Source organism: Balaenoptera musculus, chromosome X (genome assembly GCF_009873245.2).
Source record: "Balaenoptera musculus isolate JJ_BM4_2016_0621 chromosome X, mBalMus1.pri.v3, whole genome shotgun sequence".
NCBI lineage: Eukaryota > Metazoa > Chordata > Mammalia > Artiodactyla > Balaenopteridae > Balaenoptera > Balaenoptera musculus.
This window is the reverse complement of record NC_045806.1, coordinates 96,862,358-96,992,103: the sequence shown is the minus strand read 5'-3', so window position 1 is coordinate 96,992,103 and position 129,746 is coordinate 96,862,358. Positions and strand designations below refer to the sequence as shown.

The window sequence follows — 129,746 nt, the reverse complement described above, 5'->3', positions numbered from 1 at the left end:
AGAGTCTTCTTATCAGGGACTTGAGAGGCAATGTTCACAATGAAAAATATGCTAGACAAAAGTCTCCTTTGGGGGACTTCCCTGGTGGCACAGTGGTTAAGAATCCGCCTGCCAATGCCGGGGACACGGGTTCAAGCCCTGGTCCGGGAAGATCTCACATGCCAAGGAGCAACTAAGCCCGTGTGCTGCAACTACTGAAGCCCATGCGCCTAGAGCTGGTGCTCCACAACAAGAGAACCCCGCGCACCGCAACAAAGAGTAGCCCCTGCTCGCTGCAATTAGAGAAAGCCGGTGTGCAGCAGCCAAATAAGTAAGTAAATAAATAAATTTATACATATTAAAAAAAGTCTCCTTTCTTATAAAGGAAGCATGAAGGACTGAATTATCTTAATGGACTAGTGTAATCCAATTACAATAATTAAACGCATCCATTGCTTCTATAGGGATGGAGCTGTCAAGAAGAAAGGAATCCTCCTTCAATCCTCTCAATTGCATGGCACTGGGGAAATGGACAAATTGCTATACTCCAAGTACCTTACTTTAATATATCTCCTTATCAGTCATCAAGACTTTTCTTCCATTTCAAATTTCCTCATGAAAGAAAAGTTTAAATGGCCTTGATTATAGTTCATTGTTACATTTTAAATTGACAACTTGTTTTATTTATTTATTTTTTTAATTTTTGGCTGCATTGGGTCTTCGTTGCAGTGTGCAGGCCTCTCATTGTGTGGCTTCTCTTGTTGTGGAGCAGGGACTCTAGGCACGCGGACCTCAGTAGTTGTGGCATGCGGGCTCAGTAGTTGTGGCACATGGACCTAGTTGCTCTGCAGCATGTGGGATCTTCCTGGACCAGGGCTCGAACCCGTGTCCCCTGCCTTGGCAGGTGACTCTTAACCACTGAGCCACCAGGGAAGTCCCGACACCTTCTTTTAAAGGGGGTGCTTCTGACTTAGGGAACTTCTAGTCCAATGTCAACATGCTCAGAAGTCATTTCTTACATGGGCATTTTCCTGAGACTGTTTGCCCAGGTGATTAATCTTATCCATTTGGTTTCAATTATTTTAATTTTTCCATCAGACCACAACATTCCTGACCTCATCTAAAAATGTTGGGGGTATATTGTATTTGGAGCCTATAGTTCTTTTGACTGAGTACAGTTCCCATGGAGACATTTATTTTTTTTTAATGTATATAATGCATTTCAAACCACTAAAGGATTAAGACTTTCACATTCTTAATTTTAGCTAAATACATCCTGAGTTTCTGCCAGGTCTTACCCACACTAAGGTATATTCAAAAGCTGTTCCTCTGGGATTAGTCACGTCTCACTGACTTCACTTACTGATTAACAGGCTGAGTAAAGGTCAGTTGCTTTCGAGCAGGCCAATGAAGTATTTCCATGCATTTAACCAATTTCTCAAATTGTAATATGAAACCTGCCGAAGAAAAATTATACATGGGAACCGAGACAGATTTCTTTAGTTTCAATTCACTACATTAAATCCTGTCTTGCCTCAATTTAGTTAGCTTTTTAGTGCTGAAAGGATAACCAAAATGTTAGAAGTTTTGAAGTTAAAAATACAACCACTTTATATTCCTCTAAAATAAAGAACACAAAACAAAATGGCCATTTGAGGACATCAATAGAAGTACTTTCCCATATTTCTTTATTAACATTTCTAAGATTACAGCTTATATATACCACTTATATTTTGTGAGACTATTTTAGATTTCCAAATGCTCTCATATTTTTATCTTTTCTGTACTATAACCACCAGCTATACTTTGTAGTACTTGAAAAATTATACTATTGTTGTGGATTTTAAAAATTGGGTAGTTTTTAATATATAGATTCCTCTGATAATATGTTCTTAAAGGTGTAGAATGACTTAAACTTGTTTTGAAGTTCAGCAACTGAACATTACCTAAGTACTATGGCTGATCCATTATATTTTAATGTGCAAGCCTTTTAATGATGAATTTCCAAACCACTCTATGGGAGTTACCATGGACACTAAGAGGCACTCCACTGCCAAATCAGATAGATAGAAAAACGGTTCTTTTAATATATTTCAGGTATCTGCAGCCTTCCAGAACTGGGTCTGTCACAAATAAATGGGACTTAGCCTTAATTTATCAGAGATTTTCTGACAGCATTTCAGCTACACATATTTGTTTCATTCTCTTCTGCATTCTGCCTTAGTTCGTATTTTATCTTTGTGAGAGGCGTTACAGTAAAACGCATGATAATTTCCTAAATGTTAGTTAGCTGAGACAATAAGGCCTGTTTTCAGCATTGGACTGGCAGATAAGGAAAGGAGAGATTTGTTTAGTGTGTCTCCTCCACAGGGAGATCTATTGGATCTTGGAGAGAAAGACTTATTTCTGCCCATACCCTTTCATTTGGTAAGTGTAATCCTGCATGCGTTCTTCTTCTTGTAATTTTGTGGTTGTTGCTATATATACTCCAAAATCATGAATTTAAAATCTATTCATGTTCTTCACAGGATCTTCTTTGATAGGGATTCATTATGTAACCCAGTTGATAGACTTATGAAGCCTATTCTTCCCTGAAGAAGTTTGATATATTGAGGGAATATCATTGTGTTATTATTTTTACCATAACATGTATTTTGCTTTCTAAAAATCTCTTTTAGTTAAATGTAATGGAATAAGTTAGGACAAAATAAGGTTGGCTCTCTACTTGTTATACAATAGTTAGATATTTTCATATATTATCAAATATTTCTCAAATATTTTAATAAATTTATGTTCATGTATTACAATTTTGCTTCTATAGTAGTGTTCTAAAACTGATCTATGATGTTGAGCTAATCAAAGTACCGACAAAAATTTATGTCTTTTCCTCAGTCTAGTCATTTAATTATTTTTATCTTTAGACAAACTAAAATTTTTATTACTATTAGGCCTACACAAATTTAAATCCCATCTCTATGAACCACTCTATGTCTCTTTTAGAGATTAAGACCTTAAACATACATAATTCAGCAAAGTGTTATGTAGCATTATTCTTTGCCTTACCACATCAATTATCTTTATTTAGGCCACTTGTTCAGAATTTCACCTATATTGGCAAGACTATTGCTTGTTTTCATTTCTTCGGCATTACTGTACCAACAGATATGTTAGGAAGATAGGCAGACAGCTGGTGAACAGACTCATTCCCTGCCTCGGGGCTTACAAAGCAATTCACCAAATTTATCTTTCCCTAGTTCGTTTCACATCATCACTGTTTCCAAATTGCCTGCTTTTGCCCTCTAAGGATTTGAGGATGTCTAATATATAAAAGCAGCTGAAAGTAAACTTGTACTTCATCAGTTTTGATGTTAGTTGACAGGGTTTTCTTTTATGAAATTCTGTACTATGCTTCCTTGTTTTTGATTGACTCATCTTCCTTTTAGTTTTAATTATATCATACAACTCTAATTTCAAAGATTATTATTATGAAGGTTGTAAACAATATATTTCCTAATACTCTGAATTATACATTTTCAGCATTAATCTCAATACAACATTAGAATTTTTTAAATGGCCTTTTAATTAATCTTTTTGGTTTGTGTGAAATCAGAATCACAGTTACAGAAATAGAGAGAATGTTGAAATCATTACCAAGTGTTGAGGCAACTGGCAATCTCATGCAAAGGAGGAGAAAAGCCAGGGTCAGTGGTATCGAGCCACAACTGTAAATTACATTAGAGTAGGGAGATAAGGTGGTGCTCTAGAGCCAAGAGCAACAAAGCTTCATGATAATAATGACAGCCACTATTTATGGACCCTCACTATGTTCCAGGTATTATACTCATTATATAGTTATCCCTTTTAGCACTAACAACAGTGGGATAGGTATGTGCCAGAGTCCCCATTTTGTGGATTCACTGTTCAGTCAACAAATATTAACTGAGTAATAAAGATGTGCCAGGTTCTAGTGAACGAGACTTTTGTCCTCATGGAGCTTATGATCTAGTGGTGATGAACCACTTACTGAGTCTTAGGTTGTATAACTGGCTTAAGATCAGTCTGTGTGGATCCACATCCACATATTGCATTTACCTTCTATCAATAGTTTATATTATGGTGGCTATGAGGTAGTAATCAGAAACCAGGTGGTAGTAACAGGAAACTTTGTGCCAGAGATCAAAGCCAGTTGGACAGTGGATAAGCAGGTAAGTTTCCAGAACATTGCTGTTGAAAGTCAGAGCAAAAGACTGTTCTGTGTACTAAGGAATGGTTTTTTGTATACTGAATATTTGATCATATTATTTCCTGTATTAGAACCCTTCAATGGTTCCACGTTGCCTTTGGGGTAAAAGCCAAACTTTTAATAATAATCTATGTGGCTCAGAGAGGTTGGACACTGTATACCATTTCAGTCCATTTTGTATCTCCTGGCACTTCTGCTCTAGCCATTCTGAACTACCTTCATTTCCTTGAATGGGCGTGCTGTCTCTTGCCCCCTGCCATTTGCACAAGCTCTTCCCTCCCTTGCCTTGCTAACTCCTGCTAATCATTGAGTTCTCAGCTTAGATAGTATCTCTTCCAGAAAGCTTTCCCTGACTCCCAAGTCCAATTAGGTACCCTTTCTCTATGTTCCCTTAGCACCTTATATTCCTCCACCACAGCACTTACCACTCTATAACTGTTGCAGGAAGGGGGACCCCTTCCAGGGCCCAAGAGTGGGCTTTTGTCTAACACTCGGAAATGAATTGCCTGAGGAGACACATGTGCTGACAAAGCAAGAGACTTTATTCAGAAGGGGCACCCGGGTGGAGAGCAGGAGGGTAAGGGAACCCAGGAGGACTGCTCTGCCATGTGGCTCACAGTCTTGGGTTTTATGGTGATAGGATTAGTTTCTGGGTTGTCTCTGGCCAATCACTCTGACTCAGGGCCCTTCCTGGTGGTATGCGCATCACTCAGCAAAGATGGATTCCAGCGAGAAGGATTCTAGGAGGTTGGTAGGACATATGGACTCGTGTCTTCTCTGTCCTTTTTACCTTTCCCGAATTCTTCCGGTTGGTGTTGGTTGTTAGTTCCACATTCCTTACCAGGACCTCCTGTTGCAAGGTAACTCATGCAAATGGTTACTGTGGTGCCTGGCCAGGGTGGGTGGTTTCAGTCAGTGGTTCCCCTAACAAATCCCCCCTGAGAGACTTCATACTCAAGATACTTCTTGGGAATGGGGGTGGAGGTCTCTTTCTTCTGTAACTACATCCTGCTGAGAGTGGGCGTAGTCCTGCCTAGTAGAGTAGAAGTCTCTTTCCACCTGATCTAAATTGAGGTATTCTGTTCCCGAAACTGGCTTTCACCCTCATAGTAACAATTTAGCCTGAAAATGTTGGACTCTGTCAGAGATGAACCTTGTAAGCAGGTGAAACAGACAAAGGCCAAACAGGAGGCTAACAGGATGGTCATCACTGGGCCCAGAAAAGGAGGGCAAAATTTGGGGGGAGGGCTGCAGGGTGTGTGACTTTTTTCTGATTGGTTGGTAGTGAGGTAATAGGGAGGTGCTCCAGGAATCTTGCCCTCAGCCTGAAGTTACAATCCTCCACCTGGGTGGGGGCCTTAGTTCCTGCAAAAGAACTCAAAGATACTGTTATGCATACTCTTTGAGGAGGAACCAGCACCCTGCCTCAAGGCTGTACCCCCACTTGACTGCGACTCCCCCGTTTCTGCATCCCCTCCCTTTGCTGATTAGCAACTATTTGAATCTGACCTTTGGAACTCAAGGAAGGTCAAGGAGGCTGAACGAAGTCTATATCCTACAAACAAGAAACAGGGGACACAGAAAGTATTTGAACTCCAGAGCCCCACAGAGTCCTGTTCAGTTTCAATTCAGGGAACTGGGCGATGACAGCTGTGGCCACTTCCTGCTAAAATGGGGCATGGTCCTGCCTCAAATTGGAAAATAGACACTGAATTGGAAATATTTCCGAGTTCCAAGTCCTGGATCTGAGTCTTGTATGATTAAAACCTCAATCCCTTGGTCTGCCATGTTGGTGTAACAGACCCAATTAGAAGTAGTTGGAGGAGTGACAACTGGAATTTTAATAGGTAAAATAAACCTCATTTCTTTTCAGGAGAATAAGCCTGAAACCCAGTCTGGACCTGGCACTGTGGGGAGACTTTTACCCAGTTGTCTAGTTTTATCTAAGTAGGTTTTAACTTTTAATGTGGTATTAACACATAGATAACAGGTGCTATTGGTTATCATACATGTCTCTTCTTTTTGTTAATGTACAATCTAAACCAATTTCATCGTCTAAAAATGTAATAGTTACAAGAGGAGACATTTTAAAAAGTAAGGTTGCAGTTACCAGCTGCCAGCTGACATTGTCTTGAGAATGGCTTGTGGCATCCAAGTCTGACAGAGCTCAGAAAACTCAAGTTGTTAGCAATACAAGGTCTTGTCCAAAATCTCACCCATAGTGTCACCTAGTTATTTCCTTGGATGTCTGAACCATAGCTACTCCATTTTGACTTTCAATTGCATATCTCTCCTTAATGGCCAAAGCAGATATCACCAATAACGATTTTAGTGCTTTTCTGGATATAAGAAGATGCAAGAATTTGGGCACATAAAATCTTCTGAAAATATTTAACTATCTAAAGGCCTGTTCTGCCAGTTTTTCTCAGAGCACAGAGTACCTCATTCCGATCTCCACCCTGAACTCCTTTCAGGGGGTGTTGAAGGTCAGTGGCCACAATGGCCATTGACTTAATCTGCAGAGGCAGATGGCAAGTGCCAATTTTCAGTTGTCAGGGCCCATTCAGGGTCTTAAATTCAACCACGGTTTGGGAGGCATTTCATGACCATTTCATCCCATGGTGCTAGGAATGTTCATTCCCAGGTCTGGAAAGGATTCTGCTGATAGGTCACTCAATGTGCTATTATTGGACTAGGCCTTTTTAACAGTGCCAAAAGTCTCTGGACCACCTGTCTTACTAGTCTCTTATGGTCGAGGAAAATTGTCCCTCTTGTTGCTTCTTCCCAAATCTAGAGTTACACTATTACAATCATTGATCTCATATGGAACTATATATCATCATTTTATCAGAGGCTCAGTCACACATTTGGTAATGCAAGAAACAACAATTTTTTAAAACAGGAAATATAAAAATGTAATATAGCTAGCGGTATTAGTAAGGTCATGAGTAAGAATTTAAGTCAAGAACTTCCAGTAGGGGACTTCCCCGGTGGTGCAGTGGTTAAGAATCTGCCTGCCAATGCAGGAGACATGGGTTCGAGTGCTGGTCCAGGAAGATCCCACATGCTGCGGAGCAACTAAGCCCATGTGCCACAACTACTGAGCCTGCACTCTGGAGCCTGCAAACCACAACTACTGAGCCCATGTGCCACAACTACTGAAGCCCATGCGCCTACAGCCCATGCTCCACAACAAGAGAAGCCAGCACAAGGAGAAGCCTGCACACCACATCAAAGAGTAGCCTCCGCTCACCACAACTAGAGAAAGCCCGCGCACAGCAATGAAGACCCAACACAGCCAAAAATAAATAAATTAAATAAATAAATATTTAAAAAAAAAAGGAAGAAAGAAAACCAAAGCTTAGAAGCATAACATTTGAAAACAAAAAAACTTCCATTAGGTGCAGCCCAGTATATCCCAGGTCATCTCACTTCATCTATTCTGTACCAATCCTTATCTTTAAGGGAAATTATATATTGGCACTGTCCATAAGGCACCCAGCCTGGTTTCCTAGTGTTACTAGACTGATACCTTTAGTATGATTTAATTGTTCCCAACATAGAGGAGCCTTTAAACTTAAATTACCATAGCCTGTCGTTATCTACATAAATCCATCCCATAATTGTGGGAGATTTTATTCCTTGGCTGAAACTTTGCTTGTTGCTCTGATTGAGCTTGAGTAATAGACGAAAACTCATATTTATGGCCAGGGTCAGAGCAGGCATTATTAATTGGCCAGGTGAGGGGATTCCATCTAGTAATATCAATAGTGACCTAAAGCTGACTATAATTTTTCTTTCAAAGTAAATTTCTCAGGGCCAACCAATTAGAGCCTTGGCGTGGAGAAATTCCCCAAGGTAACCAAGAAGCACTGGTAATTGGCCGCAAACCCAACAAGTGGATTGATTTTTAAAACTAGCATAGGATCATGCCTATGATAGAAAAACATTTGATTCATAGGCAAAGGTCCAAGAAGTCAAGGAAACATTATAAATGATCATACGAGTCAGGACGAGGATATTGGACAAGATGTCTATTTCTTATGTTGTCTTTTTCTCGTCCTAGTGTGAGTGTAGTTTCTCCTCTGAGCATTGTTTTAAGGTGATTTTGAGGTCAGCTGTCCTCTCTATAGGCCAGTTCAGTGCAGGGGCTCTTTGTGAGTGGAAATTAATCCAAGAGTCAATTCCCTTCAGTTTCAGTGTGCATAAGCTAGTTAAGAGTACCTGATAAGGGTTCTTCCATCCAGGTTGGAGATAGTCCTTTAAATTATGTCTTTTCCAGTATGCATAATCCCCTGGTTGCAAGTCGTGGGGTATCTGATCTTCATCCAAAGATATATTACTGAGATAAGCTTCAGAAACAAACTTAGAGTGTCCTTTTAATAATTCAATTAAACTTTACAACAATATAACATAACAGCAAGGAACTATCTGAGAAGTGAGTCTTAATGAATACAGACCTCAGTAAACAGAATTAGATTTTGACGTCCATTGAAACATCTCTTTCTCTCTAAAATTACCCTCATTTTTATCAAATATAGTCAAATCAAGATTAATTTGTCCACAAATTAAGTCTGATTAATTGATAAAAGGTCTCCCTGGGCCAGAAAAGCCATGCCACGGGCTTGTCACAGATTTCACCTTACAAATTTAGGTGAATTCCTCCTTTTTCAAGGTCCTGAAAATACCTTGAGATTTCTGTACCTGTTAGTGAGGTAGCCCTCCTAATTTATCTGATAAAGCTGCTGGGAACCTAAGAGTTTCCAATCTCTGGAGGGAGCAGATAGAGAGAAAAGATAAATGTTTCAATTCTGCTTACAACGGTATAATTTATCAAATTACTGTAAGTCATAATTAGTTTGAGGGGAAGGTTTTCCTTGCACCTGGAAAACACAGATTTAAGCCAGTAATATTTTAGATAGAAACTATAAAAATTATAACCAGATTCACCAGTTCACTCAGTCCTATGTACTAATACTTTTTGTTAACAGCTTTATGAAGCCATCAGTTTTCCCATTAGAATTCTTCAATTTCTTACCTAGTTCAGTACTATGGTCTGAAAGTCAGAAACCTGTATTTATTCTAAAGTCCTTTCTTTAAATCTTACAAAAGACTTAAGAAGGCATGTTTAAAATTGATTACAATGCAATTGACAAAGAAACTTGGTTACTGCTGTGACATACAACACTTGAAGATAATAACTAGAATTATGACTGATAACATTTCTAAAAGGGTTTAGAACACTCAGTCAGATAGGATCATAGGTCACTGTGAAACAATAGCTATTCACTTACCCAAAGTAACAATAAAAGATTTCAAAGACAAATGTAGAACAGATCACTTAAAATGTAAAGAAACTTAAAATCTCTTATCAAAGGCAGTTCAACATTTTAAGAAAACTTGTCCTCTTAACAGAGGACAAATTATTTTTAGGTAGACATTCCTAAGATATAATTATTTTGAAAAGTTCAACCAAAGCTCTTATCTCATTTACATTTCTTTCCTTAAAAGTTTCTTCACTTTGCGTTACTTTCCTTGTTGACAAATTTGTAACAGATATAACAAGGTTTTATTTAGCTTATATTAAACCTAGGCACAATATAGATATTACACTTAATGTTGATGACTCTAAAGACATGTCTATATTAATTAGATTAACAAACTTAAACTAAATTTAATACCAGATATTAAATACTGAATATTTCCCAGTTCACATGAACCTGAAATTAATTCTGGCCAGTTATATTCTATATTTTTCAGAATTTATATAAGCACTTAACTTCCTCTAAGCCAATTAAGTAGAGCTCATTGACAAATTTTGATAATACCATCCAAATGTAAGGACATGTATATAATGCACACAGACATATAGACAAACACAACCAGAGATCTCATAGCTTAACGGAACCAGAATTTCCCATTTCACAAGGCAGAATGGCCATCACAAATCACAATACAGAACACAAAGTATAAAACACAGGCCTGGCTGTCCTAATCAGACACTCCCTTAAATACAAGATTGCAGTCTCTCAGAAAGCCTTCTACAGAGACACAGAACTTCAGATCCAAGTACTAACAGAGTAACTGGAAATATCTTGGGTCTTCAAACATTTCAAAGGGAGGAAAGGAGGCCAGGTTGAAGGAAGAGGGGAAGGAGGGGGGACAAAAGGGGTGGCCTTATGGACGTCTCCTGCCACCTGCAGATGCCCAGGTGTTATGGGACTTTTCCCTGGGATTCCAGGAAGGAAGGGAGGATGGGAACTCGGCCCTACCAGAAACCAGAGACCAGATAACAGACCAGAACCAGAATTCAAGTTCTCTGCCCACTGGAGGTGATCAGGCTCCGACCCTCAGACCAGGCTGAGGCCCTTCAACCAGACTCCTGCGTCCAGGACCAGGACAGAAGAAAAAAGAGTAGGATAAGAGGGGTTGAAAAGAGGAAAGAGAGAGAGGGAAGGCGAAAGAGGTCAATAAAGTTCCCTACCCGGTTGGGGAACCCTGGCCAGTCGTCCACGTCAGGAGGAGACCAGGGATAAAAGGGTCCCAGTTGTGGCCACTGGGTCTGGTCCGTAGGTGGGAGAGCTTGTCCCCGAGTACTCCGAGTGGTGAGAATGTCAGTCATAGTGAAGAAGAGGCCCCACCAGAGTTGTCATTTGTTGCAGGAAGGGGGACCCCTTTCACGGCCCTAGAGTGGGCTCTTGTCTAACACTCGGAAACGAATTGCCCGAGGAGACACACGTGCTGACAAAGCAAGAGACTTTATTGGGAAGGGGCACCCGGGTGGAGAGCAGGAGGGTAAGGGAACCCAGGAGAACTGCTCTGCCACGTGGCTCGCAGTCTCAGGTTTTATGGTAGTGGGGTTAGTTTCCAGGTTGTCTCTGGCCAATCACTCTGACTCAGTGTCCTTCCTGGTGGCATGCACATCACTCAGCCAAGATGGATTCCAGCGAGAAGGATTCTGGGAGGTCAGTAGGACATATGGACTGGTGTCTCCTTTGTCCTTTTTACCTTTCCCGAATTCTTCTGGTTGGTGGTGGCTTGTTAGTTCCACGTTCCTTACCAGGACCTCCTGTCACAAGATAACTCACGCAAATGGTTACTGTGATACCTGGCCAGGGTGGGTGGTTTCAGTCAGTGAAACCCTAATGTAACTGTACTTTTACCATTTACTCATGACACTATAAATTCCATGAAGACAGGGACACTGCTGCCTGTTGACCATTGTATCTCTACAACCTAGCACAGTGTTCAGCACATAGTAGTTGCTTATAAATGAATGCTAAATGAAGGAAAGATCAAAGAGACCAGGAATATCAACTTTGGAGGCCATGACATAATTTTAATGATTTGAAGTGTTTTGTATAAATTCATCAAACATATGAGCTAGAAGAGACTCAAGAAGTCACTTTGCTCAACTTCCAACTCAATGTAAGAATTCCTACTACATCATCCCTTAAAGAGAACTCTCTATCCTCTATATATGAACACTTCCAGGGGTAAAAATTCACTATTTTGCAAGACAGTTACTACTTCTATTGATGGCTGTATCTAATTGCTTTAAAAATATCTTCCTTATATTTGGACTTTCCTACTATAGCTTTCATCCATAGTTTAAGTTCTGCCTTCTTGAACAACACAAAACTAATCTTTTCCTTTCTTGAGCAACTCAAATTTAATCTTTTCCTTTTCCTAGAAGAACCCTTACAAATAGTTGAAAGCCATTATTATGTACTTTGTAAATCACTAGTTCTCAAGCTTTAATATGCAAAATAATTGTCTAGGGAGCACGTTAAAAATCTATATCACCTAGTCCTATCCCCAGAGACTCTGATTCAATAGGTCTGGGATGGATCTTAGGAATCTGAAAATTTAACAAGCATCCCAGATAATTTTGATGCAGATAGTCTATAGACTACTCATCAAGAAACACTGTCCAGGAAAATATATTTATAACTTTTCCCAATAAATGGTGTTTGTAACACTTGATTTTCAAGCTCACTGGATATTTCTGTTTATTCTCTTCAAGTGTAGCTCTCATGCTGGAACCAAATATTCAGTTGTATTTTGATTAACAAGAAGTAAAGTGAAGATATTATCTCCTTTAACCTGATTCATGTACTTCTATTGAAATAGTACACAATTGTGTCACCAATTTTCAGTAGATGTGTCATATTATTGACTGTGACTCTGTTGTTAACTAAAACCTGCTAGGGCAGGAACGAATTACAAGGAAAGGATGACCCAAAGTCACAGAAAAGAAAGAAAGAGGGAACGGGATAAGATGACAGTAGACGAAGGCATATCCTGAAGAGAGGTAGCAGTATATAGTATTTCCACCAAAGATGGCACACTGACTCCTCAAAAACTCCAGTTTCCCTCTCCGACAGCACATGAGATTTCCTACTGCCAGCCATGTATAAGAGCTGGTGCTCACTGTCACCTACTGATACTCTCTCTGAAGTCAGCAGATAAGCAGTCTGTTTTGCTCCTTATTAGAAAGCTGGTAGACCTGCTTAGCCTACAATAAGAATCAGCATTCTGTAATCAGAAGGAGTTGGACCTTGGCACACTTCTTTGGAAACATTTTTGATCTCTAACAGACTACTGAGGGTACCTTGGCATATTTGTTGAAGATGATCTAAAACTCTAAAAATAGCTATGAGCACAAGTCTCCCACATGCATACAATTTGAATAGGTCTGGCAAGATGCTTTTAACCTCATAAAAGTGTCATAGAATGTTATGAATTGGATTTACATGCTTCAATACACCCGGTGTACAGATTAGCACTTTCCGTTATGACACCCAGGCTCTGTGCCCTCTACTCCAAACAGCAGGAAAAATTTATGAGCCAGAAAACCTTTCTTGGATTCGGCCTTAGGGCAGTAAGCAGTGGAATTTAGTTGCTCACAAGGCTGGAGTCTGAGAAGGTACCCAGGACTGAAAATAACAAATCGTTGAAACATGGCAACTTTGTGTTAAATGCAAGGATAGAGAGCTGATCCCAACTATGATGTGGAAAGAGGCGAGTTTAGAACATGATTCTGAGAAAAAAAGGATCATTCTATTACAGATGTTAAGATTAAATGATTTCAATTCTCATACACATATGTGTGTGCCTCAAAAGGGGTTGGGATCACACTCTTTTAAGTGGTACCCAGGAGCCAAATATAAGGTGTTTATCCTAAGACTTATATGGGAGTCATCTTTGCATTTCTCTATTCTGGAATAAATATTTTTGAGTATCTACTATGTGCCAGAACACACATATGAATTTGACACAGTCCCTGCCTTTTAGGAGTTCACATCTGATTGAAAGGAAACAAGACAAAAAGGTGATAATGTGTAATAACTAATATGATAGAGATAAGCACAGAGTGCTTTGAGAACACAGTGAACTGGAGGGAAGGCAACAGATGAGAAGTTGAAGAAAAACTTTTTGGAAAAGTGATGCCTAAACTGAATCCTGAAGGATGAAGAAGAGTTACTCGTAGGAAAGAGTTTGGGGAGGTCATTTATGTCAAGAGGAACAGCATGGTGTGTGGCAGGAAATGTAAATGATTTAGAATGGCTAGACTAGAGCATAAAGTAGAAAGCAAGTGAGTGGTGAGAGATGACACTGGAGAAATAGGCAGGAACCAAATCATGAAAAGCCCTGTATGCCATGCTAAGGGAGCTGGACTTTCTTCTGTAGGCAATAGGGAAGCTGGTAAGTGACCATTTTTTTTAAAATAAATTTATTTTATTTATTTATTTTTGGCTGCGTTGGGTCTTCATTGCTGCGCATGGCCTTTCTCTAGTTGCGGCAATCGGGGGCTACTCTTCGTCACGGTGCGCGGGCTTCTCATTGTGGTGGCTTCTTCTGTTGCGGAGCTTGGGCTCTAGGTGCGTGGGCTTCAGTAGTTGTGGCACACGGGCTCAGTAGTTGTGGCTCGCGGGCTCTAGAGCACAGGCTCAGTAGTTGTGGCGCATGGGCTTAGTTGCTCCACAGCATGTGGGATCTTCCTGGACCAGGGCTTGAACCCGTGTCCCCTGCATTGGCAGGCGGATTCTTAACCACTGCGCCACCAGGGAAGCCCGTAAGTGACCATTTTTGATAAGTCACTCTGGCAGCAGTGTGGAGAATAGAAAGGACCAGAGGCAAGACCAGAAGCAGGGAGACTAATTAGGAAGCTGTTGTAACAGTCCAAGAGAGAGATGACTAGGGTCTGAACAAAGGGGATGCATCGGGGATTGCAGGAAAGAGATGGGCTTGAGTTTGAGACTGTTGAAGAAGAGTTTTGTTGTTGTTCTTGTTTTGTTTTGATCCAAGACTGAGTTTGACCTTGAGGTCAAAGTGGTTGATGCGGTGGTAGTAGAAAGAGGGTAATGGAATGGTGTGATGCAGCATCATTAAAGTTTATTTCAGATAAGATATTTGTTGAAAATTTCTTCTGAAAGTGTTATTTTCAAAAAATACTCTTTTCTGCTCAACTTTCAAGGTAACCATTTGCTGGAGATTGGATGCTTAGCCTGTTGGGGGTTAATAACTCACGTGGTTTATCCTGCTCTGGGCTAAATTGTGCAGTGGGAATAAAGAAAGTTAGGGTCAGAATGAGGGAGAGAGGCTCTGCCAGCTGTCTCTTTTTCCTCTCTCCCAAAGCACAAATACCCTCTAAGCAATCTCACAAAAAAAGAAGCTTTCTGTGCCAGAAATGTTTATTTTGCAAAAGAAGAGTCCAGAGGACCATATGGAATGCAACTGATGATAATATTCAGTTCAGAATGTACAAGAACAGTAAGAAGAAATAACTAGAATAAATGGTAAATTATTAGTGTGTAATGCTGAATCAGAGAATTAAGTTTAAAATACTAAACAAACTTTTTAAAGATAAGGATTCATATATCCATTTAAAAATGAATCTTGTGTACAAAGAAAATCAGAATAAATTGTGTATCAGATTATTAAATAAGGTTATGATAGAACACACTTATACATCAATGAAAGTGAACTCAGAATTATTTATACTGAATAAATTAGTCCGGAAGAATTAGATGATATATTATGCTTGAATAAGAAGAGAAAAGATCCCAGGCTTAGATTACATAAATGTGACTATGTAATTATTCTTGAATATAGATGTGAAAGGAGATGTAAATATTAAATTAACGCTAGATATCAATCAAATGTCAAGGAATAGAACTAGTGATGTGAGGGAATAAAGGTCTAATTTGTCTCCAAGTCCTGTTGAGTCCTCCTATAAAATCTCTCTTAAATTTGTCTCCTAAACATTCTAATACCTCTACTTTAGTCTAACATAACAGTTAATCTCCCCCACTTCAGTTGCCCTCTGCTTAAACTCATGGAACATAATGATGCCAGATCCTCTTTGAGGAATTTGTCTAATGAATCCAATCTAATCACCTCTTTCTGACTTCAAGACCAACCATAACCCAGTTCCATCTTACCTATGCAAGCTTATTTTCTATTCTCCCCAACATGCCCCCTTTGCCCTGGTCAGGCCACGCTGAATACTGTTCCTAAAACACCATGTGCTCATTTCTGTGTTTGCCCCTTCCTGAGATGTCTTATCCCTCTGCTCTGTCTAGGCCATCATTCTTCAAGGCTCAGATCAAGTTCCAACCCCTCCATAAAGATTTCCTTAACTCTATTCTCTGATTTCCCCATACAAGTATAAATGGGATCACATATTCTATAATTTAATTATTATTTAACTATTATATGCAAGTCTTTCTTCTACAACTACATTGCAAACTCATCGAGGGGATATAATTCACAATTACCTCAATTATCATTGGGGCTAGGCCATTTTTATTCTAACATTTTGGGCCATTTTGATACAGTAGATATTTGGACTCTAAGGACATGTCGATTTCCTAATTATGTACAAATATTTGACTCAGAATTACATTTCACTATTTTTGTCAAGAAAGCATATTAAGAGTAAACTCAGCTCATCCAATTTAATTCTTTGATCAATTTATATTAACTGCTATCAAAACATTTAAATATTTTTTGCATTAATTTTTATTTTACTGAAATTTTAATCTTAAAAAATATTTTCCATGTTCATTTTACAATGAATAGTTTGTCAATTTTAACATTTTTATAGAGGTATAATTGACATACAAAAAACTGCACATATGGAAAGTGTCAATTTGATAAATTTTGGCATATATATATATATACCCATGCAACCATCACCACGATTAAGATAGTGAATACACCTATCACCCCCAAGAGTTTTCTTGTGCCCCTTTGTGATTTCTCTCCCCATGCTCCCAACCTCTACATGCCCCCAGGAAACCACTAATCTGGTTTCTGTCAATATAGGTTAGTTTGCATTTTTTGAGTTTTATGTAAATGGAATCATACATTAGGTACTCTTTTTTTCTTTTCTGGCTTTTTTCATTCAGCATATTTATTCTGAGATTCATCCACATTGTTATGTTGTATCAATAGTTCATTCTGTTTATAACTAAAAGGTATTCCATTGTATGGACATAATCCAACTTGTTTGTCCATTCTCCTATTGATGGACATTTGGGTTGTTTTCAGTTTTTGGCTACTCCAAATAAATATTGTATTAACATTCATGTGTAAGTCTTTGTACGTATATGAGCTTTCTTTTCTCTTGAGTAAATACCTAGGAGTGGAAGAGCTGAATCATATGGTGGGTGTATGTTGAACATTTTAAGAAATTGCCATACTGTTTCCAAAGTGGTTTTACCATTTTACATTTCCAACAGCAGAGTATGAGGGTTCCAGTTTTTCCACATCCTTGTCAACTCTTGGTATGGTTAATTTTTTTTTAATATTAACAATTCTAATAGATGTGTAGTAGTGTCTCGTAGTTTTATTTTTCATTCAGTAATGACTAATGATGTTGAACATCTTTTCATGTGCTTCTCTGCCATCCAGATATTTTCTTTGGTGAAGTGTTCAAATCTTTTGCTCATTTTTTTTTTTGGATGTTTGCTTTCTTTTTATTACTTATGACTCTTACTACTCTGGAGAGTTATATACATAGTGTAAATGCAAGTCTTTATCTTACATATGGTTTGCAAATATTTTCTCTCATTCTGTGGTTTGTCTTTTCATTCCATTAACAGTGTCTTTCAAAGAGCAGAGGTTTATAATTTTGATGAAGTCCAATTTATCAATTTTTTCTTTTATGGATTGTGCTATTGGTGTCATATTTGAGAAATCTTTGTCTAAATCAAAGCCAGAAATATTTCCTCCTATGTTTTAAGTTTTAGGTTTTGCATAAGTCTATGATGTACTACTGGTAAATTTTTATATGTGATGTGAGGTATGGATCCAACTTTGTATTTTTTGCATATGGATATTAAATTGTGCTAGCAATATTTGTTGAAACTGTCTTTTTTCCACTGACTTGTCTTTACACCTTTGTCAAAAGTCATTTGTCCATAAGTAGGAGTTTATTTCTGGACTTTCTATTCTGTGCTATTGATCTATTTCTCTATCTTTACACCAGTACCACACTATTTTGATTAGTGTAGCTTTGTAGTAAGTATTGAATTTTCATAGTCTTAGTCTTCCAACTTTGTTTTCTTTTTCCAACTTTTTTCCACTATTCTAGATTTTTTGCATTTTCATATGCAAAAAAAAAAAATTAGCTTGTCAATTTCTCCAAAAAAGGCCTGCTGAGGCTTTGGGGAAAACTGGCATCATAACGATATTGTCTTCCAGCCCATGAAGATGATACATCTCTCCATTTATTTATGTCTTATTTAATTTCTTTTAGCAATGGTCTGTAGTTTTCAGTGTACAGGTCTTCACATCTTTATCAGATTTTCTATCCTGCAACTTTGCCAAACTCACTTATTTGTTCTTGTAGCGTTATTATAGATTCCATTTATTTTCTACATAGATGATCATATCTGTGAATAAAGACTCCTTTCCAATCTGGATGCTTGCCTGCCTGCCTGCTTCCCTTCCTTCCTTCCTTCCTTCCTTCCTTCCTTCTCCACTTCCCTCCCACCCTCCTACCTCCCCCTTCCCTCTTTTCTCTCCTTCCTTCCTTCCTTCCTTCCTTTCTTTCTTTCTTTCTTCTTTCTTTCTCTTTCTTTCTTTCTTTCTTTCTTTCTTTCTTTCTTTCTTTCTTTCTTTCTTTCTTTCTTTCTTTCTTTCTCTCTCTCTCTCTTTCTTTCTTTTTCTCTCTTGCCTTCTTATTTTGTTTAGAAACTTTAGTAAAACGTTCAATGAATTAGTGAGAGTGGACACCCTTGTCTTGTTCCTGATCTTAGAGAGAAAGCATTCAGTCCTTCACCATCAGGATTATTGTTAGCTGTAGGTGTTTCATAGATCCTCTTTTTTCCAGCTGAAGAAGTTTCTGGAAACTCTCTCAAAGCACTAAGATTGGGCATTTGCAGGTCTTACTTCTTTTGTGTCTCACACCCCAGTTATTACCGTTTTTGTTGACTGATATTCAGTGTTTTGAAAGCCATAGTTCTATATACATTGCCCAAATTTTTGGTTGTTTCAGGTGGGAGGGTAAGTCTGGTTCCTTCAGGCCACGTTGGCCTAAAGCAGAAGAACCAACATTCTCTTTTGTGTCATATATAATATAGTAATGATATTTAAAAACTGAACATTCTTAATACTGGCAAAAATATTCTTACTTAAGTAATTCCCTGGTGATCCAGTGATTAGGACTCTGTGCTTTCACTGCTGAGGGTGCGGGTTCAATCCCTGGTCTGGGAACTAAGATTCCACAAGCTTTGTGGTGCAGCCAAAAAAAAAATTCTTACTTATATTACTACTGACAATGTAAACTAGTACAAACCTTTTGGGAAGCAATTGGCAATGTTTATTAAGAGAATTAAGATATTTCTACCCTATGGTTGAATACATGAATTTCTTGGAATTTAATATAAGGAAATAATAAATAAGAAAAATGCTTTATTAATAATAATATTAATAGAAAGCTTATGTATAATAAAGGAATATTGGTAAGAATCTAATTATCCCATAACAGATGTACATATCAAGTAGTATGTGGTTATATAATATAGAGTACTATATAATATATAGTATACAGTTATAATATCTGTAAAGAGTATGTAATGATAAAAATGCTTATATGATTTTATAAAATAAATAAATATTATAAATATTTATAAATGAAATAAATAATGAATAAAATAAAAATTTGTGCTAGTAGGAAAGCCTGGAAACAAATATGTAAAAATCTTATCACTAAATACATCTCTTTGGCTGTCTCTGTGAATTGGGACTATGGGTAAATTTTCATAATGAGAAAAAAACCTTTAAAAATGCCATTGTAATAATTTGGGTTTATGGTATTTTGAAAAAGAAGCCAGTAAATATAAGTCCATATAAGAAAATAGGCCATCATCAAAAAGTCTACAAATAATAAATGCTGGAGAGGGTGTGGAGAAAAGGGAACCCTCCTACACTGTTGGTAGGAATGTAAATTGGTGCAGTCACTATAGAAAACAGTATGCATGTTCCCTAAGAAACCAAAAATAGAGTTACCATATGATCCAGCAATCCCACTCCTGGGCATATATCTGGACAAAACTGTAATTGGAAAAGATACATACACCCCAATGTTCATAGCAGCACTATTTACAATAGCCAAAACATGGAAACAATGTAAATGTCCATCGACAGATGAATAAAGATGATGTGGTATATATATATATATGATGGAATATTACTCCACCATAAAAAAGAATGAAATAATGACATTTGCAGCAACATGGATGAACTTAGAAATTATCATACTAAGTGAGGTAAGTCAGAGAAAGACAAATATGATATGATATCACTTGTATGCGGAATCTAAAAAAATGATACAAATGAAGTTATTTACAAAACAGAAATAGACTCACAGGCATAGGAAACAATTTTATGGTTACCAAAGGGGAAAGGGAAGGGGGAGGGATAAATTAGGAGTTTGGGATTAACAGATACACACTAGTATATACAAAATAGTTAAAGAGTAAGGACCTACTGTATACCACAGGGAACTATATTCAATATCTTGTATAATGGAAAAGAGTCTGAAAAAGAATATATATATACATATGTATGTATATGTATAAAACTCAATCACTTTGCTGTACACCTGAAACATTGTAAATCAACTATACTCCAATTTAAAAAAAAAAGTAGGTTGATTTGAAAGTCGATGAAAGTTGTTAATGAATACATTTAATGATTTTATGTAAGCTAAGCAGGCAGCACTTAGCAACTGGTAATCACTGTTTTATGGAGATAGTTTAGAAGGAGTTAGCAGCTAAGAATTTTTGGACTGAGAAAAGATACTAAGTCATATAGATTATTGCCAGAAGTTACAGTGATTAAGAGCCTTGGTTTAGCACTCAGGCATGCTTCTATTCAAATTTTTACTGTGCCACTTCTCAACTGAGACCTTGAACAAGTTACTTAATTTCTCTGGACCACAGTTTCCTCACATATAAAATGGGGATAATAATAATGTCCGCTGCACAGGACTCTCGTGCAATTAAGAGAGATAATTTACCTTTCACTGCTAGATATTATTAGCCAGTGGAGTATGTTAATGATAACGATAATGACAATAATACTAGCTAAAGTTCTTTAAGTTCTTACTATGTGCTAGACATGTATTAAGTAATTCTAATCCTCACAATATCCCTATAAGGTAGGTAGTATTATCATCCCTATTTTTCAGATGAAAAAATGGAGGCACAAAGAGGCTAAGGTACTTGCCCAAGGCCACATAATTGTTAAGTGGTAGAGGGGTGGAAGCAGAAAAGCCAGTTAGGAGGCTACTCTAGTAGTCCAGTGAAAATAGTGACTTGAGTTAAGGTTATGGCAGTGGAGACGATGCTAGTAGTCAAACAGTACGGTGTGTTTATATCTTTGGTTTTGCCAACTTATCAAAAGTCTATTGCCTATGACCAGTAGGAGAAGTCATAGCCAGCTAAGGAAATTTTAAAGTCCTCTGGAGCTTTATGTATGTGTCCTGGAAAAAAAGGATTTCTTCTAAGTAGAGGTACGTATTTAAGATGAAGATTTTATTAAGGAGTGTTTAAGAAATACAAAATGGAAGAAGTGGATGAAGTTATCAAGGATAACCTAATTGTTTACTAATTAGTACCTTAGAATTATCTACTCCATTATTTAATGACTATGGTTAGCTGTTTTAATAAAGAGACTTTTAAAACCACAAAAGAGTGGCAAAGTATGTTAGTTTCCTACGTTAATACGCCTGTTAATTCCTGGAAGTGTGAAACATGAGGTCATCTCAACCAATATATTTTCTCCTACTTTGTGGAATCATACCATAATTGTAGACAAAGTGCTTTAGCAGATGTAAATATCTTCTTGAGGTCAGCATTGCCAACCTAAACTTATAATGTAAGTGGATGTTGAAATTTCTGACTGCCTCACCAAAGCAAAACACATCTAAAATATCCTGCAATGTTTGATCACACTCTCTTGTTTAGGGAACAGAGCTTTGACCCTTCCTTCTGACAACTCACAAATAGGCTAACTGGGGTCACGATCATGACCATGGTTAAGAAGAAATAGTCTTGTTGCCACACAGAGAGAAGCATTGGATTTTAGGGTCACATGTGATCCAGTTATCACTTGAGAGCTTCAGGTTTACAGATTCAGTCTTTAAAAGAAATTTCATCATCAATCAAAAAAAGCCTTATAATCTGGGTACACTGCCACCAGGCTCAGAGTCATTTCAATCACAGTCCCACAGAGATTTATGTCATACGTTTATTTGATTGAGAGAAACAAAAAACCATAAACCTGTAACAACCACACTTTGCCATGTATAGTGATGAAGATTTGAAGCAAAATTGAAGCAAAAATTAAGGTAAACAAATATAGACTTTGGTAGATGCCCAACTTGATTCTTTATCATTTCATTCCAACTTTCGTTTTAGACACAGATTTTGGTCCAAATGTTTCTATATTATTCTGTTTAAGGAAATACAGAATCTAAACCGTTTTGGAATTTATCTTTTCTCCTGGGGTTTTAATCTATCTTGATACTGTAATTCCTTTAACAGGCTTTACTGAAATGCCATTAACATTGTTTTGTTTTGTTTTGTTTTCTCTCACAGGTATAGCCTGCTTAGAGGTAACGCGATAGTTGCCTAGGTTTTCCTTTTAGGAATTTGGATTTTGCTTGAAAAGGCCCTATTTCATCATTTTCTCTCACATACTGCAAGAAGAGGAAAATAATTATTGTAAGACAAGCTTGCCCAAAAGGCATATGGCATGTTTCCATGTTTACCTATAAAGAGGAGACTTTCCAATGTAATACTAAAGAAGACTAAAAACTCTTCTTCAACCTTATATTTTCTAACTGGACATAACAGGTTTAATAATTTTATGTGATGTTTTATTTACTTTCCTTTGGCCAAGGTAAACTAAGCAAAATTCAGCAATCTGTATCTTTTACATACTACTCTAATAAAAACTCTTCAGGACTTTTAACAGACCTGTGTTGCTTACACAAAGCAAAACATCTAAGATACATTCTTTAAGAAGGATTTGTAACAGATATTTAAATGGATTTCATGATATCAGGTAAACATACTAGAAACACAGAGGTCAAAAGCTGGGATTGCATTAGAGACAGTAAGCAAGAATTGGAATCAAGTTACTGGATCATATAGTGAAAACACAAGAGTTAGGAGAGGCAGAAACATGGGGTGAGTCAATAAGGATGTAACTTCAAGAGCAGCACAGAGGAAAATGTTTATTAGTGCTGGTAGCATGATAGTACAGAGGAATTTAAGAACTGCTATGCTGATAATTCATGGTTCACTCAGCTCAGTGTTCTATTGGTAAAGTGAACCTAGAAAAAAGAAACTGTTATAATATACTATGTGTTTTATGTAAATATCTCACGCGATCCTCACTACAATCTTATGAGATAGCTAATAATGTTATGGTCCCTTGCTTATAGATGAGAAATCTGAGAATTTGAGAGCTTAAATGACTTGTCTATCTTGCATCTTGTAAGTATCATAGCAGGGATTCTAACCAAGATAGAACATAATAGTGTTTATTGTCATCAACATTGAAGATTAGGTATGTCATAGCTTCTTTTAAGTAATAGTGATCATTCATACATTTGTCCAAATCCCTCTTGAGTTAATAAATATTAACTTTGGGATTAATGAGTTTGTTAGGATTGGTTAAAGCAATGCAAAGGGGGAATTCTCTGGTGGTCCAATAGTTAGGACTCCATGCTTCCACTGCTGGGGCCTGGGTTTGATCACTGGGTGTGGCCTAAAAAAAGAAAAAAGAAAAAAAAAGACAGGGGAGGGAGGATCAGGGATGTCATATATAGTGTGCTATAAATTATGCTAAAATAAGTTAATATATACTACTCTGAAGGTTCCATGCCAGAACAGGGATTTTGGAAGGGACTGAAGATCAAGTTACCAGAGAGATGAAAGCCAAGTAAATTTCTCCTTCCCTCATTTCTGTAATCATTTTAGGTGTACTTCTTAGGGCTTTCTCTAATTCAGGACTTGTGCTGAGAGTGCAGTGAGCAGAACTTCACATTACATTCCAGCAGCAGCTGTGGAGCAGTTCAGTAAGATGTAAATTAATATTTTTCAGGGTTTCTGGTATATGTCTTGATGATACTCAACATTTCATTGTCCCCACCCCCCCTCACCCCCAAGGTTAGTATTTAACTGATGTTAAATACTGATGTTTTCAGGAAACAAACTGCAGAGACTCCCATGGCTTTTTTCCTGGATCCTGATCAGGATTTTAAAAAAATTCATATCATAGTTCGATCTAGTTAATCCCCAAGTTCGTTGCCTTGTTCTAGATCCTGAGATAAAACATATCTCACTTTTGATTTATTTATAGGCTGGTAAGAACATCCTGTAGTCTATCCCAATAATCTTGGTCTCTAATAGAAGAATTTGGAGCTTTGGACTGTGCCTTTCCTTCTCTATATTATTTAAAAATGTTGAGTAACTACCAATTTGCTTGGGATAGCGGTGACTATAAACTGACCTGGAATTTCAGAAGTCCCCTCTAGAGTTCTCTTGAATACAAATCACGCTTGTAGTTGGCCAGTGCTTTATTTAATAGAGGCTGCATATTTTGTTCAAAACCCCTTGTTTTCCTTCTATAATCTTTGATACATGTCATCTAGGCCTGGTGATTTGTCAACATTCAATTTGTAAGTTTGGCTTGGATAATTCTGAGTATTGTCTGTAATTTAACCAATTACCAACGTGTTCACATTGAGAGTAACATTAAAGTGGTAATCACTGTAAAAATATCCTCTAGTATAGACTGAAACAAAAAATTTATGCAATATGTCAAATATTTCTTGCCCACAATTATCAAGGAATTAACTGATTTCTTCCTTGGCTTTCTCCATTTTGTATATTTTTTATTATTTTATTTTCTTTCATGAGGGATTCACGGGTGTAGTACAGAAATTAACATTTATTGAGCACCTAATGCTATACTATTACTTGCACAGAGACTAGTTCCTGGCACAGAGTAATCACTCAAAAAATGTTTACTAAATGAATGAATGAATGAATGCCAGGTATTGTAGTGTCACTTTACGTATGTGATCTTATTTATTCTTACAACAATCCTATGTGAGGTATATGCTATTTTTCTTCATCCATAAAATGGAAGAATAATAGTACCTATTTTACAGGATTGTTATGAAGATTGAATGACTTAATATATATAAAGCAATTAGAACAGTTCCTGGTAAATAGTAAGCACTATTTATATATTATTATTATTATTATAATAAGTATGATTGTTATTTTCCAGTGTTCCCTATGAGGAAACTGAAGTACAGAGATTTTAGGTCACTTTTCTGAGTATTACACTGGCAGTTAAAGGGTTGGAACAAATTTCTAAATGTCATGCTCTTTCTTCTAAACCTTTTACCTCCTGCTAAATTAATTAAACAAGAAGACCATTATTAGACTGAGGTGGCTCTAGTGCCATGGTGGCCTACATAAGCAAACCAAAATCTAAGCCTATAAAAGCCTCAAGGTTAGGAAATCAAAATTCTAAGGACAACCAATCACAAACAGCCAACTAGGCTTTAAGCTACAGCCAATCAAATAATTTCTTTTTTTTGCTTCCTCACTTTCTCTATATAAGTCTTTCCCTTGGCTCCTGTTGGTGAGTACTCTTAACCACTTCCTGTTTGGCACTGCCCAATTCCAAAAGATAAATGCTCAAACTCTTAAAATTTTAATATGCCTCAGTTTATCTTTTAACACCCCTTATGGCCTTGGTGTTCTTGTCAAAGAGCTCTAGAATGTGTTATTTTGTCAGATTTTCATGTATATCTAGCCTATTTTGTAGGCTTCCTATTTTTCCTCCTTAGACTATCTTTTAAATTCTTTGAAAGATTACTTTCCTGCTTAAATTTGGTTGTACATGGCCTTTTTCACTCGACAGGTATCCTGATCCAGAGGACATACTTTTCTTGGAGTCCAATACGTTGTTTTAAATAATTGCTAAATTTTTTACTGGCTAGTTATTAAACATTCTTTTCCTAATCTTTTCTCTACCTAATGAATTTAGTTTCCCTTTCCACTCCTCTTGATTCTGGAAGTTCTCAATTAATACCTGATTTGATTTGCGATGTAAGAAAGATGAGATATAAGGTACAACTTTCTCTCTGACACCAGTGGGTTTAAATAATTTGATTTCACTTGCTAATTCATTGTGGAGGTCTGATTCTCAGTTCTGTTCCTTCTGTGGGTCATGCATCTGGCAAATGTAATTTCTTGCAACATAATTATCTTAGTTAACCTATATGGCCACAAAGCATTTTAGACAAGTTGTAATTCTTTCCCGTATTTTTTTTTCCAAAGTAGAAATTTTTGTGGAGCTTTCTCCAAGAAAATGAGACTGTTGACAGATTGCTTAAACTGAAATGGATGTAAAAGAGAGGCGCAGGATATTCAAATTAATGATAACTGAATATGACCAAGCATTCTGATAGTTTTCTTGTGTAACTTTTCTATTAGTGAAAAAGATTTGAATAACTCTGAGTGGGAGTGGAGGGATGGCAGTGGCCTGTGTGGTTGGGTTCATGTTCTAAGAATGAACTCCTAAAATCCAAGATTGATTAGCTTCATATCCACAGTGTTAAATCTTCAGAATTCCACCTAAAACCAAAACCTGTATTTCAAAAATAAACTTTAAGGTTGTTTGATGATCAAAGAGTTTTCCATCAGCCATGCTGACATGATGAGAAGAAACTCGAGATATTTTGGAGATCTTGGCACAACTTCAAAGACTTAGAGGACAGAATGCAGAGAACTTTTCCAAGTTTTGGAAGGCAGCAGTTTGGCTGAGACCCACACGCACTGAAACGAGAGCCTTCCTTGAAAACATTTTAAAAGTCTTTTCCTATTTTGGAATTCTAAATTATGGCAAAATTCATATAGGCTTAAAACTCAATTCTGCACCCATTTTCCTCCCCAAAGTTTCTCTCCGTGTTAACACTGCTAAAGGATTCCTGAGGCATTTGCGGTAAGCATTTCAGTCAGGTCCCTGATAGTCCTTCTAAACGCTGTTTCAAAATATTCTGAAACGAATCCCTTTCATCTCTATCTAATATATGCCTTTGTTTTGCAGACGCAAAAGGTGAAGCAACAAGGAAATTTGGGGGCATATTGCCAAATGACTTACAGTCAAGCTGGTGTCGCTTCGCAAGATTTTGGTACCCAAAGCAGCGGAACCGGGATTTAGCATCCTTCCTCTGATCACACGTTTCTTAAAGCAAGCATTCTGCGCGTTTGAACATCGCCTCTTCATACCCAACACCTCCTCCCAGCCCGCCCCCTAGTTCCTTCCCACCCTCTACCTCGCCCCCCCACCCCGCCCCCAGCCTGCGCATGCGTCCTAAGAACCCCCTACACTCGCGGCACAAGCTGAGAGTATTGTCGGGGGCTATTCTCTCTCCCAGGAACATGGCGGCGAGTCAGGGAGGTGGTGGTAACAGTGGGGGCGGCGGTTGTGGTGGAGGTGGAAGTAGCGGTGGCGGTGGCGCGGCCGGAGGGGGAGGTGGTGGAGCCGGAGTGGGAGGCGGCGGCGGCGGCGGCGGCGGGACCCTGGTGGTGCCCATCCCGGTACCGACTCTTTTCGGCCAGCCGTTCCCCAACGGGCCGCAGTGGAACCCGGGGAGCCTACAGCCTCAACACACCGTGAGGAGCCTGGACCGGGCCCTGGAGGAGGCGGGCAACTCCGGCATCCTGAGCCTCAGTGGTAGGAAACTCCGAGACTTCCCGGGCAGCGGCTACGACCTGACGGACACCACCCAAGCAGGTGACAGGACGGGGAGGGGGAGGGGAAGCTGGGCTGAGAAGGAGGAGGTGGGGGGAGTGGGTGGCTGCGTGGCTGCGTTGTTGGACTCTGCTGGTCTGGGCGGGTGCGCGGGGGCGGCGAGACTGACAAAGTCAGAGCAGCCAGTTCTGAATGTGAGGGGAAGAGCAGGGAAAGGTGGGGGGGCGGGAATGCTGACTGAAGGGTGTATGGAAATCGGGTGGGATGTGAGGGGTGAAAGAGCATTATTGTTAAAGCGAGTTTCCCCAGTAAGGGGTGGGGAGGGAGGTATTGACACCTTCCTGAATGCGCTGCTAACTCTCGTGGATGTTCCCATCTTTCCCGGAGGAAAAAAAGGCAATACTATAACATCATAATCTATACATATTCTTTAAAGCCATACGTGCCTGCAAGAATGGTATATCCCTTTTCCTAGTACAGCAGCAGTATTGCCATGGTTTTTCTGTGTTTTTATTTTGTGTGTGTTTTAATCATCCTAGAATATTCTTGCCTTCTTGTCACATATGCCTTTAAAGACTGAGATTTGTCATTTTCCTGGTGTTGAGATAGTGGTGGTTAAACTAGTATTTGCTGCAGTGGCAAATTAAATCATCAATCACTTATGTGTCTGGTTTACTAGGGGAAAGAGTCCTTGTTTTGAGTTATGTTGGAGTCTTAATTTTTATTGCAGATATAACCAAAAATTTTAAGGGCATTTTTGAGAAACAAAATTAACTCCATTCTTCTTGGAGTTGTGGGTTAATGGTTTATCATTTTGGACAAGAAATTGCCTATTGTAATGTTCTTCATATACTCTCTGGTACTCTTTGTTGTGGATGGCATTTTTTGTTATGAACACATTCTCATTCCCCTCTGCCTTATAAGCCAATGCCGCTTATTTTAGGTGTGTTTTGGTTTGATGAAGGATTTTTTACTTTTCACAGTCTTTAAATTTGTTATTTATGTGTCTGTTTTTATCTGCTTTGCTGAAAGAAATCATGGACAGATTTATTTTAATAGATTTAGTGATTTTGAAGCAATATAGTAAGTAAATTCACTCACAATGAGAAGTAATAAAAGACCTCTTATTTTCAGAATAACACTGTTTCATTGTATTACGTTTCTAGATATTAAATCAAGGTGTGTGTTTGGATGAGGGTGGGGAGAGGAGGAAAACCTAAAATTGAAGCCTTCTACCCAATTATTCTCTTAGGAATTATCCTAAGAACTATGAATGTGTAATTGATCAGTGATTTTGTATTTTGGAAAGCATGTTTGAGTATTTACTCCTTCACTCTGAACAGACTTCCTAAACAATATGTTCACATATTCATGATATATTGGCAAGATATTATACTACTTGGTATGTTCTTCGAAGGCATGAAGAAAAATGGTTTCAGACTGCATCATTATAGAGATATGTTGTTTTGCTTGTTACCTATAAAAGATTTTTTTATCTATAGGACAAAGTTGAAACATCCTCTCTTGGCATTCAGGGCTTTCACTGCCTGGCTCCAATTTATTATTGCAACCTTAACTCTTCAAATGCTCCTACATAGAACCCTCTGTTCCAGCTAGGTCAGCTCCCTGTCCCTCAAATATAGTTTATGAATTTTTGCCTCATCTTTGTAGAAGGTCATCCACATGCATGAGATTTCCTTCTTTTCTCCACCTATTTAATTTTGTTCAAGCTCCAGCTTTTCCAAGATGCTGTCTCCAACTCCCTTAGTCCACAGCAGTCTCCTGTTTCTTTGAATTCCTGGGGTACTTATTGTCTTTACCACTTACCTGCTGGCTTTATTTTCTTTTTATATTTTGCTTTCCCTGAGAAGATGGAGAGCTCCTTAAAGGCAGGGAAAAAGTCATATACTTGTTCAGTTTTCTCATTATATATTGCTTATATTGTACTTAATATTTTTCATAAATATGAATATCATCTTATGTGGTTATAACCACTGGCTTTTAAGGCTTCAGTTTGTTTTCTGAGGCAAGTTTTAACACAAACCAGAACCATATTTGTTCTTGGTAAAATTCATTCATCATAAACTTTATCAGTGCCTACAGTAACAGAGGACTTTTTGAGATAATTCCACCTCATTTTACTGTTTTAAAAATTGAATATATGTTCCTTGTGGGAACACTTCAAAATTTAAATGAGAAATCTGTGGGTGACTCATTTGCCATTCATTTTTGACCAAATTCAGCCATGAACTAGTTAGGGACAATAATCTTACATGTAAAGAGACTAGTATCCATTATACATAAATGGAACTGAAGACAAACAGAGCATGTTTGAGATTATACATACATACCATACATACATACACATATACATACAAACATACAAATATGTGTATACAATATATTCTCTGCTTGATGAAAACAGTTGTTTGTTGATATTGTTATACTTAAAATGACTCTCAGTGGGATACTGTTTCAGTACCAAATTGATTAGACAGCAGTGGTTTATTGGGTTGGGAAGAGATTGGAAGAAGGGAAAATAGGTAGGAAGCTATTTGGTAATCTAGGTGTGAGGTGGTGAGAATCTAGGTTGAAACAAAATTGGATTAGAAGGGGAAATTGATAAATTTCAAAGGAAGGGAGAGGGCTTTTCACATTATTTTGCTGTTCCTTACATATACATAAGATGAAATAGACCTGTGGTTTACCATCTTGCCTGCATGTTAAAATCACAAGGGAGTGTGTTTTTTTTTTTTAAACCTATGCCTGGGCCCCACCCTAGACCAATTTAATCAGTCTCAGGGGCAAAGAGAGGGGTTTTTTTGTTTGTTGGTTTGTTTTGTTTTTTAAGAATTCCCAAGTGATTATAATGTGCAGTCAGGGTTGGGAAACTCTAAAATAGCTCATTTTTTAGGCACTCAAGATATATTTATTGTTTGAGTGAATGAGAACATTGATAAAAGTTTGGTGACTAACCTAAAGCTACTTGTCAAGAGGGTCAAAACCAAAGCTAGGAACCAAGTGTTCAAGTTCTAGTTCAGTATTCTTTTTGATAGACTTGAGTGAAGCAGACCCATTTTTTTTCATCATATTATGTCTGTAGTGACTAGAAACTTACCAGGAAACTATAATTTCTCCAGTTCCCTACCGTTGGATAAATTTGCGTTAAGAAAATAATGCCCCTAGAATATGTAGCAGCAAAATCTTGTTTTGTCTATTAATAGTCTTCCTGTGAGGGAAAGTGGATAATAGGTTGTTGATGGCAAAGTTTATCTTTGGTATCTTTTTATTTCTCTTTGCATTTCTGGTGTCTGTTCTTCTTCACCTGTCCCCTCCCTCCTGCTGCCCTCCTTATTTCTTTTTCCCTCTTCAGCCTCACTCCTCTTCCTTTGCTGGGTTGGAGCTCAATGCTAAATAATTATGGCAGCCTTTCCAGGTGATTAACATTTAAAAGGGAGAGTTTGCCAATTACTTGAATCTCCATTTGGTGGTTTGTGCTCCCGACCTTTTTTGAATTGATATGCCTTGCAGGTACTTCTTTTTTTTTTTTTGGCCACACGGCATGTGGGATCTTAGTTCCCGTGGAGTCTTAACCACTGGACGGCCAGGGAAGTCCCTCCAGATACTTTGTGATTAAAATCCTCACCCATATAAAAAAATAAAAATAGGGATCAGAAAGTTGGTTACCCATTTCAGGAAAGTAGCTAACTCTGGTTGTAATGTCTTATCTTTGCTGGTCTGTGGGTAGATTTGGCAAGACAAAGGGAAATTGCCTAGAACTTTAAAAAGTCTGTCTGGATACTGTGATAATTTGTTGACTTTAAGAGAGCTTGGAAATGATTTTAATGGCTACCCAAACAAATCCTGAAACTTTTCATATTTGACTTTGTCACCAGTGCTACAAATAAGTCTCAGTCTACTTGCAGCTGCTCCCTTTGCTTCTTCATACTTCTTTATGTCCATAAACAATAGGTCTGTGAAACAGATTTAGGAATTCTTTACATACATCAGATTGTGCTGTGTCCTGGTTAATCACGTGCTTTCCTGTAAACCTGGAGTCAACTCTAGTATTTCCTACATGTGCTGGTTCACCTCTTCAACTGTGGGGCATGGTGCATTGTATCGACTTGTAAAATGGAGCCAGTTAAACTGTGCAGCATCTGATTTTGTAACATAGGTGAAGGCCATCTTAGTGCATTCAGTGGAATAAGCTTGTGATTTTGTGGCCTGATTCAAATATCTGCCTTGCTGTATGTAATAAATATCTCACTGAAAAATTGAATGTGAAGGACACTTTTGATGGTTGACTCATATTTTAATTGCTTCAGATTGAATTTGAATTGCTGAACCTTGCAGTGATTTATTTTATTCAGTAATGAATTCTTCTATAGCATAAATAGTTGCCCCTTAATTTCTTTCTTTTGCAAGTTCACACTTTAAAATAAAATGTTATCTTAAATTGGAGGGTACGTTTATCATTAAAATAATACCATTTATACAGCTCTTTATAAATTCTGAGCACTTTAATATATATTACCCTATTGTATCCTAATAATAACCCTTTGAGCTTTGTAGAGTGCATAGTAATTACTCTTTGTTGTTGAGAGAGGTTAAGTGATTTGCCGGAAGTTAAATGGCTAGTGTATGGCGGAGTGTGGGTCAGAGGCTAGGTTTACCAACTCTAGCACTATTCCAGTGTTATTTCCATTGCAACACTTTCTCTTCTTATAACAAAGCTACTATTAAAATAAACCCTGTGCTAATAAATAGGTTATTTAATCTGAAAGATGAATGCTTATTTAGTTTCATAGATTATATAGTTTTTGTTTGTGGTGCAGTGTGTTTTGTTTTGTGCATGGTATTTGCATAGCTTGCCTTCATGCCCCTCTGTTGGTTTTAGAATAGATTCATTAAGCAAGCTTTTATTGAACTCTAACTTTGGAAACATGATCCTCGAAGGGTTTACAAACTAGGTGAATGTGTACAGTAATATATGTAACAATTAGAAAAGAGTTATAATATATAATGTTCAAAATTGTATGTTTTAATAAACTGTACAATTAAGTGATATGGAACTGGGGCATAAGGCTTAATTTTATTGGGGGTTAAGTTAGTTTGAGAAAGTTTCCTATAGAGTTAGGTATAGCTGAATCTTGAGGTAAATGATCTGTATGGGATCAAGTTATATGATTAAGCAGGAGGGACAGTTGCAGACTGTCAGGGGAGAAATTGCACTGATACGGAGTTGAGAATGGCATTGCATGTTAAGGGCAGATGTTAACTGCAGGTTCACTCTATATTTTCTCAAACATACTTGGAGACTGAAAGGAGGGAACTAGTAGAGAGTTCAGTGTTAAAATGCAAGAGGGGGAGGGAGGATCTTCATGGAGTGGGTGGAGAGTTGTTAGCAATGGAAGGGAGGAGTTACCTGACTTTTGCTAAGGTGAAGGGGAAGGTCGATGTCTGGGGACATTATTGTCTTAAATTTTAATCTTAAGTGAGGCAGTGTCATCTGGGAGAACAAAGTTACAAGCATAGGAATAAGTACTCAATAGAGCAAAATGCTTTAAGGAGTCATTATGGAGAATAAGCCACAGTTTAGAATTAGGACTGTGTTAAGCAGCTAGATTAGTTGCTTTTGAACAATATGAGCTTACCATGTTTTCTGAAAAAAATTATATATACTGCATGACAGGTAAAAGAACAGAAGTGGTTGATTGGGATATTTTTGAATTAGGGTTATAGTGACACTTGCTTAAGTTTAAAATTTAATATTTTGATTTAGATTATTTGTAACATAAACTCTGAAGCATTTATTTATCATCAAAAGCATAAAGATGTACAAAATCCAGAACCTCATTGACAGCATGAGAGATGATGTTAAGGACACTTCACAAATAAAAGTAATTGAATACTTAGAGCATATTGATTTCCTGGGAGGTGGTATTTAAGTTCCAAGGCATACAGTGAAACTTTGCAAAAGGGCATATCACTCTCCTAGCCTATCCCAGCAGTACACTCTAAGGGATACTTAAACTGTATCATGCCCACCCCCATTGTACAGAGGCTGTTCATCATCATGATGTAGAAGGGGAAACCTTTTTCTTTTCTCTACACTTTGTGTGTATTTAGGTAGTTCTTGAAGCATTGTAACACTCTTATAATCAGTTTTCTGAAAAGTTTCAGAAAGTTTTCTCTGCTTCCCTTTTATAGGAAAAAATACCTTATACTCCAGGAAACCATTTAATGTAATAAAAGAAAACTGTACAAGTGAGTTTTATAACAATAATTTAAATTTGTGTTTAGTCTCACTTTAAACTAGTGTGTTCAGTCTGCTAAAGGTCTAACTTTTAATCTTTACATTTCTCCTGTTTCAAATGAATTATAAATTGATAGCATTCCACTTACAGAATACCAGTCAATGGACTGTAATGGATAATTAAACAATGGATATTGTCTCATATATTTTTTGACCCCAAAATTTTTTTAAAGTTTTTTTTTTCCAAATAGGAAAGTAAGTTCTTCCCTATTTGTGGACGTTGTTAATCTGTGTACTCTTATAATTTGTGACAGAGATTGTTGTCACTTTTAAATAATTGCTTAAGTTTCTTTCAGTGGAATTTTATGTATAATATTAGGGATTCAAGGTGACAAGAGACAGAAATAAAATAACTGTGCCATAAAATTTTATTTGAACTCTGTTGAGACTAACCAATTCTAGAGCATTTGTGAATCTGGATTTCATTCAAAAATGACTTCTCTAAATTATTATGTCCCTAAGAGACTCTAGAATGTGCAGCATAGAAATTTTCCCCTCTTAAAAAAGTAATTACAATATATAAATCCTTAATACTTTGAGCTAATTGGTTGGGGATGTCTGTGTCCATGAGAAATCAATTACTTTTTAAGATATTTATACATTAAAAATAGTAAATTGAACATAGCTGTCTCCTTAATTTACCTTGATTAGTATGTAAGAATGGACTTGTCATATCTATTTTATGTAAATGGACAGGGTGATAAAGTTGCTGCCTTTAAGGAACTTATGATTTCCTAGTGGTATAAAAGAAGTACTCATGTATCTATTATATAGGCTAGATCAAGGTTTCAAGGAGTGGGGGAACTTGCCCCCAGGAGATATTGGGTAATGTCCGGGGACATTTTTGACTGTCACAACTTGGGGATGCTACTGATATCTAGTGGGTAGAAGCCAGGGATACCGCTAAGCATCCTACAGTGAACAAGACTGCCCACACAACAAAGAGTTACCTGGTCCAAAATGTCAGTGGTGATTGAGATTGAGCAGTGCTGGGCTAGAGTAAGATAAATGTCTTAAGTGAAAACAGAGTGATGTGCAAGTTTGAAGAGGGAGCGGTGACATGATTGTGTTGGTAGAACATCAGAGGGGGCTTTATAATGGAGATGGAGGATGGGCTTTGAAGGGGGAAGGGTCAGATTTTATACTTAATCATAAAAAGAGGATACTATATGAATATTGACGTCCTAGAGTCTCTTCAAACTCCAAATGTCAAAAAAAGACCAACTTTTGTTATTGACCCTAGGCCCCCTGATCTCCCAGACCAGAAACTTGGGAATTATTCTTGACTCTTCACTGTCCCTCACCCTCTATATCTGGTTAGGACCTAAGGCCTCTTGATCATAACTCTTTGAATAGCTTTCAGATCTGTTTCCTTCCTGTCTGTTCTCACTGCCATTGTTGTTGTTCAGGTCCTCCTCTCCTCACCTTTAACTGGACCTATCAACAGTTTTCCCCAAAGATCTCTCTGCCGCATGTTCAGTTTGCTTCAAGTCCAATTAGTCCTTCACACTGTAGCTGGAGCACTCTAATATGCAAATCTGATTGTCACTTGTTGCTACTAAAACACCTTCGATCCAGTAAGCCAGCTCCTTAGTAATACATTGCTTATTCCTTGTTTTGAACTTTAAAAAAATGTGAAAAAGCCAATACATAACTCTGCTTTATATAACTGGTAATTTTTATATTATATTACTTAATATTAAGTTGCTCAGATTCATCCAAATTGTTGTATGAAGCTGTAGTTCATTCTTTTTTTTTTAAAATTATATATTTATTTATTTATTTTATTTATGGCTGCGTTGGGTCTTCGTTGCTGCACGCGGGCTTTTCTCTGGTTGTGGCGAGTGGGAGCTACTCTTCGTTGCGGTGCGCGGGCTTCTCATTGCGGTGGCTTCTCTTGTTGTGGAGCACGGTCTCTAGGCACGCAGGCTTCAGTAGTTGTGGCTCCCGGGCTCTAGAGCACAGGCTCAGTAGTTGTGGCGCACGGGCTTAAGTTGCTCCGCGGCATGTGGGATGTTCCCGGACCAGGGCTTGAACCTGTGTCCCCTGCTTTGGCAGGCGGATTCTTAACCACTGCGCCACCAGGGAAGTCCCTGTAGTTCATTCTTTTTGGTGGCTCCATTATCTTTCATTGTGTGACTATAGCATAGTTTATTTATCCACTGTCTCACTGGTGGCCATTTGGGTTGTTAACATATTTTTACTCTTGTGAACAGTGCTGCTATAAGCGTTATTATACATATCTCCTGTTGTGCATGTGCAAGAATTTCTCTTGTGTTTATTCTTGGGAGTGGAATAGCTGGATTGTATGGTATGTTAATGTTCAAGTTAAAGAGATAATGCCAACTGGTTTACAGTTTACCTTTCCATCAACCTCTGTAAGAGATCCTGTGAATTCATATCTCCTCCAACACATAGTATTGTCAGATTTAAACATTTTGGCCAAACGAGTTTATTATTTTTTATTTTTTTGGCTGCACTGAGGCATGCGGGATCTTAGTTGCCCGACCAGGAATCAAACCCACACCCCCTGCAGTGGAAGCGCGGAATCCTAACCACTGGACCTCTAGGGAATTCCCCCAAACGAGCTTAAAATGGTAGTTCAATGAAGTCTTTTTTTTTTTTTTTGGAGTATGAAACTATTTTTTTTATTGAAGTGTAGTTGATTTACAATACTGTGTTAGTTTCAGGTGTACAGCAAAGTGACTCAGTTATTTATATATATTTGTGTATGTGTGTGTATATATATATATTTTTCAGATTCTTTTCCATTATAGGTTATTACAAGATATTGAATATAGTTCCCAGTGCTATACAGTAAGTCCTTGTTGTTTATCTATTTTATATATAGTATCTGTTAATCCCAAACTCCTAATTTATCCCTCCTTCCCTCCTTTCTCCTTTGGTAACCGTAAGTTTGTCTTCTATATCTGTGAGTCTGTTTCTGTTTTGTAAATAAGGTCATTTGTGTCATTTTTTAAAGATTCCACATATAAGTGATATCATATAACATTTGTCTTTCTCTGTCTAATTTACTTCATCTAGTATGATAATCTAGGTCCATCCACATGGCTGCAAGTGGCATTATTTCATTCTTTTTTATGGCTGAGTAATATTCCATTGTGTATACATCTTCTTTATCCATTCATCCGTTGACGGACACTTAGGTTGCTTCCATGTCCTGGCTACTGTAAATAGAGCTGCAGTGAACATTGTGGTACATGACTCTTTTTGAATTATGGTTTTCTTAGGGTATATGCCCAGGAGCGGGATTGCTGGGTTGTATGGTACTTCTGTTTTTAGTTTCTTAAGGAACCTCCATACTGTTCTCCATAGTGGCTGTATCAATTTACATTCCCACCAACAGTGCAAGAGGGTTCCATTTTCTCCACACCCTCTCCAGCATTTATTGCTTGTAGACTTTTTGATGATGGCCATTCTGACTGGTTCGAGGTGATACCTTTCTTGATTTATATTTCCCTGATCACCAGTTTCATTAACATATCTTCAAATGTCTTACCTACTTGGCCATATGTGTTTCCTGTACTGTGAAATAATTTATTTTGCCCCCAATACTAATACTATACTAATCATTTGTCAGTTTTGTATATTGTATTTTCTCCTAGTTTATAACTTGTCTTTTTTGCTTTTTAAGGAGTCATTTGCTGAACAAGTGTTCTACATTTTAATACAGTTAAATTTATCAGTCTTTTATAGTCACTATTTTTTGTGTCTTGTTTAAGAATGTGTAAAATATATTCATGTATGTTTTTTACTAAAGGTTTTAAAGGTTTGTTTTGGGTGTTTAAGTTCCTCATCAATGTGGAATTGATTTTTATGTGTAGTGTGAGGTAGAGGTCCAATTTTGTGTTTTAGTACATGGATCATCTTTTTCCAGATATATCCCTGCCTACTTCTTTTCTTTTTAACATTTTACTGAGATATAATTCACATGCCAAAAATTCACTCATTTAAAGTATATAGTTTATTGGTTGTTAGTTGTATACTCATCACTGCAGTCTAATTTTGGGATATTTTTGTCACTTCAAAAAGAAACCCCATACCCATTAGCATATCCCCCCACCCCGCCACCAATCTAGACCTAAGCAACCTCTAACTTACTTTTTGTGTTTATAGATTTGTTGATTCTGAACATTTTATATAAATAGATTCGTACAACATGTGGCCCTTTGTGATAGTCTTCTTTCATTTATCATGTTTTAAAGTTCATTTATGTTGTAGCATATATCAGTACTTCATTCCTTTTTATATCTGAATAATATTCTATTGTACATTTTGTTTGTCCATTCATCAGTTGATGGACAGTTGGGTTGTTTCCATTCTTTGGCTATTATAAATAATATTGCTATGAACATTATGTAAAAGTTGTGTAGATGTATGTTTTCATTTCTCTTATATATGTAGGAGTAGAATTGCTGGATCATATGTTAATTCTATGTTTAACATTTTGAGGAAATGCTACATTGTTTTCCGAAGTGGCTGCACCATATTACATTTCCAGTAGCAGTGTATGAGGATTCCAGTTTCTTCATATCTTCAACAACACTTGTCGCTATCTGTATTTTTGTTTATAGTCATCCTAGTAAGTGTGAAGTATAATCTCATTATGGTTTTGATTTGCATTTTTGCAAATGACTAATGATGTTGACCTCCTTTCATGTGTTTATTGTCCATTTGTATATTTTCCTGAGGAAATGTTTGTTTAGATTCTGTCCATTTTCTAATTGGGTTATCTTTTCATTATTACTGAGTTATAAGAGTTTTTTTTTTCTTCTGTACATAAAACCCTTACCCAAGTATATAGCTTGCAAATATTTCTTTCCTAGTCTGTGGGTCGTCTGCTTTGAAACACAAAATTTGAAAATTTTGATGAAGCCCATTTTATCTGGTTTTTTCTTATGTTGCTTGTGCTTTCTGTGTCATATGTAAGGAGCCATTGCCTAACCCAGGGTTATGAAGATTTACTCTTATGTTTTCTTTTGGTTTTATAGTTCTAGCACTTACACTAGACATATTATCCATCTTGAGTTCGTTTGTTTGTTTGTTTTTCAATTAAAACTTTTTTTTTACCAGTAAATACTGTATTTTACCCCTCAGGTGTGTTGGTACTTTTTTTTTTAATTAATTTTTTTATTGGAGTATAGTTGATTTACAACGTTGTGTTAGTTTCTGCTGTACAGCAAACTGAATCAGCCATGCATATACATATATCCACTCTCTTCTAGACTCCATTCCCATATAGGTCATTACAGAGCACCTAATAGAGTTCCCTGTGCTATACAGTAGGTTCTTTTTTTTTTTTTTTTTAAAGTCAAACTACATCCAATTCATTCTTTTTTTTTTTAGAAATTCACGTTCTTTTATTTATTTATTTATTTATTTATTTAATGCTGTGTTGGGTCTTCGTTTCTGTGCGAGGGCTTTCTCTAGTTGCGGCAAGTGGGGACCACTCTTCATCGCGGTGCGCGGGCCTCTCACCATCGCGGCCTCTCTTGTTGCAGAGCACAGGCTCCAGATGCGCAGGCTCAGTAATTGTGGCTCACGGGCCCAGTTGCTCCGTGGCATGTGGGATCTTCCCAGACCAGGGCTCGAACCCGTGTCCCCTGCATTGGCAGGCAGATTCTCAACCACTGCGCCACCAGGGAAGCCCCTACAGTAGGTTCTTATTAGTTATCTTTTATATATAGTAGTGTGTATATGTCAATCCCAATCCCCCAGTTTATCTCCCCCCTTTCCCCTTGGTAACCATAAGTTGGTTTTCTACATCTGTGACTCTTTCTGTTTTGTAAATAGTTTCATTTGTACCTTTTTTTTTAGATTCCACATATAAGCGGTATCATATGATATTTGTCTTTCTCCGTCTGACTTAGTTCACTCAGTATAACAATCTCTAGGTCCCTCCATGTTGCTTCAGATGGCATTATTTTGTTTCCAGGTATTCCATGGTATATATATACCACATCCATGGTATATATATATACCACATGGTATAATATTATTCCATGGTATATATATTCCATGGTATATATATACCACATCTTCTTTATCCATTCCTCCATTGATGGACATTTAGGTTGCTTCCATGTCCTGGCTATTGCAAGTAGTGCTGCAATGAACATTGGGATGCATGTATCCTTTCGAATTACGGTTTTCTCTGGATATATGCACAGGAGTGGGATTGCTGGGTTGTATGGTAATTCTATTTTTAGTTTTTTAATGAACCTCCATACTGTTATCCATAGTGGCTGTGCCAATTTACATTCCCACCAACAGTGCAAGAGGGTTCCCTTTTCTCCACACCCTCTCCAACATTTGTTGTTTATAGATTTTTTGATGATGGCCATTCTGACTGGTGTGAGGTGATACCTCATTATAGTTTTGATTTGCATTTCTCTAATAATTAGTGACGTTGAACATCTTTTCATGTGCCTCTTGGCTATCTGTCCATCTTGAGTTCTTTGTGTATGGTCTGAGATCAGGGTCCAACTTTGTTCTTTTGCATATGTATATCTAGTTGTCCCAGCACCATTTCCGGAAAATACCTTTCTTTCCTCATCCAGTTTTCTTGTTACTCTTGTCGAAAATCAACTGACCATAAATGTGAATGTTTATTTCTGGACTCTCAATTCTATTCCATTGATCTGTATATCTGTTCTTATCCTGGTACCACTTTATCTTGATTTCTGTAGCTCTGTATTAAGTTTTGTAATCAGGAGGTGTGAGTCTTCTTCCAACATTGTTCTTTTTCAAGATTGCTTTGGCTATTTTGGGACCAATATGAATTTTAGGATCAGCTTGTCAATTTCTTCAGAAAATGTAGTTTGGGATTTTGATAGGGGTCGTGTTGAATCTGTAGGTCAATTTGGGGAAATTTTACCATCTTAACAATATTAAGTTTTCCAGTCCATGAATATGGGATGTCTTTTGATTTATTTGTATCTTTAGTTTCTTTCAATAATATTTTGTAGTTTTCCTTCGTCTTTATTTTCTGACATACTATCATATATAGAAAAAAATAGAATTTTTTCTTAATTTCATTTTTGGGATATTCATTGCTAGTTTGTTGAAATACGGTTGTTGTTTTTTTTTTTTGTGGCTGCACCACGTGGCTTGTGGGATCTTAGTTCCCCGACCAGGGATTGAAGCTGGGCCCTAGGCAGTGAAAGTACGGAGTCCTAACCACTGGACCCAAATATAATTGACTTTTTTTCTTAGTAGACTTTATTTATTATTATTATTTTTAGTATTTATTTATTTATTTATCTATTTATTTAGTTGGCTGCGTCAGGTGTTCGTTGTGGCCTTTGGGATCTTCATTGAGGCACGTGGGATCTTTCATTGCAGTGCTCGTTGCGGTGCATGGGCTCTTTGTTGCGGCACACGGGCTTCTCTCTAGCTGTGGCATGTGGGTTTCCTCTTCTCTAGTTGTGTCGTGGGCTCCAGAATGCATGGGCTCTGTACTTTGCGGCATGCGGGCTCTCTAGTTAAGGCACGCAAGCTCAGTAGTTGTGGCACGCAGGCTTAGTTGCCCCACAGCATGTGGGATCTTAGTTCCCCGACCAGGGATTGAACCTGCGTCCCCTGCATTGGAAGGCGGATTCTTTACCACTGGACCACCAGGGAAGTCCCTATAATTGACTTTTACATAGTGGTCTTTTATCTTGCAACCTTGCTGAACTTGTTTCTTCATTCTAATAGTTTTTTAATGGATTCATTAGGATTTTCTGTATATACGATCATGTCATCTGCAAATAGAGATAGTTATACTTCTTCCTTTCGAATCTGGATGCCTTTTATTTCAGTTTCCTGCCTAATCATCCTGGCTAGAACTTCTAGTACAGTGTTGAGTAGATATGGTGAGAGTGGATATTCTTGTCTTATTCCTGAACTTAGGAGGAATGCATTCAGTCTTTCACCATTAAATATGATATTAGCTCTGGTTTTTTTCATAGATGCCCTTTTTCAGGTTGAAGAAATTCCTTTTTATATCTAGTTTTTTGTCTTTCATTGCATTAATATGGTATATTACATTGATAGGCTTTTAGATGTTATATCTTTCTTGCATTCCTGGCCTACCTGCTTTTCAGTTTAGTCTCATAGTGTCCCAAAACTCTACATTCCAGCCTGCCAAATTCCATGCTGTTCCTTGAAAGTATCATGCTATTCCATGTTTTCATGTTATTTTTGCCCTTACTGTTGATGTCCTTCTTCTCCCTCTTTTCTGCCTTGTGAACTCCTGTTGATCTTTTGTATCCAAGATCAGGCCTTTCTTTATTACCTTTTCCCTTTCCCCCATCCTCTACATATAGGGATTACTCTATCCCTCTAATGTAGCTGCTGTGATCCTTTATTGCAATTAATATATTTCCCCTATTGTAACATTCATCATCAATTTAATAACTTTTCCAGAAAAAAAGAAACACTACCACAATAAGCACATACATGGATTTTAGAAGTGCTAACGTTAGACGAAAATGTGCATTGTAAAATCAAAGAAATATGGTATTTGTTTACATTTCTCTTTTTATTGATTTTAGAGGTTTTTGAGTGTAGTTGCTTTGTTGCCACTCCAGCATTTAGTATAGTGTGTGGTACACAGTAGATGTTTAGCACATTTGTTCAATTTAGCCTGCTTCTTACCCTGGGTGCCTTTTCAGGTCCCTCCACAGTTTGTCTCTTTCCTTTTCCACTGTGTTTTCCAAATACTTCTCATGTATGTACCTGTTCTTCAGTCAGATTGGACTTCTTACTGTCTCTCTGATTTTTGTTTTTATTGTTTTGTTATATTATTTAAAAAAAGAAAAGCTATCAGAAAGCAAAAAGAAATAACAGCTTACTAATTGCTTCATAAGCAGAGATATGATGATTAAACTTTAACAGTTGCAAATTAGCTATAGTTTTTATATATTGTTATATTGTATCACTGAATATGTTTTTATTTTAGAATAGTTGACTGCTTTTAAATATTTAGGTTAACTAATAAAATTGATTTGTAAGTAATGTTTATGACATTAAATAACATGTTTGGCATTAAAACTATTATAAAATGTTTTGAGGATTAATCTGTTGTTTTAACCAATCCCATCTTGAAAATCATATTTGTAGATGAAGTCCAGGAAAAATTGTGAGATGAATGCCTATTTTGTGCTTGGGTTTAGCAGTTTTTCCAGTAGTATAGCTCTAAATTGTTTAAAATTATTTTCATGTGCGTTGGTCTAGTTTTCTCTTCTTACATTGGTCTGCTGTCCTCCATTTGCCATAAGCTCTCAGAAATAATTGCTGTATATATGTTCACTGCTTCTCTTGTAAAAAACCTCATCAACTCATGACTGAATGTTTTCTCAACATTAATTTATGTAATGTTGTTGCCTTAAAAGTCTTTCCATTATAGTCTGTTGTATACTTTTCTTCCCCATTGTTCTTTCTGAGAGTTTTGTTTATGCCACTGTTCCACTGAAGAAAAATGTTTTATAACATGATTTTTAACGACTGCCTAATAGTCTATTGTATGTATGCACCATATTTTATTTAATCATTCCTCTATTGTTAGTTGTTTAAGTTACTATTTAATATCAGTACATAGCCAGGTGCAATTGTGCTCTTAGCTTTACATTGCTTCCCTCAAGAGGAGTTTAAACTCTTTGAGGGCAGATAACACTTTCTATACAAAAATACCCTATAGTGTTTGGTTGACTGTGGTGTCTCTCTGCAACAGTTGATAGTAAATGCTTGTCAAATTTCTAAACTTAAAATTATGGGAATGAGCATGATAATGTTATGTACTGACTTCTTATTCTATTTGTGTGACTATAAACTAGAGGAATGGCTTTGCCACGGTATCTTGGTGATCTTGCACATCTCCACATAGTCCACATAGGCAAGGCTGAACCACAATCTGACTCAAATCTTGGGGAAAGACTCTGTGATCCTCCCTGGTACATGGCAAGATAGATGACATAAGGTCATTTTGTGTGCACCTCCCTATCTTGTGGGAGGCTGCCTCAAGGCAGTTTATTATCTCCTTCCCTCATTCTGGTGAGACATGGGACATTCTTTCAGATACAGCTGTGAGTATAAAATTGCAAAGCTGCAGTCTAGAGTTGGCTCCTCCATGACAGAGCAACCCTCTGTGCATGTTGTCTGTTATTTGGTCCTTCCCTCCAGTTTGGTTTTGTCCTGTGGGACTAGGGACATGGGGAACTGACACCATACAGATCATGCTTTCTCTGTCTGTGTTAGTAATAAACTGTCTGAATCCATTTGGTCTTATTGGTAGCTGCCAGTGTGCTGCTGTGTAGGAGCCACTTGAACATTTAAGATAGACTAATGGGGTTTTCTTTGGCCTGGTTTGTGGAATTTGTCATTTCTTTGTAATTAGTTTACTGTAACTTGCTTTTAATTTCAGCATACAATATTTAGTGCCTTGTTAAATAGCTCAAGTAAGGATGATCCTTGCTCTGTAAATACAGTATTTTTTTAAGGGGCACAGTACACCGGCTGTAAAATTTGTCGTAATCTGGATACATCAAAGATGAAGCAGTTAGTTTTGTTTAGCGTAGTAGCTTGCTCTTGGGGTTTTTTTTTTTTGTTTTGTTTTTTTGTTTTTTTTTACCCTCCTCCAGGACTGCTTTTGTTTTGGAATCCAAAGCCTACTAGAGTTATCTTGGGAAGTCAGTTTGACATAGACTGTTCTTTATGCTACATTAGACTTTCCTTTCTCATGCAGTAGAAATGTACTAAGGTATCATAATTAATGCAAATAAAAAGTATACAGTGTGCTTGTCCCTCAGTATCCATGGGGGATTGTTTCTAGGACCCCAGCGAATACCAAAATCCACAGATGCTCAAGTCCCTTATGTAAAATGGCCTAGTACAATTGGCCCTCCATATCTGTGGGTTCCCCATCTGTAGATAAGGAGGGCCTACTGTATAAACAGATCCATTTGATTTTCAGTGACTAGTTGACATTGACCTAGGCAGAAAGTACATCAACGTTAGATTAATCATGCATCAGTTCAGATATCTTAGAGATGGTCAAGGTGACATGTTTTGTTATTGCTTACTTCATTATCAGACTAATTATAACAATTCAAATTGTATAGTTTTGGGGGTTTGCTTTATGAAAATAATTTACATGAAAGCATGATTTTCGACATTAAAACTTGCATACTTTCATAGTAATTTGCATTTTAAAAATTATGACATATAATATTGGAATAGCAATAAAACATGACAGCACAGTGATAGATGTTTGGTAGCAGACCAAGTTGTGCCCCATAAAAACAAAATAATTGTATATAATACCAACTTATAATTAGCCTATAGCTGTCTGGATACATCATTCTTATGAATGAAATATATATGGTTGGAATTCAGTTTACATTCTGAAATATAATACTTTTAAAATAGTATAATATTAATAGTGTTTTCTTATAACAGAAGCATGCTTGCTTATTGTAGAAAATTTAGAATATTAAAAGCATAAAGAAGAAAATACGAAACACTCCTTATTCTACCAACCTTGAGTAAACATTAATATTTTGGTGTATTTCCTTCATACCCCCACACTCATCACCTTGTACATACCTGTAGGTCTTTGTATGTGTATGTACTGAGTGTATAAAATGTACATTTTAAAAGGAAACAGTTGGCTCATACTGTGTATATAGTTTAATATTTTGAGTGTTCTAGTTTTTACCCTCTGAGCATTCTTATTTCCATATTAAGGAATCAAGTCTATAATATCATTTTTAAAGGCTGTGGGATATTTCACTTTGAGGGTATACTGTATTTTATTTAGTCTTTACCTATTGTTGGACATTGAAGTTGTTTCTAATTTTCTACTCTATTAAATAACTGAAATGTACATAGTTTTTTATGCATCTTTATTTGGTTTTAAAAATTGCTAGAGATTGAATTCTTGGATCAATGGGTATGAACATTTTTAAGGCTCTTGATTCATATTGCCAAATTTCCTTCTAGACAGGTTACCTCATTTTGAATTTCCATCAGCGGTATATGGGGAAGTGCCCAATTCAAACTAGCCTTGCCAACATTGAGTAATATCTTTGAAAACTTTTAAATTTGATGGGTGAATTATAGTGTCTTATTCTTTACATTTCTTTTGATTAACAGTGAGGTTGAATATATTTTCATATACATCTTGGTCATTGATAATTTTCGTTTTTGAATCTGTTTATGTCCTTGGGCCAGGCTTTATCTATGAGTTGTTGTTATCATTTTGCTTTTTTGTTTTTGTTTTTGTTTTTAATTTTATTTATTTATTTATTTTTGGCTGTGTTGGGTCTTCGTTTCCGTGCGAGGGCTTTCTCTAGTTGCAGCGAGTGGGGGCCACTCTTCATCGTGGTGCGCGGGCCTCTCACTATCGCGGCCTCTCTTGTTGCGGAGCACAGGCTCCAGACGCGCAGGCTCAGCAATTGTGGCTCACGGGCCTAGTCGCTCCGTGGCATGTGGGATCCTCCCAGACCGGGGCCCGAACCCGTGTCCCCTGCATTGGCAGGCAGATTCTCAACCACTGCGCTACCAGGGAAGCCCCATTTTGCTTTTTGATAGACTGCAGTTTTCCTTTTTATGTAGCTAAATCTAGAAATCTTTTCATTTGTGAATTATTTCTTTATTTGATGCTTTCAAAGTCCATCCCTCATTCTAGAATTGAGTGACTATTCACTAGAATGTTTTGCTAGTTTTTTATGATTCATTTTTCATGTTTATCTTTTTCTTCCATCTGGAATTTATTTTAGTAAAAGTTATGTGATGAGGCTCTAACATTTGTCTTTTGAAAATAAAAGTTTTTCAAGAACCACTTAATAAATAATACTACATGAATTCAAAATGCCAAATTTATAGTCTAATAAATTTTATAGGGGTTGAAGTATAGTGTCATTCTCAAACATCACTTTGATGTTTGAATGTCATTATACTGCATTATTTCTGGTGAAATTGAAACACTTTGTAGAATTTCCTACAGACAACTGTGCATAGAGCTGCCCCTCCCCCCTTTAAAAAAAAATAAAGTCTTGTCCTTCCACGTGGCTTAATAGTTGTATGACTCACAGTCCTTTTCTCACTGAGCATGCATATAATCTACCCTCTGGTTAGCAGCTGTGGTTTCTCCTTGCAGCATCTGTTTTTGTTTGCCCCCTTGCTTCTCAAAGTGCCTGTGCTCAAAAGGAGCCTTCCATTATTGGTTGCTGCAGGTCACTAAGGTCTGCGTGTTATTGTTTCTCATAACTGTTGGCTTTAAAGCATTTTTTTCTTCACTTTTTCTAATATCTACTTCATACTTTTTTTCCTCTCCACTGTACTTATGGTTAATATTTTAACATCATGGAGTAGCTTAGAAATTCTTGAGCTGTACATCTTACTCATTCAACAAGGCTTTAATGTTATAGACTGACTTTTCATTATCTTGTCCTGAATGACAGCACAATACCCTTCTAGGGAAGACTGAATCAAGAAATCACCTGTCTTTGCTGAGGGCATCTGTTGAAAGCAGATGCCAGAGCCATGGGGTTGTCATTTCCCATCAGGTTCCGACATCAGAGCCTAATACTTCAAAGACACTCTCCATTCTTGCATTGACAGACAGCTGTGGTGCCTCCTGTTTTCTTGTTGCTTTTGTTTCTAGTCCTAACACTTCTTTTAGATGGAAAAGTAGATAAGGAAGCATTAGTATTTGAGAGCGTATTAATCAGATTTTACGTGCTGTAACTGCTCACATTTGAATAATATCAATTACTGAAGAGCACAGAAAATTTTTTTCATTTTCATGTTAGGAAATAAGTATTTTAGTTAGTTGATTTTATGCACTCTCCTAAAGACATAATTCTAGCATATATTTTCCATGTAATAAGAACTGAATATAATAGTCAATTTCCATCATTTTATTTTATATATTTATGAACATTATATATCATTAGGTACAAATTGATAATTTTCCTGTCGTTTCTTTTGCTTGCTTCCTCTAAGGATTTTAGGTTGTTACAGAATGTTTACTCATTTCCAGTAGCTCTGAGATAATGAGGAGTAGTAATTAAGTGATTTTGGCAATCTTTTGTAGGTAATCATCAGTAGAATTAGAATATAGTTCAGATACAGTCTAGTGCTCATCTACTAAATAACAGTTATACCTCATTTTTCAGTCTGTAGGACTTCTGTAAACTGTGAGGTACACCCCAAGGATTATGAAGTATTGGTCCCATCACAACAGCTTTGTAAAAAAATCACACTTTTAGTTGAACTAAGTGGGGGTGATTTTTTTTTTTTGCATAGTTCCTTTCACTGAAGTGTTATTATCTGAGCCGATAATATTTGGTGCTAGGGTGGAACAATAATTGGGATTGCTTAGAGTTGGTGTCCGACTGGCTTTTAACCTACCCTAACACGTAGTACCTAATTCATGGTGCTTAATGGAATTTTGAATGAGCGGCACAGCCTATGAGTCAAGTCAGAATGTTGCCTGGGAAATAAGAATGAGACTTGGAAGGTGAGAATCAGGATTTGCCTGCCTCTGTCCCAGACTCTAAGGGCAGAACCACAGAGAATTTGATGCTTATGATATTTAATTATTTTACCTTGTGTATTTTCTGTGGTGAGGCTGCAACTTCTGATCTGTGGTCAATAAGGAATGTACACCTTGGGAGATAATTTTCCATGGGTCTCATGTTTCTGCATATCTTGTGAGTGAGGCACTAACTGCCCTTTGTTCAGGACTATCTTTTGGAAGAAAGGACAATCATGCTTATTATCCAGTAAAATAATGTCTCCCTTCGAACAAAGTGCAGGCGTGTGTACTATCTATTATAAAAGATTTGGGTTCCCTCAGCTTAGACTTCCTCTCCTTTAATGTGATGTATTGTATGTGCAGGTATCCATCTATACCCATATATGTCACCCCTGTGAGATTTGGGGGGCAAGAGGAACTGATACAGACTTGCTGCTCATGCCACTTGCCGTGCTGTGAGTAATAAAGTCCTTTGACACACAGGAGTCTCATGCCTTCTGCCAGCCTCCATTCAACTGTGGTAGGCTAGCTTGTTGGCTGACAAGTAGGCTAAAGTCTCAGATCCTTCAGAGTTCTTGACAGGTACTCAGCCTATAAAATGTTACAAATCTTTTGAAGAAACTCCTTTACTTTTTAATTTTCTTTAATCTTTGTTTATTGAGTTGGTTAAAATATTGAAAAATTAATAAGGGTCCATTCTTTAAGGAGCCAAGAAAGCTATGTTTTGGCTCAGACTAAACAGTCCTGAAATGGTAAATTAGGAACAGCTGAGAGCTTTATAATGGTGTTCATAATTTCTTAACTAAAAATTGGGACTTGAAGTAAGATATATGTTCTGCTTCTTATTGCAAGAAGAAATCTAGGATATGAATGTAGTTAGGAGATTTAGAATTTCTCTGACCCTGCTTTGTGGTTCCAGTGGAACAGAATATTTGAAATCTGGGACAGGAAGTCACAATAGTGTGTTGGAGGAGTGGAAAAGCGCACATAGAACATGGACTTTGAAGTCATATCTGAGTTTGGAACCCCTCTGCTGTCAGTTATTACTAGTTTTTTAACATTAGTCATGCCATTCAATATGTCTTTGATTCATATAATGAGGAATAGTGGCTACCTCATAAGGTTGTTATGAGAATTAGAAATGATTATGCAAAGCCCATAGCCTTCTGACCTAGCATATGTGGAGGGCGCGTGTGTGTGCACACACGCGCACACATGAGACAGTTGCTTCAGTTCCACTTAGGTTATTGTTGATATGAATTTAAAGTTCTGACTTCAAATTATTTCTCTACTTAACTGTCATGTTTCTTTAAGCAGAAAATTCTCTATCTCCATTAATGATGAGTGTTTTCTAAAACACACATCATTGTTAGAAGTTTTTCCATAGGTGATAATGTGACAGATTTTCAAACATAATCTGGCATTTTTTTAAAATAAGAGGGACTATAGCAATCTATATTATTAATTATCACCCAGAGAAGACTCATGTATCTTAGTTCGTTTTAACAATATGTGACAAAGGACATACAGCCTTTTGAACACTGAGTAAAATAAAACTATAATTAGTACAGTATAATAGTATACTTTCTGGAAGTCATTTTCTATATCTTGGCAGAAATGCTAGCCGGTGGGCCAAGAAATGCACTGAGTGACAGATGGACCCGTCTGTGGCTACTGTGGCTACAGCTTGGGGGGCAGCAAACAGACTTCCATTCCATCTGACTCCTCTCTTCCCTTCTCTAGCTTCTTTGACCTCTGAAGCTCAAGAGTGATACAGAACATAATTTAGATCAGATTATTTAAAATGATCTATTAATGTCTAACAGGCTCCCAGCAGTTTTACAAGGAGCGATTTGAAGGAGGCAGGAAACAGTACACAGCAGTCTGTCTACTGTTGAGTTATTGCCAATACTGCTTGATATGATTTTATAATAAAAACCAAGACAAAAGAAAAATAGTTCAGTGGTTATAAAGGAACTTATCCTCAAGGATACTAACTGAGATATCACCTTACTGTTTAAGAAAAAAATGTACCACTATTTAATTAAAAATTTTTTTGCAGGCATTCTCTCATTAATTCTGATTTTTGAGAAATCTGTTTGTTTTCTGTGTCTGCTGTAACTAGTGACTACAAACTTGGTGGTTTGAAACAACAGAAATTTATTCTCTTATAGTTCTTGAGACCAGAAGTCCAAAATAAGTCTTTTGAAGCTAAAATCAAGGTTTCAGCAGGACCGTAAATCCTCTGGAGGCTCTAGCAGAGAATCCATTCCTTGCCTCTTCCAGCTTCTGGTGACTGCTGGCATTCCTAAGCCACATCACTCCAATGTCTGCCTCCATCTTCACATGGCCTTTTCCTCAATGTGTCTGTCTTATTTCCCTCTGTCTTTCTCCTATAAAGATACATGTGATGGCATTTAGGGCCCAGCTGGGTGATGCAGGATAATCTCCATTGCAGGATACTTAATTATATCTGTAAAAATTTTTACCCTATAAGCCAACATTCACAGGTTCCAGGAATTAGGACCGGATATCTTTGAGGGCCACCATTCAGCTTACTGCAGGAAGATAAGGAGCAAATTTTAATTTCCTTTTTTTAGTGTGTGGGAAAGGTGAAACATCTTTATAATTGTCTTTTCCCAAGTCCTACTTGTCCCCTAAGAAGGCAGACTTTAAAGCTGTTGTGAAATGAATCTCCCCATAAGGAGTAAATTAACAGTTTGTTTTCCATCTTTAGATGGAACCATAATAAATAAAGTACCAATTTGGCATGTACTTCTTGAGTATATGTTCTTTTTTAGTCATGTTATTCTAGTTGCCCCAGTGCACGTGTTCATTAAATGATTTTTAATGTTATAAAAACTTCCTTATGGTTTAATTGTACATCACAAGATAAAAAATTTAAATCAGAGCTTAAATTTTATCCATTATATCTATGTAAAAGTTAATTTTCACCTTTTTGAAGGAAAATATGAGATGCTGTTAGTGTGAGATCAAGAAATTAAAATACAGTTTTGTGTTATTGCCTATCTTTGCCTCTATGGTTGTATTTTTCTTTTGGCACTCTTTTTCTGTTTACCCAATTCTTAGAAAAGATGTTTATACATATTTAAAATCTGAAAAAGCCTAGAACAAGATTTCCTTAATTAGAGTCTTTGTAATGGCTTCGGTTTTAATTTTAACTTTATTATGCTTTACTTAATTAAATTAGAATAATAATTGTAATTTTAAGTGGTATTTACTAAATAAATATATTAGCTCATTCAGAAAATAGTTTATGAATTTAATTAAATTCCCTAAGGGAACTCATAATATTATTATTTTTTTTTATTTTTTTATACAGTAGGTTCTTATTAGTTATCTATTTTATACATATTAGTGTATACATGTCAATCCCAATCTCCCAATTCATCACACCACCCCACCCCCCGCCACTTTCCCCCCTTGGTGTCCATACATTTGCTCTCTACATCTTTGTCTCTATTTCTGCCCTGCAAACCGGTTCATCTGTACCATTTTTCTAGGTTCCACATATATGCGTTAATATACGATACTTGTTTTTCTCTTTCTGACTTACTTCACTCTGTATGACAGTCTCCAGATTCATCCATGTCTCTACAAATGACCCAATTTCATTCCTTTTTATGGCTGAGTAATAATCCATTGTATATATGTACCACATCTTCTCTATCCATTCGTCTGTCTATGGGCATTTAGATAGCTTCCATGTCCTGGCTATTGTAAATAGTGCTGCAATGAACATTGGGGTGCATGTGTCTTTTTGAATTATGGTTTTCTCTGGGTATATGCCCAGTAGTGGGATTGCTGGGTCATATGATAATTCTATTTTTAGTTTTTTAAGGAACCTCCATACTGTTCTCCATAGTGGCTGTATCAATTTACATTCCCACCAACAGTGCAAGAGGGTTCCCTTTCCTCCACACCCTCTCCAGCATTTGTTGTTTATAGATTTTCTGATGACGCCCATTCTAACTAGTGTGAGGTGATACCTCATTGTAGTTTTGGTTTGCATTTCTCTAATGATTAGTGATGTTGAGCAGCTTTTCATGTGCTTCTTGGCCATCTGTATGTCTTCTTTGGAGAAATGTCTATTTAGGTGTTCTGCCCATTTTTGGATTGGGTTGTTTGTTTTTTTAATACTGAGCTGTATGAGCTGTTTATATATTTTGGAGATTAATCCTTTGTCCGTTGATTCGTTTGCAACTATTTTCTCCCATTCTGAGGGTTGTCTTTTCATCTGGTTTGTAGTTTCCTATGCTGTGCAAAAGCTTTTAAGTTTCATTAGGTCCCATTTGTTTATTTTTGTTTTTATTTCCATTACTCTAGGAGGTGGATCAAAAAAGATCTTGCTATGATTTATGTCAAAGAGTGTTCTTCTTGTGTTTTCCTCTAAGAGTTTTATAGTGTCCGGTCTTACATTTAGGTCTCTAATCCATTTTGAGTTTATTTTTGTGTTTGGTGTTAGGGAATGTTCTAATTTCATTCTTTTAGATGTAGCTGTCCAGTTTTCCCAGCACCACTTATTGAAGAGACTGTCTTTTCTCCATTGTATATCCTTGCCTCCTTTGTCATAGATTAGTTGACCATAGGTGCGTGGGTTTATCTCTGGGCTTTCTATCCTGTTCCATTGATCTATGTTTCTGTTTTTGTGCCAGTACCATATTATCTTGATGACTATAGCTTTGTAGTGTAGTCTGAAGTCAGGGAGTCTGATTCCTCCAGCTCCGTTTTTTTCTCTCAAGGCCGCTTTGGCTCTTCGGGGTCTTTTGTGTCTCCATACAGATTTTAAGATTTTTTGTTCTAGTTCCGTAAAAAATGCTATTGGTAACTTGATAGGGATTGCATTGAATCTGGAGATTGCTTTGTGTAGTAGAGTCATTTTCACAATATTGATTCTTCCAATCCAAGAACATGGTATATCTCTCCATTTGTTTGTATCATCTTTAATTTCTTTCATCAGTGTCTTATAGTTTTCTGCATACAGATCTTTTATCTCCCTAGGTAGGTTTATTCCTAGGTATTTTATTCTTTTTGTTGCAATGGTAAATGGGAGTGTTTCCATAATTTCTCTTTCAGATTTTTCATCATTAGTGTATAGCAATGCAAGAGATTTCTGAGCATTAATTTTGTATCCTGCAACTTTACCAAATTCATTGATTAGCTCTAGTAGTGTTCTGGGGACATCTTTAGGATTCTCTATGTATAATATCATGTCATCTGCAAACAGTGACAGTTTTACTTCTCTTCCAATTTGTATTCCTTTTATTTCTTTTTCTTCTCTGGTTGCCTTGGCTAGGACTTCCAAAACTATGTTGAATAATAGTGGTGAGAGTGGACATCCTTGCCTTGTTCCTGATCTTAGAGGAAATGCTTTCAGTTTTTCACCATTAAGAATGATGTTTGCTGTGGGTTTGTCGTATATGGCTTTTATTATGTTGAGGGAGGTTCCCTCTATGCCTACTTTCTGAAGAGTTTTTATCATAAATGGGTGTTGAATTTTGTCAAAAGCTTTTTCTGCATCTATTGAGATGATCATATGGTTTTTATTCTTCCATTTGTTAATATGGTGTATCACATTGATTGATTTGCATATATTGAAGAATCCTTGCATCCCTGGGATAAATCCCACTTGATCATGGTGTATGATCCTTTAAAGTGTTGTTGGATTCTGTTTGCTAGTATTTTGTTGAGGATTTTTGCATCTATATTCATCAGTGATATTGGTCTGTAATTTTCTTTTTTTGTAGTATCTTTGTCTGGTATTGGTATCAGGGTGATGGTGGCCTTGTAAAATGAGTTTCGGAGTGTTTCTTCCTCTGCAGTTTTTTGGAAGAGTTTGAGAAGGATGGGTGTTAGCTCTTCTCTAAATGTTTGATAGAATTCACCTGTGATGCCATCTGGTCCTGGACTTTTGTTTGTTGGAAGATTTTTAATCAGTTTCAATTTCATTACTTGTGATTGGTCTGTTCATAATTTCTATTTCTTCCTGGTTCAGTCTTGGAAGGCTATATCTTTCTAAGAATTTGTCCATTTCTTCCAGGTTGTCCATTTTCTTGGCATAGAGTTGCTTGTAGTAGTCTCTTAGGATGCTTTGTATTTCTGCGGTGTCTGTCGTAACTTCTCCTTTTTCAGCTCTAATTTTATTGATTTGCATCCTCTCCCTCTTTTTCTTGATGAGTCTGGCTAATGGTTTATCAATTTTGTTTATCTTCTCAGTGAACCAGTTTTTAGTTTTATTGATCTTTGCTATTGTTTTCTTTGTTTCTATTTCATTTATTTCTGCTCTGATCTTTATGATTTCTTTTCTTCTACTAACTTTGGGTTTTGTTTGTTTTTCTTTCTCTAGTTCCTTTAGGTGTAAGGTTAGATTGTTTATTTGAGATTTTTCTTGTTTCTTGACGTAGGATTGTATTGCTATAAACTTCCCTCTTAGAACTGCTTTTGCTGCATCCCATAGGTTTTTTGGATCGTCGTGTTTTCATTATCATTTGTTTCTAGGTATTTTTTGATTTCCTCTTTGATTTCTTCAGTGATCTCTTGGTTATTTAGTAACGTATTGTTTAGCCTCCATGTGTTTGTGTTTTTTACATTTTTTTTCCCTGTAATTGATTTCTAATCTCATAGCATTGTGGTCAGAAAAGATGCTTGATATGATTTCAATTTTCTTAAATTTACTGAGGCTTGATGTGTGACCCAAGATGTGATCTATCCTGGAGAATGTTCCATGTGCACTTCAGAAGAAAGTGTAATCTGCTGTTTTTGGGTGGAATGTCCTATAAATATTAATTAAATCTATCTGGTCTATTGTGTCATTTAAAGCTTGTGTTTCCTTATTAATTTTCTGTTTGGATGATCTGCCCATTTGTGTAAGTGAGGTGTTAACATCTCCCCCTATTTTTGAGTTACTGTCGATTTCCTCTTTTATAGCTGTTAGCATTTGCCTTATGTATTGAGGTGCTCCTATGTTGGGTGCATATATATTTATAATTGTTATATCTTCTTCTTGGATTGATCCCTTGATCATTATGTAGTGTCCTTCCTTGTCTCTTGTAACATTCTTTATTTTAAAGTCTATTTTGTCTGATATGAGAATTGCTACTCCAGCTTTCTTTTGATTTCTATTTGCTGGGAATATCTTTTTCCATTCCCCTCACTTTCACTCTGTATGTGTCCTTATGTCTGAAGTGGGTCTCTTGTAGACAGCATATATATGGGTCTTGTTTTTGTATCCATTCAGCAAGCCTGTGTCTTTTAGTTGGAGCATTTAATCCATTCACGTTTAGGGTAATTATCGATATGTATGTTCCTATTACCAGTTTCTTAATTGTTTTGGGTTTGTTTTTGTAGGTCCTTTTCTTCTCTTGTGTTTCCCACTTAGAGAAGTTCCTTTAGCGTTTGTTGTAGAGCTGGTTTGGTGGTGCTGAATTCTCTTAGCTTTTGCTTATCTGTAAAGCTTTTGATTTCTCCATACTTGCCTGGTAGAGTAATCTTGGTTGTAGGTTCTTCCCTTTCATCACTTTAAGTATATCATGCCACTCCCTTCTGGATTGTAGAGTTTCTGCTGAGAAATCAGCTGTTAACCTTATGGGAGTTCCCTTGTATGTTATTTGTTGTTTTTCCCTTGCTGCTTTCAATAATTTTCCTTTGTCTTTAATTTTCGCCAATTTGATTACTATGTGTCTCGGCGTGTTTCTCCTTGGGTTTATCCTGTATGGGACTCTCTGCGCTTCCTGGACTTGGGCAGCTATTTCCTTTCCCATGTTAGGGAAGTTTTCGACTATAATCACTTCAAATATTTTCTTGGGTCCTTTCTCTCTCTCTTCTCCTTCTGGGACCCCTGTAATGCAAATGTTGCTGTGTTTAATGTTGTCCCAGAGGTCTCTTAGGCTGTCTTCAGTTCTTTTCATTCTTTTTTCTTTATTCTGTTCCACAGCAGTGAATTCCACCATTGTGTCTTCCAGGTCACTTATCCGTTCTTCTGCCTCAGTTATTCTGCTATTGATTCCTTCCAGTGTATTTTTCATTTCAGTTATTTTATTGTTCATCTCTGTTTGTTTGCTCTTTAATTCTTCTAGGTCTTTGTTAAACATTTCTTGCATATTCTCGTTCTTTGCCTCCATTCTTTTTCTGAGGTCCTGGATCATCTTCACTGTCATTATTATGAATTCTTTTTCTGGAAGGTTGCCTATCTCCACTTCATTTAGTTGTTTTTCTGGGGTTTTATCTTGTTCCTTCATCTGGTACATAGCCCTCTGCCTTTTCATCTTGTCTATCTTTCTGTGAATGTGATTTTTGTTCCATAGGCTGCAGGATTGTAGCTATGTTGTAATTTAACTAAATAGTCTTGTTTTTGGAGGTGAAAGAACATGAAGCATCATACAATAATATATAAATTATTAAAATAATATCCTGATACTATTTAAATTATTAATACTGATATTTTGGCTTTTTCTCTGGTTACTTCTTTGAACATTCTCTCTATTACGCTTCTTGTGTTTTCTCTTGACTATTATTTTCAGTCTTCTCTGCTTGCTGTTTTTTTTCTGCTCAACTTGTTAATCTTGTTCTTCTGGATGGCCCAGTCTTGAACTTTCTTTCTGACTCAATACTCTGATTTTAGGTGATGTCTTCCATTTCTATGATTTTAGAGTGCTAACCGTATTCCCACAACTTTCAGTTTAATATATCCATCCCAGAGCTCATGTCTGAGATCCAGAATGATCTGATTAACTGTCCATTTCACAGTCCCCTGTGGGATATCTTTCAGTTATCTCAGTTTATACAAATATAAAATTGAACCCTTGATTCTAACCTCTGTTTCAAAAAACAAAACAAAACCGTACGAGCGAAAACAAGAACAAAAATCCTGTTCCACTTCTCACTCTTCTATTAAGTAGCATCATTTAGTTGCCTAGGCCAGAATTCTGGGTGCCATCCTCGATTACTACCTCTTATTTATCCCACATAAACAATCACTTGCGCAAATCTAGTACTAATTCTAGTACTAATATCAAATATATTTCAAATTCTATCTACTTTTTTTAATCCCTATTCTTGCAGTCTCAATGCAAGCTACCATCGTCTGTTTCTAGGACCAGTGTATTATCTATGAGTACTTACTAGATATACAGAATAAGAAACTGGGCATAATTTTGTTTTTAGTATTTCAAGTTAACTGTAATCAGTAATTTTCAACTCCCAACTCCCAGGATTCTTTTTTATTTTTATTTTTTTTTTGGGTATGTTGGGTCTTCATTGCTGCACACGGGATTTCTCTCATTGCAGTGAGTGGGTGCTACTCTCTGTTGCAGTGCGCGGGCTTATTGCGGTGGCTTCTCTTATTGTGGAGCACGGGCTGTAGGTGCGCGGGCTTCAGTAGTTGTGGCACGTGGGCTCAGTAGCTGTGGCTTGCGGGCTCTAGAGCGTAGGCTCAGTAGTTGTGGCACACGGGCTTAGTTGCTCCGCAGCATGTGGGATCTTCCCAGACCAGGGCTCAAACCTGTGTCCCCTGCATTGGCAGGCGGATTCTTAACCACTGCACCACCAGGGAAGCCCAACTCCCAGGATTCTGAAGTTACAAGAATAAGAGGTAAAAGTCAAATGTAAAAGAAACATTCTAAACTAAAATAAAAAATGACTTAATTTTTCCCCCTAAATAGAACTGTACGATGCTTGGGTGCTCAGAGGAGGTGAGCCAGGAAAATGAAAGTTCAGAATTTGGTTTCTAATAATTCTGTCTATCCTTTTATTTAGTTATTCAGAATCTTATGGTTGGAGGAAGAAGAATCCAAATTAATCTTTATATTATATAATCATAACTAAAGTTTTCTTTAGCCAATTACGAAATTTTGCATTAGGTGAGTGTGTGTGTATACACACATACATAAAAACATATTAATGCATGTATATTAATATTCTGAATAGGGAATTTATTATACTGCTAAATATGTAGGTCTCATCCCTCAGAGTGAGGAAGTTGAGTGTTTGTAGGAAACTGTTCTTATGAGGGCATACCAGATGCTAAGTGAGGTACAGTGGGCTAAAATACACTATAGATGTTCTTCTTGACAGAGGTGAATGATAGTCTTATGTTTTTAACCAAATAAGTATAATGAAGTTGTGTAAGCAAAGTATTTTCCTACTGTAAGATAGCTAATTTGATAGTTGTTCCAGCAGTGGTTCTCTACAGGGGTAGGAGGGTTTGTACTCCAGGGGACATATTTTGGCCTTCATGACTAGAGGGTGTTACTAGCATGTAGTAGGTAGTTGTCAGGGATGCTGCTAAATATCCTACCATGCCCAGGATAGCCTCATACAACAAACAGTTACACAGCCCAAAAGGTCAATAGTCCTTTGGTTGAGAAACTCTTTTAGGGTATTTTTTTTCAACCTGCCACATGATATCCTAAATATTTTTCAAAATTTCATTTAACAAATAAACTGTCAATAGAGGTATAATAGTTATAATAATTCCATGATTTTATTTTTATGAAAACTTAAATGAATAGAAGTATATTTGTGTGTACCTGGAATAATTTAGGAGAGGAAGGAATCAAGGGCAAACATCAAGTTTCTGGTTTGAGCAGCTCGTGAGGAGGACGTTGGTGACATTATCTAAGATGAGAGAAACAGATATGTGGAAGAAGATCTTCAGTTCCGATTTTACACTTGGAGAGTTTGAGGTGCCTGAGAGCTATCCAGGGGAAGTCCTAAAGATTAGAACATAGGTGTTCAAACATATATTTAATTTGAAATTTGTCAATATATGAATACTAACCCCAGTTTTGGATAAAATCACCTAATAGAGTATATATCTTAAGTAAAGAGTACCTTATGTCACAGCCCTTAGGAATACTAACATTCACAGTACGGGTAGAGAAGAATCTAGCAAGAGACTAAGAAGTAGCCAGGGAGATAATAGGAAATGATCCAGAAATGTAGTCTTCCAAGCCAAGGGAAGAGAAATGTTTCCAGATGGATGACTGGTGGTTGATAATGGAGGCTGTTGGTGACCTTGGTGGGCATGAGAATGAATAGAAAGCAAATTACAGTGGGTTGAGAAGTCCATGGTAAGTAAGACAGTTATGTTGTAGATTTATGTAAGTTTGGCTATAAAGGAGGCAGAGGTGGATGGAGGTTGATGTGGGATCAGGGGAGGTTTTATTCATGTTTTTAAATATCAGAGAGAATTCCTCACTGGTACTTTAAAAGATAATGTTTAAAGATAGTGATGTATATAAAGTACAGTTTGTTAATGAACAGACTTTCCATGAGGTCAATATTTAAAATAGTTGCTTGGATTCTAAGTGATTCAGCAAGTATGAAAATAGTTCTGTTAATTACCAGAAATACAGGTGTATGTTTGACACTCAAACATTACTTTTATTTTTCAGATCTTTCAAGAAATCGTTTTACAGAAATTCCTTCTGATGTCTGGTTATTTGCACCTCTTGAAACATTAAATTTATATCATAATTGCATCAAAACCATTCCTGAAGCCATTAAAAACCTACAGATGTTAACATACCTTAACATTAGGTAAGGAAACAATTTTGGGGGGGTAGATTTTGTTTTTTATTATAGTTCTGATTCTTTCTAGTTGAAAAGGAATGTATTTGGTTTGGCTATGTAGCCTATATCTCAGGAGTATCTTATTTGTATTTTTTATATATCCACATTATAGGCTTTTGGTCTTGTTCTTGACAGCAGTGTTTCTCAAACTTTACTGTGCACAGGAATCAGATGCAGATTCTGATTCCATAGGTCTGCAGTGGGGCCAGCATTTCTAACAGCTCCCTGGTAATGCCCATGCCTGCTGGTCCTTAGATCACTTTGAGTAGCAAGGCTTTAGATCAGAAATATTTTACTGAAATCATAGCACCACAACACAGATTTATTTACATGCATCCTCAGTTAAAGTGGAGCATTATAAAGAAACAGTTCTTGATTTATATTTTTCACTGTCGTGGCTTCTTGTTGCTGCTTCAAGGATGGATAGATTGGCATGGGAGTATTGGAAGGTTAGGAAGTGGGTAATTGATGTTAATAATAAGTGCTTACTGTGTGCCAAGCAGTGTTACAAATACTTTACCCGTATTACCTCATCACATCTTCACAACAGCATTTTGAGATATGTGGTTATTATCTCTGCACTGCAGATGAGGAAACTGAAGCACAGAGAGAGGTTAACTATTTGCCCAAAATTATATATATTGCAAGTGGTAGAGCCAAGATTCAAATCAAAGCAGCTGTATGGCTATAGAACTCTCATTCTTAGCTATTACCCTATATTTATAATAGAGTGAACATTGAATAAGTATAAGAAAAAATTACCCTATCAAATGAGTGACATTGAATGGAAACTGGTATATTGTGACTTAACTTTAGAATCTTTTTCTTATTTTTCTTTTATGTTTCTAGTTATAAGGAATAATTTCTTCCCCCCTCCTTAACAAAGTTACTTGTCTAAATTCTCATATAGGGAAGTAGTAAATATAATTAATATACATAAATAATAGCATTTCTTTCTCTCTGTGATATATTATTTATTATGTATGTCTCCCCCAGTGGTGTAACCTGTCAGTACATACTATAACTGAATATAATACTTTAACTGAAACCATTTTACACCTTAAAATGTGTGAGAGGAATTTCCTTTCATAGAGGTTGGTCATTTGGGTTGTTCCTTTCTCTAATTGGGTACATAATCTCCTTGGCTTCGCTTGGGAAAGGTTTGAGGAAAGTGAGGTATTTTTAAGTTGTTTTGTCTTTGTTTTATTTTCTTCTTTTATGGAAAAAATGATTTGTCAAAATTGAATTGCATTTCTATATTAACATGTATGGTATATCTTAGAATAGTTTTGCTAAAACTTTCTGCGATTCTTTCCCGTTTTGATCTCTAAAAGTTGACTCCTGGTTTTCGTTTACAGTCAGAGAAATTTGTGAACACACTCTACTAAAATAACATTTGTTCTAGTGACTGACTTCCTTTGACTATCTCTAAAACATGTGGCAAAAAAGTGAAGATTGATGACTTATTAGCTATGTGTAAAGAAATGGAAAGCTGACTGCTAACTCGATAAACCTGCTTCTTAAGGGAAGAAAAGAAGCCAATTTTTAAACTTTCTTGGTCTGAGGGAGATTAGAATGAGTTTGTATGTGCCATTCTTTTTCCTGTTTAGTTTTTATTTTGGTGAAAAGATCTTGAGAAACTTGTAAGATAATTTTTTAGCTCTTTCTTTCTTCCTGGATTCTACTCTCCTTTTCAATGGAATCCTCAGGAAGATCCCTGTGTGCTCTAGACAGACCACTTTCCCAAGGATCCTACTTGATCCTTAAAGTGCAAGGGTTGTGACAAGCACCTGGCATATTTGACATTCCACCAGTCTGGCTAGGATTGCTGGTCTTGGGGCATTATCCTTTTTTATTAAAGTCTGTGCCATGTGATTAAAGCTAGTCTAGTGTTTCTGGACGTCCTCTGCAGGCATAAAATGAGGTGAAAGGTCTTGAAGTCCCCCCAGTGGGGTAACATTGGGCTTTTGTTGCTCTGCATGTTACACAAAATGCTAGGTACAAGTCTATAAATATCACTTTGAAAAGCAGGAAAAATAATAGCAAATTGCTAATGAATGCTTGGTAGTATGTAAATATAATGACACACTTTATATATTTTGGCAGTAGGATTGTCTTAGTCCGTTCTCGTGGTGCTGTAACAGAATACCATAGACTAGGTGGCTTATAAACAACAGAAATTTATTTTTCACAGTTCTGGGGGCTGGGAAGTTCAAGTTCAAAGTTCCAGCAGATTCGTGTCTGGAGAAGACTTGCTTCCTGGTTCATATAGATGGCTGGCTTCTAGCTGAGTCCTCACATGGCGTAAAGAGCAAGGGAGCTCTCTGGGATCTCTTTTTAAGGCCACTGATCCACCTCCCTAAGGCCCCACCTCCAAATACCATCACATTGGGGATTAGGTTTCAACATTATAGTTTTCAATGGGGAGGACACAGTCTACAGCAGGGATTGTTTGGGTCAGTCTGCATTGGCATGTAAATTTGACCAAAATTAGTTTGAGGGTAAGGGACCCAGAGCCAAATTGCCTGGATTTGAATCCTGACTCTCCCACTTACCAGCTCTGTGACTTTGAGCAGTTTACTTAATCTCTTTTAGACTTTTTCTTCATCTGTAAAATGGGCATCATGATAGTGTCTGTCTTCCTAAAATAGGTTGTTTTGAGGGTTAGTCAAGTTAATTCGTGTGAGGTGCTCGCAACATGGCCTGCCGCATAGTAAGCACTCAATAAATGTTAGTTGTCCTTATATTTAAATGTATGCACAGAGACAGGAATGTTGTATCAACTTTTAGCTGAGATAAAGGTGCTAGTAGACTGTTCTACCATAAACCCATAACAAAAGCGAATGGGTTAGGGTTACTACCTGTTTTTAAAGATATAATCCTATTCATTCTTTCATAAATTTGAACACAGCACATGCAAATTTATCCTTGAAGCCTTTCCCTAGAGGTGTAGAGGTATTGAATATAGTGAAATTATGCCAGAGAGCAAGGTTCTAGCAATTTCTAGCTCAGAAAAATGATTCTAGGTTTTGAGGGCTGGTGGTGTGTAGGACAATATCATAGGTAACAGCACAGGCTTTGCAGTCTGTTGTGCCTGGGCAAGTCGCTTAAGCAATTTTAACCTTTATTTTTACTTGTATAATGGAGATAATAGTCTTGTGGGGTTACTATGAGGATTAAGTGAGATAGTGCATGTACAGATTTTAGCCTGTTACAAAGTAAGCACTCATTAAATGATAGTTACTATTTAGTGAAAATTTATTTACTTTTGAGGTGATTTGTTCTTTTTCAACATAACATGTCAAGTTTCAGACATATTTCTCATAATGAGACTTTCTTATTCTTTTCAGTCGAAATCTTTTATCAACATTGCCAAAATACCTATTTGATCTTCCCCTTAAAGTTTTGGTCCTCAGTAATAATAAACTGGTATCCATTCCAGAAGAAATCGGGAAGTTAAAAGATTTAATGGAATTGGTGAGTAAAATAGTTGCATCGATTGTATATAATATGCATAATACATACCTTTATATTTCCGAAGATTAATTCCTTTATGGAACTTCACTGTGATTAAAAAAAAATAACTTGGTATATGCCTAAGTTCACTTTAGTGAAATTTTGAGATATCATTGCTTATGTCTGATTTTAGCTCACAGCTACAATAAAAGCCTGGTTGTTCCTCAGTCCTAGTGAGGTTAGAAGGCTTGCTTATAAGTCTTAAATGCTTTCAAACAAATAAGCATTTGTCTATCCATCTTGTGGACAGTAAAGGTCTTAGACCAGGAAGAGATAAGGTGTTTTTTTTTTTTTAAGGTTTTACAGGGCTTCTATGAAAGCGTCAGAGAGAGGAGAGTACAATGCCTACAAACAGTAGAATTAATAAAATGACCTTCCTCTCCTGTATCCTTGTGTGATTTTATGACACCAAGATAAATGGAACCAAGATAAATGGAAAGAGGCCATTTATATAATTGATTATAGAAATTGATATAATTGATTATAGAAATATAGGAATAATTTAAAGTAATTACTTTGAACGTACCATTGTAGGTATTAAAGGACATTGAACTCTGAGAGAAACATAATCAAATCTTCAAAGCACTGAGCTATTTTCACATTTTTCTGTTACTTCTACCTCATACAATATACCATGCTGTTTATTTTTATTTTCTGTTTTATCTTGAGTAATGCTTTCCCAATACATAGATTCTTTTAAAAAGTGTTCATAAATATGACTTTTTAATGTGTGGAGGGCCAGAAGTTTTCTTGAGGAATTTATGTACAGTTTTATAATGGGAAATTAATGTGCAAATAGAATGTAAGGAACAGAAATTTCAGGAATGTCTTTTTTTTTTTATTCATTAGAGAATACCTGCATGTGCAATTGTAATGCAAAGAAACTTCCTTGAACTTAGTCTTGTTATGTTGTAGAACCACAGAATTTTAATATTGTAAGAGATCTTATAAGTGATCAGATATAACCACTTCCTAATGCAGGAATCCCTGACACATCTAGTTGTATATTTTCAATGGTGGACAAATCTTCGCGTGTGTGTATCTGAGGCAGCCCTAATTCTCTTTTGCAGAACTTTGTTATCTTTCTTATTTTGAACTAAGATACATGCCCCTATGACTTTTATCCATTGGTCCTGGGACTGCCATGTGAAGAAGTATAGATAATGACAACTTTTCTTCCCTTCGGATATTTGTAATCTGTTGTATGTCTGCTCTTCATTTTACCAAACTCTAAGACCTGTTTTTCTGTAGCTTAAACATCTTTATTTTATTCCTTTTCATATTTTCTATATTTCTATTCTTTATTACTTTTTATTTTTAGCTATATCTGTACTGAAAATGCTCCCTTTTATTAAGGTCTCTTTTAATGTTACACTCACAAATGAACAGAAGATGCCAGATGTGATCTAACAAATTCATATTACAAGGGACCCATTACTTTCTTTGCCCTGCACACTGTTAATGTTTTTAAAGATTTTATATATATATTCTACTTTAAGATTCTGTGGCTCTGTAATTTCTTTTCCATTCAGTTTTTGGCCCTATGTTCTAAATTGTATTACATGAGATAGTTTTTGGGTAAATGAAATTTCAAAAATATTTAGGATTTTTAGATTTAGTGTAGTATTTTTATTTAAATAGAACGTGAAAAAATATTAACCATTATTTTAGTAGGCACTATAAAATTATTGTGCTTTATTTTTTTAACATCTTTATTGCAGTATAATTGATTTACAATGGTGTGTTAGTTTCTGCTGTATAAAAAAGTGAATCAGCAATACATATACATTTATTGCCATTTCTCCTCCCTCTTGCATCTCCATCCCACCCTCCCTATCCCACCCCTCTAGGTGGTCACAAAGCACGGAGCTGATCTCCCTGTGCTATACGGCTGATTCCCACTAGCTATCTGTTTTCCATTTGGTAGTGTATATATGTCCATGCCGCTCTCTCACTTCGTCCCAGCTTACCCTTCCCCCTCCCCATATCCTCAAGTCCATTCTCTAGTAGGTCTGTGTCTTTATTCCCGTCTTGCCACTAGGTTCTTCATGACCTTTTTTTTTTCCTTAGATTCCATATATATGTGTTAGCACACTGTATTTGTTTTTCTCTTTCTGACTTACTTCACTCTGTATGACAGACTCTAACTCCATCCACCTCATTACAAATACCTCCATTTCATTTCTTTTTATGCCTGAGTAATATTCCATTGTATATATGTGCCACATCTTCTTTATCCATTCATCCGATGATGGACACTTAGGTTGCTTCCATGTCCTGGCTATTGTAAATAGAGCTGCAATGAACATTGTGGTACATGACTCTTTTTGAATTCTGGTTTTCTCAGGGTATATGCCCAATTTATTGTGCTTTAAACTCTCAAAATTAGTTATGGTGGGTAGGTTGCATTAGGCTGGCTAATTGACAGTTTTAAATCACACAATGAATTTGTGGGTATTACCTGTCATTGGAATGTTTTCCCAGGACACTATTCCATAAGAGTGTGGTAGCCAGCTATAGTGAAGTTCTGTCATTAGATCTAGGAAATACTCTCAGGCCTTCAATCCCCAGCAGAGTATTTTGTAGAGTACCCATTGGTGAGTGGGTCAGTATCCTGTGCCTGGGTTTATTTCTTCTGGGAAGTGGCAGCTACCTATCAAATTTTTATGGATTTTTTTGTATGGAAATCTTCAGTATTAGGCACCTTCGGGAGGAAGCCATAGTATTTGCTTTAATGGGCATTTTCCCAAAATTTTATTATCCATCGTTTGGACAATAACCTATCTTCAACACAACAGCTAAGGTGATCCTGTCAAAACATAAGTCAGATTATGTCATACCTCTGTTTAAAAGTTTCTGGTACCTGCCCATGTCTCTGAGTAAAAGCCGAAGTCTTGCCCCTCCCTCCATCCTAGCCTTCCCCTTGTCCACTTCCCTCTAGCTACATGGGATTCCTTGCTGTTCTTAGTACATGTCACACATGCTTTGCTTAAGAGCCTTTACATTTATTGTTCCTTCTGTATGGAATATTCCTTTCTTATGTATTGGCATGGCTCATACTCTCACCTCTGATAATATTGCTCAAATATCAGCTTCTTCATGAAACAATCTAAATTGCTAATATCCCTCCCCACTATTACTAGTACTGCCATTTTCCTTTACCCTGCTCTGTTTTTTTCTTCCATAGCACTTATCACCTTCTAGCATATTGTATAATCTGCTCCCCTTGTTAGAATGCAAGTTCCATAAGGAGCTATGAAGGCAGGAATTTTTGTTTGTTTTATTCATTGATGTGTCCCCGGCACCTACAAGAGTGCCTAACAAATAGTTTGTATTTGATAAATATTTGTTGTTGAATGAAGATGCCTTAGATATAGTTTGAAAGAAGTATGTAGGATACATTTTTAAAATCATCTGTGGGTTAGATGATTAGATATTATTTAATATTCTTTATCTTCTTTTGAATTTACCCTCCTGCCTTTTTTACTTTTGATAAAACAATATATGTATGTGCCACTCCTCTCTCTCCAAACTAATGTCAGTTCCAGAAAGTTGGCAATTGGGGGCAGTTGCAGTACAACATGAATTTCATTTGCAGTGTGTCTGGAATGACTGCTGCCTGAGATCTTGTTGCAGATTTTTCTTCCCTTTTTTTTGATGTGATAGTAAGAAAGGGGAGGGAGAGGGACCACAGGTAAATAACTTAAGCTGTGCCTTTATCCTCTTATTATGGAAATGTGGTATTGTTTACCTTTAAATTGGGGTTTGCATTTTAACTTAACCCTGGGACATTTCTGATTAGATCTCCTAGAATGCCTTTTGGTTATGACATGAGCCACAAAATTTTGAGCTTATAATCCCTCATGTTTTGTATCCCTTTGAGAAATAGGTTTAGTTAAATCTATTCTGACCATGGTCTTTGGTTCTTCAGCTCACATCTGTAAATCCTTCACTTTCTCAGCTTCTGCCCAACCAAGTATCTCAAAACAACTACTATAATTGACAAATTATCACAATGATTGATAGTTGTCTTTCATTTTTACCTATGAATGAAGAGCACCTGGATCATCCTTACTTCTGTTTTTAGTTGGTAAGAGTGGTCTTTAGTTGAGATTTTCAAAAGGCTGACTTATGTAGTACTAAGTTGTAACCTTACATTTTTGCACAGAAAAATTTATGTTAACTGTGCTGGGTTGATTTCACGATGTAATATAAATGGAAATCTGCCTGATAATCAATGTTTAGAGAAATGACATTAGAGGTGACTTTTACTAGCTATTAGCCATGTGCTTTAATTTAAAAGTTGAAATACATCTCTATTTCTCTGTTAGTTTGTTATAATTTTATTTTCTTGTTTTCCTTAGGATATTAGCTGCAATGAGATTCAGGTTCTTCCCCAACAAATGGGAAAATTACAATCACTTAGAGAGCTAAATATAAGAAGAAATAATCTTCATGTATTGCCAGATGGTAAGATGCTCACTGTTCTTACTCATGTGAATAAGAGAGTACCTATGTAGAATTTAATTTAATTATTTTTTATTCCTGAACAGAATTAGGAGATCTTCCCTTAGTCAAGCTGGATTTCTCTTGTAATAAAGTGACCGAAATTCCAGTTTGTTACAGGAAGCTGCATCATTTACAAGTAATAATTTTGGATAACAATCCATTGCAGGTACCACCAGCGCAGGTTTGTAATTTTAAAAAATGATACTTGTTTCTTCTATTTTTATTAAGAATTATATCTGTTACCGGTAAATCAAAACGCATCAGAATTAAGAGTCAATTTGTTTTTGAGGTATTGTCTCAAAGAGTTTTTCTGAGAAGTGACTTTTTCACTTTGGCAGGATGTTTAGCGTACTCTCTAGAGAATAGGATTTGGATCACCCAGATATCAGCTTTCTGCTTGTGAACTGATCATTCTGGTTGTCTATGTTACTTTAAAAGGATAGACTATGGAGTGTCTACCTCTGTCCTACTCAGGTATATATCTACTTGAGATTTGTTGTGTGATTGTTTGGAATACAGTTTTAGCACTGATAGGTGGAATCATAACAGAAAGAAAAATATACAAGTGGAAAAGTTTTAATTCATACTTTTAGTTTGAGAATTAAATCCACGTGGAATCCACTAAAATGATAGCATAGGAATACATTAAGCTGTAAACCCACGAGGGCAAAGAATGAGACAGAAGAGGACAGCAGGGGAGAGATGGCAACAGAATTTTGGAAAATGGAAAATAAGTGAAATAGTGGTAACTAGGATCTCTACTTACACTGCACAAGAGTATCTGGCTGAGGAGGCATATGGTAGTGAAATGCCAGCCTGCACTCTATTTCTAAGCTACGTGCCCTGGCACTGGGTTTGTATACATCCAGAAGACAGGTTGCCTTTTTCTTCCTACAAAGGTGCATTCCACTCATTGCAAAGGAGGTGCCTTTTTAGGCTGGCTGGGGTCCTGATAGTAGCTGCCCTAGCAGGATGGGGAAAGCTGAAACTGTGTCTGCTGTGGGAGAAGGCAACAAGAAGCAAGTTGATTTTACTGTGTTAAACCTGGGAATGGCTTGAGTGTTTCTTTCGTGATTATTGAAGGAATCATGTAACTATAAATATAGGTATGAAAGACTGAAAACATGAAGGTCTGTAGAATATTTAAGGCTTTGATATCCAGTAAACTTTCTGAATGATTGGAGTGTTCTATAACATGTGATGTCTAATACCATAGCCACTTGCTATTGAGTACTTGAAATATGGCTAGTGCGACTAAGGAAACAAATTTTCAATTTAATTTCATTTTGATTAATTGAAATTTAAATAGGTTTACATGGCTAGTGGTTAACATCTTTGATACTACAGGTCTAAGTTTACACTCTGATTCTTGTCCTTAGCTCCACAGCTACATGACTTCCCCTTCCTTGCCTTAGCAGAAGCCTAGTGTTTACTCTGAGGAGTAGGTGGATTCTCTCAGATTCTCCTCCTCAGCTCAGCAGCCAAAGGAGTATCGTTCCTTGCCTCAATATAAGCCTGGAGTTTACTCTTTAGAGCAGCACTGTCTATTAGAACTTTCTGTGATGATGGAAATGTTCTAAACCTGCAGTGTGGTAGCCACAAGTGGCTAATGAGCACTTGAAAGTACATAGTGTGACTGAAGAATTGCATTTTTAGTTTTATTTAGATTAAATTTAAATTTAAATTTAAATAGCCACATGTGGCTAGTGACTGCTGTATTGGACAGCACAGCTATAGAGAGACTCAACCAGAGTCAGGGGCTCCAGGTACAGCTGTGGGTAGGGGTGAGACCCCATACTGGAAACAGTGAATGCTTACATACTGAATGCTGGGACTCTCCAGTAGATGTCTCTTGCTTGGCTCCCAGAATACTTGCAGCCTCTCTTATATATCTCAGGCAGAGTTGGTGGATTTCTCTCTTGGTAAACTGATTGCACTAGGAGAGAAGACCTATAGATATACTGATCATTGGCAGGCCCCTGAAGAAGTGTGCAGTCACTGTCTGAAATCTAGACAGTGAGGCTCACCGTTGATAAACTTCTCCCTCATACATAGAGCTTCCATTTGGCTTCTTATTGTTTCACTTTTGAAAATGAACAGACAGCAATGGATCACTAGATATTGCAGAAATAATTTCTAACATGAAAGACAGACCAAAAACACTGAAAGGCTTCCATTGAAACAAAATGGGTCACATTCATAGCGGTGGTAATCAGAATGACTTCTCAGCAGCAGCATGGGAAGCTAGAAGATGTTAGAATGATGCCTTGAAAGACTGAGGAAGTATTTCCAACTTTATAAAGTCAAACTATCAGTTAAATGTAAGATAGAAAAAAGTTTCAAACATGAAAGATCTCAGAAATTTTAGCTCTCCTGCACCCTTTACTAGGAAGCTAGCAGAGGGTATACTATATCAAAATGAGGGAGTAAATTGAGAAAGAATTCATGTCCAAGATAAACAGGTATGCATAGATCTAGAGAGCAACAAGTCAATTTGGAATAGGGGGGTTGTCTCCAAAAAGAAAATAGAAAAAGAAGAAAGAAGTTGATAGCTGACTTGATGTGTTTGTCAGTATGGAGTGATGTTTTACAGTTATGTCAGAGTCAGGAATGAATTAGTAATAGGCATACAGAAAATTATGCAAAGGAAAAAAATGGGACAAGTAGTCATTTTAGGAAAAACAAAAACTTACAGGAGAAAGGAAGTGTAATCTAACTAACCTATGTAGTTCATCTGTGAATATTTTCTTGGTCATAATATTGTACATACTGGATTTTGATTTAATGAAAAATTGTGACATAGTTATAATAATAGCAAAGATTTATATGGCACTTACCATGCTCCAGGCACTGTTGAAAATGCTTTACATCCATTAATTCATTTCTTATAGCAACCCCATAAAACAGGTACTGTCATTATACCTCATTTTATATGAGGAAACAGAGGCATAGATGTTTAGTGACTTGTCCAAGGTCACACGGCTAGCATATGGTGGAGCCTGGTTTCAGACCAAGGTAGTCTGACTCCAGAATCCATGGTCTAACCACTATGTTATGCTTCTGAAGAGGGAGGAAGTATGTTTATATGAGTTGGTAGGGATTGGGGATGGGAAGAAGGTGGTTTGATGATATATGATAGTGGTGGTGATCTCGTGGAGACAGCAGTGAGCGATGGCTTGAAGCGAGATCTTAATTCCCTGCCCAGGAATTGAACCTGGGTAGCCTGGATGAAAACCAGGAATCCTAGCCACTAGACCACCAGGGGCTAGAGGCTAGAAACAAAGTTTCCCTGGCTCTTGCCACGTTTGAAAGCAAGAATGTTTCAAGGAGGCAAAAACTGTAAAAACAGGTACAAAGTTTAGAGACACAGCACAAGTGGGAGAGCACACAGAGAAACTGTTAAGACAGAAGCAAGGCTGAGATACACACCTGGAGAGAAAGGGTGTGGGCGTCCTCCCTAATGAGCAGGAGCGCACCAGAGAGGTGATTCAAGTCACTTATGTAGGGTAGTTCTTCTGGGTTTCCTCTGGCCAATCATCTCGCTTTGCCTGGCTCTGAGTCCATATTTGGTTTAACTCAGGGTCCTCTCCTGTGTGCGCATGCCTCTTTCAGCCAGATGGATTCCAATGCAAGGATTTCTGGGAAGTTGACCAAACATATTATGGTCTGGCGCCCCCTCCCTTCTCTGACCTCTGAGGAACCTTTCTGCGCATGTGTAGTTGGGGAGGTCTCCTTGACCTCAAGAATGAGAAATACATGGTCTCTTTATCTTTCATCCAAGCAGGACTCAGCTCCTCCTTGCTCCTGCCATTATCTTTATCTTGGAGTATCTGTCCACAGGGGACAGGTTCCAGCTGCTCAGCCTGGGGCCCATCTATCTCATGCCTCAGTGGTAGTGGTAACATAAGGAATCTAAGTCCTCATCTTCCTTAGTAAGACCTCAATAAATAAAATATATAATTGAAAAATTAAAAAATAGCATTAGACCCATGTTATTTATAAATATGAAGGTAAAAAGCAGAAACCAACTGAAAGAGTTGAATGTGGGGACTGGGTCTTAGAGATTGAAAGGGGTGGAATGGGGGATTAATTTTTTGTTATCAGTTTTGTAATTCACTTTGATTTTTAAAACTGTACATGAATTATTATGATATAAATTAAATTTACAAAAGAAAGTAATTTGCCATCATTTAATTTGGAAATAAGAGATAATTTTTAAAAATAGTTTGGACAGATAATAGGATACATTTTAATTGGTAATGTATTTATATTCTAATAGCTCAGATGTTTTAAATTTTCCTTTTAAATGAAGTTTTTCAGTGGTCAGGTCAGATCTGGTATCTATTAGATTTATCCTTTCTATGTGGAATGATAATTACATTTTACTGTACTTTTCTTACTGTTTTCTTTGTTCATTGTTTTTGTGTGTTGCTAGGTTATGTGTGCCCATAAAACAAAACATTTTTTATTCTAATTTTTGAGAAATATTTATTCGATAACACTTATGGTGACTGTAGTTAACCTTTGTAAAGCTGACTTACTGTTTCCCTACTGTGCATTGTCTATCTTTTTTATATAGAATATTTTCTTTCACATAGTATTTTTCCCTTCGTTATTCCTTTTCTTTATCACCAATGTAGATAACTTTTCATGATATTATCTTAGTTGAATTGACCATTTAAAGCTTTATTTTATTCTAACTGGCCTACCATCACACCTTTCAACAAATTCATTTTTCCTATATTTACATTCTTTTGATTAGCTTTTTTGTTCCAATGTTTAGCCCAAATGACTTAGTGATTCTGATGAGATTACTTTAAAGAATTACATGGATTATTATTGTTTTCTGTTCTCACCACTACAATGAATATATTTCTTTTCATTTTTTTCGAATAAAGGCAACTTTCATGAATTATAAATTTTATATTGTTTAGTGGTTTGTACATTGTGCTTTTAACAAAAAAACCCAGTGAAATACAGAAAAATTAACTTATTTTTTCTAATAAGAACAGAGACGGCAATAGAATTTTAGTTGGTATCAGTGTTGTCAGATTTTTTTCACCTCGTGTCAGAAGTACAAATTATTTAAATATGCAGAGTATCTCTCATGATTGTTATGTCTCTGAATAATTTGAGATTATTAAAATTTATCAATAAATTGGTAGATGACATTTATATTTGGACCTATATAATTAAATCTTTATTATTTATTGACAGATATGTTTAAAAGGTAAAGTACACATATTTAAATACTTAAATATCCAAGCATGTTGCAGAATGGATAAGAAACCAGATTCTCTGGATCTTCCATCATTGAGTAAAAGAATGCCCTCCCAACCTCTCACAGACAGGTAATGTAATATTCTGACAGTCTCATTTCATGATGATTGTGTCTTCTTTCTATATAAAAGATATTTATTAATCTCGAGTGTACTGAATATACTTAGACTGATTGGCCCAGTGTTAAATAATTGGCTGAAGTGAAATATCACCATCATAGAATGAACTTTTGGTATACTAGAATACATTCAGAATTTTCTCAAAAATTTATTATTAAAGCTTTTAGTAGTAAAATGTAAAAATTTGACATTATAGTACAGAAACACTAATTTCTCAGCACTTGACAACTGTTAATTTTCTCCTGTGATCACTGTTGTACGTTTCAAATAACAAGTAGACTTTGACTTTGAACTGAGGTTAGTGGAAGAGCAAGACATTTCGGGATACCTTTCACCTTCATATTCTTTATGTCTGGATCAAAGTTGAGTTATCATTGATGTTCTCTATGATATTGGTGTTTTTCTACTCATGAGATTTTGAAATGTTAGATTTGATATTTTGTTTTTAATTCATCCTTTGGAGATGTAGATTGGTCTGAACAATTTTATGAAAACATAATTCTGTCCAGTAGCATGGAAAATAATTTGGAGTTGGATGAGAGTATACTGTTGTTAACAGTGCAAGTTCTTGAATTCCCAAATAGGACTTTTTCTTGAATATTTTTGTTGCCTCAGTAGAATTAAATATCAGAACATTAAATTTAGTTCCGAAAGATTATTTTGTTTAATATTATAAATGATAGTAGACCAAACAATTCTATAAAAATTAGAATTAATTCATATACTAATCTCTATTAGTATGCTTTATATTTATTTAAAAATTACTTTAGTAACAGCATTCATTGTATTAGTCATTTATTTATTTTAAAAATATTAGCTGAATGCCTACCGGCAGGTTCAGAGTATGTTTTGTTGAATTATATACACATTGGCCTTGGCCCTCATGAAGCTCACATTCTAGTGGAGGATGTCAGTCAGTAAATAAAGCAAGAACTCACACACACACACACACACACACACACACACACACACATAATTTCAAATTGTGGTGACTGCTTTGAAAGAAAGGAACAGGTTTCAGGAGTGTGGTCAGGGAATGTCTCTTTGAGAAGGTGAGGTTTTAAGTCAAGACCTGGAAGGAGAAAAGCTAGCTGTGGCAAGAGTGAGGGGAAGAGCATTTCAGGCAGAAATAATGCCATGTGCAAAGGCGTTAAGTTAGGAAGAAACTTGGTGTGTTAAAAAAACTGAAGGGAGGCCAGCATTGTGGTACAAGTTGATTTTGGAGAGGTAGTCAGGGCTGAAGTCATGTGGGGGCTTTAGAGGCTGTGGTAAGGAGTTTGAATTTTATTTAAAGTACAGTGGGAAGTCATTGGACAGTTATAAACAGGAGAATAACATGATCTGAATTATGTTTAAAAAAAAACTATTTTGGCTCTTACAGAGAGAATACATTGGAAGTATACAAGAGTAGAAGTACAGGGACTAGTTAGGTTGTTGTGGTACTGTCAAGGGATCAAGGGGTCTTGAATAGGGTTATTGCAGTAGAGATTAAAAGGAGTGGACAGAATTGAGATATATTTTGGAGATGTTCTCTAGCAGTGCCATCCAATAGAAAGGCAGTGTGAGCCACGTAAGTAATTTTAAATTTTCTTGTAGCCCACTTAAAAAAAGTAATAAGCAGGTGAAATTAATTTTAATAATGTATGTTACTTAACCCAATATATCAAAATGTCATTTCAACATATAATTAAATGTAAAAAATTAGTAAGTTATTTCACATTCTTTTTCTTCCTTTTAAATCTTTGAAATCTAGTATGTATTTTACATTTATAGCATGTCTCAATTTGGACTAGTCACATTTCAGATGCTCAATAGCCATATATGACTGGTGGCTACTGTATTGGATAGTGCAGGTCAATAGAGTTTATTTATGAGTTGGCTTTTGGGTGTGCTTATCTCTCACTCACAGCTGGTACTGAATTACTTAGGAAGTTCTCGTACTTTGAGTTTCACACTCATGTTCTTGGCTATATGGTTCTTACTACTTTCCGTGCCTTGACTATTTTGTAAACTCTTTATTTTACATAGGCATTACAGTAGCTATACTTATCATCAGCTTTTGGAGTCATACATAATATGCCTGTGAAGCTCTTCTCCGACCCTTAATAACTATATGTCCTTGTGTCATGATATCTCTGGTTCTCAGCTTTCTTATATGTGAAAAGGGAAATAATCATATGGATGCTGTCAGGATTAAATGAAATAATGTATATAGAGTACTTAACACAATGTCTTACCCATAATAATTCCTCAACAAATAGCTTATTATTATCATTATCGTCTATTACGAATACACCAGTGTATTTTAGTATAGTACATGGATCTATTATTGTGCAGTGGAGTCAGATGGATTTCAGCTCTAATCATGGTTTAACCTCTCTCTTAATTCCTCTGTGGGCTGTGTAAGTTATTTAATCTCTCTGAGCCTGTTTCTTTATTTAAAATGTTAGCAGTACACACTTTATAAGCTTGTTGTGAGAATTAAATGTGTGCTTGGCAACTAGTTCAATGAATAATATTCAGTAAATGTCATAATTTTTCCCCTTGGGAAGTTAACTTTTATAAGCTGTATTATCTTCATTTGTAAAAAGAAATAATGCATAAATTGTATAATGTAAGGATTATAAATAAAATATGTGTACCTGGCATAGTATCTAACACAATGTAGACACTCAACAAATGCTAGCAGTTGTTGCCTCTTTTCATCCTTCAAGATTCATCTCAAATGCCACTTTCTTGGATGAGGCCTTTCCTAACCTTACTAAGGAGAATTAGTTAATCTCTCTTTTCTCACAGCACTTTATATTTACCTGTGTCATATTCTTCAAAACATATAAACATACTCCCTTCCCCTCTGGGCTGAGAGCCCTTTGAAGCCAAACATTTTAAAATTCATCTCATCTCAGGTGTTCAGCATAGTGCCTTGACACTTGGTAATTGCTTCCCTAAGTTTGTTGATATACTTTTGAAAAGTATAAAATCAGTATCTGGGGAGGAAGTATAGCATAGTGATTAAGATCAGGGACTTTAGTGTTAGATAATCTTGGGAACAAATTTAGACTGCCATTTGCAAGTTGCATGTCATTGGGCAATTTTTTCAACCCCTCTTGGCCTCACTTTCCTCTTCCGCAAAATGAGAAAGCACCAATAACCTGCTAGAGTTTTCACAAGGAATGTATAAGGTATTACCTGTAAAGCACCTAGCCCAATTCTTGGCACATAATCAGTGGTCAGTGTAGAGTGTATAGTAAATTTGCAAATTAAAGTGAAAAATATTTTGCAACCTGGGTGGTATACTGTAATTCAGAAATTTGCAAGGACAGCTCTATCCTCACACCAAAACAATTGCTTATTCAATGCTTCACAGACTTTTTTTGCCTTTTTTCTCTTTTCTTAATTACTAAATGGGCCTTATTTACAAAGCTAAAATATATTTTTAAAGATAATGAAGAAAAAACTATGAATTAAAGTTAAAAAACATTTCAGCATTCTGTGGTGAAATTGTCAAACTGATAAAAATAGGTCTTTATCAAGATGATTTTCTAGCAGGGCTGTCTGCTTTTCTGAATCTCTCAGGAGAAATAATAAGCTATTGTTAAGTTTTTACAACAGAGCACATGAAAGAAAAATATTACATGAGGGACATGAATAAAGTGTTTTGTATGATCTGATATTTTTCTCCTCATGTCTTTAAGGATCTTACATATCAAAAATGTGTAAGACTGTATTATCTAGGGAAATTTTACGTCAATTATGTATTATCTGTTTAAGAAGAAAACCCTAACTGCCCTTAGAATTTGTATTTCCATAGTATGGAAGATTTTTATCCAAATAAAAATCATGGCCCTGACTCTGGAATTGGAAGTGATAATGGAGAGAAACGATTGTCTACAACGGAAGTGAGTCTTCTCTATTGCTGAACTGTTTTATTTTAAAATTTTATTAGAGCTTTGAAATAGATAGACACTTGCACACACTTGATTTCTTTTGCTTAAAAATATGATCATCATTGCATTTTATGACTTCAAATGAAAAAAAGACAGGCACGTTTTAAAAAGCAGAACAGTAAACCTCATATTAATTTTTGGTTTGAAAACTGGAGATTTAAATCAGATGTTTCTATACTTAAAATGTGATATTAAAGCAACTTAATCCTTATCATATGTTTAAAACGCCTCATTTTTACTTTTTGCTTATTCTGTTCAGCCATCAGATGACGACACAATCAGCCTTCATTCTCAAGTCTCAGAATCAAATAGAGAGCAGACATCAAGAAATGACAGTCACTCAGTAGGAAGTAAACCTGACTCTCAGAAAGGTAATTCATATGGTGTCTGCTATTTTTATATCATGTACATAGCTCTTATTAAAAATGAATATTTTATTAAAAATGGCCTTTAAAAAATTATAGTATCTTTGGCCAACTCTTTTATTGGGAAAATATACTTTTTTCTAAGCACTGCAGTGTCAGAGAATACTGTTTACTATTCATGTTTTCTAATAAGTATTAATCTCCACTTAGACCAGGAGGTGTATGATTTTACTGACCCCAACACAGATGATGTAGCAGTTCCTGAACAAGGAGATGCACCTATTGGATCATTTGTTGCTTTCCTGAAGGTAAAGAAAACTTTGAACAAGTGTTAATAACATGTTCTCCTTAATCTCACAAAAGTGAACAATACAATTTAAAATGATAACTTTCTTTTATATAAGGGAAAAGAAAAAGGCCCTGAAAAGTCTCAGAAAAATGAAGAATTGGGAGATGAAAAAAGGTAAGCACACACTAGTTCTCAAATTGAAATGTTACTTACTAATACTTGAAATATTCTTTAGGTACTTCTACTTGAACGAATATTTTTTTTTGTTCATTTACCTGTTAAGCTCAGATAGTTAATTTGTGAATATTTCATCTGTCTACATTCCTCAATTAAACTGAAAATTATACTGAACATATAAGTTGAGTGTAGTATATACACTGTTTTCCCCTATAAGTGTAATTATAATATCACCTATTATTATTACTGAAGAATACTGTACCTTCCCGTACATTGCCTCATTTGAGCTATCTAACAACTCTTTAAAACAGATGGTATTGGCATAATTTGACCAGTTAGGATACTGAGGCTTAGAGTTTCAAATGTCTGGAACTCAGGTGTTCTGACTCTTGGTCTAATACACTTTCCGTTTCATCAGACTGGTTATGGTAATTTTAAGGGTATTTACTTCTCTATTTTATTAAAATAATTGTACTTTGGATCTTTTCTGTATCATTTATCTTATGAAATGATGGAATATGACCTACCACATTTTTCAGTCACTCCTTCAAGTTACTTCATAGCTGCAGGAAGGAAGGAGCATTTGTTGAATACCTACCATATACCAGGATCTGTGCTACGTGCTTTGCCATGTTTCTTACTTAATCTTCACTAAATCCTATAGGGTCGATATTGTCCACATTTTTACAGATGAGGAAGATGAAGCTCAGAGACTAAAGTTTCTTGTCTAGAACTACTTAGCTAGTGTCCACTAGAACCTCGGGTGTGAACCTAGCTCTCTCTCTGATCCCCAAGTTTTTCTCTTTTCTATGCATTGTGCTTCCCCCAAATGACCTCATTGGTAACTTTTTAACAGTCATTAATTAATCATCTCTGGTACCCCATAAGGAGATACAGTGCTTTGTCTTGTACTCTATACTTCATTCTTCTCTTACTTTCTCACCTTATCTCATGAGGACAGTTGCCTATACTTGAGAGTTTCCAGTGGCATGCAAGATATGGTAAAGATACAGAGTCTTAGGCTTGGTACCATTTTTTAAATGAAATACCTTTGGGGTAAAATTACTAGAGTTTGGAGGACAATTTTAAAATTTCTTTGTTCTTTTTGAATGATAAAACTATATAGTTTAATGAGTATTTTTGGCAAATTGCCAATCTGAATCTATTTTGCATTTCCACTACTTAAACATCTTACGTAGAGATTTTGAAAATCAAAATGAATAAACTGATAAGAGTAGAGTGGCTTGATAAAATGAGAGATTTTCATAACATTTTCTATCTCTAAAGATAGGCCAAATAGAGCTCTGTGGTCCTTATTACACTCAAGATGGAGAATATGCATTGTTAAACTACTATGGCCATTACACATTTCAGAAATTACAAAATGGTGGTGCAGTTTACCTTTTAGCCATTAATTATATTAATATAACCAGTATGCCACGTTTCCTATTGAGAGGATAGATATGTTTTTATATTCCTTAAATATTCTTTATTTCTTATTTTAACATTTTAAATACAAGGACATTATAGGATTTTAGCTTTCACATGCTATTAAAAATAAAAAATGGTTTCTACGTTTGGAAGCTGGCATAAAATATCATCTGCCTTACTTTTTGGATAACCATGTTTGTGTCACCTTTCAGACTTGGGAAAGAGCAATTACTTGCCGAGGAAGAAGATGATGGTTTGAAAGAAGTAACTGATTTGAGGAAAATAGCTGCTCAGTTATTGCAGCAAGAGCAGAAGAACAGGTATTTTTTTCAATAATGAGATTTAAGTGGGCAACTTTTATAATCATTAAATCTGAGTATTTAAAGATTATCAAATAAACAGTAAACAATAGGACCATCTTAAGATCTATTTCAAGGGACTAACTACTAAAAGACAATAGGAAATACTTAGGAGAGAAATATAAAGTTACATATACAATTAACAGAATATACTCATCTAGTCATTATATTTAATTATTGCTTTGGTATCTCTTTTTTATTCCTGGTGCTAAATAATAATAATTGTTGATATTCACCTTAGCTCACAGTAGCATTAGATATGTTATGAGCATTTTTTTCCAAGTACGTGTCACAAGTATATAGTGTGCTTTTTATCAGATTTTGAGTTACTTGGGATATGTGTAAACTCCTTAAAATTGAACTGAATTATATAATCGTTGATTAAATCAGTGTGACGATTTGAGAGTCACAGGTTCACTTTAGTCTGTTTGTACTGTACAAACTACTTTGTACTGACAGTTTGGTCAAGGAGCATTTCTCCCTCTGGCTGGGCTTCCTCCAAATGCGTGTTATTGGCAATGAGGAGGACATTGTGTTAATGAGTGTAAAATCAGTGCAAGTCCATTTTTAATACAGAAAAAGTTCTATGTGCTGCTGAGGTTCAGCTTTATTGCCATCTTCATGTACTGAGAGTACTGCATTTATAGTTTTGAAATAATAAAGCAGATCTGAGATTTTTTTGTTTTGAGAAAATTAAAAGAATAATTTTGGTGCACTTAACATGGATAACTACTAAGCATTTTACTTATTCAAAGCAATAAATGTTTATGGATCACATGACCATGTTTTGGGAAGCTTAAAAAAGTATACTGGCATTTCAAAGATGCTTTGAAAAATAATTACTATTAAAACTTATTCAATGACAGACGTGTGGTTTTAGGGGCCACTATTTTTTTAAAATAATCACTCAGTATCTTTTTTTGCACTGCTACTACATTTATAGAATTAAAAAACATACTAGAAAATATCACTCATCTTTATCCCTTCTATATCTAATGTATCCTCATTCTCAATTGACATTTTTCTTCTGCCATAACTTTCTGTCACCCTTTTCTGTGAATCTTATCTTCTAATCTTTTCCTATGATTCATTTTTAACTGGGCTTTTTAAAAATTGGCTACTTATGAGGTTGTGTGTGTTTTCCCCCTTCAGTATAATTAAAGTATTGATCTCCCCATTGGTTTAAGAGGTTTGATGAACCAAGCCACCACCTGCTCTGTGTAGCTTAAAAAATAGTTGAGTTTCTACCTCCTCTACCTGGCAGGTGAAAAAATTGCATTTATCATTATGGACAGAGAATACTGATTTTATAAGAACCCACAACAACACCCATTTCTCTCATTGTGTTAAGAATAGCATTTGAGTGCATAATTTTAGATTTTAACATTGCCATATATAACATTTCTATATTTTCAATTTTCTCCTATTGTTGTATTAGTTTTTCATCTATCCCTCTGACAAATTATTCTTTCTAGCACAGATACAACATCAAATGATGTTTCATAGGTCTTGTTTTTGTGATAGTTTTGTAATCAGTACAAAACAGCGCCTAGCACTGCCTTGTACATAGTAGGTACTCAGTAATACTGTTACTGGTTAATTAATTGCTTGAAAATGAGATCAACAAATTTAAAGCTAATAGGAACCATTAATTTAGTTAATTTGTTTTCTCTACATAATTTCTGTTATTTTTTGAGATTTATACAAAATTAATTCCTCTCTTTCTCTGAACTGTTTCTCTACTTCATCCTCCTTTTCAGATGTTAGTGCATACAAATATAAGAGCTTTATGGATTAAATATTAATATGGAGTGACATTAATGTTATAACTGTGTCTAATTTTTGAAGGCATTAAAATTTTATAATATTTGTTCATAAAGTAAGGAGTACATTTTACTTTTAAAATTTGTAATCTGTAGATAATTTAAATTAGATCCCAGAATTTTCTTATGCTGAACCTAGTGTTTTCTCCATTGAATGATTGCATCCTTCCTTCTAAAATATGTTGCTATTGCTTATATGTCTTAGATGTAGATAATAAACATTTTTTGTTTACTGTTAAAATACTAAAATTTGAGTGAGTCCAAAAAGTCAAGAGTAATCTTGTATAAGAATATATTCCTTAGAGGATTTGAGTTTTTATACCTTCTCTGGTTGTAGTTTTTCCCTTTCACACTGTATTGTTTTAGATTCCAACTTTATTAATGAAGAATCTGAAATGCTATTTAAAATTGCAAGTCAACCAGGAGTTGTAAAATTTCTTTTTAAGTTTTAACATAATCATTGTAATGTTTTTGTTTGTTTATTGTTAGTCTTGATTTAAAATAATTTATCTGGGGTAAGATTATCTTTGTATATCAGGAAGTACCACTTAAGACTCCTACTTTGACTGTATGCTTACTAGTTAACTGTTCTTTGGCTAGCTACTAGTCAAAGGTAAATGCAGTGTTAACTCTCAGCTAAAAGAAGCCATGCATGTACTTCAAAATTAGAGGCAATTTAAAAATTGCTTATGTTGAGTTTAGTAATGATTTTCTTAGAGCAGCTTTGCCACTTGTTTAGTTCGTACTGTTTTTTAAAATATCTGTGATTCTTAAAGAAGGTTTATACTAGTACCTGGTGGATGAAACTATCCTAGGAAAGTAACAAGAAGATATCATACAGAATTAATAATCAAAAAGGGTGGGGAAAATGATCACCAAATAAACCATCAAGTAGATAACTCATAAGTGTTCAAAGTCTGAAGCCTGGTTATTTAGAAGACTGCCCCTTCTTTGTCTGAGATGCATAGATTAAACTACTTTGTACTGAGAGTTTATTGTCAAATTTTTAAAAGCTAATCTTTATCCCCTTTGTCAAACTATTGGATTATTTCTACTTGTATTTGAGTGTATTGACGTCCCCCTGAATCAATGACTTTGTCTATATTAAAATAGCTATTCCACAAGTCATAATTTTATCTCCACAAATCATAATTTTATCTTCACTATAATTTGGGAAGCTAAATAAAAAACTATTGTCTTAAAAAATCATTATTTTAAAATAATGTTGCTCTGTAAATTACTTAGCCAACTCTTCAAATTTCCACCAACTCTACTTATGTATGTTAATATTAGAGAAGTGGCTACTGCTCTTCTTATACTGATTTTCTTATTACATGGCTGATTAAGTAGATGTTTAACTGGCTTCTTAAAATTTGTTTGATTATCATCCTAAAGAAAGGATTATAATACATGCAAGCAATGGATAGCTTCAGTTGACTGGTTCCCATTGCATGTTCATTCCTGCTAACTTATTCTATAGTATTTTCTATTACGTCTTCTTAGTTTTAATAATTATTTTATTTGCTTTTAGGTGTGTCCTGAGAATTTTTACTTACTGTGCAAACATGTGCTTCTGAGTACTATGTGATATAGCTAAATTTAAAAAAGTAATTATGAAAAGTTATATTGAAGTATAATTAATTAAGGATCATGGAAAGCAAAATCAGATTTTGAACAGTTTATTATTTTGGTTTAGAATTACAGAAATTATGTACATTACCTTTTCATGTGATTTTTTTTTCTGATCATGTGAACTCTAATTTGAGGAGCATCATGTTAATCTCTAGCTTGTTATAACTAATCAGGTAGTTCTCTCAACCCTTAAAATCTATCCATTCTTTCTTTTCTGCTTGCTTTACTAATGACTTCCCTATCCTCTCCCAAAACATCTTACTTCTTCCATCTTTTGGTTTGGTTGATGTACGTGAAATGTGAATACAGACGGAGGCCTTTATGTTATAGAGCATCATTCAGTGAAAAACTCTTCCAGAGGACCAGAGCAGCAGGACGTGCATCAAGGTATCTAGAGTTTGTGGACGCCTTAAGTATTAAGGGGCCAGGTTGATGCAGCTGAATTATATAGAATTATATAGTCTTTTACTTAAAACTCAGTACTGGTACCTGGATTGGGGAAGTGTCTTAATAATCTAGAATAGGTATTTAGATAAAACAGACATTTATTTTAACTTTGAGTATCACAGAATAAAATATTAAATATCAATTGTACACAAAATTTTTCATAGGAGAATTTTCAAGTACATAAAATATATTTTATAGGTAAGTAGATCTCAACTTTTTTTCTTTCTGCTCCAATATGACTTATACACATAAATAATCACAACACTAGTGAGTATGGTATGGGGAGAATTCAGAATTTACTGCAGTGAAGGGCACTGTAGTTTGACCTCCCCTTCCCAGGGAATAATTCTGACATTGCCCCCCAGGATACTTCACACTGCTATATCTCCTTTTCAAATTAAGATTTTTTTCTCTTTCAGTTTTATTGAGATACAGTTGACATACAGCATTGTATAAGTTTAAGGTGTTCAGTATAATGATTTGACTTACATACACCATGAATTGATTATCACAAGCAGTTTAGTGAACATCCATCATCTCATATAGATACAGAACTAAAGAAATAGAAAAAAAATTTTTCCTTGTGAAGAGAACTCTTAGGATTTACTTCCTTTTTTAAAAATCACTCTTTAATGATGTAATTTTTCCTCATAGTCTTAGATAATTTATTATCTAAATTTTTCTGCATTTGGGGATTCAGTACAATTTTAGTGCCTGCCCACACAAAGGTGTCAGTAATCTCGAAATTGTTTGGTACAGAGCTTCACTGCTTTGCTTGTGATAGTTGACCTTTGCCCCTCACTGAGACTTCTTCCTGGTGAGGCTGTACTAGATCTAAGCTAGTGAGGAAACTGGGGTAATGGAAATTGGTTTCTTTATGTTAACCATCTTTCTGGAATTACCCACTTATATTTATTTAATTATGTGTTTTAATAGTTAATATGTAGCTTTAATTTGGAATTTCTTTTCTCCTGTGTATTCTTTTGATAGTTGGCATCTGATGATATTATTTTGAATAAAAGGCAGATATTCTACTCCTTATAAAACTAAACTTAAAATTGAAAATTAAGATAACATTTATATCTATAGTAAATGGATAAATATTAAGAACTCTTAAATATGTTACTTATATTAAAGAAAGATAGTTAATAATTCATTACTTTTGACTTTGAGATGAACACTTAGAATTACATAAAATTATGGACAAATAGTTCTCTCATACAGTGGTTTATCATTCTTTATTTTTCTTTTTTTTTTTGGTTTTCTTCGAATACTGTTTCATTTGGTTATTAAAAGCTTAATAAACTTGTGGAGTTTTTTTTAAAGAATTGAACTTTAGCACTGGCTTTGCATTTTGAATTAAGTTTTATTATTTGGCATTTGGCAAAATGATTATTTATTACATCAACATGATCCTGTCATTTGCTATCCTGGGAAAACTAAATCAGTTATGATGGTACCTAAACAATCTGCATCTCTTTATCTTCTGTCTCAGCCAAAAGTTAGATATGCACAGGGAAATAGCATGGCTAGAAGATATCCAAGCCTTGAGAAAGGGTTTATAAGAGAAGATGCATGGAAGAGTTGGTGAACTTCATTCCTTCATAATAGCCAGTGTGCTTATGAGCATGTGATCTAAATAACATTTAAATATTGTTTTCTAGCAAAGATCTTCATGGACCAGATGCAGTTATTTATGGACATCTTTTATATCATGTATATACACTATTCTCTTTAATATACTATGGAATTAATGTGTTGATTTACTTCTAGGATTCTTAATCATTCAACTTCTGTCACAAGAAACAAGCCAAAACAAACTGTGGAATGCGAAAAGAGGTATAAAAATATCTTAGTTCTTATAGTTAATATTTTATAATGAAAGTTGATCCTTTAACAGTAATGTTCCTATATGTGGGCTTTAATTGAATAATTGATATCAATTTAATATAACTAGATAATTTAGAGAAGAAATGTGCTTTTTTTTTTTTTTAAGAAATGTGTTATACAGCACAGGTTTAATTGACTTTTGATGTAAACAAATCCAAAAATGCTGATTTGATCTTTTTGTACTCATACCTGCATTTTGTCTTGATGACAGATTCATTTATCCATTTAGCAAACGTATATCGTATTTCTGTTACTGTCAAGAATAATGTGTTTCTTCATCATTGATTGCGTTTATTCTCTATGTATTGTTCACTTTTTTATTTTTTTTAAATTAATTTTTATTGGAGTATGGCTGCTTTACACTGTTGTTTAACCTCCACTGCACAACAAAATGAATCAGCCATACACATACAGATATTCCCTACCTTTTGGACTTCCCATCCATTTAGGTTACCTCAGTGCATTAGGTAGAGTTCCCTGTGCTATACAGTATGTTCCCATCAGTTGTCTATTTTATACACAGTATCAATAATGTATATTTGTCAATCCCAGTCTCCCAATTCCTCCCACCCCACCCCTTTCCCCCTGGGTATCCATACATTTGTTCTCTACATCTGTGTCTCTATTTCTGCTTTGCAAATAAGCTCATCTATACCATATTTCTAGATTCCACATATATGCGTTGCTATACTATATTTGCTTTTCTCTTTCTAGCTTACTTCACTCTGTATGACACTCTCTAGGTCCATCTATGTGTCTACAAATGACCCAATTTTATTCCTTTTTATGGCTGAGTAATATTCCATTGTATATATGTACGACATCTTTATTCATTCATCTGTCGATGGGCATTTAAGTTGCATCCATGACCTGGCTATTGTAAATACTGTTTCAATGAACATTGGGGTGCATGTGTCTTTTTGAATTATGGTTTTCTCTGGGTATGCCCAGGAGTGGGATTGCTGGATCATATGGTAGTTCTATTTTTAGTCTTTTAAGGAACACCCATACTGTTCTCCATAGTGGCTGTAACAATTTACATTCCCACCAACAGTGCAAGAGGGTTCCCTTTTCTCCACACCCTCTCCAGCATTTACTGTTTGTAGATTTTTTGATCATGGCCATTCTGACTGGTGTGAAGTGATACCTCATTGTAGTTTTGATTTGCATTTCTCTAATGATTAGTGATGTTGAGCATCCTTTCATGTGTTTGTTGGCAATCTGTATATCTTCTTTGGAGAAATGTCTATTTAGGTCTTCTGCCCATTTTTGGATTGGGTTGTTTGTTTTTTTGATATTGAGCTGCATGAGCTGCTTGTATATTTTGGAGATTAATCCTTTGTCAGTTGCTTCATTTGCAAATATTTTCTCCCATTCTGAGGGTTGTCTTTTCATCTTGTTTATGGTTTCCTTTGCTGTGCAAAAGGTTTTAAGTTTCATTAGGTCCCATTTGTTTATTTTTGTTTTTATTTCCATTTCTCTAGGAGATGGGTCAAAAAGGATCTTGCTGTGCTGTGATTTATGTCATAGAGTGTTCTGCCTAGGTTTTCCTCTAAGAGTTTTATAGTGTCTGGCCTTACATTTAGGACTTTAATCCATTTTGAATTTATTTTTGTGTATGGTGTTAGGGAGTGTTCTAATTTCATTCTTTTACACGTAGCTGTCCAGTTTTCCCAGCACCACTTATTGAAGAGGCTGTCTTTTCTCCATTGTATATTCTTGCCTCCTTTATCAAAAATTAGGTGACCTATGTGCATGGGTTTATCTGTGGGCTTTCTATCCTGTTCCATTGATCTATATTTCCGTTTTTGTGCCAGTACCATACTGTCTTGATTACTGTAGCTTTGTAGTATAGTCTGAAGTCCGGGAGCCTGATTCCTGCAGCTCCGTTTTTCTTTCTCGATATTGCTTTGCCTGTTCGGGGTCTTTTGTGTTTCCATACAAATTGTGAAATTTTTTGTTCTAGTTTTGTGAAAAATGCCGTTGGTAGTTTGATAGGGATTGCATTGAATCTGTAGATTGATTTGGGTAGTATAGTCATTTTCACAATGTTGATTCTTCCAGTCCAAGAACATGGTATATCTCTCCACCTGTTTTTGTCATCTTTGATTTCTTTCTGTCTTATAGTTTTCTGCATACACGTCTTTTGTCTCCTTAGGTAGGTTTATTCCTAGGTATTGTATTCTTTTTGTTGCAGTGGTAAATGGGATTGTTTCCTTAATTTCTCTTTGTGTCCTTTGTTGTTAGTGTATAGGAATGCAAGAGATTTCTGTGTATTAATTTTGTATCCTGAAACTTTACCAAATTCATTGATTAACTCTAGTAGTTTTCTCGTGGCATCTTTAGGATTTTCTATGTATGGTATCATGTCATCTGCAGTGACAGTTTTACTTCTTCTTTTCCAATTTGGATTCCTTGTATTTCTTTTTCTCTGACTGCCGTGGCTAGGACTTCCAAAACTATGTTGAATAATAGTGGGAAGAGTGGACATCCTTGCCTTGTTCCTCATCTTAGAGGAAATGCTTTCAGTTTTTCACCATTGAGAATGATGTTTGCTGTGGGTTTGTCATATATGGCCTTTATTATGTTGAGGTAGGTTCCCTCTATGCCCACTTTCTGGAGAGTTTTTATCATAAATGGGTGTTGAATTTTGTCAAAAGCTTTTTCTGCATCTATTGAGATGATCATGTGGTTTTATTCTTTAATTTTTTAATATGGTGTATCACATTGATTGATTTTCATATATTGAAGAATCCTTGCGTCCCTGGAATAAATCCCACTTGATCACGGTATATGATCCTTTTAATGTGTTGTTGGATTCTGTTTGCTAGTGTTTTGTGGAGGATTTTTGCGCCTGTGTTCATCAGTGATATTGGCCTGTAGTTTTCTTTTCTGTGTGATATATTTGTCTGGTTTTGGTATCAGGGTGATGGTAGCCTTGTAGAATGAGTTTGGGAGTGTTCCACTCTCTGCAATTTTTTGGAAGAGTTTGAGAAGGATAGGTGTTAACTCTTCTCTAGATGTTTGATAGAATTCACCTGTGAAACCATCTGGTCCTGCACTTTTGTTTGTTGGAAGATTTTTAACCACAGTTTCAATTTCATTAGTTGTGATTGGTCTGTTCATATTTTCTATTTATTCTTGGTTCAGTCTTGGAAGGTTGTACTTTTCTAAGAATTTGTCCATTTCCTCCAGGTTGTCCATTTTATTGGCATATAGTTGCTTGTAGTACTTTCTTACGATCATTTGTATTTCTGTGGTGTCAGTTGTAACTTCTCCGTTTTCATTTCCAATTTTACTGATTTGAGTCCTCTCCCTTTTTTTCTTGATGAATCTGGCTAAAGATTTATCAATTTTGTTTAAAGAAGAACCAGCTCAAAGAACCAGCTTTTAGTTTTATTGATCTTTCCTATTATTTTCTTCATTTCTGTTTCATTTTTTTCTGCTCTGATGTTTATGATTTCTCTCCTTCTACTAACTTTGGGTTTTGTTTGTTCTTTCTATAGTTGCTTTTGGTGTAAGGTTAGGTTGTTTATTTGAGATTTTTCTCGTTTCTTGAGGTAGGATTGTATTGCTCTAAACTACCCTCTTAGAACTGCTTTTGTTGCATTCCATAGGTTTTGGGTCATTTTTATTTCCTTTCAATTGGGTTTTATTAAATTCTTTTATATGAATATGTAGTCTAAGTCCACATATATGAATTCCAGAGAACTAGAAGACCTTGAAAGTTTCTATTTATTCTTTTTGGTGGTTTGAAAATTTGCATCAGACTCAACTCCTGAATCATTCCTCTGGGAGTAAAAAAGTCCAAGGCTAGGGCATAGGTACAGAAGAACACACAGAGAGAATTAACATTTGTTGAATGCTTGTTGTATGTATACTGTTCTTAGTGCTTTAGATGTATAATGTAATTTAATCCTCATAATAACTCTATGAGTTATTGTTACTATTGTCATCCCCATTTTATAGGTGAGAAACTGAGGCTCAGAAATTACCTTAGCTTGTTCAAGGTCACACAGCTAGTAAATGGTACAGTGAGGATTTAAAACCAGGTTGTCTGGCTCCAGAACCCCAAGTCTTAATATATGGCAACAAGAACACTTTGCTTGCTCCAGATGCGTACATTTCACTGATATGTTTTCCTAACTACCTCACAGTCTAAACTGAACTTACTTTTCCCATATCTGTTTCTTCTCCTGTATAGTTTGTCTGAGTGAATGTGCCACTATTTATATAGTCAACTTTGGAATAATTGGAAATTCCTTTCTCTTATGCACCCTTCCCAATCCATTCAGTCACAGAAAACTATAGCGTCTTAACATTATTTGCGTCTATCCCAATCTCTCCATTCCTATTACAGTTGTGTTGGTTCAGGCCCCGTCTTTTCCACCTGGACCACTGCAACAGGCCCCAGACATATCTCCTTTCTTGAGTTTGGCCTACCTTTAAATCTGTTTTCCGTACTGGTGGTGTAAGAGTGATGGTACTAAAACACAAGCCTGACTATGTGACTCCCATTTATTATCTTCTAATAGTTCTTTCTAACTTTTAGGATAAAGCTTAAAATGTTTGGCTTAACCCACAAGATTGAAGTGAATTTCTGCCTAGCTTGAGAGCCTCATCCCATGTACTCTTCCACTGGCACCTTTTCTGGCTAGGAACAGTAGTACTCCTTTCTTTATTACAAAATGGTTTCACATCTCTGTGTTCTGTATCCTGGTATCTCTGCTGAGATTACCCTTTCTTCTTCCATTTTTCACTTAGGCTTTTAGAATTCAGTTCAGGCATAAGATAACTTTTCATACCCAAGTCTAGAAACATTCATCTGTGTCAAATTTCATTTAACTGGATTTAACCCACTCTCTCCCTTTTTGAATACTGATTCTTTATCTTACATATTTTGTTGTCCTTGAACTTTCTGTTATTACCTTCTTTCTCAGTTCCTTTCATTTCTGTCTTAAGCTTTCTCACCAGGTTTATAACATTCTCTTGAGAAAGCCCCAGCTACCCAAACTTCAAAACTGTGATATTCAATCCTGGCCTTTTTTTTTTTTTTTTTTACAGAATTATTACTTCCACTTTTCTCATTTTCAGAACAATCACCAATTTCTTCTTTAAAAAAAATGAAAAATCTTTTAGTTTTTTACTGATTATAAGAGTAATGTAGCTTTATTGTTTAAAAAAATAGGAAAATTTTATCACAAAGAAAAAATAAATATCGTCTATTATCCTACTCCCCAGAGATGAGAAGTCTTAATATTTTGGTATTTTCCCCTTTAAACCAATTTTCTATATATGTGCATGAACATTTGCATGTACATGTGTGTATGTATGTACATACACATACACACTGCAGAGCTGTATTACCTGTTACCTACTCAGCACCTCCACTTGGATCTATAATAGGCATATGAAACTTAACTTTCCAAAATAACACTCTTAATCTTTCTCTTTGTACCTCTAAACTCGTTCTTCCTGCCTTTTTCCCCATTTCAGAAAATGTCAACTCCATCTTTCTAGTTGCTCAGCTCAAAAACCTCAGAGTCATCCTTAACTTGTAATTTTCTTTCACACCCCATAACTAATCCTTTAGCAAATCTTGTTGACTCTGCCTTCAAAATATGCCCAGAATCTGATCATATCTTACCACCTCCATGCCTACCACCCTAGCCCAAGCAATCTCTTACTTCAGTTATAACAGCCTGGTAACAGGTCTCTTTTCTGCCCTTGCTTTCCTTTAGTCTGTTTTCAAAAAAAAAATATCAGATTGGTATTTTAAAAATGTAAGTCAGATCATGTCATTCTTCAGAATTCTCTAATGACCTCCCATTTCATTCAGAATAAAAACTAGAGTCCTTTAAGGACTTGTGAACCTCTACATTATTTGGCTCCCTACTGTATTCCTCTTGCCTCGCTCTTCCTGCTGGTTAGTTCTTCTCTAGTTATGCTGGCCTCCTTGCTGACTCCCAATACTCCAGGTGTTTCCCACCCCTTCAAAGCTTTTGCCTCTGCCTGGAATGATTTCCTCTCAGATAACCATATGGCTAATTCCCCTGTCTTCACATTTCTGCTCAGATTTCATTTCATCAGCAAGGGATTACCTGAACAACTTATATAAAAGAGCATGTCTCCTCCACTCCTTTGTCCCTTTTCCCAGACCCTGCTTTATTTTTCTCCACAGAACTTAATTCCGTCTGACATTGTAAATATATACTTTTTTACCATCTGACATTCTCAATATATACTTCTTTATTTGTTCGTATCTTGTCTTTACCACCCCACCACCACCTGGGCGCACTACAGTGTTGGTTTTATCAGTTATTAAGAGAAGACTATTTGAAATCTCCAACACTAATTACGGATTTGTCTTTCTCTTTAAAGTTCTTTCATTTTTCCTTCATATATTCTGAAGCTGTTATTAGATGCGTAAATGTATAGGATTGTAATGTCCTTTTGGTGAATTTACACCTTTGTCATTATAAAATGACTTTTTAAATATTCTTGGTTATATTCTTTGCTCTGAAGTATACTTTTCTGATATTAAATAGTCACCTCAGCTTTCTTTTGATTAGTGTTAACATGATATATATTTCTTCTTCCTTTTATTTTTAACCTATTTGTGTCTTTATGGAGAACGTGGGTTTCTTGTTGTTAGCATATGGTAGTATCTTCCTTTTCTATCAAATCTGACAATCTGACTTTTAATTGTGGTGTTAAGATTGTTAATATTTAATTGTAACTATTGATATTCATGGATTTAAATCTACTGTATTATTGTGTGTTTAATTTTTATCTTACCCATTCTTTGTAGCCATCTTTCCTCTTTTTCTCCTGTCTTTAGAATTATATTTTAAAATTCCTTGCGGGCTTATTTAGCTACAACTTGTTGTTATGTTAGTGATTGTTTTAGGGTTTAAAGTATAATATTTAACTTATCACAGTCTACCTTCAAGTGCTATTATGTCATTTTATATATCCTATAAGAACCTTACAAGAGTATACTTCTGTTTCTTCCCTCCTGGCCTTTGTGGTATTGTTGCCATACATTTTACTTCTGTGTTACATATTACATTGTTATTATTCTGGCTCTAAATAGTCAATTGTTCTTTAAAGAGATTTAAATAATCCGAATAATGTCTTTTATCTTTACCCCTTTAGTTACCATCTCCAGTGCCCTTTGTTCCTTTGTATAGCTCTGTATTTCCATGTATATCTTTTTCCTTCTACCTGAAAGAGATATTTTAACATTACTTTTACTGCTGGTCTGATGTTGAATCCTTTCAGTTTCTGTAATGTTTAAAAAAGTCTTGGGGGTTCCCTGGCGATCCAGCGGTTAGGACTTGGCGCTTTCACTGCTGTGGCCCTGGGTTCAATCCCTGGTCAGAGAACTCAGATCCCACAAGGTGTGCAGCACAGCCAAAATAAAAAAAAGTCTTTATTTCACCTTCATTTTTGAAAGATATCTTTGCTAGTATAAAATTCTAGGTTGATATTTTTGTTTTCTTTTGGTACCTTAAAGAGGTTTTTCTACTGTCTTCTGGATTGCGTTGTTTCCTGTGAGAACTCTGTTGTCAGTATTCGTTTCACTGGACCTATTGTGTCTTTTTTATCTGGCTGCTTTTTACATTTTCTCTTTATCATTTGCTTTTAATTTGATTATGATGTATATTGTTGTAGTTTTCTTCATATTTCTTTTGCTTGGAGTTCATTGAGCTTCTCAAGTTTGTGGGTTTATTGTTTTCATGAAATTTGAAAATTTGTGATCTTTATTTATCTTTAAATATCTTCTCTGTCACCTGAGTTATATTCTTCTGGAACCCCAATTATATGTATATTAGGCCACTTGAAGTTTCATACAGATCATCTAAAGAAATTATTATTATTTTTTTTAGTTTTTGGTAATGATTTTAATATAATAAATATCCTATCTGTTTTTTGACTGTATGTCTTAAGATATACATATTAAGACATCTTTAATTTTTTAGTGTCTCAGCAGATGAAGTTAATTCACCATTATCACCCCTCACATGGCAGGTAAGAAGAAATTAAATTACTGTTATATCTAATATTTTGTTCTCATTTATTTAGTTAAAAGAAACTATTTTATTACAGCCCTTAGAAAATCAAAAGGATCAAATAGATGAACAACAGTGGCCAGAATCTCAGCCTATAATCTGGCAGAGTGAAGAAAGGAGGCGGAGCAAACAGATTAGAAAAGAATATTTCAAGGTACTTTATTAAGTTTTAAAATTTACTGTGTAATTATTAGTTTTGATTTTATCCATTTTGTTTTACATTAATATGACAGAATATAACTCTCTAGTTAGATATAGTAGATGTGTTATTTTATCTTGATTTCTTACATGTATGTGGTATACATATATGAGCCAGTTATTTCCATAAAATTTCAGTAATTCAAAATAATTAAGAGTAGATCAGTGTGAATTGTGATTTGCCAGATACTTTACAAGAAACATGAATGTTTGCTACACTGCTAGTTGTAGCAATATGTAACAGTATTTTAAAAGAATTGCCCAAAAAAGGTCTTTCACTGGATCTGTTTCAGTAAAGAGTTGACATTTTTACAATTAGCATTTAACTGTTTCTATGTAAATAAATGCTATTTACATGATTCTAAAAATGCCTGAAAGCATTTCCCCACATTTTCTTTTCTTATTACCTTAATATATTTCTTAGGATGGCATTTTATCTTAGCTAAATTAAAAGCTCAGACCATCTGAATTATCTCAAATTTCTAGTTAGAAGGGTTTCAATGAAATTTCATTGTGTACACCTTTGTAAATATTGTAATATTGTCTAATTTGTGATTAAGGTCTGCTGTATTTGTAGTGGCCAGTCATTAGAACTGGAGTAATCTTCAATACTAGTTAGAATTTGTTATTGGAATTTCTGACTCACATGAACAGTGCAACCAAGCTCCTGCTCTATGCATAGCAAATTTTATTGTTTTTGTGGACCTTTTCTATTTCCCAAAACCTAATTTTTATCTAATAATAAATACATAGTTCTAGGTTAAATTATAGGTAATTTGAAGTTTATATCACTAATAAATAGGATTATATTTCATGCTTTTCTCAGTTTGGTAAAAGCGGGTCTCTATGCACATTGATCAGTTTCCTTATTATGGGATTGTAACATACATTTGGAAGTAGTATCATATGACCAAAACAAAAATGTTATATGTCTTAGTCTGTGATAAGTTTACTCTTTCAACAAATAATTACTGAATCCTTTTAATGAGCCTTATGTTACCTGGTCAATATGAGAGGTAATGAAAAAATAAAAGACATAGGGAAAAAAGGAAAGATTCTTAGCAGAACCCTGGTCAGTACCCTTTACAAATCTTCAGTTATATTTGCATTCTGGCATTTATTAATTTGTAAGTCCCCTCCTTTAGTTTATGGCACTTGAACAAACTCACTAAAGAAAATTTGTTAACAGATAAAACTTGATGAATAACTGATGATGTGGTAGAAATTTTAGTATTTCTAACTAATAAAAGAGATTTGATATTTATTTGATCTATTAGTTTAGTAAAAGCATACAAATTCTGACTGTTTTTCAAAATACTTACATGGCACTACTAAGTAGAAGTAAGTGCATTTATTGTCATTCCTATTTTATAGATGGGGAAATTAAGGCACAGAGAGGCTAAGTAAAATGCTTCAAGCCACTTAGCTAATAAACAGCTGAGTCAAGACTTGAACCGAGAACCTATGCTATGCTGCCTGTTGATCTGCTGTGGATAGCCTAATATCAAATGAACACACTTTCAGATAAATACAGTTTTATTGTCTTTTAAATATTTTATTGTAACTCAACTTCTCAGTAAAGTCTTAATGGAAGCCTCAGTGAACCTTTAAAAAATAGTTATTTGATTTAATAGTATCATTTGTTGATAAATATTTTATTTTTTATGGCTTAAGTATACCTTCCATAATATTGCTATTTTATAAGTTGCTAAGAGATCAAAGGAGATAATATTTGAAGAGTCCATAATCATCATTCAACAAATATTAATTTCTACTATAGTTAGTAAAGTAGGTACAAAGATAAGCTTCAGTAACTGGGAAATGTTTTAAGGAGACATGTAGTTCTCCTCAATAGTCAGAAGATGTCAGTGTTAGGACACTGTAAAAAAATAAAGTCAACAATTTTTTCCAAAGGTGTTAAAAAAAAATTATAAAACTGAGATACTTCTCTCTAAGTGAAGTCAAAACGGTTATTCAGATTTGCCAGTATTTTCATGATTAAAATATTATCTATGAAGTGTCTTTCTTTCAAAAAGAAAATTTCTCTTAATCACTTTTCTCAAGAATAAAAAGGCTTATTCATAAGATAATAGTATTGAACTTAATTTGGATTTATAGTTAAAGTATACTACTCTAGAGATATATATCAAATTATCACTAAGCTCACTCAGTGATGGCTCCTTTAGCTTTGCTTTGTTATGAAACATACAGACCTTTTGTGCAACTTTATCCTAACATATATTAATGACTGAACCACAGGATTTCTTTGTTTGTGTCCCATGGTAAATTATTCACGATGCTGTTATTTAGAAGATTTATTGAAAGTGTGTGTGTGTGTGTGTGTGTGTGTGAAATCTAGCTCTCCAGTTTCATAGTTGCTAGGACTGATTTTGGGAGGTATGTTTTTCAGGTAAGCCCCTGAAACTAAATTTTAAAAAGTTTCAACATAATTGGCCAGAGTATGTGAGTAAGAAGATAATTTAGGTCAGATTATAAGTAAATCATTGTAGGAGAGTTATATTAACTCTTTTAGACTCCCGGCTGCTCTTGTGTAGATTACTATTCTAGTAAATAAAATTTAATATCATTGTTGCTGAAGTAAAATCACTGCATTTCTCAAAGTAAAGGTATTCCAGAAAATACATTACTTTATTAAAAATCTTTTACAGAAATTTATTAATATCATTTGAATAAGATATACAACAAAGTATGAAAATCTAACCTTTTTTCGATAATGTTCAATGTAAATTAGTAGCTTTAATTTCTTGTAAGAATGACAACACAAATTTCTAAATGCATTTGATGATTCATTTCTAAATAAAAAAGTTAAAAAACATCAGAATAACTATACCAGATTAGTTTTAAGGATTATTTGATTTATTTAAATGCCATATATATTTGTCATCAAATGTATCTCACTACTTTTGTGATAAAACATTATAATGACTCTTAAAATACATATCTGATTTCATAAATATAGTACAATATTTTAATTTAATGGCTAACCCCAAGGAAAATATTTTTGTATACTTTCTCTGACCATGGTTAATTTTATACTGGAATAGGGAAGCCAACTGGGCTTGTGAAATAACCTGATTTGTTCTGAGTCAGAGTTTGTGCACAAGTACTGTCCCTTCTGTGAAATTAATATAAGCTTCAGAGATTAACTGATCTTTGTGTTTCTGAACAGACCTTTAATGTAGTATTTGAATTTAGATATAATAAAACTTCAGTTATTCAGACTAACGTTAACTGAGGACAGCTGAGTTGAGTTAGTAAGAAGTTGGATTTATAGAATATTTAAAAATCTATGTATATATTCAGATTTGGATTTTAGGACCTTTAAATATGTGCAGTAATGCAAAACTAAGTATCTTCCTAAGTTTTCATGTATAATGGATATTTTAAATTAGAATAGCAGTTGAGTAACAATAATACAAGTCTCATTATCTAAGTTCTTGACTGCATCATCCTCTGTTTCTTTCCTTTATCAATTATCTGTTCACTCTTCTATGTCCTTTCTCTTTACCTTCCATCTTATAAATGTGCTCAGACCTCTACCATTATCCCTGATTCCCCTTTCAGCTGTTGCCTTATCTCTTTGTTTTCTTCTAGGGCCAAACTTGCCATTTCTAGATCTGCAGTTTCTGATCACTCCTTAACCCACTGCAGTCTGTCTTTTACCTCCATTTCTCCATTGAAATAGCCCCTCACTAGAGCCTAACATGTACCTACTAACAGCAAAATCTAGTGTAGCATTTGACAGTGATGACCACATCTTTCTTCTCAAAACTCCTTGCTTGGTTTCTGCCTCATTTTCCTTCCCTGATTCTTCTTTTTTCTTTTTGATGCTCCTGGCTAACTTTTCTTCTGATTTTTCTTCTGCTTGTTTTTAGGGGTCTCATCTTTTGTTACTCTCTATGAAGCTTTTATGATTCCAGATGTCTCATATTCTCCTGGGTCTAAAGTTACATCTCATAACTTTTTTTTCCTGTTCTCTGTACCTGTGTTTCTAATTGTCTGGATGCCATGTATTTCAAATCAATATGTCTCCCCCTCCTGCCCCGCCACCATGGAACTTGCTCCTCCTCTCTGTTCTTTATTTTAGTTAGTAGTGGTATTACCCACCCAGTTCTCTAAGCTCTATACCTCAGTCCTCCTTGATCTTGCTCTTTCTTTCTTCTTAACTTAACTTTCTTCTTCTTAACTCTTAATTGGTCACCAGGATGCTAATTATGCATCTTTCTCCAATTCATTACCTCTTCTCCATATCTACTGGCCTTGCTTTTGTTGGAACCCTCATTCTTTCTGGTCTAGGCAATTGTAATAACTTCTTAATGGTCCCCCTTTCTCTAGTTTCACAGTCCTTAGAGAAATCCCTGGCCTAAAATTCTTTATTGGCTCCCCATTATCAATTACATAAAATTTGGACTTTTAAAAAACTTCACGGCCATCCTTACCTACTTCTCTAAGTTTTATTACCTGCCACAGTTCACTCGTTACTAGCTACTCTTTTTTACATAGGCTGAGCTTTTTTATTCCTTTGTGCTTTCCTTCTTCTGAGCATGCCCATTCTTTTATTCCTGAAAAATCCCTACTAATCATTTAGGATTTAGGGATGAGAGTATAGCATAGTGGTTAAGAGCTTTGACCTCAGAAATCAAACCACTTTGGTTCCAGTCCTTTCTTAGATATCTACTAACTGAGTGACTTTGGCAAATTATCTAATCTTGCTGAGCTTATTATTATTGTTTTTTTTATCTCCAGATGACTCTAATAGTATCTTCCTTCATAGGATTATTGTAACTACTGAATTATTTAATAATACAAAGTGCTTAGAACAGCACTTGCCACAGAGTATACACTAATAAATATTAGCTTGTTATTCACTAAAATGTCACTTTTGTTTTTTGTTTTTCTACCAGTCATCTTTTTTTTAAATAAATTTATTTTATTTATTTATTTTTGGCTGTGTTGGGTCTTCGTTGCTGTGCACGGGCTTTCTCTAGTTGCGGCGAGTGGGGGCTACTCACTGACGTGGATTCTCATTGCGGAGCATGGGCTGTTGGTGCCTGGGCTTCAGTAGTTGTGGCACATGGGCTCAGTAGTTGTGGCTCACGGACTCTAGAGTGCAGGCTCAGTAGTTGTGGCGCACGGGCTTAGTTGCTCCATGGCATGTGGGATCTTCCCAGACCAGGGCTCGAACCCGTGTCCCCTGCACTGGCAGGCGAATTCTTAACCACTGCACCACCAGGGAAGTCCCTACCAGTCATCTTTTTTCAGATGTTAATTCTCAATTAGGATATGAAAGGATTCAGCAAAGATCAGGGCTGCTGAGCAAAGAAGGTCATGGTCAGGAATGCAGACTGCGTCCTCCTTTTCAGTGGTACTTGCATAACTGCTCATGTTTGAGTTCCTTGTAAGAAAGGCAGTAGTTGAAAAGCACATAAGCATGGAAACTCCAGTGACATACTTGTAATACTGGTAGTAACCTCTTTGAAACTCTCCAGCAGTGCCTTTAGGGGTGAAATCCTGCATCAGTATCAAGCTTGGGCAGCTCCCCTGTTTTGACATCCATGAGTTTCTTCTCCTTCACTAGTATGACTGATGCCATCTTGGGGTCCTGGTGTCCAACTGTCTAAATGTCACTCTTTTGTTGAAGTAGAACAAGAACAAGTGCCGTCAGTGACATCATGCCTAAGGATGGCAAATAGGTTTATTCACACATGCCAACTCTATTCAGTGGCTATCTGGAGCATTGGATTGAAAGTATATTGAAGCTATGTCTGGAATCAGCTGGAAAGAGCACCTTGGTAGATTAGTGATAGTTGTCATAAGTCATAGGAGAGACAGTGGATGAATTTAGGTCTTGTATTTGTCATCCCTAATGCTGCTCATCCTCCAGTTTGTGGTTGAGCTATCAGGTAGGTTATCTATTTTTCCAAGAGTTATGGAAGATAATGCTGCATAAGTAAAGGGGGCCATTAACTAGAACCTTGAATGCCAGGCAGAGAAATTTGGGCATAATCTGAAAATTAGGTTTTTTCAACAGAAGAGTCATGAGTTGCGTGTAGTATTTTGAAAAGGTCAATCTGCCACTGATTTGCAGGATAATTACTGGCGAGGAGGAATCAGAAGAACTTTAGTGGTTGTCATAACTGTGTTTCCTTGATTCCTGCTCCTAAAAACAAGCACTGTTTTAAATTCTAGCATTTGTGATATTAAGCATATTACCTCTGTGCCTTAATATAAAACGGAGATAATATTGGGTTGGCCAAAAAGTGCCTTCGGTTTTTAATTAAAAATAAAAGACACATTTTTCATTTTCACCAAGAACTTTATTGAACAACATATTCACTCTTTTGTTCCACTACTTTTTGCCATTTTTCAGGCAACTTCATAATTCCATCTTCCCAAAACTTTTTATCTTTTTGAACAAAGAACTGTTCCAGGTGCCTTTTACAGTCTTCCAGGGAATTGAAATTTTTTCCATTAAGAGAATTTTGTAAAGACCTAAATAAATGGAAACCCCAAGGTGCAATGTCTGAATATGGCAGACCAATCAGAACTTCCCAGCCAAGCTGTAACAGTTTTCACCTGGTCATCAAAGAAACATGCGGTCTTGCCTTATCCTGATGGAAAATTATGTGTTTTCTGTTGACTAATTCTGGACGCTTTTCGTTGAGTGCTGCTTTCAGTTGGTCTAATTGGGAGCAGTACTTGTTGGAATTAATCGTTTGGTTTTCCAGAAGGAGCTCATAATAGAGGACTCCCTTCCAATCCCACCATATACACAACATCACCTTCTTTGGTTGAAGACCAGCCTTTGGCATGGTTGGTGGTGTTTCATTTCGCTTGCCCCACGATCTCTTCCATTCCACATTATTGTACAGTATCCACTTTTTATCTCCTATCACAATTTGTTTTAAAAACGGAACGTTTTCGTTACGTTTAAGTAGAGATTCACGTGCAGAAATACGGTCAAGAAGGTTTTTTTCACTTAACTTACGTGGAACCCAAACATCAAAGCGATTAACATAACCAAGTTGGTGCAAATGATTTTCAACACTTGATTTGGATATTTTGAGTATGTCAGCTATCTCCTGCATGGGATAACGTTGAGTGTTCTCAATTAATGTCTCAATTTGATCACTGTCAACTCCAATTGGTCTACCCGACCGTGGAGCATCGTCCAGCGAGAAATCTCCAGCACAAAACTTCGCAAACCACTGTTGACACATTCGATCAGTCACAGCACCTTGTCCATACACTGCACAAACCTTTTTTTGCATTTTGGTTGCGTTTTTACCTTTCTTGAAATAATAAAGCATAATATGCTGAAAATGTTGCTTTTTTGTTCCATCTTTAATATTAAAATGGCTATACAAAAATTTACCAATTTTGATAAGTCTTTTTTAAAATGCAAGCTGATATGACAGCTGTCACATACAATCTAACAAAATTGTTTTGAATGAAGTTAAAGACAACTAAGTGCTGCTAGAGCCATCTTACGGAAAAAACTGAATGAACCTTTTGGCCAACCCAATACTATTTACCTCAGGGTTGTTAAGAATATTAAATGGGTTCATACATGTAACACACTTCAATCAGTGCCTGGTGTATAGTAACCACTAGTATAAGTGTTATTATCACTGTTACTGTTATTGTATAGTCAATATAGACATTTAATGTAGTATTTTTTTAACCTAAAATCAGTAGATTTCTTAAAAATGGATGACATTTTTGAATGGTGAGATTACAGGCTAGGCGTGAGATAGTGGGGCCTAGAATAGAATAATATTTGAGAGAATTCAGAAGAAGTAAGTCTGAGAGAGATTACAGAAAGAATTGACTTCTTGATGTTTTGTAAATAGTGGATTAAGAAAAAGGAGGATTTAAGACAACACTCAGATAGCAAACCTGAACGAATGGGAAATGGATTGGTTTAGGAAGGAAATGTTACTTGATGTATGTACTTAGAACAATGCCTTGCACATAGAAAGTACTGTTTTGTGTTAGCTATTAGTAAGTAGTAGGACTGTTTAAACTGGTTATGTAATTAAACAGTTTATCTTTACATATAATGTACATTTTATATATAATTTAGATAATTTAATAAAAGTACCAAAATGTGAATAAACCTCATATATAATTTACTAGTTAGAGAATTTATTTGTTCAAGGAAAAGTAAAATAATGTGATTTAAATATTTTTCAGTATAAATCATCAAGGAAGAGTTCAAGTGGCAATGAAAACGATGAGGTGAGAAAAGAGGGTAATATTAGCAACTGTTTAAAATATTTACTTTTCAAATGTAGTTGGCTCAATCAGAGTAAAATGTAATTCATCTTTCAGTTTGTTATTGATTTAACGCACAAGTTTTCTCCAATAATAAAAACTGAGCATCGTTAGACAATTATTAATTTAATCATGTGATTTCCATCTGTCCTTTGTAGTTTAGCTTTAGAATTTTATTAACGTTCATCTTGAAACTAATTAATTTAAAATTTTTACATTTTCCTATATTTTATCTTCTGAAATCAACCTGGTGGTCAATTGAGATTTTTCCTTTGGAATTTATTAATCTCTTTTCACAGCTCTGTATACTATTTCAACACTTAAAATTAGATTTCTACAGTTTGTGCATTACTATAAATTTTTCTACCTCATCATTTTAAGCTGTACAGCAGCCTGGCATTTTTGAAATGATACAGTCTCATCACCATGAATACTTAAGCTTTGTGTATTTTTGTTTGGAAGGATTGATAATTCATTTGATGTTGGATACTTGGCAGGGCTTCTGAAAACTCCTTTAATTTTAGGAAATGGAATCACCAAAAAAACGTTTGTTGTACTCTGAGCTAGAAGTTCAGCTTGGCTATTCTCCCTGTCCCTTTATATATATTATATCCACTTTGGTCCTGCCTGCTTCAATATCTAATCAGTTACCAAAACCTTTTTTTTTTTTTTTTTTGATACAGAAATATTTTGAATACATTCCCCACCTGCATTTCTGCTATTTCTGCTCTGGCACAGGCCCTCCTCATTTCTTGCCTATATTACTGCAATAGCATCCTTGATCTTCTCCCTTTCTCCAGTCCATTCACCTCTCTGCTGCCAATGATTGTTTCAAAGAACACAAATATGATCAGGCCATTCCCTTGCTTAGAAACCTTCACTGTCTCCTCATCACTTAGAAGGTAAATTCAAGGTCCTTCTTCATAAGCTCCTGCTTACCACATCAGCCTCAACTCACGATTTGCCTTCCTTTCACCATACTGTCCAAAAATGTGGAATTACAAGGTTTTCTGCACTCATCCTTACATTTATTGCTTCTTTTTTTTTAAGATCTTTATTGGAGTATAATTGCTTTACAATGTTGTGTTAATTTCTGCTGTACAACAAAGTGAATCAGCTATATGTATACATCTATCCCCATATCCCCTCCCTCTTGAGCCTCCCTCCCACCCTCCCTATCCCACCCCTCTAGGTCGTCACAAAGCACTGAGCTGATCTCCCTGTGCTATGCAGCAGCTTCTCACTAGCCATCCGTTTTACATTTGGTAGTGTATATATGTCCATGTTACTCTCTCACTTCGTCCCAGCCTCCCCTTCCCTCTCCCCGTGTCCTCAAGTCCATTCTTGACGTCTGTGTCTTTATTCCTGTCTTGCCTCTAGGTTCTTCAGAAACATTTTTTTTTAAATTCCATATATATGTGTTTTTGTTTTTCTCTTTCTGACTCACTTCACTCTGTATGACAGACTCTAGGTCCATCCACCTCACTACAAATAACTCAATTTCATTTCTTTTTATGGCTGAGTAATATTCCATTGTATATATGTGCCACATCTTCTTTATCCATTCATCTGTCGATGGACATTTAGGTTGCTTCCATGTCCTGGCTGTTATTGCTTCTGTGCCTTTGTCCTTGTTGTTCTCTCATCTTGGAATATTGTTAAACATCTACTCAGTTTTTTAGTTTCTCAGGAAACTTGATTTTATCCACCACCCCCACCGTTTCCCCAGGTGCCTCTTATCTGTGCCTCGTAATATATCATGCATAGCTCTATCCTTATACTGAGAAAGTTGTACTACCCATGTAAATGAATCTATTTTCCCCCTAGACTGAGAGATCCTTGAGTGGATGATATTTTACTAAATTCCAGTGTTCCCAGTGTCTAGCACCAGTGCCTGATATATAGTAGATAGTAATCATTTGTTAATGATGAATACATGTCCTCTGTGGTATGCATATTCAAGATTAAATGTTAAGAATTTTGTATTTGTTTAGTAATGGTCATTGAAAAAACATGGACCATTTAGTAGTATTTTATGCAATTCAATTAATTCTTTGTCATTATTTCTAAGCCTGTGTTAGATACACATAATTTTCCAGGTAATTGTTATTATTTGGCGTGATGGAATTTTTGCATGCTTCCATGTACCTGTCTCAGATTGTAACATATTGTTGCCATTTCCCATCAGGAATTAATCTTAACACATGGCTATTTTCTAAGAAATATAGAAAGGTTTTTCATTTGTGATATTTAAAGGAAATACATTTAAGAAAATATTTGATGTAAATAGATACTACTTCTAAAACTTTAAAGTGCTTATGAATCACCTGGGGATGTTACTGAAATACAGATTCTGATTCAGTAGGTCTTGGGTGGGGCCTGAGATTCTGCATTTCTAACAGGCTCCCAGAGGATGCTACTGGTCCACAGACCACACTTTGGCAAGGTGGTAGATGGCATTTTCCAGATTCTTCCTTTAGTAGTTAATCAAAAAATTTTCAGTTTTCCTTTTATATGTCTAAATCATCATTCATATTTTAATTTCATCTTTCATCTTCTTGTTTTTATATTTTAGCAAGACAGTGATAATGCTAATATGTCACCACAATCTCCAGTATCATCTGAGGTACAAGTTCTGTTTTTAAATGTGTTTACATAGGTTTCTTTGTCTCTTCTCTCTAACCTCATCTTTCTTTTTTTTAAATGTAATTTATTCACCCATATTTAAAAATCCATAGTAGGTTAATTTATACAAACCTAGCCTATAAAAAATTCTAAGAACACCATATTTTTGAACAAATATTCATAATCAATATCACTTAAATTAGTTATTGAAAAATGCCTATAGATCACAGAAAATAATTCACTTTATAAATTTTTTATGTTTTATAATTCATCCATATTTTGAAATCAATAAGAACAGCTTTCAGATTTTAAATCTGCAAAAAGTACTTCAGCATTGTGCAATGGCCTTTGGTTTTTCTCATAACCAATTAGGTTTGAAAGCAATGCAAGATAAACTTCCTTTTTCCACGAGAAACATCCCTGTAGTGGGTTGTTCCTATCGACAGGAGGGTACACCTTTCCTAGCATCTTAGACCTAAGGAGGAGCATGGGGAGAAGGGGTAGATGAAAGTTAGAGTTTCTGAGATCTTAACCAAATAACTCTGGTGGTTTGAATGATTAACTCTTCTAATTTAGTTAAACCTATTGCTTCACAATAAGAGATAAATTAAAAAACATTCTAAACAGTATCTCTTCTACTTCAGATTACTTTAGTATTCTAAAAGTGTATTGGCATTAGTAAATAGATGATTATGCGTTCATTTGGTGAATTCAGAACTTTGTCTAAATGTTTGGATGATCCAAATTCACCATATAACGTTGGTTAATTAGCCAGTATTTCATTTTATATAGGTGGTGTTAATTTTTTAAAAAGCCAGGATTCTTTGTCTATTGTTTTGGGTGAGTTGCATTATAAAACTTTTAAATGGACGTGGACATTAATTTTATAAACATGTTTCTAAATTATTTATATGGCAGGAAAATGGTTTGCATTCTTTTAGAAAATAATTTAAATTAGGATATCCTAAAATTAGTCTTTGTCACATGCTTTTTTGTAAATCCTTTTTTTACTTTCAGTTATAACAAATGTAAGTGCTGCCTTATTTAACTAGGTACTTTATGATTTTATGATCTATGCTCATGGGGAGAGTATCAGTGCCAGTTTTCTCAAATAATTATACTGCTTTTATAATACATTTTTCCTTACATTTGGATAAGTGAAAATTTTGTCTAGAAATTCATAACACTTTAACCGAAGTAATCAAGACAAACTGAGGCTTGTAGACGGATAAGGTGGTGAGCATGTATTTTAGTAGCTCAACTGACTTTCAACTTGAACTGCTTATCATATGTTAATCAGAAAATTAAGAGAGTCAACAGAATTCTGATTGTTTTAGTTTCATCTGTGAAAGGAAAATGATAAAAACAATTAGTATAGTGCTTTACTATTAACAAAGTGCTTGCCTATACATTTAAACCTAAGAGCAGTCCCATGAGCTGGGTAGTATCCTCATCATTTTACAGCTGCAGAGACTGATAACTTTTCCTAAAGACTCCAGCCAATAAATGGCAGAGAAGTGACTGAAGCCCAAACTCTAGCTACTTCAGTTGTTGTACAGATTCAATAAGATGCTGCTAAAATTTCATTATCTTTCCATCTTATAATTTCCAAAGTGCTTTCTTTTAGTTATCTCAGTTAATATTTACAACATCCTATTTTAAAGATGAAGGAACAGTTACAGAGAAATTAAATGTTTTGCTCAAGGCTTAGCCTAAACTTTCTGACTCTAAGTTCAGATTTTTAAAATATACCACAGTTCTTTCCAAAGCACACTACTGTGTGGAAGCACTTTGAAACAATGTGCATTCAGCTGGAAGAAATAATACTTTATTATCTATCACTCTGCAGCCCCTATTAGTATGAATGTGTATATTTGCCTCAGATTATCCACTAAGGGTCAAGTCCATAGTAGGTACTGAGTAAGTTTTACTAATTTCACTTATCTTTTCATTGAAGCTTTTTTTCATTTTGGGGGAGACTTTAATCTGGTTCTTCATTCAGAAAATATCTGTTTTATATGCTTCAATAATTTTCTTTTTCATTTTCCTTATACTATGAGGGAGAAGTCAATCAGCAAATATTTATAGACCTTTTAAAAGTGAAATATATCAATTTGAATTGAAATGCGTTTACCTTTCTCTGCTACACTAATCATGGAGAAAAATACTTCTCAAAATTGGAATGGATATGAATAACTACCTTGATTATTTCGAAAGAAAAGAGGTTTTATTTGTTTTTTGTTTTTAGGAGTATGATAGAACTGATGCTTTTTCACATGGTCCCTTTGGCTTGAAGCCTAGATCAGGTAAATACATATTCTGCAAATAAAATTTATTGGCTATATATGAAACTAGAGTTTCTCAGCTTAAATGGGATTGATTCCATAGTTTTAAGTACACATAGATTCTTTCCCCTCTCCTAAAAGTAATTTTCTCTTAACCTTATTTGTCTTTCCAATTCCCATTCCCCATTTCTTTCTTCCTCTTTACTTTCAAGCTCCTGAAACCTCAGCTTTTTGCCTTAGATATACTGCAGTCTTATTTCTACTCTACTGTGACTGCTATTAGAATGACCACTCTGCCAGCAGACCAAACACTGTTTGAAATTATAGCACTCCATTATATTGTGGTTTTAAAAAGGGATCTTTTCGCATTTGGCAAGCCCAAAAGAAAATGGATCCATGTTACTTGGCAAGGTATTGAATTATAGTTTTTATTCGTGAATAACTGTATTGACCTTCAAGAATAATTTCCTTTTTCTTTAAAGATAATAAAGGCTGATTTGTGTTCAGTAATAATTCTTAACCTGGATCATAAGTTTCTAATAATATATGTTTAAGTAAGAACATGTATAGGTGGTAGAAATTGTTACACTTGTCTTCCCTGTTGCTTTCAATTATGCAGATAAGCAGATTTCAGTTATATTCTGTAAAAAATATTTAGAATTTATTGATAATAATAGTGTTTTATGTCATTTTGTTCTGGTTCTTTTTATCATGTCTCTTTCCCCACCGATGGTTGATCCTTCCTGTTAGCTTTGTAATAAGCTAGGAAATTTCTGTTTTATAGCTTTTAGCCGCTCATCTCGTCAGGAATATGGGGCAGCAGATCCAGGTTTTACAATGAGAAGAAAGATGGAACATCTACGGGAAGAACGAGAGCAAATACGACAACTTCGCAATGTAAGTCATATTGACCTTTCAGGTCTGCTTTATAGAAATGGGTTTAAGGTGGAAAATTAACAAGGTATATTTTATTTTCAGTACTCTTTAATATTTTAGATTACATAATGATTAGTTATATAAATATATAACATATATGTTTAGATAGAATATCTGTGATTTATACCCGTTTCTTTTGTAGAATCTCGAATCCAGGTTAAAAGTAATTTTGCCTGATGACATTGGAGCTGCACTGATGGATGGGGTTGTTCTTTGCCATTTAGCCAATCACATAAGGCCACGCTCTGTAGCTAGTATTCATGTGCCATCACCAGCAGTGGTAAGTTTTGTCTGCAATTTGTTAGTTCTCTAAAGGAAGATAGAGCTTCTTGAAAGAATCTTTAAATAATATACTTCAATAAATTTAATTTTCAGTTTTTATTAATTTTGTATAAATGTACCTGAAAATATACCTTTTTTTCTTACTTTACAGCCTAAACTTAGCATGGCAAAATGTCGAAGAAATGTAGAAAATTTTCTTGATGCTTGTAAAAAGTTGGGTGTCTCACAGGTAATTATTTTTCTAACAAAATGATCATTTAAATATTAATTTATTGCATGCAAACTGGATTCTTCTTCACAATAGGAATGGGTAATGCTTTCTGAACATGAAAATGAATACCTTCCCTTGGTACGTTCTACTGAGTCCCAGCTTTAACTGTAACAGCTATCTAATGAATGATTTTAAGCTGCTTTTAAAGTAATTGTAGAAATGGTTTCAGTTTTTCACCATTAAGGGCGATGTTGGCTGTGGGTTTGTCATATATGGCCTTTATTATGTTGAGGAAAGTTCCCTCTATGCCTACTTTCTGGAGGGTTTTTATCATAAATGGGTGTTGAATTTTGTCGAAAGCTTTCTCTGCATCTATTGAGATGATCATATAGTTTTTCTCCTTCAATTTGTTAATATGGTGTATCACATTGATTGATTTGCATATATTGAAGAATCCTTGCATTCCTGGGATAAACCCCACTTGATCATGGTGTATGATCCTTTTAATGTGTTGTTGGATTCTGTTTGCCAGTATTTTGTTGAGGATTTTTGCATCTATGTTCATCAGTGATATTGGCCTGTAGTTTTCTTTCTTTGTGACATCTTTGTCTGGTTTTGGTATCAGGGTGATGGTGGCCTCGTAGAATGAGTTTGGGAGTGTTCCTCCCTCTGCTATATCTTGGAAGAGTTTGAGAAGGATAGGTGTTAGCTCTTCTCTAAATGTTTGATAGAATTCACCTGTGAAGCCATCCGGTCCTGGGCTTTTGTTTGTTGGAAGATTTTTAAACCCTATTTTTTTTTTTTTTTTTTTTTTAAATGTATTTATTATTTATTTATTTATGTCTGTGTTGGTCTTCGTTTCTGTGCGAGGGCTTTCTCTAGTTGCGGCAAGTGGGGGCCACTCTTCATCGCGGTGCGCGGGCCTCTCTTGTTGCGGAGCACAGGCTCCAGATGCGCAGGCTCAGCAATTGTGGCTCACGGGCCCAGTTGCTCTGCGGTATGTGGGATCTTCCCAGACCAGGGCTCGAACCCGTGTCCCCTGCATTGGCAGGCAGATTCTCAACCACTGCGCCACCAGGGAAGCCCCTGTTGGAAGATTTTTAATCACAGTTTCAATTTCAGTGCTTGTGATTGGTCTGTTCATATTTTCTATTTCTTCCTGGTTCAGTCTCGGAAGGTTGTGCATTTCTAAGAATTTGTCCATTTCTTCCAGGTTGTCCATTTTATTGGCATAGAGTTGCTTGTAGTAATCTCTCATGATCCTTTGTATTTCTGCAGTGTCAGTTGTTACTTCCCCTTTTTCATTTATAATTCTATGGATTTGAGTCTTCTCCCTCTTTTTCTTGATGAGTATGCCTAATGGTTTATCAATTTTGTTTATCTTCTCAAAGAACCAGCTTTTCGTTTTATTGATCTTTGCTATCGTTTCCTTCATTTCTTTTTCATTTATTTCTGATCTGATCTTTATGATTTCTTTCCTTCTGCTAACTTTGGGGGTTTTTTTTGTACTTCTTTCTCTGATTGCTTTAGGTGTAAGGTTAGGTTGTTTATTTGAGATGTTTCTTGATTCTTAAGGTAGGATTGTATTGCTCTAAACTTCCCTCTTAGAACTGCTTTTGCTGCATCCCATAGGTGTTGGGTCGTTGTGTTTCCATTGTCATTTGTTTCTAGGTATTTTTTGATTTCCTCTTTGATTTCTTCAGTGATCTCTTGGTTATTAAGTAGTGTATTGTTTAGCCTCCAAGTGTTTGTATTTTTTACAGATTTTTTCCTGTAATTGATATCTAGTCTCATAGCGTTGTGGTCAGAAAAGATACTTGATACGATTTCAATTTTCTTAAATTTACCAAGGCTTGATTTGTGACCCAAGATATGATCTGTCCTGGAGAATGTTCCATGAGCACTTGAGAAGAATGTGTATTTTGTTGTTTTTGGATGGAATGTCCTATAAATATCAATTAAGTCCATCTTGTTTAATGTACCATTTAAAGCTTGTGTTTCCTTATTTATTTTCATTTTGGATGATCTGTCCATTGGTGAAAGTGGGGTGTTAAAGTCCCCCACTATGACTGTGTTACTGTCGATTTCCCCTTTTATGGCTGTTAGTGTTTGCCTTATGTACTGAGGTGCTCCTATGTTGGGTGCATAAATATTTACAATTGTTATATCTTCTTCTTGGATTGATCCCTTGATCATTATGTAGTGTCCTTCTTTGTCTCTTGTAATAGTCTTTGTTTTAAAGTCTATTTTGTCTGATATGAGAATTGCTACTCCAGCTTTCTTTTGATTTCCATTTGCATGGAATATCTTTTTCCATCCCCTCACTTTCAGTCTGTATGTGTCCCTAGGTCTGAAGTGGGTCTCTTGTAGACAGCATATATACGGGTCTTGTTTTTGTATCCATTCAGCCAGTCTGTGTCTTTTGGTGGGAGCATTGAATCCATTTACATTAAAGGTAATTATCAATATGTATGTTCCTATTACCATTTTGTTAATTGTTTTGGGTTTGTTATTGTAGGGCTTTTCCTTCTCCTGTGTTTCCTGCCTAGAGAAGTTCCTTTAGCATTTGTTGTAAAGCTGGTTTGGTGGTGCTGAATTCTCTTAGCTTTTGCTTGTCTGTAAAGGTTTTAATTTCTCCATCAAATCTGAATGAGATCCTTGCTGGGTAGAGTAATCTTGGTTGTAGGTTTTTCTCCTTCATCACTTTAAATATGTCCTGCTACTCTCTTCTGGCTTGCAGAGTTTCTGCTGAAAGATCAGCTGTTAACCTTATGGGGATTCCCTTGTGTGTTATTTGTTGTTTTTCCCTTGCTGCTTTTAATATGTTTTCTTTGTTTTTAATTTTTGATAGTTTGATTAATATGTGTCTTGGCATGTTTCTCCTTGGATTTATCCTCTATGGGACTCTCTGTGCTTCCTCAACTTGATTAGCTATTTCCTTTCCCATATTAGGGAAGTTTTTTTTTTTTTTTTTAAAGATTTATTTATTGATTGATTGATTACTATGTTGGGTCTTCGTTTCTGTGCTAGGGCTTCCTGTAGTTGCGGCAAGCGGGGGCCACTCTTCGTCGCGGTGCGCGGGCCTCTCACTATTGTGGCCTCTTTTTGTTGCGGAGCACAGGCTCCAGACGCGCAGGCTCAGTAGTTGTGGCTCACGGGCCCAGTTGCTCCGTGGCATGTGGGATCTTCCCAGACCAGGGCGCGAACCCGTGTCCCCTGCACTAGCAGGCAGGCTCCCAACCACCACGCCACCAGGGAAGCCCCGGGAAGTTTTCAACTATAATCTCTTCAAAGATTTTCTCAGTCCCTTTCTTCTTCCCTTCTTCTTCTCGGACCCCTATAATTCGAATGTTGGTGCCTTTAATGTTGTCCCAGAGGTCTCTGAGACTGTCCTAAATTCTTTTCATTCTTTTTTCTTTATTCTGCTCTGCAGTAGTTATTTCCACTATTTTATCTTCCAGGTCACTTATCCGTTCTTCTGCCTCAGTTATTCTGCTGTTGATCCCTTCTAGAGAATTTTTAATTTCATTTATTGTGTTGTTCATCACTGTTTGTTTGCTCTTTAGTTCTTCTAGGTCCTTGTTAAACGTTTCTTGTATTTTCTCCATTCTATTTCCAAGATTTTGGATCATCTTTACTATCATTATTCTGAATTCTTTTTCAGGTAGACTGCCTGCCTATTTCCTCTTCATTTGTTAGGTCTGGTGGGTTTTTGCCTTGCTCCTTCATCTGCTGTGTGTGTCTCTGTCTTCTCATTTTGTTTAACTTACTTTGTTTGGGGTCTCCGTTTTGCAGGCTGCAGGTTATTAGTTCCTGTTGTTTTTGGTGTCTGTCCCCAGTGGCTAAGGTTGGTTCAGTGGGTTGTGTAGGCTTCCTGGTGGAGGGGACTGGTGCCTGTGTTATGGTGGATGAGGCTGGATCTTGTCTTTCTGGTGGGCAGGTCCACGTCTGGTGGTGTGTTTTGGGGTGTCTGTGGCCTTATTATGATTTTAGGCAGCCTCTCTGCTATTAGGTGGGTTTGTGTTCCTGTCTTGCTAGTTGTTTGGCATAGGGTGTCCAGCACTGTAGCTTGCTGGTCGTTGGGTGGAGCTGGGTCTTGGTGTTGAGATGGAGATCTCTGGGAGATTTTCGCCATTTGATATTACGTGGAGCTGGGAGGTCTCTTGTGGACCAGTGTCCTGACCCTGGCTCTCCCACCTCAGAGGCACAGCCATGATGCCTGGCTGGGGCACTAAGAGCCTGTCATCCACACGGCACGAAACTCCAGAACTCCACACTCTTGAGGCCCCTCTCTGGATGTGCCACCTCTCCCCTTCCGTGCAGGTCCAGTTAATTTTTATACATGTTGAAAAGTATGGATTGAAGTTATCTTTTTTTAGGCCTGGGATTGGGAACACACATTGTTTTTTTTTTTAAACATTATTATTGAGATATAATTACCATACCATAAAATTCACCCATTTAAAGTGTATAATTCAGTGGTTTTTAGTATAGTCACAGAGTCGGGCAGCAGTCTAAGTGTAGAATATTTTTATCACCCGAGAAAGAAACCTGTTACCTGTTAACAGTCCCTCTCCTGTTCTATCTCTATGAATTTTCCTATTCTGGACATCACATATTAATGACATCATATGTTATGGGGTCTTTTGTGTCTGGCTTCTTTCATTTAGCATAATACTCTCAAGGTTCATCCATGTTGTAGCATAAAGCAGTACAGACATACCCAGTTTTATTGCACTTCACTTTATTGTGCTTCACAGATACTGCATTTTTTACGAATTGAAGGTTTGTGGCAACCCTGCATTGTCAGATGATGATTAGCATTTTTTAGCAAGAAAGTATTTTTTAATTAAGGTTTTTTTTTAAGACATAATGTTATTGCACACTAATAGACTACAGTATAATGTAAACATAACTTTTATATTCACTAGGAAACAAAAGTTCATGTGACTTACTTTATTGTAATATTTGCTTTATTTGGTGATCTAGAACTAGAGTCTCTATCTCTGAAATATGGCTCTACTTCATTTTTTAGGGCTCTATGTATATACCACAGTTTGTTTACCATTCATCAGTTGATGGATATTAGGGCTGTTTCCACTCATTGTTTATTATGAATAATGCTGCTATGAACATTCATGAACACGTTTTTGTTTGAAAACATTTTAATTCTCTTAGTTAACTAGGTTATATGGTAGTTTATATGGTTGCTCTATGCTGGATTATATGGTAGCTCTGTTTATCTTTCTGAGGAACCGCTAAGTTATTTTCCGATTTACATTACCGCCAGCAATGTATGAGGTTTCTAATTTCGCTGCATACTCACCAACAATTATTATTGTCTACCTTTTTGATTCTAGTCATCCTAGTGGGTCTGAAGTGGTCTCATTGTGGGTTTTGTTTTTTTTTTTTTAATTAATTTATTTATTTGGCTGCACTGGGTCTTAGTTGCGGCATGCAGGATCTAGTTCCCTGACCGGGGATCGAACCCGGGTCCCCTGCATTGGGAGCACGGAGTCTTAACCGCTGGACCACCGGGGAAGTCCCATTGTGGGTTTTTTTTTTTAATAAATTTATTTATTTATTTATTTATTTATTTTTGGGTGTGTTGGGTCTTCGTTTCTGTGTGAGGGCTTTCTCTAGTTGCGGCAAGTGGGGGCCACTCTTCATCACGGTACGCGGGCCTCTCACTGTCGCGGCCTCTCTTGTTGCGGAGCACAGGCTCCAGATGCACAGGCTCATTAGTTGTGGCTCACGGGCCCAGTTGCTCCACGGCATGTGGGATCTTCCCAGACCAGGGCTCAAACCCGTGTCCCCTGCATTGGCAGGCAGATTCTCAAGCACTACGCCACCAGGGAAGCCCCCCATTGTGGTTTTAATTAGCATTTTCTTAATGATTAATGCTGTTGGGCATCTTTTTGTGTGCCTATTGACTGTTTGTATATATTCTTTGGAGAAATGTCTTTTCTAATACTGTGCTCATTTGTTAATTGAATTAGTCACCTTTTTATTATTAAGTTCTTTATATATTCCAGATACAAGTTCCTTATGAGATATGTGATTCTAGTTTGCTGAGAGTTCTTACCACAAATGGATGTTGAATTTTGTCAAGTGCTTTTTCTACATCTACTGAGTTAACATATTTTTTTTTCACAGCATTGTGAATTACATTGATTGATTTTCAGATATTAACTCAAACCTGGACTGCTGGGATAAACCCCACTTGGTCATGATGGATTTTGTTGTTTTTATTTTTATATTGTTGGATTCAATTTGCTAAAATTTTGTTTAGCCCTTTTGCATCTATGTTAGTGGGGTTATTAGTCTTCTGTTTTCTTTCTTTTAATGGTTTTGCCTGGTTTTGGTGTCAAGTAATGCTGACCTCATGGAACATGTTAGGAAGTATTCCCTGCTCTTTACTTTTCTTGAAGATTTTGGGTAGAATTGCTATTATTTCTTTATTAAATATTTAGTCAAATTCATTATTGAACCTTGAAGCCATCTAGGCAAGGGGTTTTCTTTGTGGGAAAGTTTTTAACTACAATTCAATTTCTTTAATAGATATAGGGCTATTCTAGTTTTCTATTTCTTCTTGTATGAGCTTTGGTATACTGTGTCTTTCAAAGAATTTGTCTGTTTCATCTGGTTTGTCAAACTTATTGTTATAATGTTGTTTATAATGTCCCCCTTATTATCATTTTAGTATTTGTAGACTCTCTTGTGGTGTCACTTCTTTTATTCCTGATATTGGTAATTATTGTATTTTCTCTCTTTTTTGTGATTAATCTAGCTAGGGATTTATGAATTTTAAAAAATTTTCTCAATGAAGTAATGTTTGGTTTCATTGATTTTTTTTGCTATTATTTTCTGGTTTTTAATTTTATTGTTTTCCTCTCTCATCTTCATTATTTCCTTCTTTATGCTTACCCTTGGTTTAATTTGCTTTTCTTTTTCTAGTTTCTAAGATGAGAGCTGAGGTCATTGATTTGAAACCTGTTTTTCTTTTCTAATATATACTTTAGTGGTTTTTTGAATAAATAAGCAAAATATTAGGAGGGCAACAAATGTTGCAGTGAAAATGGAGTGAGAAGATAGTTTTTGAGAACTATTGATAAATGAGATATTATCAGTAGTATTTGGTGATTGACTTACGGGAGTAAGGAAGAAAGAGACTATTATGATTCCCAGGTTTATGTTGAGAGAGACTGAATAGTGTATTACTCACTGAGGTATAGAATACAGAGGAGAAGTTAATTTAGTAAGAAGTAGTTCTGTTGTGGACATATTGATTTTGATATGTCTTTTGGATATCCATTTGGCTGTATCAAGTTGACATTTGTATCTGGAGCTCAATAGAGAAATCTTGGCAGGAAATAAAGATTTGAAAGTCATCAGGATGGAAAATATAGTTGTTACTATTTGGGAATAAGGGCCCTGTCTTGCCAAGGCTTCCAATGTTTCTAGAAACACTGAATTAAAAAAAAAAAAGTAATGTTTCTAGATTTGTAAAACACTGTGCTAGCTAACTAAAACAAATTATGGACCAGATGGGACCTGTAGATGATCTGTTTGCCACCCAATGTATCCATTACTAGCTTATTTTCCTGAGATGAGCGAGTGTCCCAGCTGAAGCAGTAGACTTCATTGTTTCTTCAAAAATGCTACCAAATTTATTTGATGTTGTGCACATGCATGCAGACCTTCAGTTAAAAGTCTTGTAGTTTTGATGAGGCTTTGAGAATACCAAGGAGAGGATATAGTTTGAAAAGAGAAGAGGGTGAAGACAGAACCCTTGGAAACATTAAGATTGTTAGAAGAGGATCAGTGAAGGCTAATGAAACCTAATGCAAAGTTGTCTCTGAACCCTCTTTCTCATAGAGTTGTGAAGATCAAATGACACACGTGATGACTTAGAAGAGCAGGCAGTTGTTATTTATTAAATTCTGGACTATTGGAACTAAGAAGCAACACATCACTAGAAGCTGGAGGGAAGTAACCTTAAGACAAAAAAAAGTACTGAAGTGCTGTATACATCACAGACCATGGAACCTCAGAACTGATAGAAAGAACCAGAGTGGCTAGTTTTGTATAGGACTGAACAGTTTACAAAGTGGTTCCGTATATAGACTGTTCTGTTTGTTTCTCACATAGTTCCATTTTCAGGATGAAAAAACAGAGTCTCAGGGAATTTTAGTACCTTTAGTACTTCATATGGCCCTTAGGTCCCTTGGCTGGAAATGTAGTGCTCTTTCTGCTGTAGCACGAAAGCTTAGGGAACATTTAGCACCACCGTCTCACTTTAAAATATTTGCTTATTGTGTGGATCAGATCAACTTCAGGTCAAAACACAACCTGTAAAATAGAATTCCATACCATAAAAATGTATTGAAACAGACATTTTAAAATTAGATTTTAATTTAATTAGAATTGTGTACTTTTTACTTGAAGTTTCATAAAAAGCATGTTTTAAAAACCCAGTTCTGACTTTTTCAGGTTTTGCTACACTATTAAAAAGCAAATGTTCAGATATCATTTGTTTTGTTTTTTCAGGAAAGACTCTGTTTGCCTCATCATATTTTGGAAGAAAGAGGTCTTGTGAAAGTTGGTGTCACAGTTCAGGCTCTCCTTGAATTACCTACAACCAAGGCATCTCAGCTTTCTACGGCTTGATATAACATTTAAAAATCATAAGTGTCTAGTTTCATTTATTTGAAGTGATTTCAAATATCTCAAATTTATGAATAAGGATGTCTAATCAAAAATAATTTTATTAGATCAAGCCTTAGGTTTAAGAAATATTATGTTAAAACATTAAAATTCAATTTTGCATTGCCCAAACTTCTTTTGGGGGAAAACTGGATCAACTTAATAAGAGTTTTTGATAAATTCAAATTCTCTTTTTACTAAGTCAGCTGATAACCTTGATTATTTTTCAATAATCAGATTAATACTAAATTTAAAATGTGGTTTCAATTCAATAATCACATTAGGTTTAATTTTTTTTTATCATAGCATACTGGTGAACATGTGGATAAGGTAATCATTTTTTACCAATTTAAAACAGTTCTATATTTGAGTTATTTAATATGCTTGTAATTCTAGTTTATACATAATTTCTTCAATCTTTGGTCTTAGTTTTCTAGAAAAAAAGTGAGTAGAAATTATAGAACTCTGGCTTTATATTGAATTCTTTTAGGATTATAGGTTGGTGCCAAAATATTTTCAGTTGTACTGTAGATTGTTTACATGTGAAGTGCCTGTGTGATTGATGGCTCATATAGTCTTAAGCATTTTTGCAATTTCTTTTTATGTGTTAATGGAATCAATGGAATTTTAAAATATTTTAGTAGATTTTGTAAGTTCAGTAATATGTGAGGATAAATGTGCCTCATATTGTGACATTTGTGTTTTTTTATTTAGTCCATTGCAGTTTTCGTAAATTGGTTATTTCATGTTGTCAGAAAAACAATGTTAATATGCTTAATTTATGCTATTTAATTTTGCAAAACTTAATCATCTTTTAAAATGTATTATTTGAAGAGTATTTTATTTCTGTATTGAAAATGTTACACAAAGCAGTAAGGTTTTTGCGAATTAGCAGAGTACTTAATTGTCAAGGACATTTTGATAAAACTGCCAAAGTTTGGATTTATATCTTGACTTTCAGGAACGTTATTACATCAGTGTGCTGCCTTTGGTTACATTCAGATTCAGAGAGCAGCAATTGAGGAATAGGTTTTTATTAGAAAATATGTCCATTTGTGGATCCTGTAAATCTTAACTGATCCTCAACATGATGTTGAAATAAACACAAACCATTCTATAAATCTTTTCATAAGTATACTGTTACATAAAGTCCTTGTTTAATTTAGAGATGGATAAATTTGCGTTGGTAGTAGTGCAGGAATTTTTCAAAACCATTACTGTGATGAATAACTCAGTTTGCTATAGAAAAACCTTAGTATAATTACTTTTGTAATAGTCAAGCAAGTATCATATCTTAAATATGTGATTATTTGCACTTGTTACCTCTTAATATGGATGCAACTTATTAAAAATGTTGGCCTGGGTATTTCAAAGGTATATATAAAAGGTAAAAACTATTGTGCCAAATGGTATAGTAAGGGTTGGTTTAGGAACAACTCTACTTTTTTTGATCAGTCGGCATGAAGCCATATAATTAAGTTTTGGCTTTAGGATACAGATGTGTTCTTTACATTCCCCAAGGGTCAAATTGAAGCTTTTAAAGAATTAAAGCTTCTTATGACTAAAAGGTTTAAAAATTAAATTATTAGTAATTTATTACTTTAAATATTTGAGCTAATTAGTTATTATTTTTCAGTTGGATCTTAAAAAACGGCATTGACATAATCAATCTCTCTAGTGAAAACTTGGGTAATAAAGGTAAGAATTGACAAATACCTTAGTTGTTAGTTTTTAATGTAAAAATTTGACAGTGTTACAAATAAAGTGATCATTAAAAGCTACAGCAATCATTCATACTGCTTTCATAGTTATCATGCTGTAGGATTCCTCTTGTTAATCAATCTAGATGTTAATTATTTTACAAGTATTTTCATGTTTCATATCATTGAAATATTAGTGAAATTATAGGCCATTTCCTTATTGCATTTCACTTACTTGTCAATTAATTATTACTTTAAAGAGAAAATACACCAGAACCTTTGTAGCATTCTTTACTGCAAAGCAAAATTCCATTTAAGATGGGTCTATCTGAGGTCCATACCATGGCAGTTTATTTACTGTAGTGGCAAAAGGCAACATCACCTCTATGGCAGTTTCACAGCATAGTCCCCAAGCACACATTATACCAAGGCTCTGATGTATTTCTTTTAGTATTTTTGAGTAAGTGTAAAATTTATTCTAAATGGTCTTTATGGTTATTATATATTTACTTCATCAGTTATTGAATTGAGAATAACTATCATTATTTGAATTGGATTTGTGATTTGAAGAAGGTTAAATAATCAAACTAAAATATTTTATTAGGACCTAAAACATGCAGTAGATAGCTGCTTCTGCTAAATTTTATTCCTGTATCGCACAAGAAAGAGGTGATGTCAGATATGTTAGAATTGAAATAAGGAGTAAAAATACATTACCGTTTGTTTAATAATTATCTTTACAGAATGCTAGTTTATTGACTTTTCTAACTGAATTTTTTGAAGAATTCAGAAATGTTTGTATTGGTCACAGATCTATCATGATTGATTTTCTGATGCATTTAAAAATAAATGGAACATTAAATGTATATTACTGATGCAAACTGTGGATAAAGTTGAACAAAAAAATTAAAGTCTGAGATTTCTTTTCTCCCTTTCTACCTCTTCTCTTAACATCACAGCATTCATTTTTTGTAGGTATTTGATAGCTTGTGTCTATGTTCTCTAGTATGGAAAAATAGACTTCGAGAGGATATTCAAAGTAAGTTGAGTCTAGATTTTTTTACGTCATGATATTTTTAGTAGACAATGTTTTCTTTAAAAGAACAATGATTTCCTCAGATATCTTCACAAAATGGTGTCACCTTAATTTAAGATAGACTGTATATAACATAAATGTCAGATAAACCTTTACATAAAATAAAAGGTAGGGCACTCCCTTCTGGTCTGCAGAGTTTCTGCTGAAAAATCAGTTGATAACCTTATGGGGATTCCTTTGTATGTTATTTGTTGCTTTTCCCTTGTTACTTTTCATGTTTTTTCTTTATCTTTAATTTTTGTCAATTTGATTACTTTGTGTCTCGGTGTGTTCCTCCTTGGGTTAATCCTGTATGGGAGTCTCTGCACTTCCTGTCATTTAAAGTTAGGAATAGATTGATTTTTACTGTGCCCCATTAATATGCATCAAGTAGCTACCTAAGTAGATGAGAAATGCATTAGGTATGTACATAAAGAGAAATAGATTTTTCAGTTAGCAAATTGAATTTTCTAGAACTTTGTTGTTCAGATATCTCAATCACTTCTATTGCAAAGAAATACGAAGTAATGCTGTATAATTTATAAAGTAGTAATTAAAATTATACCTTAGAGCAGTGATTCTTTTCTTTTATTGTATAAGTTTCAGGTATACAGCATTATAATTCGACATCTGTATATATACACTACAAAGTGATCACCACCACAAGCCTAGTTACCATCCATCACCATACAGTTTACCCTCTTCACCTGTTTTGCCCTTCCCCAACCCCCTTCCCCTCTGGTAACCACTAGTCTGATCTCTGTATCAGTTTGTTTTTGTTTTATTTTCTTTGTTTGTTTGTTTGTTTTTTAGATTTCACTCATCATAATACCTTCAAGGTCCATCCATGTTCTTGCAAATGGCAGAATTTCATTCTCTTTTATGCCTGAGTAGTATTTCATTGTGTATATAAACCATATCTTCTTTATCCATTCATCCATCATGGGTGCTTAGTTTATTTCCTTATCTTGGCTATTGTAAATAATGTTGCAATGAACATAGGGGTGCATATATATTTTCAAGTTAGTGTTTTTGTGTTCTTTAGATAAATACCCAGAAGTGGAATAGCTGGGTCATATGGTAGTTCTTTTCTTAATTTTTTGAGGAATTTCCATACTGTTTCCATAGTGGCTGCATCAATGTACTATCCCACCAACAGTGTACAAGGGTTCCCTTTTCTCCACATCCTCACCAACACTTGTTATTTCTTGTCTTTTCAATAATAGCCATTCTAACAGGGAGGTGATATCTCATTGTGGTTTTGATATGCATTTCCCTAATAATTAGTGATGTTGAACATTTTTTCATGTACTTGTTGGCCATTTGTATGTCTCCTTTGGAAAAATGTCTATTTAGATCCTCTGCACATTTTTAATTCAGTTTTGTTTTTGTTATTGTTGTTGAGTTATATGAGCTCTTTATATATTTTGGATATTAACCCCTTATCAGATTTGTGATTTGCAAATATCTTCTCCCATTCAGCAGGTTGCCATTTTGTTTTGATTATGGTTTCCTTTGCTGTGTGGAAGCTTTTTAGTTTGATGTAGTCTCATTTGTTTATTTTTGCTTTTGTTTCCCTTACCTGGAGTCACATCCACAAAAACATCGCTAAGGCTGATGTCAATGAGGTTATCACTTATTAAAATTTATCATTTTTCCTGCTCATATTTTGCAAGCTAATTTTTAAAATTTACCTCTCAGTACTACATTTGTCATTGAATATTCATTTCTGCTAGTTGGTCCCAACAATCATGTTTCTTTGAAAAGTAATTCTGTTTATTTTGAATGATTGTACATTACATTTGCATGGAGAAAGTTAATATATCCATTCCACAGATTTGTAAAATAGTCTATGTAGAAAATGGTATATTTCCTAAAATTTTATATTTTTCTGAAATAATTTATTTCGAAAGCAATTAACTTTGAAATCTTTCTCTGTGTTAAGTTTTAGAATAATTCATGTTAGTTTAAATGTAATGTTTTTATGTTTATGGTTCTATTGTAGATATAACATTAATATAACTCAGAAGTTCTGGTAATTTTGGCCTATAGAAATGTTAATCAAAAGTATTTTTTAAAACAAATTATAAAGTACTAGGAAATTTTTCACTATTTTCTATACTCATTTCTAGGTGCTTTTGATATTATTTGAAAATCTTATTGGTAATATTTATATCAGTAGGGATCTAATTTTTTAACTGATCTTTTATTTATTTGACTTGTCAGTTATTTCCAAATTGTTTTTTCTTTCTTTCTATGGCAAAGTTGCAAGTGATAAATGCAAATGGAAATGTTTTTCTTTCCGCTAGATCTTTTCATAAACCAAGGTGTCTCTTTAAAACTGCTTCTGTACTTTCAGCCTGGTTAATCTACAGGAATGAAAGAAGAGACTACCACAAATGATCCTGTTTTGCCCTTAGGCCTAGACCCACGTGTTTTCTAGCCAGACTTGATAAAATAAGGTTTTGTTGATAAAGGGATAAGGTAGGACTCTAAATAGTAAGATCTAATATTTAGTGAGTTCTTACTATGTGCATAGCATTGTACTGAATGCTTTCAAGCATTATGTAATGTAATTCTCAGAATAACCCTATGAGATGGGTACTGTAATTATCCTAGTTTTACAGATGAGGAAAATTAGACCAGAGGTTAAGTGATTTACCCAAGTTTACCCATTTCATAGGTGGAAAATCTAGGATTCTAATTCTATCCAACATCAAAGAAACTTTATTTTACCACATCACCTGCAGGAAATAAAGTTCTTTAGTCCTCCTAAGGAATTAATTGTTATGAATCCTTCACTTGCTTATTTTTGTAGTTTAGACTATATTTTTTCTGTGGCATATGTATATATCTTTTCTGTATAGGCCTACACAAAATATTAGTCCATATACATGTTTGCATTTTAATTATTTTTCTTGTATTGGAGAAATTTGATGAGAAATTTGAAATAATAACAGGCACCGTGGCATGTCTCAACACTTGAGTTTTAAATCACTCAGGAAATACTGAGTATCTATTACTTGCCAAGCATTGTGTCCTGGGTGCCAGGTATGCACTGGTGAATAAGACAGATACCTATACCTTGAAGGGGCTCACAATCACAGTATTCTATATAGAGTGCCTTAAGAGTTCTGTTTTCTAAGCCTTCTGTGACTCTTAGAAATATAAAGACAGAGTTTATCACTTACTATTTGATTTATACCTCAGCCTACTCTTAAAAATAATATGACAATTTGCAATAAAAGTAATCAATAAAAAACTCTCATGTATCCAGTTAATAGAGAATAAGAGCCAAGTAATGAATGGGATGGTAGAACAATTATAGATAGAAAATCCAGACTCAAGTCAGTTACTATAGTTTTATTCAAAACTTAGCTCTGAGCCTCCTGCCAGATAAGAAAATACATGAATATATCAAGATTGTTGTTTCCTTAGGCTTTGGAGATCAGTCAACACTGCATTCACTGAACCTTAAGTGTAGTAATCTCTGTTATGTATTGAGCACAGGCTTTGCAGGACAGACCCTTTAATTCCCAGTTCCTTTAGTAACTGTGGAACTTTTTTGTTTGTTTGTTTTTGTTTTTGTTTTTTTTTTAGCTGTGGAACTTTGTATGTGCTAACTTCTCTTGTCTGTGTGGCTACTGCATAGAGTTGAGTAGATGAAATGGGAATTGTGTAGATTGCCTACCACAGCACCTCATGCAAAGTAGGTTTCCTCCATTTGGATATTAAACATGTAGATAAAGATTTTGTTGTGAAAATTATTATATCCTAATTCAGATGGAAACCTTATATTGGTTGGCCACAGGATTACCTGTAGGTAGGTACCAAAATTCCTTTATGAATGAGTATCATCTATTTGAAAGTCTAACAATTGCTCAGTTGACATTCCAGATACCCATCATAAAGCAGAAGAGATGGCTTTAAGCCAGGAGTTACTAATTATCTTCCTTAGCAACAAATTGAGTTTAATACAGTTCCTACAGATCACTTGAGTTTTGAGCTGGAATGCTATCTCAGTGAGCCAACCAGAAGTAATTTATATCCTTTCTTCAAATTTATTCCCACAGTCTCTCAGTTGATTAGTCTGTTTTATACTTCATTGAAAATAGAAACCATCAACTGGGGACTCTATAATCTTTCCACTTGTTATCTTAGCTGCCCTTACACCTATTAGATTATTCAATACTGTTACAGTGGAAGATGTGTCTTTCTACTTATCAAAGACCACATATTCTCTGGGATAAAAAACCCTCTTTTGTACTTCACTTTTTTGGTTGATAATTCTTCGTGCATTTTTTATTTCTTCCTCTCTACCTTAATTATTACCATCGACATAAAAGCATATGCTAGTTTCATTTGAAAACAACCATAATACTCCCAGCAACTGACCTTTTTTCTGCTTGGCTACAAACCCAGATCTCTTAGAAGAGTACTCTATGCTGTCTCCACTTCCTCACCTTTCACTCATTCTTCAATCCACCCTGTTCTAGCTTCTTACCTGATCTCTTCACTGTCGTTGATTGCTCTTATCAAAATTACCATGATTTCCATATTGCAACATAATGTCAGTTCTTTGTTCCCATCTGTTTTGATCTTTCACCTGCTTTCCTCATAGTTGGCCCCTCCCTCCTTGAAACATTGTCCTCTCTCACCTCTTTATAACATTATATTCTTCCAGTTTGCCTTCTATCCTCCTGGCTGCTCCAGCCCTACTTCCAAATGAATGGTTCTCAAACTTTAGTGTACTTTAAAATAGCTTTGAAAGCTTGTTAAAATGCAGATTCTTGGACTTCATTCTCCCAAGTTCTTTTTTAACACCTCTGAATTAAGCCTAAGAATCTATAGCTTTAACCAGTACCCCAAAAGGTTATGATGTAGATGGCTCATGAATCTCTGTTTTGAAAACCTTTGCTCCTTACGTCTCATTCCTGTGCCTCCCTTCTGTCTACACTTTCTCCTTTGGAGAGCTAATCCATTCCTATCTATATGTCAATGCTTCTCAGCCCTAACTGCATAAAGAATCACCTAGAGAGCTTTTGAAAAATGTTAATGCCCATTCCAGACCAATTAAATCAGAAATTCTGGAGATGGAACCTGGGCTTTAGTATTTTTAAAAGCTTCTCACGTTATTCCCATTTGTAGCCAGGGTTGAGAACTACTGTTCTACAGATGTATAACTTTTATCTTTAGCTCAACCCTTTCCACAGAGTTTCATATGTATGTATTCAATTGCCTACTTAACTGTATCTCAGATGTCTCAATCCTAGAATGACCAATAAAGAACTATTTATTCTGCACCCTGGCCTCAAACACATTCATACCCATAGAAGTATAAATGTTAATATCATCGATTCAGTTGCTTATGACAGGAAAGAGGGGGTCATCTTCAATTTTTTTAACCTTATTTTTCATGTTCAAGTCATTAATAAGACTTGTCACTTTTACTTTTTAGAATACATATCAACTTTGTCTCATGCTTTCCATCTCCACTGCCAGGACTGTAGCCCAAGCCACCATCATCCCTTGTCTGGACTGCTGCAGTAGACTCCTAACTGGCTTCCACACTTGCTTCTCCAGTTCACACTCCGTGTTGCAAACTCAACTGACCCATTAAAGCCATAAATTATCATGTCATCCCCGTACTTAAAACATCTCACTTATAATAAACCCTGGGTTACCTCTCCAACATCAACTCCACTACCTCTCTTCTTACAACTCCCCATGCTCCAGCCACATGGGTCTCCTTTCTGTTCATTGATCTCACGAGTGTATCAGGGCCTTTGTATGCTGCCTGAAATGCAGTTTCCCCATGGCTGCTTCTTATTATTCAGCTTGAAAGTCTCCTCCTCAGAAAGTTCTCCCTTATTATTTTATAACATAACACCCTGTTTATTTCTTTCATAGTACTTCTCAATGTGACATTTTATTTTATGTGTTAATAATACTTCCCTATTAGACTGTAAGATTCATTAAAGCAGGGATCTCTTTAATATGTCTTGTTCATTACTGTATCTTTAGCTGGTAGCACAGTGCCTGGCAGCTAGTAGGAACTCAATACAAACTTGAGTTATGAATAAATCAATTTAAATAATATCCCCAGATAACTAAATGAAATGACTCTGTGAACCTCTCCTCCCTACTCACTGAACTTGACAAATCCCAAGTCATCATTTAGGTGCCGGATTTCTTAGGGCTCCCTTTGTCAACTGCCCCCCCCCATTAGTTTAAGCTCCTTTTTACACATTCTCATACATGATGTTAAAAATTATTTCCCTAGTATTTGTTCAGTCAATGAATTATATATCAAAATAATCTAAGACTATATTAAGTTACTTAGAGATGGGGTCACTCTTACCTATTCCAATTTCAAGATAGTTTTACAATAAAGGCTGTGAAGAAATATTAAATCCTGGGAACTATATCTAGATCATATAGCATAGTTCATAGATGACTCCAATCTATATATTCACAGGTCAAAAGTTTTTCATTAAATTATGTAAAATTCTTATGTAGTTAAGTCCTCAATTGCGTGAAAATAGGGAGTTAAGTAATAGTTAAAAGGAGGCCATTTGTGTTTTTTAAAGAGCATTTTTGAGAGACAGGGAGAGAAAAGAGGGAGGAGGAGAGGACAATTTTGAGGAGATATTTAGAAAATTGATGAATTGTAATCTTGGAGAGAGAAGGCTTTAAGAAATGGGATAAACGGTACTTTGATCCCATCCTGCGTAACTTATGTCTGAGAATTTAGAGTAAAATGTTTTCCAAAGATTGGAATTTCCAATGATTCAAATAATTCTTATGACAGATCTTCCTAGCGTTTTTAAACTTTAGCACAAAGTTTTAAAGGATTTCAACTTTAAACTTAAAGTAGTTAATAAAATAATCTGTAACTGGTAGAATGATTAGTTTTCTCATAGGGAGAATTCTGGAATCTGTAAAACATAGGGCTTATAAACCTAGGAGAAATAGCTCCCAGTCTCCATTAGGCACTGGTGTCTGTCACTGAATGAGGTCAAGGGAAATGTAATCACAGTAATGATAAGTAGAAAAGGAATAATTACTAATAATTTTTGTCATTTGATTAAAAATGTGAGTGAGCTCCTGTCTTGACCTATCTGACAGATTATCCATCATATGACAAGATTAAGTTGTGATTAGATATATATGATCGAGCATGCGTCTACATGTTTGTCTTTTTTTAAATTTGGAAGCTTGGAAAGACATCAAAGAAGTATTTTGTTCACTTCTTTTCATTAAAATAATACACTCTACAAGCAATAGACAATAGATACTCTATTCAAAAATATTAACCAATGGTAGTACACAGAGTTTGCAGGTGCTGTAATAAAAGTTGTGAGATTGTAAGGGGGCTGATTTGCTTATTGCAAATAGTAGTGCCAAAGCAGAAATATTACTTGGCCTTGTACTGTAGTTATGTTTAAAATGCCCTATATTTAACATGCTTTTTAAATGTGTTGTGATTGGGGACATATTATTATTATTATGTTTTTATAAAGACAGTTTCTGTAGAAAAGGAAAGATTATTGGTCAGAGTAGATCTGTTTTGATTAGAGGGACATACTTGAGAGGCAGAGACTTTAAGATTGCAACACAATGGCAATAGTCATTTATTTTTCTTCATATTGAGCGTATGTTTTCTCAACACCACCTTCTAAATAATCCATAATTTTTCCTTTGATTTGTGGTGCCACTTTTATCATATTTCAAATTCTCATATGTATGTGTATCTATCTCTGAGCTCTCTATTTTGTTCTATAGGTCTATTTGTTGAAACAATATTAGTTTTTTAAAAAGTAAAAATGGGTACTTAAAAATCACTTATGCTCCCTGGATTCAGCACTCAAGCAGGCCATGCTAACAGAGCAATGCAATTAACCTTTCCTATAAATTAAATGTGCAAATGTTCTGTGGAGCACTTGCTTAGAATAATTTTCTATCATTTGCAGAATGTGGTAGAAAAATTTTCTACCAATGGCTAGGTGGTTTGAAGATTCATTACAGGAGGACCTTCAAGATGGTGGAGGAATAAGACGTGGAGATCACCTTCCTCCCCACACATACATCAAAAACACATCTACATCTGGAACAACTCCTACAGAACGCCTACTGAACGCTGGCAGAAGACCTCTGACTTCCCAAAAGGCAAGAAACTCCCCATGTACCTGGGTAGGGCAAAAGAAAAAAGAAAAAACAGAGACAAAAGAATAGGGATGGGACCTGCACGTCTGGGAGGGAGCTGTGAAAGAGGAAGTTTCCACACACTAGGAAGCCCCTTCACTGGCAGAGACAGGGGGTGGGTGGGGGGAAGCTTCAGAGCCACGGAGGAGAGCACAGGAACAGGGGTGCAGAGGGCAAAGCGGAGAGATTCCCGCACAGAGGATCGGTGCCGACCAGCACTCACCAGCCCGAGAGGCTTGTCTGCTCACCCGTTGGTCTGGGTGGGGGCTGGGAGCTGACAATCGGACGTCAGAGGTCAGATCCCAGGGAGAGGACTGGGGTTGACTGCATGAACACAGCCTGAAGGGGGCTAGTGCGCCACAGCTAACCGGGAGGGAATCCGGGAAAAAGTCTGGAACTGCCTAACAGTCAAGAGACCACTGTTTCGGGGTGCGCGAGGAGAGGGGATTCAGAGTACCGCCTAAACAGGCTGCAGAGATGGGCGTGAGCCGTGGCTATCAGCGTGGACATCAGAGACAGGCATGAAATGCTAACGCTGCTGCTGCAGCCACCAAGAATCCTGTGTGCAAGCACTGGTTACTATCCACACCTCCCCTCCCGGGAGCCTGTGCAGCCCACCACTGCCAGGGTCCCGTGATTCAGGGACAACTTCCCTGGGAAAACACAGGGAATACCTCAGGCTGTTGCAGTGTCATGCTGGCCTTTGCCACCGCAGGCTTGCCCTGCATTCCGTACCCCTTCCTCCTCACCGGCCTGAGTGAACCAGAGTCCCCTAATCAGCTGCTCCTTTAACCCCCTGCTGTCTGGGTGAAGAAAAGATTCCAGAGGGCGACCTACATGCAGAGGCGGGGCCAAATCCAAAGCTGAACCCCAGGAGCTGTGCAAAGAAGAGAACGGGAAATTTCTCCATGCAGCCTCAAAAGCAGTGGATTAAAACCCCACAGTCAACTTGATGTACCCTGCATCTGTGGTATAACTGAATACACAATGAATCATCCCAAAATTGCGGTGGTGGACTTTGGGAGCAACTGTAGACTTGGGGTTTGCTGTATGCGACTGACTAGTTTCTGATTTTTATGGTTATCTTAGTTTAGATTTTACCGCTTGTTATCATTGGGGGATTTGTTTATTGGTTTGGTTGCTCTCTTTTTTTTATTACTTTTTTATTTTAATAACTTTATTTTATTTTACTATTTTTTCTTTTTATCTTTTTTGTCTCCCGTTTCTTCTGAGCTATGTGGCTGATAGGGTCTTGGTGCTCTGGCCGGGTGTCAGGCCTGAGCCTCTGAGTGGGAGAGCCGAGTTCAGGACATTGGACCAGCAGAGACCCCCTGGCCCCATGTAATATCAATTGGCGAGAGCTTTCCCAGAGGTCTCCGTCTCAACA

General features: G+C 35.7%; 1 protein-coding gene, 1 non-coding gene and 1 pseudogene across 4 annotated transcripts; 2 read left to right on the top strand and 1 right to left on the bottom strand.

Annotated features, from left to right (window-relative positions):
* Positions 1-27,186: 27,186 nt before the first annotated feature.
* Positions 27,187-119,962, top strand: LRCH2 (leucine rich repeats and calponin homology domain containing 2). 3 transcript variants are annotated; one of them, XM_036841146.1, is made up of 21 exons: positions 27,187-27,565; positions 59,802-59,946; positions 63,330-63,456; positions 67,860-67,965; positions 68,049-68,185; positions 73,222-73,355; positions 77,215-77,302; positions 77,610-77,721; positions 77,926-78,023; positions 78,120-78,178; positions 79,825-79,932; positions 85,647-85,712; positions 93,749-93,797; positions 93,876-93,992; positions 102,254-102,298; positions 104,910-104,960; positions 107,208-107,265; positions 108,029-108,141; positions 108,323-108,460; positions 108,614-108,691; positions 117,224-119,962. In XM_036841146.1, the coding sequence occupies exons 1-21, from the start codon at positions 27,211-27,213 to the stop codon at positions 117,341-117,343; spliced, it is 2,304 nt and encodes a 767-aa protein (XP_036697041.1). In that variant the 5' UTR covers positions 27,187-27,210; the 3' UTR covers positions 117,344-119,962. The 3 variants fall into 3 exon arrangements, with proteins under 3 accessions (XP_036697041.1, XP_036697042.1, XP_036697043.1); XM_036841147.1 differs by lacking the exon at positions 104,910-104,960; XM_036841148.1 differs by lacking the exons at positions 104,910-104,960; positions 108,029-108,141; positions 108,323-108,460; positions 108,614-108,691; positions 117,224-119,962 and adding an exon at positions 107,457-107,596.
* Positions 99,417-99,650, bottom strand: LOC118889289 (annotated as a pseudogene).
* LOC118889336 lies at positions 105,289-105,417 on the top strand. The gene has a single exon (XR_005018476.1). It is a non-coding gene; the product is annotated as a small nucleolar RNA SNORA35 (small nucleolar RNA).
* Positions 119,963-129,746: the final 9,784 nt, after the last annotated feature.

Excerpts from the sequence above, each read along its gene's own strand:
- LRCH2 (XM_036841146.1), top strand. The coding sequence starts at position 27,211 with ATGGCGGCGAGTCAGGGAGGTGGTGGTAACAGTGGGGGCGGCGGTTGT. Across the intron at positions 59,947-63,329 it reads TTAACATACCTTAACATTAG|TCGAAATCTTTTATCAACAT; the intron begins GTAAGGAAACAA and ends TATTCTTTTCAG. Across the intron at positions 68,186-73,221 it reads TGCAGGTACCACCAGCGCAG|ATATGTTTAAAAGGTAAAGT; the intron begins GTTTGTAATTTT and ends ATTTATTGACAG.